We start from the raw sequence: 144,179 nt of genomic DNA, 5'->3' as shown, positions 1-144,179 counted from the left end.
CTGATTAATTATGGGAGTTAACCCCGAAGTTGTGCCTGGCAGATCCTTTACAGTACCCCCCCTTTTATGAGGGGCCACCGGACCCTTTCTAAGTGGACCTGGCTTACTGGGGAAACGCAGGTAGAACCTCCTGACCAATACCCCAGCATGAACATCCCGGGCAGGTACCCAAGTCCTCTCCTCGGGCCCGTATCCTCTCCAATGGACCAGGTACTGGAGGGAGCCTTGGACCATCTTGCTGTCCACAATCTTGGCCACCTCGAATTCCACCCCCTCAGGGGTGAGGACGGGAACAGGAGGTCTCCTCGAGGGAGCCATGGACGGGGAGCAGCGTTTAAGGAGGGAGGCATGAAACACGTCGTGTATACGAAAAGACGGGGGTAACTCCAGCCGGAAGGAGACAGGATTGAGGACCTCAATGACCTTATACGGCCCAATAAACCGGGGAGCAAACTTCTTGGACGGAACCTTGAGACGCAAGTTCCTAGACGACAACCACACCAGATCCCCGACCATAAACAGGGGGTTAGCAGAAAGTTTTCTATCAGCCTGAGTTTTTTGTACGCTCTGGGACGCCTCTAGGTTCTTCTGAACCTGGGCCCAGACTGTGCACAGTTCCCGATGAACGACCTCTACCTCGGGATTGTTGGAACTACCAGGTGAAACGGAGAACCGTGGATTAAACCCAAAATTACAGAAAAAGGGGGAGACCCCTGGCGAGTTACTGACCCGGTTATTAAGGGAAAATTCGGCGAGGGGAATGAATGAGACCCAATCATATTGACAGTCAGAGACAAAACACCTTAAATATTGTTCTAGAGATTGATTAGTCCTCTCAGTTTGGCCATTGGTTTCAGGATGGAAGGCAGAGGAGAAGGACAGATCAATCTCCAACTTCATACAGAAGGCTCTCCAAAACAATGAAACAAATTGTACCCCTCTGTCCGAAACAATATTGACAGGGACCCCATGGAGACGCAGGATGTGTTTGACAAACAAGGTAGCCAACGTCTTGGCGTTGGGTAGTTTCTTGAGGGGCACAAAGTGGCACATCTTACTGAAGCGGTCTACTACCACCCACACCACCGACTTGCCTTGGGATGGAGGCAAATCGGTGATAAAATCCATGGAGATATGTGTCCAAGGTCTCTGGGGAATGGGCAACAAACGCAGTAAGCCCGCTGGTCGGGACCTGGGAGTCTTGGACCTAGCACAAACCTCAAAAGCGGCGATGTAGGCCTTAACGTCTTTAGGCAACCCAGGCCACCAATAGTTTCTAGTAATGAGGTGTTTGGTACCCAGGATGCCTGGATGACCAGATAGTGCGGAGTCATGATTTTCCCTAAGTACCCTTAGCCGGAATTGCAGTGGAACAAACAGCTTGTTCTCAGGAAGTTTCACGGGAGCTGAACCTTGATCAGCAGCAATTTCAGAGACTAAATCAGACTAAATCAGAATCGATCGAGGAAATGATTATACCTAGAGGCAAAATACAAGCAGTATCTTCCTCCGAAGGAGGGCTGGCCATGAAGCTACGCGACAGTGCATCAGCCTTAATATTTTTAGACCCAGCCCTATAGGTAACAAAAAAATTGAATCTGGTAAAAAATAACGCCCATCGAGCTTGTCTCGGGTTTAGCCTCCGGGCAGATTCTAGGAAAACCAGATTCTTGTGGTCGGTAAGGACCGTTACCTGGTGCCTAGCCTCCTCCAGGAAGTGGCGCCACTCTTCAAATGCCCATTTAATGGCTAAGAGTTCGCGGTTGCCAATATCATAGTTACTCTCAGTTGGCGAAAACTTCCTGGAGAAGTAGGCACAGGGACGGAGATGGGTGAGGGACCTGGTACCCTGGGACAAGACAACCCCCACTCCCACCTCAGATGCGTCAACTTCCACGATAAATGGCTCCATTTGCGAGTGAGGTCCGTAAGAGGCTTAGCGATGACCGAGAAGTTAGCAATAAATCTCCTGTAATAATTAGCGAACCCCAAAAAACACTGTAACGCCTTCAGGGAGGCAGGTTGGACCCATTCCGCCACAGCCTGAACCTTGGCGGGGTCCATGCGGAATTCATGAGGAGTGAGGATTTGACCCAAAAATGGTATTTCCTGTACCCCAAACACACATTTTTCGGTTTTGGCAAACAGTTTGTTTTCCCGAAGGACCTGGAGCACCTTCCTGACATGCTCAATGTGGGAGGACCAGTCCTTGGAAAACACCAGTATGTCATCAAGGTACACTACAAGAAATATCCCCAGGTAATTTCTCAAAATCTCATTTATGAAATTCTGGAAGACCGCAGGGGCATTACACAACCCAAAGGGCATGACGAGGTATTCGAAATGGCCTTCGGGCGTGTTAAACGCAGTCTTCCACTCATCCCCCTCTTTGATGCGGATAAGGTTATACGCCCCCCGTAGATCCAACTTAGAGAACCATTGGGCCCCCTGAACCTGATTGAAGAGATCAGGAATCAAAGGAAGGGGATACTGGTTCCTTACCGTGACCTTATTCAGGCTACGGTAGTCAATGCATGGCCTAAGACCACCATCCTTCTTCCCTACGAAGAAGAAGCCAGCACCTACCGGAGAAGTAGAGGGACGAATGTAACCCTTGGCCAGGCATTTTATTTTTATTTTTCATTATGAAAACCTAGTCTTCAGTGGGATTTATATGAAGCAACAGTAATTGATTTGTTCGTTTAGTCCATATGGAATTACGGAACCCATTCTAAATATCCACTTAGACTCCCTTTGGAGGACCACTTTATCTATGTCTCCTCCCCTTGGTGATGGATGGATAAGCTCCATAGCTATAAATTTGAGGCATTTTGCATCTCCCCCATGTTTTAGATGTACATGTCTGGCTACTGGTTTATCCCTATCGTTCGCAATGTCCCCTAGGTGTTCCAAAACCTGCCTGGACACATATAAAAGGAAAATAGGAGGTTTCCCAGTCCCCAGCTACAGGATCAAGATGGACTTGGACACACTATAGAATGGGTAGGGGGGTGGATTACCCCAAAATATACCTTTGAAAAAACCTCCTCCTTTATGCAGTAATATTTGGAGCTTTGCATTTACTCTGCACAAAACGTACAGAATGTCAGTTTTCTCTCACAAAAGAGAGCACATTTTTAGCCTTTAAATTTGTCCTGTGTGTATGTTTTGCACATTATTTTAAACAATATGAAGTAAAAGTTATATTTTATAAAGCTCTATCATTATTCCAGTGATTCTTTACTAATTCTAAATAGAGTATTTATGCTATAAAAAACCTTTGGTGGAAGGAATAAAAATACCACCTGACATCTATTCAATCAGAGGCATAGCAAGAGACATAGCAAATTCCACAGACATGATATTAGTAGAGGACCCTGAATCCACGAAGGCACTGCCGGTAGCAGACCTACCACCAAAAGAGACCTGAAAGTGAAGCAAGATCTTAGTACGTTTCCTATTTACGGGAAATACCTGTGCGCCCAAGTGACCTCCCCGATGATCACTTAGGCGCGGAAGTTCTCTGGCTGCATTCTTACGCTTAGGACAGTTGTTCACTTGATGCTTGTCATCCCCACAGTAGAAGCAGAGACCATTCTTCCTGCGGAATTCTCTACATTGTTGGGGGGACACGGAGGCCCCGAGTTGCATAGGTATCTCTGAGTCTTTTGGGGAGGAACGAAGCAACGGAACTTCGGGAGGCATCATGGGGGAGTCGGAGGAGAAAACACATAAACGTTCACGTTGTCGTTCCCTGAGACGTCGGTCAAGTCGTACCGCTAAAGCCATAACCTGGTCTAGGGAGTCAGAAGAGGGATAGCTAACTAGCAGGTCTTTCAGGGCATTCGACAGACCCAACCTAAACTGGCACCTTAAGGCAGGGTCATTCCACCGAGAAGCTACGCACCACTTCCTAAAGTCAGAACAATACTCCTCAACAGGTCTCTTACCCTGACGTAAGGTCACCAGCTGACTCTCGGCAAAGGCAGTCCTGTCAGTCTCGTCATAAATAAGTCAGAGAGCAGAAAAGAAACAATCAACGGAGGAAAGTTCAGGGGCGTCAGGAGCCAAGGAGAAGGCCCACTCTTGGGGCCCTTCCTGGAGCCGGGACATAATTATACCCACCCGCTGGCTCTCAGAACCTGAGGAATGGGGCTTTAAACGAAAGTAAAGCCTACAACTCTCCCGAAAGGAGAGAAAAGCCCTCAGGTCCCCTGAGAACCGGTCGGGCAACTTGAGGTGGGGTTCAAGAGGTGAGGTGAGGGGAACTTCCAAGGCAGCATCAGGCTGGTTGACCCTCTGAGCCAGGGCCTGGACCTGTAGGGAGAGACCCTGCATTTGCTGAGCCAGGGTCTCACGGGGGTCCATAGTGGTGTCAGGGACCAGGGTAGACTAGGTATGGGCTTGTGATTATGTAATGACGGGGGGTAGGGAAACGGACAAGTGAGCCCTAGTCTACCCGCCACTCTGTCCCTGCCTACTTGCAACGACCCGCCCTAGGCGACGGGGTACAACTGGGCGGCGGTCCCTGCGCTCAGTAAGTTCACGACAAACACGACAAACATACAAGGGAATACAAGCAAGGGAAAGGGGCAGTTGCCCACGGCAAAACCGTGAGCAACCAGAGTGGTGAAGGAGCCGAGTCAAGCCAGGAGTGTACCAAACGAAGAGCAGAAGAGTAGTCAGTAAGCCAGGGTCTGTATGGAGCAGGATCAAAATAGAAGGAGCTGTAGCTGGGCCAGGAAACCACACGAAAAGAATCACAAGCACCGAGGGACAGGAAGGGCAGGCTTAAATAGACCGAGGGCGGGAGCTAGCTGAGTCTGGCCAGGTTGCGATAGGCTCTCCCACTCCTAAGCCTGCCAGCCTGAGTGGTGGAAGCTGGAGTCAGTCTCAGGGATGTAGATTCAGGTGCTGACTGATTAATTATGGGAGTTAACCCCGAAGCTGTGCCTGGCAGATCATTTACAGTTGGTGACATCATTTGTAGCCTCCCATTTTTTTGCGAAATAGTAATTAGGAATGCACTACAGACCATATTTGCGGACAGCGTGCCAGATACGCGTTTGACTACAGATCCGTATCCTCTAACAGCTCATCACGCCCCCACAATGCATTTACGGGGTGGCGAGGTTTGCCATGGCAGCCTAATGAAGGCCCCCAGGTCTGCCATCTTTGTGCTCCTATTAAGCCCTGCCTCTGGCAAGGCTTAATAGAAGCCTGTCAGGAAGACGATATACTGCAATACATCAGTATATAGATCCATTATAGTATATAGTGGATCGCTAGTTCAAGTCCCCTAGGGGGACTAATAAAAAAAAGTAACAATTTGTAAAATAAAGTATTTTTTTATGTAAAAAATATATATATATTATTAAAAAAAACTCCTTTCGCATTTCAATATAGTCTTACTTAACCCGTACGTTGTACACCGTAAAAAACAAAAATGTAAAACTAAAGAATTGCTATTTTTTTGGTCACCTCATCTCCAACAAAAAATGGAATGAAAAGTGTTCAAAACCGTGCATGTACCCCAAAAATTGTAGCATTAAAAACTACAGCTTATCCCGCAAAAAATAAGCCCTCATACCACTTAATCGACAGAAAAATAAAAAAGTTATTGCTCTCAGAATTTGGCGACACAAAATTAATTACATTTTTTTTTACACTTAATTTTTTCCTTGTCAAAAGTAGTAAAACACAGAAAAAACTATATATATTTAGTATCGCCGTAATCGTATTGACTCACAGAAAAAAGTTAACATGGTGTTTTAATTGCATGGTGAATTCCATAAAAACGAAGCGCAAAAAACAATGGAGGAATCGATGTGTTTTTCATTTTCGACCCCACAAATAATTTTTTTCCCGTTTCCTAGTACATTATATGGCACAATAGATGGTGCAACAAAAAACTACAACTCGTCCCACAAAAATCAAGCCCTCATTGGACTATATCGACAGTAAAATTAAAAAGTTATGGCTTTTGGAAGGTGGGGAGGAAAAAATGAAAATGAAAATCTGATAATTGTTTACGACTGGAAGGGGTTAACACTTTATTAACCCCTTAATGACCAGCCTATTTTAGACCTTAACCCCTTCCCTCTTTGGGCACTTTTGACCTTCCTGACAGAGCCTCATTTTTCAAATCTGACATGTTTCACTTTATGTGGTAATAACTCCGCAATGCTTTTACCTATCCAAGTGATTCTGAGATTGTTTTCTCGTGACACATTGGACTTTATGTTACTGGCAAAATTTGCCCGATACATTCAGTATTTAATTGTGAAAAACACCAAAATTTAGCGAAAAATTGCAAAAATGAGCATTTTTCTCAATTTAAATGTATCTGCTTGTAAGACAGGCAGTTATACCACACAAAAATTTTGCTAATTAACATCCCCCATATGTCTACTTTAGTTTAGCAGCATTTTTTGAACATCATTTTATTTTTCTAGGACGTTACAAGGCTTAGAACTTTAGCAGCAATTTCTTACATTTTCAAGAAAATTTCAAAATGCTATTTTTACAGGGGCCAGTTCAGTTGTGAATTGGCTTTGAGGTCCTTAGATATTAGAAACCCCCAATAAGTCACCCCATTTTAAAAACTGCACCCCTCAAAGTATTCAAAACAGCATTTAGAAAGTTTCTTAACCCTTTAAACATTGCGCAGGAATTAAAGCAAAGTAGAGGTGATATTTACAAATTTCATTTTTTTTTGGAGAAATTCATTTTTAATCCCTTTTTTTTTGTAACACAGAAGGTGTTACCAGAGAAACGCAATTCAATATTTGTTGCCCAGGTTCTTCAGATTTAGGAAATATCCCACATGTGGCCCTGGTGTGCTTATGGACTGAAGCACAGGCCTCAGAAGTAAAGGAGCACCTAGTGGATTTTGGGGCCTCCTTTTTATTAGAATATATTTTAGGCACCATGTCACGTTTGAAGGGCTCTTGCGGTGCCAAAACAGTGGAAACCCCCACAAGTGGCACTATTTTGGAAACTACACCCCTTGAGGAAATTATCTAGGGGTATAGTGAGCATTTTGACCCCACAGGTTATTTGTAGAAATTTTTGGAAGTAGGCCGTGAAAATGAAAATCTACATTTTTTTCAAAGAAAATGTAGGTTTAGCTTATTTTTTCTCAATTCCACGATGACTAAAAGAGAAAAAGATCCACCAAATTTGTAAAGCAATTTCTCCCGAGTAAAACAGTACCCCACATGTGGTCATAAACGGCTGTTTGGACACACAGCAGGGCTCAGAAGGGAAAGAGCGCCATTTGGCTTTTGGAGCTCAAATTTAGCAGGAATAGTTAGAAGAGGCCATGTCGCATATGCAAAGCCCCTGAGGGACCAAAACAGTGGAAACACCCCACAAGTGACCCCATTTTGGAAACTACACCCCTTGAGGAAATTATCTAGGGGTATAGTGAGCATTTTGACCCCACAGGTTATTTGTAGAAATTTTTGGAAGTAGGCCGTGAAAATGAAAATCTACATTTTTTCAAAGAAAATGTAGGTTTAGCTTATTTTTTCTCAATTCCACGATGACTAAAAGAGAAAAAGATCCACCAAATTTGTAAAGCAATTTCTCCCGAGTAAAACAATACCCCACATGTGGTCATAAACGGCTGTTTGGACACACAGCAGGGCTCAGAAGGGAAAGAGCGCCATTTGGCTTTTGGAGCTCAAATTTAGCAGGAATAGTTAGAAGAGGCCATGTCGCATATGCAAAGCCCCTGTGGGGCCAAAACAAAGGAAACCCCCCACAAGTGACCCCATTTTGGAAACTTCACCCCTTGAGGAAATTATCTAGGGGTATAGTGAGCATTTTGACCCCACAGATCTTTTGCAGAAACAATTGGAAATAGGTAGTGAACATGAAAATCTACATTTTTTCAAAGAAAATGTAGGTTTAGCTTATTTTTTCTCAATTCCACGATGACTAAAAGAGAAAAAGATCCACCAAATTTGTAAAGCAATTTCTCCCGAGTAAAACAATACCCCACATGTGTTCATAAACGGCTGTTTGGACACACAGCAGGGCTCAGAAGGGAAAGAGCGCCATTTGGCTTTTGGAGCTCAAATTTAGCAGGAATAGTTAGAAGAGGCCATGTCGCATATGCAAAGCCCCTGTGGGGCCAAAACAAAGGAAACCCCCCACAAGTGACCCCATTTTGGAAACTTCACCCCTTGAGGAAATTATCTAGGGGTATAGTGAGCATTTTGACCCCACAGATCTTTTGCAGAAACAATTGGAAATAGGTAGTGAACATGAAAATCTACATTTTTTCAAAGAAAATGTAGGTTTAGCTTATTTTTTCTCAATTCCACGATGACTAAAAGAGAAAAAGATCCACCAAATTTGTAAAGCAATTTCTCCCGAGTAAAACAATACCCCACATGTGTTCATAAACGGCTGTTTGGACACACAGCAGGGCTCAGAAGGGAAAGAGCGCCATTTGGCTTTTGGAGCTCAAATTTAGCAGGAATAGTTAGCAGAGGCCATGTCGCATATGCAAAGCCCCTGAGGGGCCAAAACAGTGGAAACCCCCCACAAGTGACCCCATTTTGGAAACTACACCCCTTGTGGAAATTATCTAGGGGTATAGTGAGCATTTTGACCCCACAGATCTTTTGCAGAAACAATTGGAAGTAGGCAGTGAACATGAAAATCTACATTTTTTCAATGAAAATGTAGGTTTAGCTAATTTTTTCTCATTTCCACGAGGACTAAAGGAGAAAAAGCTCCACAACATTTGTAAAGCAATTTCTCCCGAGTAAAACAGTACCCCACATGTGGTCATAAACGGCTGTTTGGACACACGGCAGGGCTCAGAAGAGAAAGAGCGCCATTTGGAGCTCAAATTTGACAGGGATGGTTTTGGGAGGCCATGTCACATGTGCAAAGAACCTGAGGGGCCAAAACAGTGGAAACCCCCCACAAGTGACCCCATTTTGGAAACTGCACCCCTTGAGGAAATTATCTAGTGGTATAGTGAGCATTTTGAACCCACAGTTTTTTTGCAGAAAATTCTGGAAGTAGGCAGTGAAAATGAAAATCTACATTTTTTCAAAGAAAATGTAGGTTTAGCTAATTTTTTCTCATTTCCACGAGGACTAAAGGAGAAAAAGCTCCACAACATTTGTAAAGCAATTTCTCCCGAGTAAAACAGTACCCCACATGTGGTCATAAACAGCTGTTTGGACACACTGCAGGGCTCAGAAGCGCCATTTGACTTTTGGAACTAGGATTTAGCTGGATATGTGTGTGGACACAATGTTGCTTTTGGCATAATAAAAGGGGTTAATGAATTATGAAATTACTAATTATTGGATGTATGGTACTCTTTGAAGCAATCCTTGATACACAGGCCTGGCTTTTCGGGGCAGGTTTCACAGTGGAAAATAGTGTCTTTTCTTATTCCCCTTTTGGAACACACTCTGCACCTTTTTTGTGTCCTTCTCTTCTTCGAAATTTGGGGCACTTCATTGGGGAAATGTTGCCCTGGTACAGTGCGTGGAGTATCGCTACCAGAAGATGTGCTTGGGCCCTCCCCTGCCTGGTTCCCAAATAGAAGTGCCTTGATCACCACCTCTTGGAAGTTAAGGAATGTCCCTGTCCGGCCTGCACATCGGGATAGTACGTAAGCATTATACATTGCCATCTGTACAATGTGCACGGCCAGCTTTTTGTACCATGTCTTTGTTTTCCGTAGGGCACTATAAGGCTTCAGTACTTGATCAGAGAGATCAACCCCGCCCATGTACTTATTGTAGCCCAGGATGCAATTTGGCTTCTGGGTCACTGTGGTGGTACCTCGTTCAGGGACAGGGGTGCTGCCGCTACCATCAATTGTGGTCAATATAAGGACATCCCTCTTGTCCTTATATTTGACGAACAGCATGTTCTCGCTGCATAGTTCCCTGCTCTCACCCCTTCTGAGGCTTTGGCTAAGCAGTGTTTTAGGGAGGCCTCTCTGATTTTTGCGCACAGTACCACATGCTACAGTACTTCTGGCAGAAAGGCACTTAAATAGTGGGATGCTGGTATAGAAGTTATCGACGTAAAGGTGATAACCCTTGTCCAGCAATGGGTGAATCAAATCCCACACTATTTTCCCACTAACTCCCAGGACGGGGGGGCATTCTGGGGGTTCAATAATAGAGTCCTTCCCTTCGTAAACCCTAAACCTGTGTGTATACCCAGATGTACTCTCACACATTTTGTACAATTTAATTCCATACCTTGCCCTCTTATTGGGCAGGTATTGGCGGAATTTAAGCCTCCCCTTAAAATGAACAAGGGACTCGTCTATGGAAATATATTTATCGGGGGTGTACACTTGTGAAAATTTGGTGGAGAAATGATCAATGAGTGGCCTGATTTTAAAAAGACGGTCAAATGTGGGGTCATTCTGGGGCGGGCACTGTGCATTATCATTATAATGCAAGAATTTTAAAATGGCTTCAAAGCGAGTCCGGATCATGGCCATGCGGTAAATTGGGGTGCTGTACAAAATATCCGCACTCCAGTATTGCCTAAGCTCTGGCTTCCTCACTAGTCCCATATGCAGCACAAGGCCCCAAAATGTCATCATCTCCGCTGCATCTACTGGGGTCCACCTAACAAATGATGAAGTGGGGTTTTGGGTTAAAAATTGTTGGGCGTACAGATTTGTCTGGGCCACCATTAAATTAACAAACTCCTCAGAGAAAAAGACCTTGAAAAAGTCCATTTCTGTGAGGCCTTCAGTCTCAAATTGAATTCCTGAGCTGCCTATAAAATCAGGAATTTGAGGCTCATCATTTTCGGGGAGTGGAGTCCACACGGGATCAATCATTGGGGTTGGCTCAGCTGCTCTCCTGGGTCGCCTTTGGGGGGGTTCCTCATCACTGGAGGAGGAAGAGGAGGAAACTAAAAGGAGTGGGGCATATTCTTCCTCTCCCTCGCTGGCCGACTCAGTGTCAGAGGCAATGATGGCGTATGCCTCCTCGACTGAATACATCCTTCTGGACGATTGAGACATTTTGATTTATTACAAGGGGTTGTGTGGTGTTTTTACACGTGTAATCAACTTTTATTTTTACACAGGGGGGGGTGTGTATGTGTGGTGTTTTTACACGTGTATAGTGAACAGAAATTAGAAGATAAGAAAGAAGAGAAGAAAAGGAAAAAAAAAAAATAGAATTTACTGTACAATCGTCAGTTAGTAAAAAAGCAACTGAACGTCCGTCAGTAACTGACGCTATCTATTACTAAAAAAACCTGTAGTCTAACTAACTTGCTACAGCAAAACTAGGTTCTAAAAATTTACTGGACGAACGTCAGTAAAAAAGCAACTGAACGTCCGTCAGTAACTGACGCTATCTATTACTAAAAAAAACCTGTAGTCTAACTAACTTGCTACAGCAAAACTAGGTTCTAAAAATTTACTGGACGAACGTCAGTAAAAAAGCAACTGAACGTCCGTCAGTAACTGACGCTATCTATTACTAAAAAAAACCTGTAGTCTAACTAACTTGCTACAGCAAAACTAGGTTCTAAAAATTTACTGGACGAACGTCAGTAAAAAAGCAACTGAACGTCCGTCAGTAACTGACGCTATCTATTACTAAAAAAAACCTGTAGTCTAACTAACTTGCTACAGCAAAACTAGGTTCTAAAAATTTACTGGACGAACGTCAGTAAAAAAGCAACTGAACGTCCGTCAGTAACTGACGCTATCTATTACTAAAAAAAAACTGTAGTCTAACTAACTTGCTACAGCAAAACTAGGTTCTAAAAATTTACTGGACGAACGTCAGTAAAAAAGCAACTGAACGTCCGTCAGTAACTGACGCTATCTATTACTAAAAAAAACCTGTAGTCTAACTAACTTGCTACAGCAAAACTAGGTTCTAAAAATTTACTGGACGAACGTCAGTAAAAAAGCAACTGAACGTCCGTCAGTAACTAACGCTATCTATTACTAAAAAAAACCTGTAGTCTAACTAACTTGCTACAGCAAAACTAGGTTCTAAAAATTTACTGGACGAACGTCAGTAAAAAAGCAACTGAACGTCCGTCAGTAACTGACGCTATCTATTACTAAAAAAAAACTGTAGTCTAACTAACTTGCTGCGCACACTATGGAAAGCTGCGGGTGAAAAAAAGACCTAAAAAAACCTGCGTAAAAAAATTACCACAGATGCTGATAACTAATCAGCAATCTGTAGCCGCAGGGTGCACACAGATAGATGGTGCAAATTTATAATTGGAAAAAAAGGCACAAAGAAAGAACCTGCGGGAAAAAAAAACCACGGATGCTGATCAGTGATGGCGGTCACTAATCAGCACTTCGTGGCCGCAGGGCGCACGCAGGGAGATGGTGCAAATTAGAAAAAATAAATCCTGCGCCAAAGATTGAGCACAGATGCTGATCAGTGATGGTGGTCACTGATCAGCGCTCAGTGGGCACAGGACTCGGACAGGGAGGGGGTGGGGTGGGGTAGATTGGGACAGGGAGGGGGTGGATTGGGACAGGGACAGGCCCAAGGGCAGGGACAGGCCCAAGGACAGGGACAGGGCCAAAAAAATCTGTCTGATCACAAAAAAATAAAAATAAAGGTGATCAGACAGAAGCAGCAAAAGGGCTTTCTTATTTTTCACACAGTAGTGCAGGATGCACTACAAATTCCAGAAAATCCGCAGCAGACACTCTCTCAACCGCTCTGCACGCTGCCTCAAACTGGAATGGCGGCGTGCAGAGCAGTGTCGATGTACACAACACTGCCTGGTGCACTGATTGGTCGGTCGTTACAGACCGACCAATCAGATCGCTCCTAGAGGTGGCATCACTGCCACCTCCCTAGGTGACGTTGGTGGCGATGGGTGTTGTCTTAGACAGCACCAATCGCCACTGTCTAACTGTGCCCTGTGACTCCAGGGCGCAGTTTTAACAAAAATCCCTGCTATTGGCCGGTCAGAATTGACTGGCCAATAGCAGCGATCGCCGATGCGGGGGGGCCAAAACGGCACCCTGGGCGAGTAGTAGAGATGGCCTGCTGTCATGGACAGCAGCCATATTTACTTTGTCACGGTGCAATTAGCACCGATGACCGTTTCCCGTTGCGCCGTATATATACGGCGCTTTGCGGGAAGCACCTCCCGACAGCGCCGTATATATACGGCGCATGTCGGGAAGGGGTTAACCCCTTCCCCCTGCTTGAATTCTGGGCCCTAATGACCAAGCCATTTTTTTATTTTTTTCCATCGTCACATTCGAAGAGCTATAACTTTTTTATTTTTGCGTCTACATAGCTGTATAAGGTCTTGTTTTTTTGCGGGACAAGTTGTACTTTTTAATAGCACAATTTTGGGGTACATATAATTTATTCATTAACTTTTATTAACTTTTTTTGGGGGGGGGATAGGAGAAAGCCTGAAATTTCGCCACTCTTTTTTTACGTCCTAAATCTAGGGCGTTTACCGTGTGGTATAGATAACACAATAACTTTATTCAACGGGTTGTTACGATTGCAAAGATACAAAATTTGTATAGATTTTGTATGTTTTACTACTTACACAGTAAAAACTTTTTTTTCAAAATTATTTGTTTTTGTGTCTCCATGTTTGAAGAGCCATAACTTTTTTATTGTTTCGCCGATGCAGTTGTATGAGGGCTTTTTTTTTGCGGGACGACTTGTAGTTTTTATTGATACCATTTTAGAGTAGATGCAACTTTTTGATCATTTTTTATCACATTTTTTTAAAGTCAGGATTAACAGAAAACAGCAATTTTTCCACAGTTTTTTATTTTATTTTTTACGGCGTTCACCGTGCGGGTTAAATAATGTAACAGCTTTATAGTCGGGGTCGTTACGGACGCGGCAATACCAAATATGTGTAACTTTTTTGCTTTATTGTGTTATTTTTAATAGTAAAGCATTTTGTAAGGGGAAAAAGTTGGTTTTTCATTTATTTATTTTTATTAACTTTATTCAACTTTTTTAAACTTTTTTACTAGTCCCACTAGGGGACTTTAATATGCGTTCATCCGATCCCTTTTATAATACACTGCAATACTTTTGTATTGCAGTGTATTACTGCCTGTCCGTTTAAAACGGATAGGCATCTGCTAGGACATGCCTCTGGCATAGCCTAGCAGGCATTCACTACAGGCAGATCTGGGGGCCTTTATTAAGCCCCTGGCTGCCATCAGAGACACAGACACTCGGCGATCTTATCGCCGGGTGTCGGTGGGATGAGAGGGAGCTCCCTCCCTCTCTCCAAAACCACTCAGATGCGGGGCCCGCTATTGAGCACCGCATCTGAGGGGTTAAACGGGTGAGATCGATACTAATATCGATCTCACCCGTTTGTGCAGGGATGCCCCCAGCCCTCAGCTACCTCTGGCAGCTGAGAGCAGGGAGATTTCACGGCTCCCTGCTCGGTTTACTTTATTCTGATGCAGCGCCGTGAAAAGGCTATTGCATCAGAATAAAGCCCACTAATGACCGCCGTGAAAAGGCTTATCGGCGGTCATTAAGGGGTTAATGACCAAGCCATTTTTTAAGTTTTTCCATCGTCTCATTCAAAGAGCTATAACCTTTTTATTTTTCCGTCGACATAGCTGTATAAGGTCTTGTTTTTTGCAGGACAAGTTGTAATTTTTAATAGCACCATTTTGGGGTACATAGAATTTATGGATTAACTTTTAACTTTTTTTGGGGGGGGAATAGAAAAAAAACCAGCAATTTCGCAACACTTTTTATCGTCCTAAAATTACGCCGTTTACAGTGTGGTATAAATGACACAATAACTTTATTCAGTGGGTTGTTGCGATTGCAGCGATACCAAATTTGTATAGTTTTTCTATGTTTTACTATTTTTACACAGTGAAAACACTTTTTTTTCAAAATTATTTGTTTTTGTGTCTCTATATTTGAGGAGCCGTAATATTTTTATTTTTTCGCCGATGCAATTGTAAAAGGGCTTTTTTTTTTGCAGGACGACTTGAAGTTTTTTTTTAAGGCTGGATTCAAAGAAAACAGCAATTTTTGCATGTTTTTTTAGTTTATTTTTTACGACGTTCACCATGCTGGTTAAATGATATAATACATTTATAGTTGGGGTCGTTACGGACGCGGCGATACCAAATATGTGTAACTTTTTTACTTTATTTTGTTTGTTAATAGTAAAGCAGTTTGTAAGGGGGAAAAGTAGTTTTTTCACTTTTTTACTAGTCCCACTAGGGGACTTCACTATGCGATTATTCAATCACATTTATAATACACTGCAATACTTGTATTGCAGAGTATTACTGCCTGTCCGTGTAAAACGGACAGGCATCTGCTAGGTCATGCCAGAGGCATGATCTAGCAGGCATTCACTACAGGCAGACCTGGGGGCCTTTATTAGGCCCCCGGCTGCCATCGGAGACACAGACACTCGGTGATCTTATCGCCGGGTGGCGGTGGGATGAGAGGGAGCTCCCTCTCTCCAATGCCACTGAGATGCGGCGCACGCTATTGAGCGTCGCATTTGAGGGGTTAAACGGGTGAGATCGATACTAATATCGATCTCACCCGGTCGAGCAGGGATGCCCCCAGTCCTCAGCTACCTCTGGCAGCTGAGAGCAGGGAGATTTAACGGCTTCCTGCTCTGTTTATTCCGATGCAGTGACGTAAAAAGGCTATTGCATCGGAATAAAGCCCATTAGTGACCGACGTAAAAACACTATGGGGTGGTCACTAACAGGTTAATTCACTGGGGGCTGACATGTTTTATTTCATATGTGTATGTGTCGCTTAACGACACATACACAGATGAAATATGGCAGCTATAGGGCATAACGAACGGGAGCCGTTCGTTACATACAGTGCTTCTGCCGTCTCGCACTGTAATGAGCATGTGCAGTTCAGAGCGACCCAGCACAGAAGTGGGCTTGTAGGCGGAAAGCCGGCGCCACTTTGGAGAAGACCAGCTGCCAGTAAGGTGTGTACGTGTGTGCGCGGGGGGGATTGTTAGTGTGTTTGTGTGTGTGGGGATCTGTGTGTGGCGCGGTTGCATGTTTTGGGGGGTTTGTATGTGGGGGGCACTCGATGGAGCAGCGGTGCTCGCCACAGTTCCTTCAAAACAGTTGATTGGCGGCTATGCAGGATCAGCGGCACACGAGCGCCGCTGATTCATCATAGCCGCTTATCAACTGATTTGAAGGATCAGCCGCGAGCACCGCTGCTCCGTCGAGCGCCCCCCCATACATTTAGGTAAGGTGTGTGCGTGCGTGGTTTTGCATGTGGGGGTCTGCGTGTGGCTCGGTTGCATGTTTGGGGGGAGGTAGGCCGGGTTTACACGAGCGTGTGCGTTTTGCGCACGCAAAAAACGCAGCGTTTTGCGTGCGCAAACAGCTCCGTGTGTCATCAGCGTATGATGCGCGGCTGCGTGATTTTCGCGCAGCCCCCATCATTATGACACTCCGTTTGGATGTTTGTAAACAGAAAAGCACGTGGTGCTTTTCTGTTTACATTCAGAGTTTGACAGCTGTTGCGCGAATCACGCTGTTCGCACGGAAGTGCTTCCGTGGGGTGCGCGTGATTTTCACGCACCCATTGACTCGAACAGCGCACAAAGTTAGGACATGTCGTGAGTTTTTTTCAGCGGACTCACGCTGAGCAAAACTCACGGACTATCTGCATGCCCCCACAGACTTACATAGGTCCGTACGACACGCGTGAAAAGCACGCGCGTCGCACGGACGTATATCACGCTCGTGTAAACGAGGCCTTAGTGTGTGTGTTTGTGTGGTGCTCGCCACTGTTCCTTCAAAACAGCTGATTGGCGGCTATGCAGGATCAGCGGCACACGAGTGCCAAATTTCACCTGTGAGTCCACTCCCCTTCATAAGACTATATGACATGTCTACACTACTCTTTACACTAGTATTTTAACCCTTAAGAGGAAATGTCTCATCAGAAAATGACCTATTGTCTAAATAAAGCTTTTAATGAAACAATTTTTGATGATGAAAATTATTTTTTTTGCATTTTCCACGTCATTATCTATATTCAAAATTAATCTTAAAATGTTGCAGTTTTCACTCGGGCCACTGAACCTCATGATAGATTGACACCCTGTTCTGTAGAGATCACTTCTCAACAGTCAAATCATTATGATCACAGGCAAGGCCAAACTAGAACTGAAAAGCTGCTCTTGTATACAAACCCCACCAGCCTACATACAATATGGCCCCCGTCAGCCGCATAATAGCAGAATAATAGAAAAATAGCAGTGACTATTGCTTTACTTTGGTCACACCCCTCGCCACGCACTTCAATATGTAAAGGACATCATCAACACAAGAAGGAAAATAAAAGTAAACATAGAAATACCTAGTCACATGGTCAGGGACAGGCGTATGCTGCCACTAAACAAACACCAAAATAACCAATGATACCGCCATACAGCGACCATGTATTGGTCAGATGCCCGTTCTATACTGGCACTCTGCATAGTATTATTACACTGTAGACTATAGAGGAGAATACAGTACTGATCAGATGCAGTAACTGGCAGAATACATAACAATTGAAGAGGACCTATCAGCTCTCCTGACATGTCTGTTTTAGTAAATGCTTGTATTACCCATTAAATAACAATTCTGGAGCATCCTTTCTTAGGACCCTACATTGTGCTATTCCTCTGTGATACTTCAAAGTTCAGAGGTATGATAACAAAGAGGGACAACTGATGCGGTGCTCGTAGTGCATCGCTTCAATTTTTTTTCTGTTTAAGTCCAGCCTCTAATCCCACCTAATCCCCGCCCATACACACCTGGTTCAGCCCACACAGTATGATGCTCCCATAGTGCCACCCACACATTATAATGCCCCCATAGCTGCCACCATACAGTATAATGCCCCCATAGATGCCCCATACAGTATAAAGCCAACAAAGATGCCCCCATACAGTATAATGCCCACACAGGTTCTCCCATGCATTATATTGCCCACACAGATGCCCTCATAGAATATAATGTGCACACAGATAGCCCCATTCAGTATAATGCCCCAAAAATCTCCCACACAGCATAATGCCCCATACAGTGTGATGCCCACACAGATGCCCTCATACAGTAGAATGCCCTAATAGCTGCCCCATACAGCATAATGCCCCATAACTGCCCCCATATAGCATAATGGCCCCAAAGCTGCCCCATACAGCATAATGCCCCCAAAGCTGCCCCCATACAGTTTAATTCCTCCATAGCTGGCACCATACAGTATAATTCCCCCATACAGTATAATGCCCCCACTGCTGCCACCATACAGTATAATGCCCCCACAGCTTCCCCCATTCAGTATAATGCCCCCACAGCTTCCCCATACATTATAATGCCCCCTTAACTGCCCCTAGTGCCAGTGCCCTGATAGTGCCACAGTGCCCATGTAGACAGTGCCACAGTGTCCCCTTTAGATAGTGCCCCCCACTGTAGATGGCGCCATTGGGACTTCAATGAATGGAAAGTGACGTCAGGGTCTACTCCTGGAGCGGAATCCCCTGCCAGAGCGTTGCCAATGCTCTGGCAGGGGATTCCGCTCCAGGAGTAGCCCATGATGTCACTGTCCGTAAATGGAGAGAGACGTCAAGGGCTTCCCCGAGCACAGTGGTTAAAGTAGCGCCGTGCCCAGGGAGTCCTCGCTCTGAACTAATGCTGAAGCAGGGATCTGATGGTTCCCTTCTTCAGCATTGGGTTCATCTGTATCTGCGTCCTGAGGATGCAGACACAGTTGACAGCAAGATATACCCCTGGCCTCCCAGGACAGCAGAACACCGACTGGAATCCAGAACTGTCCCTCTGAATCCGGGGCATTTGGGAGGTATGTGTTATTCCTACTGGATATAAATTGACAATTGGGTGTTGCCTTTCCCCTTGTCAAACGGCTGGGTCTCTACACACTCTTAAGCCTTATTCAGACAAACGTAGGGAAAATCGGATGTGAAAAGTCGCAATTTTTCACGTCTGAGTAGCTCTGTGGAGGTCCCGTTTTCATGTATCCCCATAGACTTAAGTCTATGGACGGATCCGTGAAAACGGAATTAAATAGGACATGTTCTATGTGTCAACTAGAGATGAGCGAACTTATGAAAAGTTTGGTTCGGCTAGTTCGCCGAATTTCACGAAAAAGTTCGATTCGGACCGAACTAGTTCTGACCGAACCTGTAATTTCCGTGCGCCGAGCATGGTACTGTCCAGGGTGCTGAAAGAGTTAATGTTCTGCACTAACTCTTTCAGCAACCTTGACAGTACCATGCTCGGGGCGCGGAAAATACAATTTTAATGTAATAAAAAAATAAAATAAAAAAATGTCATACTTACTTTCCTCCTGTCCGGCCTCCAGCGATGACGTTTCATCCATGTCGCCGCTGCAGCCAATCACAGGCTGTAGTTGCGGTCCGCACGTCATGATGACGTCAGAAGGCCGGCCTCCAGGGATGACGCTTCATCCCACGTGACCGCCTCTGCAGCCAATCACAGGCTGCAGCGGCCTCTGTAGCCAATCACATGCTCCTCTCCTGAAATACTCTGTGCTGCCTTAAACTCTGTGGACAGGTCAGGATCCTGTTTCTTTTAAATGCTGCTGGGGAACCCGCTCGATCCACTATATAAGGCTGCGCTACAGTGCAGCATTTAAAAGAAACAGGATCCTGACCTGTCCACAGAGTTTAAGGCAGCACAGAGTATTTCAGGAGATGAGCGTGCAGATTCAGTGCTGCTGTGAACTCTGCTCTTACCATTACGTAGCTCTCAGTCTGTTACCTCTCCTCCACTCCTGTCCTCAATAACACCTTCACATGATTGGCAAGTCACCACCCCGCACAAGATCCGCACGCTCATCTCCTGAAATACTCTGTGCTACCTTAAACTCTGTGGACAGGTCAGGATCCTGTTTCTTTTAAATTCTGCACTGTAGCGCAGCCTTATATAGTGGATCGAGCGGGTTCCCCAGCAGCATTTAAAAGAAACAGGATCCTGACCTGTCCACAGAGTTTAAGGCAGCACAGAGTATTTCAGGAGATGAGCACAGCCGGCCACGGGCAGCCGGTTGTTTTTCCGAGCCGTGCTCCCATTATAAAGTATAGGAGCACGGCCCGTAAAATAAAAAAATAGAACATGTTCTATCTTTTTAACGGAACGGGCACCTTCCCGTGAGAAAACGGGAAGGTACCCGTGGCTAACAGAAGTCTATGGGCCCGCTATTTCGGGTCATAATTACGACCCGTAATAACGGGTGTATTTACGGTCGTGTGCATGAGGCCCCGTAATGATGGGTGGCTACATGTGTGCACCCGTCATTACGGCAGCGTTGCTAGGCGACGTCAGTAAATAGTCACTGTCCAGGGTGCTGAAAGAGTTAACTGATCGGCAGTAACTGTTTCAGCACCCTGGACAGTGAATTCCGATCAGAATATAGAGTAACCTGTAAAAAAAAAAAAGACGTTCATACTTACCGAGAACTTTCTGCTTCCTCCAGTCCGGTCTCCTGGCCGTTGCCTTGGTGACGCGTCGCTCTCGACATCCGGCCCGACATTCCTGGATGACGTTACAGCCCATGTGACCGCTGCAGCCAATCACAGGCTGCCGCGGCCTCTGCAGCCAATCACAGGCTGCAGAGGCCTCTGCAGCCAATCACAGGCTGCCGCATCAGAAAAGAAGGTCGGACTGGAGGAAGAAGAGGGACTCGTCACCAAGACAACGACCGGGTACGTATGAAATGCTTTTTATTTTATTTTTAATCAGCAGCCTCTTTTCTCTATCAGTGATTGATAGAGACAAGTGGCTGCCGATTTGTATAATATTTTTGACCGGGTTCGGTCAAAACGTGTTCGACCGAACCCGGTGAAGTTCGGATTCGCTGCGAACCGAACTTTTCCCGATGTTCGGACCGAAACCGGGTTCGGTTGTCCCGGTTCGCTCATCTCTAGTGTCAACAGACCCTTCAATACGTTCTGTTGAAACAACGACTATGTGAAAGGCCTCATTGAAATACATGCGTCCGTGTGACGGCCGTTGTTTTAATCGCCGTCACACAGACACGTATTCTCCGTACGTTCATCTGAATACGGCCTAAAATTGTTGAATCATCACCGAAAGTATCATTTTTTTTTACTTTTTGAGATGCAGCTTCCATGTATCCTGTATACATAGAAGCTGTATCCTGCCGTCAAAGCCCATTCCGACAGCTCAGCTGCACTCACAGGTCCGGTGAAAGCTGGTCAAGTCACGCAGGATCCAGCTAATAATGATTACACCTAAATTCACCTTCTGACCTGACAGAATTGGCTTTGACGGCAGGATACAGCTTCCATGTATAAAAAACTACATAGAAGCTGTATCTCATAAAGTCAATTTTTTTTTTATAAAAAAAATTATTTAAAAGTTGTTTAAAATCAAACAAAACATTGATTAATTAAAGGAAAATTAGCTTTAAACGTGTACATAACCTTTACGTTATTTAAAGGCTCTATTTTTAGTGTGCTTTCTATTATATCTTTGTAAAAAAGAGTGAACGTTAAATTACTTGGTGTGGGACAAGTTTATATATTCCTTGATTTGCTTTCTTTTTCTTATGTTTGTGTTTTTTTGGGAGTGTGTTGTTTACTGTGTTAATTTTTTGTGGCATATGTCATCAACAGAAGTGCAAACATTTTTAACAGGACCCCCTCCCCACCTACCATGTTCCATGTATATTATGTTATGCTATGTTTCAAATGGGTCTTTGGGATACAGTGCCTGGGTGCAACGGCTAACTCTGTACCCCTAGCTACTACGCCATAAGTCATCTAGATTACCTCTATCAAGAACAAAGAGTCACAGCTTCCTAATTTTAAAGAGGTCCTCTCATCAAGACAACCCCTGTGCACAGGGGCGTAACTAGGAAAGACTGGGCCTCAAAGGAAACTTTTGACTGGGTCTCCCCCTCCCCTGGGTATCACACAACCCCCCCCCTCCTTGTAGATAGTGCCTCCCTATAGATTCTGCTACACAGCGCCCCCTATAGAAAGCACCATACAGCCCCCCCCTGTAGATAACGCCACACAGCCCTCCCCCTGTAGGTAACGCCATACACCCCCCCTGTAGATAACGCCATACAGCTCCCCCTGTAGATAACGCCATACAGCCCTCTCCCTGTAGATAACGTCATACAGCCCTCCCCTGTAGATAACGCCATACAGCCCTCTCCCTGTAAATAATGCCACACAGCCCCCAACCACCCCCCCCCCCCCAAAAAAAAATGCACTAAAGTTTGTCCTACAAAAGAGATGTATCCCCTATCCACAGGATATGGGATACATGTGTGATCGCTGGTAGCGATAAGGAGAACGGAGGACTGAAAGTCCACTGAAATTCTCCATGAGAAACCTCAGACTTCCGGGGTCTGCGCAGTTTAATAAAAATGAAAGGAGTGCTGGTTACGCATGCACACAAGCGCGACCGGGGCACAATTTATTTCTATGGAGCTGCCGACAGACCCCGGAAGTCCAAGGTTTGTCATGGAGAACTTCAGGGGGACTTTTGGTCCCCCGTTCTCCTTATCGCTGGGCGTCCCAGCGATCCCACATGTATCCCCTATCCTGTGGATAGGGGATGCATGTCTTTTGTAGGAACAACCCCTTCAGTGGCGTCGCGCTGTAGCAGCCATAGCTTCCATTCATTACATGGATAGTTATTCGTTTGAACGGCCGGTATGTAGTGCTACATTTCCCTTGCAGCGGTCGCTTTACATTTTATCTTTTGTCTCTTCAGTAGGATCCAAACATATACGGAACATTCACATGTTGGGGTGACAGCACATCAAAATTAATGCAAAACCGCGATATGACCACGTGTGAATACACCCATACTGTTTAAGGCCCCATGCACACGAATGTGCTTATTCGGCCGCAATTCCCCCGAAAATCCACGGGAGAATTGCGGCACCATTCATTTCTAAGGGGCCATGCACACGACCGTAGTTTTTACGGCCCATGTATGGCCCGGGAGCCCGCACCGCAGAAAGAACAGACATGTCTTATTACGGCCGTCTTCTGCGGTCCGAGCTCATTGAAAATAATGGGCCGTGTGCATGGCCCGCGATTTGCGGGCGGCTTGCGGCTGACAGCCCACTGCCGGCCGACCAGAAAATCACGGCCGTGCACATGGCTACGGTCGTGTGCATGAGGCCTTAATGTATGCAAACGTATACCTATGATTTGTTGTCCATTGACTTCCATTATAAAACATAGTAGCATACACTTTGCAGTATCCTAAGAAAAAAGTTATCCAGATGCAATACTGTCAATCATCAGTCAAAAGGAAATATTTTGCATATGTCTGCACAATAGAAGCCTATGAGTGCTGTACAGTATAAGTGTATGTGTGGATACCTTTTTTTTCCTATCTTTGTATGTTTTTCCCTTCTACCTGCACAGCACGTACAGCATGGTCCCCAGAAGAGCCTACTCTTCCAGGAGGTCTCCCCCTTTTTATAAGAGTCTCCTGGACATTCCCAGCAGAGTTTGCGTTCAACTAATGGGTACAGGGCAATACATTGTTACAAGTCATATCACATTTCACTCTTGTTCACACAGAGTTTTTTTTGCAGGCAGACGAAATCTGCATCAGAATTCCTTTAGGAATTTTGAGGCAGACTTTCACCTGCCTGTGCCTTTTTCCCTGCATTTTTTGCTGCATTTTTCGTGGCGTTTTTTGCCCTGGGCAATTGAAGGTAAAGCAAGGACGGCGGGCAAAAAACAACGTTGAAAATGCTCAGAAACTAGCGCCGTGGGGTTTTTCTGCCTCTTATTGAGTTCAATGGGAGGTCAGAGGCGAGAAAACATGACATGCTATAAGCCGCTTGGGAAAAAAAACACGCCTCTGCCTCGCATAGAAATCAAAGGGGGTGATTTTGGCAGGTTTTTTTTGCGCTGATTCTGATGCGATTTCCACGTCAAAGTCAGCGCCAAAAAACTTTGTGTGAATAGGGCCTAAAAAAGAAACATTATACTTACATGAACAAAACGTATACCGAGGATCATAGGCACAGCGGAGTTCCTGCTAGTTACTTCATCAAGCATGTACACAGTAGGGAATTATAAGCCCTATGATGATGTCACAATGTTAGTTACAATAATCAGAATTCTACGTATAATCACAAAGCAACCTAAATTATTGTTTTTTATGGGTAACAAGGCAACTTTTTTTGTACCAAAACTAATTACTTCTAGTAGCAGTGCAAGTTTTTTTTTTCTTTTTTTAATACATTTTTAGACGGTTTTCCTTGAATGTATTGAGAGTAGGGTTCTGATCACAAATAGGTTAATACATTTTACTTTTATACTTTTCATGCTTTTACTGTATGTTTGACATAAATGTTGATTTCTATTTATATCATGCGTGATTGCGGGCACGGTCGTGTGCATGGGGCCTTAAAGAGTCACTACCCCACACTTTCATCAAACGTTTAAAATTACATAGAGACATATCAAAAGTTTGGATCAGTGGGGGCCCGGGTGCTGAAACCCCCACCTTTGCTGAAAGGAAGGTGTAGAAACGCTCAGCTGAGCGCATTGCACCTTTGGCTGTGATCAGCGCTCCCTGTCAGACTGAAGACGAATAACATACACATTCTGACAGAGGGCTGATCACAGCCAAAGGTGCAATGCACTTCTGCACCATCGTTGCAGCAACGGTGGGGGTCTCAGTGCCCAGACCCCCAACGATCCACACTTTTGATATGTCTCTATTACATATCAAAAGCTTGATGAAGTATAGTTACTCTTTAACCCCTTCGCGCTCAGCGACGTACTATTCCGTCGCGCTAACCAATACATTCGCGCTCAGCGACGGAATAGTACGTCGCGGGAGTAACGGGGTGTTTCTGTATGTATTCGGTCTAAGTACCAAGTCACACTTGGTTTATCTATATGATCTCCCAATGGGATATAATTTCTTGTTATATACATACTATTAGGCGGGATTCACACGACCGGGTCCCGCCCGAGCCCGAGTGTCGGCCGGTAAAATCGGCCATTTTGCCCGGCCGGTTTGCATAAAGTTTTGCATCCATTCAGGGCCGGGCAGATCTGGACAGTGACATCAGCGGCAACACCTGAAGGGGAATCCCCAAGTGTTCGGGGATTCCGCTTCAGGGGTTTCCCCTGATGTCACTGCCCAGATATGGACAGAGACATCAAGCGCTCTGTCCAGGAGCGGAATCCCCGAAAACACGGGGATTCCGCTCCTTCAAGGAGCTAAAGTGCGGCTAGCACATAGCAGAGCGGGGAGATACCTCCCTGCTCTGCTATAGTGGCGTCGCTACAGTAGTAGCAGCCGCAGCAGCAGCAGCTGCTAGCGGCGCCATCGAAGGTGTCGCCGGGCCAGGGCGCTTTTAAAACAAGCAGGGGAAGGGAGCCAGCGCAGCGCTCCCTTCCACCTGCTGTACACCCCGGCCCTGCCACACAGTGTACAGCCATTCGTCCGAATGGCATCAACTCCTCCTCCTCACATGCACTCTGCGCTGTGAGGAGGAGGAGATAGAGCGCAAGCGCCGGAAAACCCGGCCATCACTCGGGACACATTCCGGTGATGGCCGTGTATTACCCGGCCCCATAGAGTTCTATGGGAACCGGGCGGCCGGGTACCCGGCCGAAAATAGAGCATGACCTATTTTTTGACGGCCGGTATTCCCGGCCGTCAAAAAATCGGTCGTGTGAATAGCCCCATTAGGGGTCTATTATTCCTAATGCAGCTGGGTGCCGGCCGATTTATGAACGGCCGGCACCCGGCCGGGAAACCCTGTCATGTGAATAAGGCCTTAGACTACTATATGTAATGAAGATATATATACTTATATCCTCTGGGCTATAGATCATATTGTTGCTGCATGTGTACAAATTGGATATCTTTATTATTAATAAAAATATATAAACAAACTATACATAATTGGTATCACCGCGTCCGTAACGGCCTGAACTACAAAATTATTTAGTTATTTATCCCGCGTGGTGAACGCCGTAAAAGAAAATAATAATAAACCGTACCAGAATCACAATTGTTTGGTCACTTCATCTCCCAAAAAATGGAATAAAAAGAGATCAAAAAGTCGCATGTACCTAAAAATGGTAATGATCGAAACTACAGTTCGTTACGCAAAAAATAAGTCCTCGCACGGCTTTATTGATGGAAAAATAAAAACGTTATGGCTCTTAGAATAAGGTAAAACAAAAAGTAAATGATTTTTTACAAAAAGTATTTTATTGTGCAAACGCCATAAGACATAAAAAAACTATAAACATATGGTATCACCGTAATCGTATCACCCCGCAGAATAAAGTGAATATGTCATTTGTAGCGCACGGTGAACGCTGTCAAAAACATAGAATAAAAAAAGAATAGTATAATTGCTGTTTTTTAGTCAACTAGCCTCTTAAAAATAGAATAAAAATTGATCAAAAAGTCGCATGCACGCCATGAAAAAGGCAATGAATTCCTCAAGGGGTCTAGTTTCCAAAATGAGGTCACTTTTGGGGGGTTTCCCCTGTTTTGGCACCACAAGACCTCTTCAAACCGGACATGGTGCCTAATGAAAAGGAGGCCTCAAAATCCACTAGGTGCTCCTTTGCTTCGGAGGCCGGTGCTTCAGTCCATTACCGCACTAGGGCCACATGTGGGATATTTCTCAAAACTGCAGAATCTGGGCAATAAGTATTAAGTTGCGTTTCTCTGGTAAAACCTTTTGTGTTATAAAAATAAATGGTATAAAAAAGATTTTCTGACAAAAAATAAATAAATGTAAATTTCACCTCTACTTTGCTCTAAATTCCTGTGAAACACCTAAAGGGTTCATAAACTTTCTAAATGCTGTTGTGGATACTTTGAGGGGTCTAGTTTCTAAAATGGGGTGTTTCATAGGGGTTTCTAATATATAGGCCCCTCAAAGCAACTTCAGAACTGAGCTGAAACCTAAAAAAATAAATAAATTAGGCAACACTTCGCTTCTTACATTATACTGATAATGTGCTGTGGCCACCCCGAGATGACCCCAGTTTTGACCGTTTGTATAAATGGAGACCCCTATTAGACGATTTCAGTGCCCGGTTTTCCCAAGCATACACCCCGAGAATTGTATTTCTTTTGATGAGTCCTTGGTACATTTTAAAGGGAGGGTTCAAATCCGCCAGTACCTGCCGGGTAAGAGGGCAAGGTATGGCTAAAAGCTGTATAAGCTGTGCGACAGTGCATCAGGGTATACCTACAAATTTAGGATATATGAAGGGAAGGACACCAGTATTCAGCCCCCAGAATGCCCCCCCTTACTGGGAGTTAATGCAAAAATTGTGTGGGATTTGGTGCACCCACTGTTGGACCAGGGTTACCACCTATACCTGGATAATTTTTATACCAGCGTCCCACTCTTCAAGTGCCTCGCTTCCAGATGTCCTGCGGCATGCAGCACTGCTAGAAAAAATCTGAGAGGCCTCCCTAAGACTCTGCTTGGGCAAACAAGAAGGGGTGAGAGCAGGGCACATTCTAGTAGCAACATATTGTGTGTCAAGTACAAGGACAAGAGAGATGTCACTCCAGTACCCATGTACCAGTACGAGGTACCAGTACAGAGACCCCCAAACCAGACTGCATCCTGGACTACAATAGATACATGGGAGGGGTGGACTTGTCAGATCAAGTCCTGAAGCCCTACAACGCCATGCGGTGTGGTATAAGAAGCTGGCCGGGCACATCATACAGATGGCATTGTACAATGTGTACGTGCTACATCGATGTACAGGCCAGACGGGAACTCTCCTGAAATTTCAAGAGGTGGTTATCAAGAAACTAATTTTTAGGGACCAAGAAGGGGAGGCACCTACTACTTCTGGAAGAGAGGCCACACGCATCGTACCAGGGCAACACTTTCCAGGTGAAGTTCCCCAAACTGGCAAGAAAGGAAAAAGTCTGCAATAAGAGGGGGATAAGGGAGGACACAATATATCAATGTGACACGTGTCCTGAAAAACTAAGGCTCTGTATGAAAGAGTGTTTTAAAATTTATCATACATCCCTTGATTTTTAATCTACCCCAGTATTACTTACCCTGATGCACTCCGCACAGCTTATCCCCCATCGACTTTCACTTCTGAGCCCTGCTGCGTGCCTAGGCAGCTGATAACAGCCACATTGAGGGTATTGCCGTACCCAGGAGAACCCACATTACAGTTTATGGGGTGTATGTCTCCGGTCAAAATGCTCACTACACCTCTAGATGAATGCCTCAAGGGTGTAGTTTTTAAAACGGGGTCACTTCTTGGGGGTTTCAACTGTACTGGTACCTCAGGGGCTTCTGAATACATGACTTCGCACCAAAAAATCCCCAGTAGGCCAAATGGTGGTCCTTTCCTTCTGAGCCCTCCCATGGGCCCAAACGGCAGTTTATCACCACAAATGGGGTATTGCCGCACTCAGGACAAATTGGGCAACAGAATGGGGTATTTTATTTCTTGTGAAAATAAGAAATTTTCAGCCAAAACTACATATTATTGGAAAAAAAAAAATTTTTTTAATTCCCAGCCCAATTCAAATAAGTTCTGTGAAGAAACTATGGGGTCTTTGAAGGGTGTAGTTTCCAAAATGGGGTCACTTCTGGTGGGTTTCCATTGCTTTGGTACCTCTGGTGCTCTGCAAATGCGACATGGCACCCGAAATCCAATCTAGCAAAATCTGGACTCCAAAGAACACACAGCACTCCTTTCCTTCTGAGCCCTCCCAAGTGCCCAAATGGAAGTTTATCGCCACAAATTGGGTATTGCCGCACTCAGGACAAATTGGTCAACAAAATGGGGTATTTTGTTCCCTGTGAAAATAGGAAATTTTGATCACAAATTACATCTTATTGGAAAAAATTTCATTTTTTTAATTTCACAGCCCAATTAAAATAGGTGCTGTGAAAAAACTGTGGTCAAAATGATAACAACAACCATAAATGAATTCCTTGAGGGTGTAGTTTCCAAAATGGGGTCACTATTGGGGGATTCCTACTGTTTTGGCACCTCAACACCTCTTCAAACCTGGCATGCTGCCTAAAATATATTCTAATAAAAAAGAGGCCTCAAAATGCACTAGGTGCTTCTTTGCTTCTGGGGCTTGTGTTTTAGTCCACGAGCGCATTAGAGACACATGTGGGACATTTCTAAAAACGGCAGAATCTGGACAATACATATTTAGTAGTGTTTCTCTGGTAAAACCTTCTGTGTTACACAAATTTTTTTTTATAAAATTGAAATTCAGCAAGAAAAATGAAATGTGCAAATTTCACCTCCACTTTGCTTTAATTCCTGTGAAATGCCTGAAGGGTTAAAAAAAACTTTCTAAATTCTGTTTTGAATACTTTGAGGGGTCTAGTTTTTAAAATGGGGTGTTTTATCGGGGTTTCTAATACATAGGCCCCTCAAAGTCACTCCAGAACTGAACATGTACCTAAAAAAAAAGGCTTTGCTGTTTATGTTCTAAGCCTTGTAACAACCAAGAAAAATAAAATAATGCTCAAAAAATGATGCCAATCTAAAGTAGACATATGGAAAATGTGAACGAGTAACTATTTTGGGTGGTATAACCGTCTGTTTTACAAGCAGATGCATTTAAATTCTGAAAAATGCTATTTTTTCAAAATTTTCTCTACATTTTGCAACTTTTCACCAATAAACACTGAATATATCGACCAAATTTTACCACGAACATGAAGCCCAATGTGTCACAAGAAAACAGTCTCAGAATCGCTTGGATAGGTTTAAGCATTCCGACGATATTACAACATAAATTGAAAAATGTCAGATTTCAAAAATGGGCTCTGAGCCTTAAGGCCAAAACTAGGCTGCGTCCTTAAGGGGTCAAAGTGAAGGTCCACTTTAAAGGGAAGGTGTCACGAAAAAAAATGTTTATATATGTTATTGCTTTTAGTATGTCATTATAATAAATTTTATTTATTTGTGTTTTTGTGTTGTACTTTTTTCTTTTTTCTTTCTTTTACTTCTCTATGGGGGCTGCCATTTTTTTTTTCATCTCTGTATGTGTCGATTAACGACACATACAGAGATGGAATACGGCGCATACATCCCCATAGAGAATGCGAATGGGAGCCGTTCCATTCACTATAGTGTACGACGTCTGTGTGGGAACGGCACATGCGCCGCTCCCACATAGTCCAAAAGGAAGGTCTTCGGCAGAGCGACATCCGGCGCCATTTTCATGTAGACCAGAAGCCGCGACCGGACAGTAAGATGACTACTTCCGGTCGCGGCTTCCGTCCATATGTTCAGAAGCAAGGACTAGGAGCGGAGAGAGCGGAAGAAGCGGCAGCGACGGCATGAGCAGGTAAGTTATGTTTGTGTATGTGATGTGTGTGTATGAATGTGTTATACTGTCTGATTACCACTGTATCTAATCCTCCTACACTGTGCATTCGCTTAAAAAATGGCGGCACACAGTGTAGGAGGTTTGAACATTCAACCCCCTCCTTTCTCCTGGCACTAGCCAGGATAAAGGAGGGGGGATTGTTTGAGTATACTAGAGCGAGTGTGTCTTCTCCAATTTTGCAGCATAAAGCAATGAGGTTGCTTTACCACATGCCAATGCTGCAATTTGGGGAATTGCTCCCTCTAGTGACCAGCACATGGAAATGTTATAAATTAGAATCTAATTTACAATATTTCCTGACTTGTGAAAAAAAAAAAAAAATTACAACAATGTGTAATCATTTATATACTAACAGTTTATCTAAAAAAAAAAAAAATTCTAGCAACACATTCCCCTTAAGCAGCTTTGCAAATAGGCAATTAAAAATATCCTACCGCTTTATGTCTACAGCTCCTACGTGACTACATACTAATGCCTCATGCACACGACCGTATTGGTTTTGCGGTTCTTGTGAACCATGTGTTCGTTGCGGTCAGTTGGAACGCAAAAAACCCTTGTTGTGAATCAGTGTGTCATCTGGACTCAAGGATGAACAAGAATTTACCACTATTGGTGAATCCGCAAATCCGGACTGTAAAATGACTGGTCCTGAGATTTTGCAGTTCGGATTTGCGGCCCTCGTACTAATCCGTGTAAGTCACAGTCATGTGCATGGGGCCATAGAAAATATTGAGTCTGCAACTTATCTGCAAAAATGCGGATACATTGTGGCCGCAAAAATACGGTCATATGCATGATGCCTAACGGTGTGTTAACATGGCTTATTTTCTGCCGTTTTTGGGCCGTAAACGGCCCACAAACGGCCTAAAGATCGGAAGCACGTTTTTTTATGCCTCATTTTCAAAAAATGGCACGTAAAAAGATGCCCGCGAAAAATAAGTGCATGCCACTTCTTTAGCCGTTTTCGGAGCCGTTTTTCATTGACTCAAAAACAGCTCCAAAAGCGGCCATAAAGACGCAGCGAAAAACGTGAGGGGCTTAAAAAAAATGTCTGAAAATCAGGAGCTGTTGTCCCTTGAAAACAGCTCCGTATTTTCAGACGTTTTTGATTTTGTGTGTGCACATACCCTAATACTACAAATAAATCCCATGTAGTCTGATTCTGCAGTTATACTTCACTCCATCTATCCTCTAATTGGTCCTAATATACATTCAGTAGGTTAGCGAGAAAAATGGGACAAATGAAAGGGAGTAGGACTGCGGGATAAGACTACACATAAAAGGGTTTGTTTATTGTCAGTTATCATGGAAACCCTAAGACCTGCATAGGAGCTGTAGACACGGATCGGTAGGGAATTTACAAAATGGCTTAATTTTTCATTTTAAATGCACTGGAGCAATAAAAATGAAAATTGGCTACAAAAAGTGTACATAGTCTAAAAGTACATAAGACTAAGGCCTTATTGAAACAATGGCCGTCATACGGACCTATATAACCCCCGTTCTGCCTCACTGCACCCTCCACAGTGAGGAGCAGCTTGAATGGAGCAGAGGACGAGCATGTGCCTTGACGTTTCATTCAATTTCTAATGCCGCCAGGGCCGGCCTTAGGGTAGATGCCCCATAAAAAAGAATAATTCCTCCCCACAGTATAATGCCCTATATAGTGCCCCCACACAGTGTAATGCCCCTTTAGTGCCCCACACACAGTATAATAATAATATTTAATAATGTAATATATTATAACGCCTTCAAGGACACAGTATTTTGTCCTCTAATTGTGCCCACACAGTGTTATGCCCCCTAAGTGCCACACACATTATATTGCCCCCTGTAGTGCCCCTACACAGTATGATGTCCTCCACAGAGTATAATGCCCCCACAGCCCCCCTAGTAGAAAGTGCCCCCTGTAGATTGTGTCGTACAGCCTCCCTGTAGACCGTGCCATAATCCCCCACCTCCTCCTTGTAGACAGTGCCATACAGCCCCCATCTGCCCCTTGTAGTGCCATACAGCCCCCCATCTGCCCCTTGTAGTGTCATACAGCCCCACCTCCCTCTTGTACACAGTGCCCCCCCACCGCCCCCTTGTAGACAGTGTCATACAGCACCCACCTCCCCATTGTAGAAAGTGACATACAGCCCCCACCTCCCCCTTGTAGACAGTGCCATGCTGCCCCCCACCTCCACCTGACAGGATCCTTGCGTAGGCCGGCTTGATCCAGAGATGTCATCACGCCGACTGCGCAGGGATCCTGTCCCTGCGCCTCGTAGGCTGCAGGCGCCTCTGTAGCCTGTTACAGAGTTTCCCAACCTTTTCGGACTTGAGCCACCCCTGGAAAAAAAAAAAAAAACCTCAGGGACCCCTACCAAAAATTGTTTAGAGAAAGACAGAAAATAGCTAAAAATAAGCACTACAGCGTTTTTTGTAAGGCAGAAAAAATATGCTTTTGAATTGACAGCGTTATTTGATGGTTTTTTTTTAGCGGTTTTTTTTAAGCCGTTGAAGCGAATGCAAAAGACGCAGCAAAAAAAGCTCCAAACGAGCGCCACAGCTATTTTCTTCCTACTATTAATTTCAATTGGAGGTCAGAGGTGGAAACCACTTGAAGACCATCAGCCCCCCCCCCCCACTCACAGTAAAATGACCATCAGCCCCCCACTCACAGTAAGGCTGGGTTCACACACACTATTTACGGACGTAATACGGGCGCTTTAGCCCCGAATTACGTCCAAAAATGCGGCTCAAAAGCGTCGGCAAAGATCTGCCCATTAATTTGAATGGGTCTTACGATATTCTGTGCCGACGGTCATTTTACACGCCGAGGTCAAAAGACGGCGCGTAAAAGAGACGCCCGCGTCAAAGAAAAGCCTGTCACTTCTTGAGACGTAATTGGAGCCGTTTTCCCTTGACTCCATAGAAAAACAGCTCGAATTACGTCCGTAATGGACGCAGCGAAAAACGCCTGCACTTGCCATTACGCCTGAAATTCCCGAGCCGTTTTCTCCTGAAAACAGCTCCGTAATTTAAGCCATAATGGACACTGCCGTGTGAACATACCCTAAAATGACCATCAGCCCGTCCACTCACAGTAAAACTACCATCAGCCCGTCCACTCACAGTAAAACTACCATCAGCCCCCCACTCACAGTAAAACTACCATCAGCCCCCACTCACAGTAAAATGACCATCAGCCCCCCACTCACAGTAAAATGACCATCAGCCCCCCACTCACAGTAAAATGACCATCAGCCCCCCACTCATAGTAAAACTACCATCAGCCCCCACTCACAGTAAAATGACCATCAGCCCCCCACTCACAGTAAAACTACCATCAGCCCCCCACTCACAGTAAAACTACCATCAGCCCCCCACTCACAGTAAAACTACCATCAGCCCCCCACTCACAGTAAAATGACCTTCAGCCCACCACTCACAGATGCCCCCTGTAGATAGTACCACACACCCCCTTGTAGGTCGTGCCACACAGCCCCCTTGTAGGTCGTGCCACACAGCCCCCTTGTAGGTCGTGCCACACAGCCCCTTGTAGGTCGTGCCACACAGCCCCCTTGTAGGTCGTGCCACACAGCCCCCTGTAGGTCATGCCACACAGCCCCCTGTAGGTCATGCCACACAGCCCCCTGTAGGTCGTGCAACACAGCCCCCTGTAGGTCGTGTAACACAGCCCCTTTGTAGGTAGTAGGGATGTCACGACACCTGAATCTGGACTTCAATACCAATACTTCGTGTAGTATTGCAATTTCGATACCAAAACGATACTTTGCCAACAGTAATAAAAAAAAGTTCTTCCATTTTCTGATGTGAGGCGCGAGGTGTGATGATGAATTTAACCTCCATTTGCCTCACATTAATAGTAATTAACCCCATCATGTTTCTCAGTCATAATGGGTTAATGTGTGAGGTACATGATGGGGTTAATTACTATTAATTTGAGGCACATGGAGGTTAAATTCATCACACCTCGTGCCTCACATTAATAAGTGAAAGAAGTTTTTTTTTATTTATTTTTTACAGCGTACACATCATAAATGACGCAAAAAAATAGTTGTGCAGGTTATTACGGCTGCGCCAATACCGAATGTGTGTATTTTATGTATTGAGACTTATTTTAAGGTTTATTGTAAAAAAGGTGAATGTGTATTTTTTTAATTTAACATTACTTTATGTTTTTACTTTATTTTTAAACTTTAATGTACTGCATATATCAGATATATGCCAGTACATTATCCTGTGTACGGATAGTATACAGGCAGTTGTTAGGACATACCTAAGTATGCCCTAACAACAGGAAATATGGTAAGACAGCCCTGGGGTCCTTCAATAGACCCTGGGCTGTCTGCCCATATATGGTGTGGCCCTCAATCGCGTCACAGGAATTCCCTGTGACGCGATCCACGGGGCATCCCACTCCTCACTTTCCCCTGAATGCTGCATTCAGTTTTGATCGCAGCATTCAGGAGAATAGCGGCGGAGATGAGCGGTTTCTCTGATCTCCGCCGTTATAGAGCGGGGCTGCGGCTGTGTAATACAGTCATTGCCCCGCTCCTGACAGAAGTGCGTGCGCGGTCAGCATGAGGTAATGCGGCCGGGGCTGCACTAATGAGCGGCGGCGCAGACACCGAAGACAGAACATGGGGGTGTTTTGCAGTGCGGCCGCCATGCTCTGTTTTCAGTGCCGCCGCTCATTAGTGCAGCGCTGGCCGCATCGCATCATCCTCGCGGCGCGCTCTTGTCAGGACTCATGAGCGGGGCAATGGCTGTATTACACAGCCGCAGCCTCGCTCTCATTCATCATGTATTACTATACTTACCGGTGTGGCTCGAACCATTTGGGGATGCACAGTATCGAAGTTTCGATGCATTGTGCATCCCCAGTAAGTAGTCAATAGTATCTGCGTCTTTAGCACGGCCGTATTTACAACTCACGCTGCCCTAGGCACTAAGCCTGAATATACCCCCATTAAAGGCCTATTTAGTTGAGCCAATTATCATCATGATTCGCCAGTTTCTGACCAATTATAATGATATTTGGTCAGTGTTAACAAAAGGGGAAGATCAATGATAAAAACTTTGTTTATCGTTAATCTCTAATGAGAAAAAAAAAGGTAATACACCCGGCCGTAGTCATAACGATGCGTATTCTGTTCTGAGCGTAGCCCGGCCTCCAGGGATGACGAGGCATCCCATGTGACAGCTGCAGCCAATCAAAGGCTGCAGCGGTCACATGGACTACAGTGTCATCGCAGGAGGCCGGGCTACACTCAGAGAGAGAGAGGGACTACGGCCGGGAGTATTCGCTTTTTTTTTAATTTATTTCTGCAGTCTTTCCGCTAAAAAAACTGCACCAAAATTTGGTGCTGTTTTTCAGGTGAAATTCCCTGCGGTTCTCAGGAAGTATACACTGTGTTGTTTTACGTATCCGCCCTGTGTGTTCCTACCCTTATAATCAAGTTGCTCTCCCCCACAAATATTATCTCTAAGGGCTTATTCAGACGAATGGGATATACGTCCGTGCAACGCGCGTGATTTTCATGCGCGTTGCACGGACCTATATTAGTCTATGGGGTCGTGCAGACGTGTGTGATTTTTATGCTGCGTGAGTCCGCTGCGTAAAAGTCATGACATGTCCGTTCTTTGAGCGTTTTTTGCGCATTAGGCACCCATTGAAGTCAATGGGTGCGTGAAAACCACGCATGCCACACGGAAGCACTTCCGTGCGACCAGCGTGATTCGCGCAACAGCTGTGAAAAGGATGAATGAAAACAGAAAAGCACCACGTGCTTTTCTGTTTACAAACATCCAAATGGAGTGTCATAATGATGGCGGCTGCGCAAAAAGCACACAGCCGCGCATCATATGCTGCTGCCGCACGGAGCTGTCAAATGCATTTTGCGCAGGCAAAACGCCGTGTTTTTTGCGTGCGCAAAAGGCACACGCTCGTGTGAATCCAGCCTAAGGGTAAGGCCACACGGAGCGGCCCTGACACGGTTGCAACGCAGCTAACAACCACGCCGGCACCATGTTCAGTGCGGCTGTCAAACAGCCTGTTAGCGGCCGCACGTATTCCAGTTACATTCGCACGTGCACTGCCGCTCCATTCATTCTCTATGGGAGCGCGGGAGATAGCCGAGTGCAGTGTTCTGCTTTTTCCGGCGCTGCCATAGAGAATGAATAGGGGGTAAGTTGTTGTAATTTGCAAAATCGTGCGGCCATAAAGGGTGTATTAATTCATGGCAGCACGATTTTGCAGATAAAGGGACGGTTTACCCGCGTTAACGTGCGGCCATGAATTAATACACCAATTTTGGACGCACGATTTTGCAAATTACAACAACTTACCCCCTATCCATTCTCTATGGGAGCGCCGGAAAAAGCAGAACACTGCACTCGGCTATCTCCGGCGCTCCCATAGAGAATGAATGGAGCGGCAGTGCGCACGCGAGTGTAACCGGAATACCCCTTAACGAGGTATTTGACAGCCGCTCCTACATAGTGCCAGCGCGGTTGTTGGCCGCGTTGTGACAGTGTGAGGGCCGCTCCGTGTGGCCGTACCCTAAAGAATCCTTTCTCCCCATACATAACGCTAAGTTCCCCTCCCCCATGATTCATAATAAGCTCCTACACCACAAAATAAACTATACAGAAGTCCCCCTCCCCACAAAATACGTTTATAAAGAATCCCCCCACTCCTATAGCATTTAGGGCAATGTCCCCTCACCCTCAAAATCGATCTGTAAAAAATACACACTCACAAAGTACCTATAACCTAGTCTCCCCTCCCCCACAAAATCAATTTAAAAAAACAAAAAATAAAAAAACATCCTGTTACACATCACATAAAGCCCCCTCTCTCCCCCTCCCTCACACAGAACGTAAATAAACATGGATTAAGCTAAAGCTGCTGCTCTTCTTACCTGACTCTGGAGCTCCGTGGAGGAGTCTTCACTGGGGCAGCAGCACAGCAGGAAGGAGCTGCGTGAGGTGCTGAGTTTGTGTGACACTGCAGTACAGGCTGTGCCGATTGGTGGAGCAGACAGAAGCACCTGCTGCTCCTCCAATCAGCGCTCACTTCACGCAGCAGTGCAGAGGGAGGAACATTTCTCCTCTTCTGCTCGTACCCACTGGCGCCCCCCTTACAGCATGGCGGCCGGCGCCCTGTGTGACCGCACGTGTCGCACATAGCTAAGGCCGGCCATGAATGCCGCCATGGTCTTTTGGGTTTTGTTCTTACTATGTTCACTGTCCGCATGTTATCTTTAGTCTGCGGATCAGCATGAATACGGAGATGTCCAATTTATATAGTTTTTTCTATGTTTTACTACTTTTACCAAATAAAAACAATTTGTTAAAAAAAAATTGTTTTGTGTCACCGTATTTTTAGATCTATAACATTTTTATTTTATCATCGATAGAGCTGTGTTAGGGTATGTTCACACGCAAACGCAAAATACGTCTGAAAATACGGAGCTGTTGCGTTTTTTGTGGCGTCTTTTACGGACGTAATTGGAGCTGTTTTTCATTGGAAAAACAGCTCCAAAAACGTCCCAAGAAGTGTCCTGCACTTCTTTGACGCGGGCTTAATTTTACATGCCGTCTTTTGACAGCGACGCGTAAAATTACACCTCGTCTAAACAGAACATCATAAAACCCATTGCAAGCAATGGGCAGATGTTTGCAGACGTAATGGAGCCGTCTTTTCAGGCGTAATTCGAGGCGTAAAATACATGAATTACGTCTAAAAATAGGTCATGTGCACACACCCTCAGGCTACATGCACACGTTGCGTTTTTTGCAATGGAAAATACGCACCAAAACCGCAGCGATACACACGAAATTTGCAGGCAAAAAACGCACCAGTTAGCGCGTTTTTTTAAAGCGTTTTCAGTGTAGTTTTTATGTTTTGATACGTAAATTGCGGCGTCTTCATGCTGCATGTTTTGGCGCGATTAACCTCTGCTCTAGGCAGATAGAATTCGCAATTTTAAAATCCGCACCGCAGGACAATTTATGTGTGGGAAAATACAGCAGCGTGTAGATTTCCCTGGAATCTCATTGTTTATGATGGTACTGTATTACGTTGCAGTTTTTCCGCATGTAATAAGTATCGTGTGCATTTGCCTGGTTCCCACGGGATGGATAGGCTGCGTAAAAATCATCGTGGTGTGTTTTTTTTATTCGGACGGAATTTCTGCTGCTGAAAGCAGCAGTAAAAACCGTTCATACTTACATAGGCCGTTGTTATGGCGATGTGTCCCTCCATTGCAGTCCGGTCTCCCTGGATGATGCTGCAGCCCAGGTGACTGCTGCAGTCTATGATTGGTTGTAGCGGCGGTCACATGGGATGTAACATCACCCCAGAAGGCCGGCCTCTGATGTCATCCAGGCCAGCCTCCTGGGATGACGTATCATCCCATGTTATCACCGCTGCAGTCTGTGATTGGCTGCAGCTGTCACATGGGATGCAACGTCATCCCAGGAGGCCGGACTGCAGGAAGAAGGAGGGCATTCTAAGTAAGTAATATTTTTTAAATTTATCCGTAGTTGCGATTTTTGCGGCTTAATCACCGTGAATACGCTGCAAAAGTCGCATCACTTGGCTTTCTGTTGCGGGTTTTGCATCCCCATTGAATTAAATTAGGAAAACGTGCAACGGAAAATCAACAAAATTGCAGCATAAATGTATATGCTTCGGAATTAAATTCCACGCCGCAGGTCAATTTCTTAATGTTTACGCTGCGTTTTTTTCCCCGCCTTGTGGGCATGAGATTTTCAGAATCTCATCCACTTTGCTTCTACTGTAAATGTTGCAGAATTTACGCACAGAGTTCTGTTGCGGAAATTCCGCAGCGTTTACGCTACTTAGGAACCCGGCCTTAGGGTTTGTTTTCTTGCGGGGTGAGTTGTAGTCTTTATTGGTACCATTTTGGGGTACAAACGACATTTTAATCACTTTTTATTAAATTTTTTTGAGGAGCAAAGTAACCAAAAAACAGCAATTCTGACATTTTTATTTTTTTTCCTACGGTGTTTACAGTGCGGATTAAATTCCGTGATATTTTAATAGTTTGGATTTTTACGGATGCAGCGATACTAATTACATTTTTTTAAATAATTTGACATGAAAAATGGTAAAAGGTTTATTTTTTAAAGTTATACTGTTTTTTGTAATTAAAGGGGTTATCCAGTCCCTAAAAAAAATCCTCAGGATAGGCCATCAATAAATAGCTGCTTACCCTTCATTTCTACTTGCTCACTGTGAATCGTCGACACGGATGTAAAGGCGATTCACAGGTATTGCAGCCGCCTTCTCCCATTCACTTCAATAGAAAGCGCTATATTGTGAGGGCGCACATCCACCGTGCACGTACGGTGGATGTTGCCAAGAGGTTAACAGAAATTGTAACCTACAATAAAACTTTGTTTTACTACAACTATATACAACTTATAATTAATTTTTTCAAGAAAAATTGGAAAAAAAACACGCTTTAGTTTGCATTTAGAAATACATTTTTTTTTGGGTGACCTAACAAAAAAATGTTTTCTAGCCATCACACCAGCATGTAAAGGGTATATATACATGTAGCAGTTGGAGTGCGAAGCGGACAAAAAACGCTAGGGAAAAATTCTACCTTTACCTCCTATTGAAATCAATGGAGGGTGATATGGGGCATTTTTTGGTGCGGATTTCAACAGGGCTTATGCGTCAAAATCAGTGTAAAAAAAAACGCAGTGGGAACAGGGCCTTATCTCCACTGTGTCTGGTCATTAATATGAAAATACCATGGTGATGAAGCAGTTAACCCACTCAGGGCTATAGTTTACAAGCAAACCCAGAAGATTTATTTTCCCTGGGTGTGTAGGGTTAGAGTTCCGCAGTGACATGGGTTCGCCTGTAAATCATAGAATTATCCCAAACTTAATGCGGCAGATTTACGGTCCATTGAGACGTCTTGGTTGAGGTGCTTTAAAAACTGCATCCAAAAACAGTGTCAAGCTCTGAATGGATCCTTAGGGTATGTTCACATGGCCTATTTTCAGCCGTTTTTCGGGCCGTAAAAGCTCGAAAAATCGGAAACAGAACGCCTCCAAAGATCTGCCCATTGATTTTAATGGGAAAAACTGCGTTCTGTTCCGACGGGCCGTTTTTTTGCGCGGCTGTTTTGATAAATGGCCGCGTAAAAAAACAGCAGTGAAAAAGAAGTGCAGGTCACTTCTTGGGACGTTTTTGGAGCCATTTTTCAGAGACTATAGAAAACAGCTCCAAAAACAGCCGTAAAAAACGCAGCGAAAATCGTGAGTGGCTTAACCCCTTCCCGATTTTGGGCGTGACCGTACGTCCAGATACAAAGTGCGTTCCCGCAATAGGGCGTACAGCCACGCCCTGTAGATGAAGCGGGCACAGGAGCTGTGCGCGCTTTATCTCCAGCGGCTGTCAGCTGTCATACACAGGTGACATCCCGCTGCAATGGATGCGATGGCTGTTACCACCGGTCGCAGCCATTTAACCCCTTCAATGCGGCTGTCAATGGCGTCCGCCGCATTGAAGTGGTTGACAGAGGGAGGGAGCTCCCTCTGTACGCCCCGTGCCCTCCCGCGATGGATCGCGGGTGGCGATGGTGGCTATGGCAACCAGGAAGCCGTTGCTAGGCTTCCTGGTTGCCCAGGTACGGAAGCCTATTAGGTCCTGCCCGAGGCAGGACCTAATACGCTAACTGTCAGATGATGAATGACAGTTACAATACACTGCACTACATAAGTAGTGCAGTGTATTGTACCGGGGATCAGAAGACCAGATCTTCAAGTCCCCAGGTCAGTGTAAAAGAAAAAGTAAAAAAAAATGTGAAAGAAAAATAAATAAATAAAAGTTTTAATAAATAATAAATAGGGGGGCGTGGCCTGGCTGTTGAGGAAGATGGACGCATAAGCAGAGAGCTCCTGCACCCTAACGGCAATACAACAGAGTAAGACCTATTACATGGTCAAACTGAGACCTGAAGTGGATCCAAACACTCCTAAGATGCCGAGGAAGAAGAGAGTGGTAACAAGACCGGTGAAATTGACTGACTTCTATCCCCGCCAGTCATTCGAAGAAAAAGAAGGGGAGGATGAGGAAACACCGCGGGATGAAATACCTCCGGATTATAATCAGAGCCGGAAACAGAAAACCCCCATACGTTCCAGACACAACTCGGAACCGACGGGAAGTCCGGGGCTGAGATTCATTGCCGGGAGTCAGCGGCACCACGAGACGGACGGGCGAACGGGGAGACCGCAGCGCTCCACACCACGTGGGACGGCTAGATCGGCGCCATCTTCACCCTTAGACGGAAGTTCAGATCGAATACCAGAACAACTGCACAGTCCAGAAGATCTCTTGGATGGGGTAAGAAATCTTACAAACAACAGTATCATACCCCTGTCGGAGACAGAGACGCCTGACTTTTTAGGTCACTTACCTCCTTCTACAGACCCAATTACAGCAGACATGATGCGAAACATGTTGCAAGCATTACATAAATCTATACACAATAGCCTGACAGGCCTTATCCAGCCATTAGCTACTTCCGTACAAGAAGTGGAACAACGGGTTGTACATCTTGAAAATAAAATGGGAGAAATCACCTCTTCTCACAATGAAGTAATAGATGCTCATTATGGCCTAGTGGAAGATGTCACTCAACTTAAAATCAAAATGGCTGACATGGAAGACAGGACAAGACGCAACAACGTAAAGTTCAGAGGAATCCCGGAAGAAATACTAAAGCAAGATCTAAATAAATTTGCACAGCAATTTATTAAAAGCTTGGTTCCGGAATGTTCACAAAATGATCTGATTATAGATCGGATACACCGTATACCGAAACCGAAACATCTTGCTGCAGAGATTCCGAGAGATGTGTTAGCACGAATACATTTCTTCCACGTTAAGGAAAAGTTAATGGAAGCGACTAGAAAGAAAGAAGGGAGACCGCCACAGTTCCAAAAGATTTTGGTATTTGCTGACCTCTCGGCAACAACACTACAAATGCGCAGACAACTGAACCCAATCACGTTGGCACTCAGAGAACATCAGATCCTGTATAGATGGGGATTTCCAGTTAAATTACTGGTCAAACACCAGAATAATATACATGTAATTCAAACGCTGGAAGAAGGCAAAGAGATTCTAAACAGATGGAATATTGTGATTACGCACTCAAAAACACCAATGGGGAACCCTCCACAACACCTTAGAGAAGATTGGAAGAAAATACCTAAGCATGGATCCACACAACACTGAAGATCAGGATTTTCCAATATTGAGGCGATAGAACACTTATGGGTGCTCGAGACGTCCATCTTGGTTCGACTTCAGGATGACTTTTTCCCCCCCTATCTGTATGTTATACAGGCTTTGTTACACAGTTTTTTGCCTTGCAGAACTAGTCCATGAACACAGACCACGACAAGATCACGTATCGAGACTATCACAGTTCCGGCCTTGTAGAAGACAAGACCATATCCACATCACCGGAAGACCGTATCGATCGATTAAACCTGTAAAGTATATGTTGATGCATAGTACTTATATCCCCATAAGCAAATGTGGGAAATGTGGGATGTATAGATTCATGTATTGGCATGTAGGAGGAATATTATTGACGGACAACACTGATAGTATTTGTGACCATGACTATTAAGATTGCATCCTTAAATGTTAAGGGCCTTAATGTTCCTCAGAAACGGAGTTTTATGTGGGCAGAGGTAAAAATACTAGCATGCGACATATTTTGTGCTCAGGAGACCCATATCCTATCTAAAGATGCTCACCGCATCAAATGTCATAATTTTCCACATATCTACCAATCTCATTATAAAACCAAATCTAGGGGGGTGTTGATGGCGATTAAGAACTCACTAACGTTTCAGCAGTTAAAAGTACACACTGACCCCAATGGTCGTTATATCCTGTTGGTATGTTTGATTAACAATGTTAAATATACCTTGGTAACAGTGTATGCACCTAATACACGTCAAATACACTTCTTACATAAAGTGTTCAGGAAGATAGAGAAAATCAGAGAAGGTAAATTACTAATATGTGGGGATTTCAATATGGTAATGAACACAGCCTTAGATTCCACATCTGGTAATAGAACTAACCAAACCTCCTTGAGGAACCTGATATGGAACAAAGAATTATATGATAGTTGGAGGATACAGCATGGCACGGAAAGGGATTTTTCTTTCTTCTCTAACCCACATAACTGTTACTCCAGAATCGACATGTTTTTTACAGATAAGAATCTTTTACTCCTTATAGACAAAACCACCATAGAAACCATCAAATGGTCAGACCACGCAGCTATAACGCTTTCCTTAAAAGAACATCATATATCTAATCCCACATTTATGTGGAGATGCAACCCGTTTCTGCTAACACACTCTAAATTTCAACTAGACTTAATACGAGATTTGAAGGAATATTTTGAAATGAATGATAAAAGTGGTATACATATTAATTCACTGTGGAATGCCCACAAGGCGTTCATAAGAGGATCACTGATAAGAGTGGGTCATATTGCCAAAAAAATACGTCTAAGTAACATAACGAAGCTAACGGAACAAATTCAATCACTAGAAAAACTTAATAAAACAACCCCTTCCCCTATACAAACAACTAAGTTATATAATTTGCGCCAAGAGCTCAGACTGAACATGATCTCTGAATATGAGAAAAATTTACGCAAAATAAAAACAAAATATTATTCACAAAACAACAAAGCGGGTAAATTATTGGCGGCTCGTTTAAAACAACATCATCAAAAATCTAGAATCCCATACCTTATAGACCCAAACAAACAAGCTCAAATTTTACATCCGGTGGATATTGCTAACAAATTTAAAGATTTTTATGAAGCTCTTTATAACATTAATAGAGACCCTTTCACATCTCAACCAACGGAAAATAAAATCAAAAATTTCCTAAACAACATTTCTCTACCAAAATTATCAACGTCTCAATTAAATAGTTTAAACGCTCCAATAACAGAGAAAGAAATATCTGACATTCTTAAATCCTTACCACCAGATAAAGCACCTGGGAATGATGGTCTAACCAACGCTTACTACAAAACATTCCATAAACTCCTTTCCCCGTACCTATGTAGGTTTTTCCAAGCAGCCCAATCCTCGGGGGTTTTTCCCAAAGAAAATCAGGAAGCAATTATAATTACACTACCCAAACCGGGGAAACAAAACGACCAACCACAAAATTTCAGGCCCATCTCATTGCTGAATATAGATCTGAAAATATATGCCAAAATATTAGCGAACCGCCTGGCTCCCATTTTACCACATCTAATAGCTGAAGACCAGACTGGTTTCATAAAGGGACGACAAGGTTCCGACAACACTAGAAGGGTGATAGGTTTACTACACCACATTGAAAAAAATCATATCCCAGCCGTACTATTAGCGTTAGACGCGGAGAAGGCGTTTGACCGCATATCGTGGAAATACGTCTTTTCTACATTAGAATATATGGGCTTCTCAGGGAATATAATGTCGGCCATTCAAGCTTTATATTCAAAACCCTCTGCCAAGATATACACAAATGGTGTGTTCTCTGGAGGATTTGACATTTCGAACGGTACCAGGCAAGGATGTCCATTATCACCCCTCATATTTGTATTATCCATAGAACCACTAGCTCAATTGCTCAGATCACATAAAGAAGTAAAGGGCATTCAGGTAGGGACGACAACTCATACAGTATCTCTATATGCAGATGATGTGATATTATCGTTAGCTGAACCAGAGAGTTCTTTGGAGACTGCAATGGAATGTATAACAAAATTTGGTCAGGTATCTTTATATAAATTGAACACGCAGAAATCTCAGTGCCTCCCCCTAAACCTCAATACCTCAACCCTACACTTTATCCAATCTAAATACCCTTTTCAATGGAATAACATGGAAATTACATATCTAGGCCTCACTTTGTCAGCAAAACATAAGGAGCTGTTTGGGGTAAATTACATCCCTTTAGCACAAAGCCTTCAAGAAGAAATGAATAGGTTGCTCAAAGTGGAAGTGTCATGGTTGGGCAGAATCGCCGCGTTCAAAATGCTTCTCTTACCAAAGTTATTATATTTATTCCGAACGCTTCCCATTCACATACCTAGTTCATACTTCTCTCGTCTCCAACGTACTATGTTGAATTACATTTGGGATAAAAAGAAACCGAGGATAGCATCACATATTCTTATCAAAGATAAGAGGGTGGGAGGTTTAGGTGTCCCTGACTTATTTGGATACTACGTCACGACAATAACTGCACAAGCAGGGACATGGTGGAAGGAGGGCAATACGAAACCTTGGGTGAACATGGAAACATCTTACTTAAAATCAGGCAACTTAAAATCGCTTCTCTTCCTAACATTAGGGAACATACCAGTTCCAAGTGAAATTTCACCCCTGACCAGAACTACCTTGGCTTGTTGGTCATTTTTACATACCTCTGCAACACAGAAATTGCCTATATCTAGGTCATATATACCATTAGAATTTATAGAACTAGCTATGCCATATATGATGCTCAAGGGCTGGAAAACACAAGGAATAACTTCCTGTGATCAATTGTTTCAAAATAACCAAATAATAAGTTTTGCACAGCTAAAATCTACACACGGAATTCCTCAGAAGGACCTATTCACATACCTTAGAGTAAAACATTTCCTTCACAGTCATGCTAATCTGATATTCCAGGGGAATCTGGTAGTAATAAGTGGATTCAACAAAGAAAAAAAAGGGTTAAAATATCTTTACGATTCTATGTCTCTCCACACTGAATTCCAAAAAACTGGACCTATTAGGAGATGGGAACAAGACATGGGGAAAACATTTACAGACCACCACTGGATTACAGCATTCAAATGGATGCATATCTCATTAAGATGTGTTTCTCATGTAGAAGCAGCAACCAAGACTGTTCTGAGGTGGTATTACACACCAGACCGTATACACTATATGTTTAAAAATGTATCTCCACTATGCTGGAGGCACTGTGGTAAGAAAGGTTCGCTCATCCATATATTATGGGAATGCACGAACATCAGAAGTTACTGGATAGAGGTGATTAAATTAATATCTGATATATTTTCTATGGAGTTGAGGCCTAACCCACAACTTGTTCTACTGTTTCTAGAACTAGATATGATTCCAGTGGAACACAGAAGGCTAATGTGTAAAATATTAGTTATGGCAAAACTGGTTATAACACGCTATTGGAAACAAGTGATAATTCCTTCAATGGATGAACTGATCTCAGCCATTAACATCTCTTATTCTTACGAGAGGGCGATAGCATATGGAAACTGTACGATCGATACTTTTGGAAAACATTGGAAGGCATGGATAGAATATCCTCTCTGTCTCAAATAATAGAAGAATACAATTCACATAAGGTCAGAACAAAATACTGATAAGGCTAGTAATTTATAACAAAAGAAGAATAAACACAGAAATAATATAAATGTTCGGGAAGTTGGTTCTGCTGGCATATGTTGTTTATATGATGTTTATATATGTTGTTTATGTCATCACACAATATCTGGAGACCCCAGAAAAGATAGAAAGACTATCTGCATGCTCATGAAGGTTGAATAAAGATAATCAAATCAAATAATCGCTGTAGGTTAGATTCATGACATATGAGACAGATATGTTTTTGTTTATACAATAAGAGATGACAAGTATGTACGTATATTGTTTTTGTATTTACCTGAAAACCTTTAATAAAAACCATTGAAACAAAAAAAATAAATAATAAATAAATAATAAAAACAACACTTGCCCTGTTTCCCTGATCAACTTCTTTATTATTATAAAAAAAAGAAAACATGAAAAAAACTATACATAATAGGTATCGCCGAGTTCCGAACGGCCTGATCTATAAAAATATCACATTCTTTTTACCACTCGGTAAACACCGTAAAAAATGTTAATAAAAAACAATGACAGCATTTTATTTTTTGGTCATCTTGTCTAAAAAAAAATGTAATAAAAAGTGATCAAAAAGTTGCAAGTAACGCAAAATGGTACCAATAGAAACTACAGATTGTCACGCATAAAACAAGCCCTCCCGCAGCGATATCAACGAAAAAATAAAAAAGTTATGGCTGTCAGAAAATGGCGACACTAAAACATGATTTTTTTAGAAAAGAGTATTTTTATTGTGGGAACATAGTGAAACGTAAAAAAACGATATAAATTTGGTGTCGCTGTAATCGTATCGACCCGCAGAATAAGGTGAACATGTTGTTTATACTGCACGGTGAACACTGTAAAAAAAACAAAAAAAAACGTGCTAGAATTGCTGTTTTTTGGTTTCCTCATCACCCAAAAAATTGAATAAATCGTGATAAAAAAAAAAAATCGCATGTACCCCAAAATGGAACCAATAAAAATGACAGCTCGTTCCACAAAAAACGCGCCCTCACACAGCTCCGTCACCGGAAAAATAACACGTTATGACTCAAATCGCAATGATGCAAAATGATGCTAAATGACGACCCAGACTAATTTTTTAGGTCCAGTAGAATTTCACAAAATACCGCACATCATCATTTGCTGGACCCCACAGGTGGACCCTGTAGATGCAGCAGAGATGAGGAAACTTTCGGGCCTTGTGCGGCTTATAGGGCTAGTGAAGAAGTCAAAGATTAGGCAATACTGGAGCGCAGATATTTTGTACAATACCCAATAAACCCGGCCTGTGAATAAAGGATTGGTTCAAAGCGTACCACACCAATCCATGGATTATTCATTCACCCCATTATTACATCATCCTATTATGTATGACCTGTTGCACTCAGCCCAGTTTACATATGCCCTGATGTACCCCACCCAGCTTACATATACCCTGATGTACTCTGCCCAGCTTACATATGCCCCCACATTATAAGATGATATACCAGTAAAACACCAAGCAAAATCTGTGTTTCAAAAGCCAAATGGTGGTCCAACTGATCCTGGCAGTGTGCCCAAACCGAAATTTATGACCACATATGGGGTGTTACTGTATTCTGGAGAACCCGCTTAGCAATTTATGGGATGTGTGTCTACGGTGGTACAAACTGGGCACAACACATTGGGCACTGAAATGGCATATCTGTGGAAAACAGCAATTTTCAATCTGCAACATCTATAGTTTACTCATTTTTGCAAAACACTTGTGCGGTCAAAATGCTCACTACACCCCTAGATAAATTCTTTGAGGGATCTAGTTTCCAAAATGGGGTAATATTTCGGGGGGTACCACTGTACTGGTACTATAGCTCAATGCAACATGGTGTCAAAAAACGAATCTTGTAAAATCTCCACTCCAAATACTTAATGGCGCTCCTTCACTTTAGAGCCTTGCTGTGTGTCCAAATAGCAGTTTATGACCACGTGTGGGGTATTTCCGTACTCCGAAGAAGTTGCTTTACAAATGTTATGGTGCTTTTTCTCTTTTATTTATTGAGAAAATGAAAAATTTTGAACTAATGCTACGTGTTATTGGAAAATAATGTAATTTTTCATTTTCACTGCCCATTTGTAATAAAATCTATGAGACACCTGTGGGGTCAAAATGCTCACTACCCCCCTAGATGAATTCTTCAATGGGTGTAGTTTGCCAAATGGAGTCACTTTTGGGGATCTTCCACTGTACTGGTACTTAAGGGGCTTTGCAAAAGCGACATGGTGCAGAGAAACCAATCCAGCAAAATCTGCTGTCCAAAAGCCAAATGGCGCTCCTTCCCTTCTGAGCCCTGATGTGTATTTATACAGTGGTTTATGACCACATATGGGGTATTTCCGTACTCTGGAGAAGTTGCTTTGCAAATTTTACGGTGCTTTTTCTCCTTTATTTGATAAGAAAATGAAACATTTTGACCTAAAGCTACATCTTAGTGGAAAAAAATTTAATTTTTAATTTTTACTGCACAATTCTAATGAAATCTATGAAACACCTGGGGGTCAAAATGCTCACTACACCCCTAGTTGAATTCCTCTAGGGGTGTAGTTTCCCAAATGGAGTCACTTTTGGGGGGTTACCACTGCACTCTTACCTTAGGAGCTTTACAAATGCGACATGGTGCAGAGAAATTAACCCAGCAAAATCTGTACTCCAAAAGCTAAATGGCGTGCCTTCCCTTCTGAACCCTGATGTGTATTCAGACAGTGGTTTATTAACACATATGGGGTATTTCCGTACTCTGGAGAAGTTGCTTTACAAATGTTGGGGTGCTTTTCCTCATTTATTTGTTGAAAAAAAAAAAATTCTGTGGTAAAGCTACATCTTATTGAAAAATAATGTAATTTTTCATTTTCACTGCCCAATTCTAATGAAATCTATGAAATACCTGTGTGGTCAAAATGATCACTACACCCCTAGATGAATTCCTCTAGGGGTGTAGTTTCCCAAATGGAGTCACTTTTTGGGGGTTTCCTTTGTTTTTGAACCACAAGACCTCTTCTAACCTGACATGGTGCCTGAAATATAATTTAAGAAAAGGAAGGCCGAAAAATCCACTAGGTGCTCCTTTGCTTCTGGGGCCTTTGTTTCAGGCCCGTAGCACACTAGGGCCACATATGGGATATTTCTAAAAACTGCAGAATCAGGGCAATACATATTCAGTTGTGGTTTTCTTGTAAAAACCTTCGGTATTACAGGAAAAATTGATTAAAATTGAATTTCTGCAAAAAAAATGAAATTTGCTAATTTCCCATCCACTTTGCTTTAATTCCTGTGAAACGCATAAAGGGTTAAGAAACTTTCTAAATGCTGTTTTGAATACTTTAAGGGGTGCCGTTTTGAAAATGGGGTGATTTCTGGGGGTTCCTAATATATAAGGCCCTCAAAGCTAATTCAGATCTGAACTGTTCCCTAAAAAAATAGCTTTTTGAAATTTTCTTGAAAATATGAGAAATTGATGTTAAACTTATAAGCCTTGTAACGTCCTAGAAAAAGAAAAGGATGTTCAAAAAATGATGCAAACATAAAGTAGACATATGGGAAATATAAACTAGTCACTATTTTGTGTGGTATAACGATCTGTCTTAAGGCGGATTCACACGAACGAGAATTGCGTCCGTGCAGGCCGCGTGGTTTTCACACGGCTCGCATGGACCAATAGAAGTATATGGGGCAGTACAGACAGTCCGTGCTTTTTGCGCAGCGTTTGTCCGCTGCGTAAAAAGCGCGACATGTTCAATATCTCAGCGTTTTTCGCGCATCACGCACCCATTGAAGTCAATGGGTGCGTGAAAACCACGCAGGCCGCACGGAAGCACTTCCGTGCGAACTGGCTGTTTCGCACAACAGCTGTCAAAAGGATGAATGTAAACAGAAAAGCACCACGTGCTTTTCTGTTTACAAACATCCAAATGGCGTGTCATAATGATCGCGGCTGCGCGAAAACCACGCAGCCGCGCATCATATGCTGCTGCCACACGCAGCTGTCAAGTGGCTTTTGCGCAGGCAAAACGCTGCGTGTTTTGCATGCGCGCAAACGCCACGTTCGTCTGAATCAGCCCTTACAAACAGATACATGCGAATTTAGAAAAATGCTAATTTTTGCAAATTTTCTCTACATTTTGGTGTTTTTCACAAAAAATATTAAATTTATCGACCAAATTTTTTCACTAACATAAAGTACAATATGTCACCAGAAAACAATCTCAGAATCGCTTGGATAGGTAAAAGCATTCCAGAGTTATTACCACATAAAGTGACATGTCAGATTTAAAAAATTAGACTGTGTCATTTGGTCCAAAAGTGGCTGCGTTAAAAAACGCCTGAAAATCAGGAGCTGTTTTCCCTTGAAAACAGCTCCATATTTTCAGGCGTTTTTAAGTTTGCGTGTGAACATACCCCTTGCTGTTGTAATGTTAAGGGGGTTTCACACTGGGCGATTATAGTGCAGACGAGCACTCATATAACGCTCATAATTGCCCTGTGTAAACAGGACAGCGATCAGCAGAGAAATGAGCTGGTCGTATCGTTTTAAAAAAGTAAAAGATTATCGTTGTCGGCAGCACATCTCCCTGTGTAAACGGAGTAACGACCGCTCGTCCCTATCCATAGCTCCGTGAGACAAGGGCAAGCGAGCGCCAATCAACGATGTCTCGTTGATCGGCGCTCGCTACACCAGCCAAGTGTCGGATGGTGTAAAAGGGCCTTTAGACAGGATACAACTAGACAATTAGAAACTGCGCCAAATTTGGCGGAACGGCGCATGGAGAATGATAAATTTGGCACAACTGGCAAGACACTTTTGTCTTTCTTTTGTTGCCTCCTGGCAGCTCTGTATTTTAAACCAATATTTTGCGCCAGAAAATGGAGCTAGATGTTTAGAAATTTGCCCCCTTTTACAACTCCTCTTAGCCACACCGCTTTCTCTAGATACTTTTTAAATTGTCAAAGATGGTGCAAAAAGTGTCTAAAACATAATTAATTTGGTGTAAGGCTATTTACTCCACTTTCTTGGCGCATTTTGCTTAGCAATTCTCCCTTCATGTTTCCCAATGGAAGAAAAAGTCGCAAGTGACTTTGCAACCATAAATAAAATGTCAACCAATGTCGGACTTTATGCCATAGTTGCAAGGAACCTCGTGACTTTGTTTCTATAGCGAAGCACTGAGGTCGCTTTGTGGGCGATTGCATTTTGCCATGTAGCCCTAGCCAAAGAGGGATCTGTTCTGTAGGTGTTATGGCTTACATAAGTCATGTTACAAATAACCTGTCCTGATAGTAAAGAGACATCCACCAGAAGACAAAATACCCCTAATGTACACTGATAATGTGAAAAAGATCATTTAATAACTTACTTCTGTGCTGAGATGTGATCGCTTCAAGACACAGGCCCAAAGCCCATGTAGTAAAACTGCCAACTTCCTGCTGTGATTTCTGTCAGTTGCAGGGTTGTCATGGAGACCATGTGTGGATCCAAATCACCAAATACAGGATGGCTCCATTCAAACCAATATTCAAGCTAGGACTTTAGTATTGAACTTGCTGAGCTGTGTCTTGAAGCTGGGGTTTACCTTATATTTTGTTTTATTTTTTAACCCCTTAGTGACCAGCCCATTTTAGGCCCTTAAGGACCAAGCTATTTTATTCGTTTTTCTATAGTCGCATTCAAAGAGCTATAACTTTTTTATTTTTTCGTCTACATAGCTGTATGAGGACTTGTTTTTTGCGGGATTAGTTGTACTTTTTAATAGCACCATTTTTGGGTACATATAATTTTTTTATTAACTTTTATTAACTTTTTTGGGGAGATTATAAAAAAAAACTGAAATTCCACCATTGTTCTATGTGCTTTTAAATTGACGCCGTTCACTGTGCGACGTAAATAACATGTTACCTTTATTCTATGGGTCGGTACAATTAGGGCGATACCACAAATGTAGAGGTTTTTTATGTTTTACGACTTTTGCACAATAAAAACACTTTTGAACTAAAATTATTTGTTTTTGCATCGTTGCCTTCCAAGAGCCGTAAATTTTTTATTTTTCTATCAATGTAGTGATTTTTTGGGCTTATTTTTTTCGGGACGAGACGTAGTTTTGATTGGTACTATTTTGGGGTGCATGGGACTTATTGATTCATTTTTATTATGACTTTTTTGGGGGGCAATGGAAAAAAATTTCAATTTCGCCATTGTGTTTTACGTTTCTTTTTTATGGTATTCACCTTGCGGTTTAAATTACATATTAACTTTATTAATTGAGTCATTACGGTCGCGGCGATACCATATATGTGTACTTTTATTAATTTTTTACACTTTTACTAAATAAAACCACTTTTTATGGAAAAAAATGGTTTTATTTCTTTTTTTACTGTAACTTTTATTATTAATCTTTATTTCACATTTATTACTTATTTTATTAGTCCCACTAGGGGACTTTACTGTGTGATCTTCAGATCGCTGCTTTAATGCTTTTGTATATTTCGTATACCAGAGCATTATTGCCTGTCAGTTTAAATCTGACAGGCAATCTGTTAGGACGTGCCTCCGGCGCGTCCTAATAGGCATATGTCCAGGGCAGACCTGGGGGCTTTTATCAAGCCTCCGGCTGCCATGACACCCCATCGGAGACCCGCGATCGCATTTGCGGGCCGCCGATGGGTGACAGAGGGAGCTCACTCCCTCTGTAAACAAGTTAAATGCCGCAGTCGCTATTGACGGCGGAATTTAACAGGTTAAACGGCCGCGATCTAAGTAAACTTCGATCGCGGGTGTTGGAGCAAGAGCCCAGCTGTCATCAGACAGAAGAGCCCCAGCTCCAGCCTGCACGGGACACCCGTGCAGGTCTTACACTAGGCCAACGTTAAAAGACGTCGGCCTAGCCTAAGGCCCCTTAGTGACCAACGTGAAAAGGCATATTGGTGGTCACTAAGGGGTTAAGACTGTGTTCACACAGCGTATTTTGCACGCTGAATCAGCATCTGAATCAGCACTGAAAACGCTTCGCTTTTGCATTCATTCTATAGGTCGGTATGATTATGGCGAATATTTTTTTTTTTTTTGTGTTTTACTACTTTTGCACAATAATAGCACATTCCATGGAAATAAATAGTTTTTATGCCGCCACATTCAAACAGGAATAACTTTTTTGTCAATGTGGCTATATGAGAACTTAAGTTACTTACTAGTTTTTTGCAGGACGAGTCTTTTTTTTTTTTTTTTAATAGAACCATTTTGGGGTACATATTAATTTTATTGGGAGTATTGGGGAAAAAAAGCGCAATTTTGCCGTTGTCTTTTTACAAGTTTTTTTTACACCATTCATCGTGTGGTTTAAGAATGTGTTGACTTTATTATTGTGTCGTTACGATCGCTGCGATACCCTATATGTGTATTATTTTTACTGTGAACATTTTTTTTTCTGTACTATAGTTTATTTAAATTTAATTAACTATTTTTTTAGTCTCACAGGGGGACTTCACAATGCGATCTACTGATCGCTTATATGTTTTTATGGCAGCCCCATAATCATGGTCCGTGATTATGAGCACGGCCAGCCGCAGACAGTCATCCGCATTTGCGGACAGTGCTCTCATTATAAAGTATGAGAGCACGGTCCGTAAAATAAAAAATAGGACATGTCCTATTTTTTACGGAAGCTTCGACGGCACAGACACCTTCCCGTAAATAGACGGGAAGGTGTCCATTGGCCATAGAAATGAATGGGTCCGTAATTACGGACGGACTCTATTGTGGGCCCCATACAGCCAAGATGTCTGTCACCCCCCTAAATTACATGGGGTGGGCAACGGAAAGTGTGGCACTGATTTTGGTGCTGATGTCATTTACAGTGAAGGAAACTATGGAGCGGGCAGTGACCGGTTAATGCCCTGGATTTTGATCTATTTAGCCAAAACGTATCCGACTGTATGGCATATAGTGGGATACGTCGCCCAGGGAATGGCCCAGGGGAAACTACTGAAGTCACTTTCCATGAACAGGGCTGGAGCCTTCTACTAGTGCTCTGCCCAGGGACAATGGCGCTGTTCCTGATGTCCATATACGTAAAGTGGACTCCAGAATAGCAATGTCTACTACGCTATTCCATCCTTCAAAAATAAGGTATGCCGACATCCACCAGCCCAACGTAGGCTAAAAGGACATAATGGAGCCCTGTGAATTATCGACTCTGTTTATAGTGTACGTTAGGAGATTTCCTGACATACACAATAAACTTAGGGCAACAGCATGATGTGAAGGGAAGGGGAAGCGCTTGTGATGATGTAAGGAGAGCTAATTCTCCGTTCTTACGTTGCCAATAAAGTTCAATGTGTTTTTCCACAGCAAAAATCTGAGGCTTTCCCTTTGATTTCTGACGCAGATGTGCCACAAGCGTGTAGCTGATCCGCACGAGAATAAGGCCCTGTTCACACAGAGTTTTTTTTGCCGCATCTTTTGCAGGGGAAACCGCGTTGGAAACTTTGGCAAAAAAACAGCCGAAATCGCCTTCAACGGGAGACGAAGGCAGTTTTTTTCTGCGAGCGGAAAAAAACGCTTGCGAGAAAAAGAAGCGACATGACCTTTCTTCGGGCATTTCCTTCTCTAACCTACCATTGACATCAATGGGAGGCAGAGAAAGCCGGAAGGAATTTCGAGGCAGATTTTTCTGCATGCAAAAAACTGCGTGAACAAGGCCTAAGTCCCATTGTCATTCAAAGTTGCTTATCCTCGGCTTTTCCATGCAAAATAAGTAGCATGCTATACTTATTGCTGTGGTGGATTTCTTTTCATGGTGCGGGCAAAAATACACGTGGAAAAATTTTCGCAGCATGTGAACTGGGTTGCGGAAACCTCATATGCATCCATGCAGAATCATCGGCATGTCACCGGAATCCGTATCAAATCCCACATGTGTGAGCGGATCCTTCGTGTAAGTTAAAAAAATACTCTGTTAGGCCAAATGCACAAGATTTTTATTACGTGCAAATTTGTCGCAGCTATAAACTTATCAAAAAACGCACTATTTTTTTACTTTTCCGTCTATATAGCCATATGAGGGCTTGTTTTCTGCGGGACAAGTTGTAGTTTTTCATGGCACCATTTATTGTACTGCATAATGTACTGGGAAGCTGAAAAAAAAATATTTGTGGGGTGAAATGGGCAAAAAAACAGTAATTCCGCAATTTTTTGGGGGGGGTTTTATTTTTACGGCATCCATTAGGCGGTTAAAACTACATAATTACCTTATTCTACAGGTTGATACGATTACGGCGATACCAAATTTATTTGTTTTTTGTTTTATGTTTTACCATAAACTATTTGCTAAATTAAAAAAATGTTTTGTGTCACCATATTCTGAATCCAGAACTTTTTCATTTTTCCATCAATTTAGCAATCTGAGGGCTTACATTTTTCAGGGCGAGCTGTAGTTTTCACCGATTCAATATTGGAGTATATGCAACTTTTTGTTTTTTTGTTTGAACTTTTAATACTTTACTATCTTTTTTTTTTTGGAACATAAAAAAACAAACTGTTTTTTACATTTTTTATTAGACCCCCCTAGGAGACTGGAAGCAGCGATCCACAGCAATGATCATCCACTGCATGATATACTACAATACTAATGTATTGCAGTATATTGTGATACTGACAGTCTCCTTTAAGGGCGGATTCACACAAACGCGATTTGCGTCCGTGCAGCCCGCGTGGTTTTCACGCGAGTCGCACGTACCTATACAAGTCTATGGGGCAGTGCAGACAGTCCGTGAGTTTTGCGCAGCATGAGTTCGCTGCGTAAAACTCACGACATGTTCTATATCTAGGCTATTTCGCGCATCACACACCCATTGATCTCAATGGGTGCGTGAAATTCACGCGCACCCCACGGAAGCCCTTCCGTGGGAGGCGCGTTATTCGCGCAACAACAGTAAAAGAATGAATGTAAACAGAAAAGCACCACGTGCTTTTCTGTTTACAAACATCCAAACGGAGTGTCATAATGATGGCGGCTGCGCAAAAAGCACGCAGCCGCGCATCCATATGAACAGGACACACGGAGCTGTCACGCTGCTGCTCACGTTCGTGTGAATCCGGCCTTAAAGCTCCGGAGGCAGAGATTCAAAGGAGTACAAAGATGGCAGACCTTGGGGCTTTCATTAGGCCCCCAGGCTGCTATAACAACCGTTGTTAACAACCGATCATGCCGCGGGGGGGGGGGGGGGGGATGCGCGATGGCTTGTTTCAGGGGGCGCCCCCCTTATTATAACACTTTAAATGCCGCGGTCGCGATTGACCGTGGCATTTAAGGTGTCAAATGGGCAGAATCAAAGTGATCTTTGATTCCAGCCGTTGCAGTGAGGTGTCGGCTGCGTAACACCGTTGTCACCCCCTGTGTATGGAGCGAGCTCAGCCTGTGAGCCCGCTCTATGCTTCCCATACATACCTAACCCTTATCACGTACAGTTACATGATATTGCATTAAGGGGTTATAAATAAGCAGCACGTCCTAAATTCCATGCAGATTTTTTTCTGCTGCATGTGTGTGGGGTTTTAACAAACCCATGCACATGAGTTAGGGCTTATTCAGACTAACGTGTTAAAATTGTGAAAAGAAATACATAGAAATACAAATTTTTTACAATGAATAAACTTTTTAAAATATAAGTCCCAAAACAATAAATAATGTAGACATATTTGACATCGTCACGACCGTAACAAGCTGTACAACAAATGTATAACATTATTTATGATGATTATTTATGATGATCGTTGTATGGTGTAAACAAAACAAAAATTAAAACTTTATTTTTGGCAAAATAAACATTTATATAAATTAAACGATAATGTATTTGTACCAAAAAATGTTACCTACATAAAGTACAAGTCGTCCCGCAAATAACAAAGTCACATACAACCACGTTGTACAAAAAATAAAAAGTTATGAGCGCAGGGATGCAAAGTGGGAAATATAAAAACAATTGTTCTGTCCTCAAGGCCAAACTTGGCTGTGTCCTTAAGGGGTTAATCAAGCAATGAATTATGTGTAATTTATTGAGAAATGTTGGACTTGATAGACCTGTGTCTTTTTTCAACCTATGTAACGATGTATCTATGGTGCTTGCTTCATTCAGTACAACCACGGTCCAGGTGTTACATTCAAAATACAGACCGTTAAAAATGGGTGCAATTTGCCAGTCTGAATAAGGCTTTAGCCTTGGTCTACATGGAGCCTTTTTTCTAGAGTAACATTCCAATTTTATCTATGTTGCTGCACTCCAGAGGAATACTTTGAGTTGCATGCAAGCAGCTGTCACTAGATAGTTAAAATTAGTCATTATGTAGCCCCAGGTTTTTTTTTTATATGTATCTGTATTGCTTCCAATAAAAGGGAAAAAAAAAAGGATATAAGCAATAAAATGAGCCCACTAGTCATAAACAAATAGAATAATAATAATATATGTTTAACTCCTTAAGGGGGGATTCACACGAACGTGTATTCGGTCCGTGCGGGCCGCGTGGTTTTCACGCGCCACGCACAGACCAATACAAGTCTATGGGGCAGTACAGACAGTCCGTGCTTTTTGCGCAGCGTTTGTCAGCTGCGCAAAAAACGCGACATCTTCAATATCTCTGCGTATTTCGCGCATCACGCACCCATTGAAGTCAATGGGTGCGTGAAAACCACGCAGGTCGCACGGAAGCACTTCCGTGCGAACCGACTGAAACAGCGCACCAGCTGTCAAAAGGATGAATGTAAACAGAAAAGCACCACGTGCTTTTCTGTTTCCAAACATCCAAACGGAGTGTCTTTTTAGATGAGCGAACCCGGACAACCGAACCGAACTTCACCGGGTTCGGCCGAACTCGTTTTGGCCGAACCCGGCAAAAAAATTTCCGGTACGCGACGTCAGGAGATAGTCACTGTCCAGGGTGCTGAAAGAGTTAAACTGTTTCAGCACCATGGACAGTGACCTCCGATCCCAATATACATGAACCTGTAAAAAAAACGAAGTTCTGACTTACCGATAACTCCCGGCTTCTTCCTCCAGTCTGACCTCCCGGGATGACAATTCAGTCCAAGTGACAGCTCCAGCCAATCACAGGCCAAGCACAGGCTGCAGTGGTCACATGGACTGCCGCGTCATCCAGGGAGGTGGGGCCCGATGTCAAGAGAGGCGCGTCACCAAGGACGCGTCACCAAGGCAACGGCCGGGAGGGAAGTTCTCGGTAAGTACAAACTTTTTCTTTTTTTTTAACAGGTTGCTGTATATTGTGTTCGGCATTTACTGTCGAGGGTGCTGAAAGAGTTACTGCCGATCAGTTAGCTCTTTCAGCACCTTGGACAGTGATGGGCGTCGACTAGCCTCATCTCTATGATGGCGGCTGCGCGAAAATCACGCAGCCGCGCATCATACACAGATGACACACGCAGCTGTCAAATGGTTTTTGCGCGCGCAAAACGCTGCGTTGTTTGCGTGCGCAAAAACGCAACGTTCGTCTGAATCTGCCCTTAGGCTGGGTTCACACGACCTATTTTCAGACGTAAACGAGGCGTATTATGCCTCGTTTTACGTCTGAAAATAGGGCTACAATACGTCGGCAAACATCTGCCCATTCATTTGAATGGGTTTGCCGACGTATTGTGCAGACGACCTGTAATTTACGCGTCGTCGTTTGACAGCTGTCAAACTACGACGCGTAAATTGACTGCCTCGGCAAAGAAGTGCAGGACACTTCTTTGCAACGTAATTTGAGCCGTTCTTCATTGAACTCAATGAAGAGCAGCTCAAGATATACGAGCGTCACAGACGCCTCGTATATTACAAGGAGGAGAATTTACGGCTGAAACGACGCAGCTGTTTTCTTCTGAAAACAGGCTGTCATTTCAGCCGTAAAAGCCAGCTAGCGTGTGAACATACCCTAACGCCGAAGGACGGATATATCCGTCCTCAGCAGCTGCTAGTTCGCGCAGGAGGACGGATATATCCGTCCTGTGATGGCGCGGGTACTGCCACTGTACCCACGCAATCAGCGGCAGGAGCACGGCTATACTCAGCCTGGCTCCTGCTGCAACTGCAGGAATCGAAGCGCGCTCCGATTCCGGCAGTTTAACCCATTAAATGCCGCTGTCAATAGTGACAGCGGCATCTAATGTGTTTGACAGAGGGAGGGAGCTCCCTCTGTCACCCGATCGGCGCCCCCGCAAACAAATCGCGGGTCGCCGTCGGGTTTCCATGACAGCCGGCGGTCTAACAAAGACCCCCAGGTCTGTCTTCCGCAACTGCCTGTTAGGCGATACCAGAGGCATCGCCTAACAGATTGCCTGTCAGATTTACACTGACAGGCAATAATGCTTTCGTATACGAAGTATACCAAAGCATTATATATGCGATCGGGAGATCGCATAGTGAAGTCCCCTGGTGGGACTTAAAAAAAAAATGGCAATCAGTTAAATAAAGTTTGTGGAAAAAAAATAAAAATAATTACAGTCAAAATCAAATAAAACTACTTTTTTTGCCCAAAAAGTGGTTTTATTCAGTAAAAGTGTCAAAACAAATAACACATACACATATATGGTATCCCCGCGATCGTAACAACTTGACCAATAAAATTAACACATTATTTAAACCGCCGGATGAACGGCGTCCAAAAAAAACGCAAAAAACAACGGCAAAATTCTCTCTTTTCTCCCATTCCCCCCATAAAAAATAAAATAAAAGTTAATCTATAAGTCCTATGTACCCCAAAATAGTACTAATGAAAACTACACATTGGCCCACAAAAATCAAGCCCACATACGGCCACATCGACGGAAAAATAAAAAAATGACGGCTCTTGGAACGCGGCGATGCAAAAACAAGTAATTTTTTTCTAAAAGGGTTTTTATTGTGCAAACGTAGGAAAACATATAAAACCTTTACATATTTGGTATCCCCGTAATCGTGCCGACCCAGAGAATAAAGTTAACATGTTATTTACGCTGCATAGTAAACGGCGTAAATTTATAACGTGAAAATTAATGCTGGAATAGCTGCTTATTTTCAATTCTCTCCTAAAATAAAGTTAATAAAAGTTAATCAATATATTGTAAGCATCTAAAAATGGTACAATTACAAAATACAACTCGTCTCGCAAAAAACAAGCCCTTATACGGCTATGTCGACGGAATAAAAAAAAAGTTACGACTCTTGGAATGCGACCATGAAAAAAACAAAAATAATCCTTGGTCATTAACGTGCAAAATGGCCCGGTCATTAAGGGGTTAAATATAAGGTCAGACGGATTGCAGGATAATAATTATTTTTATCTCTACAGTATATTGCCTACATATTACACAGTGCTGTATAGTGGGGGATGTAATTCACAAACTTAAAGGGGTTGTCCCTGCTAGGGACCTCTCTCTATTAGCCAGTGCCAGGGAGCCGCTGCAGAGGGGTTGATGTTCTGGAGAGCCTGTTCATAAAGTGTAAATGCTGCCAGCTTCCTGCTGGTGAGAGCGCTTGATTGTTGGGGGTTCCAGCTGCCACCCTCACCAGAAATCAACCCGGGGGAGTTGGTTTAGGTAAGGGGTTCATAATGGGATAACCTTATGGAGGCCTCACTCTTGGTAAAAAATATCAATGTGAATACGGTAAAAAAAATTGGGAGGCTTTGCATTGCACAAGTTTTTTTTTACACTTTGCAATTTTTCATAGTGTTGGAAAGGGGGACTGGCTTGCAAATCACATGGTGTAGTCTTCATCCACACAAAAAAATGGCAGTGCCAATCCATATTTCATATTCAAAAGGCATATGCCATGTTGATAAATACGGCATACCTTACACTAAAATGCCATACTGGCGAATAGATTACTAGTAGGTCGGCATTAAATATGGTGCAAAGTTCATAATATATCTTGTTTCTGTATATTGAATTTACTGCACCTAACTTGAAAAAATAAATGTGTTCGTTCCAACAACACAGGACCTAGGTGCTGTCGGTCTAAATAACCCCGCCCCCCGCTCAGTAAGATCCGTTACAGGTCTCTACCAGCATGCTGGAGGCTACTGATTGTTGGGTCTATGGCCAGGTGCACTGACATCTCTCAAGTTACGATTATTACAAATGGATGTATTACGATTATAACCAAGTTCAATATCCAATAATTAATAGTCTTATACAATAACATGCTCGGCAGCCTAGAAATAAGCGAGTCACTGTACCCAAATGCAAACACATACCAAGAATAAACTATAGGGGCGCATCCTCATATCGAGCCAATAACGTGCCTGCTCTACTAAACGTAAACAAACAGCGGCTCTAGCAGGGCACTGCCAGACAAGTGACGCCCCCGGGGGCGTGTCCGTGCGTTCCCCAGACATAGACTAATCACCTATAGGAGGAGAGAGGCGCAAATACGCATGCGTAAACACCCCCAACACCGGGCTGCCCTTAGAACTCTGTGCTGGTCACGGTTGTCCGGGTAACGATGTGCTGAAGTTGGGTCTGGCGTCTCCTGGAGGACATTACTTACCGTCGGGATGCTAAAGGTAAAGTATGACTTGACTGTACAGTGGATAGCCATGTGAGACCCGCTGTGTTTGGAGGGGTGAGGGGGCATTTGTACTAAATCGTGCACTGGTGAAAACCTACATCGTGGTTTCCGGGCATTTATACGTCCAGCCACATGACGACGTGTGCATTGGGGAATCGTGTTACCTGTTTGCATTGGAGACTGCTGAGTACAGGCCTGTTCGGCAGTGAGATGGTTAAGGGGTGGGTATGATTTCTGTTCTGTGATGTTGGCTTCAGGTAACGCACGGTATAGTTGTGTTTACATGCGGGCACTAGAACCGTGTTTATGAGTGCGCTTCCATGAGCGTGTAGGATCCGTATCCCATTGATCCCAAATACAGTGTGTTTTAATTGGGCCATGGATAACACCTTATAAAAAAATTTGCAGCCTACTCAATCAGATGTCCGATGCTCCTAGAAACGCTGATCTGGAACTGTGCGGGCCACAAAACCGTTCCGGCTTACCCACTGTACTATGGGCCAAAATGCCCACTTTAAGTACAGAAGCTAACGTGGCTTTGTCCCGTTCCGCACTTTTGGTCCCAGATATATGAAATGAGCTACACATATTGAATTCCTGCACTTTCACCACTATGACCTATTGATCGACCATCTTGGCATGATGACTTAGAAGCATTTCCATTTATAAAGTATTTATACGTGGATACGATGAAAGTCTATATGGAAATTGTAGCATGAGTCGATAGTTAGAAAACCACTTACAATGTCTCTGGTCACGTGAGGAAGGCGAGTGCCAACCATTTTAATGCCTGTTACACACTTTTTTTTTTCTTAATTTTAAAACGCATGTGAAAAAAACCACCGTGCTTTTCAATGGTGTTTTTTTTTTTATTGTTTGACGTTTTGTGCAGGCGTTTTTCCTGGCATTTTAAAAGTTCTATTGAGAAGCCTGTAAAGAAACAGAAAAAAATGCCATGCCTGGAACATGCCACGTTTTGATATAAACTGCAAAAAACAAAACGCTATGTATGTAGGTATTCTCATATTTCACTAAAGACGTTAAATTAACAGCTTACATCTGTTTTAAACCGACCTAAGTACGTTTTCTGTTTCTAGTATCCAGGCCCAATGTCCGCGCCATGCAAACCTGTGCCGATGCCAAGGCAAACTGGTCTTGGAGAGGTCCATTACTGTCTACATTTATCAAACTGACGGGGGTCCACTGTAATTCTGTCAATCAAACGTTTACATACACCTGAAAGTGGCCCTGGTAGCACCCATATTCACTTATCAGCCTACCAGTACCCCCCTCTGCCAATATGCAAGAACGTCAGTTGAGCAACATAAGTCTACATGTGAACCTACTTGAAAAGGGGGTATTTTACTGGTTGTGTCACCAGGTGGACACTTTCATCTCAATGCATTTCCCTAGTATAGAGCATTCAGACTGTGCATCTGGACCCAGTAAACATTCCTCTGATCCTCCAATATGGGGACTCTGAAATCAGAAGTGCTAAGAGTTTTAATAGCATTTATTTCTATTTAACTTTTTTTGCTTTTATGTAAAATTAAATCGGGCCCATTTGCCCACTGCAGCTCTCCTGCTGCATGTAAACATTATGGTTGCTCGTCAACCCCTATGTTGAATTTATCCTCCGGTAGCTTTGGTATTGTACTTGTACAGTGTCCGGTCTATTAAGGCCAATGATCGGGCAAACGAGCGTTTATACAAACAGGGCGACGATCAACGAACAAGCAAACGCTTGTTCCTCAGTTGATCTGAGCTTTTATGTGTCCAAAAATAATGTTGGCAGCACGTCTCCCTGTGAACAGAGATAACAACCCCTTCCTGCTGCAGCCACTTTTGACTTTCGTGACAGAGCCTTATTTTTTCCAAATCTGACATGTCAATTTATGTGGTAGTAACTTTGGAATGCCGTTACCTATCCAAGTGATTCTGAGATCGTTTTCTTGTGACATGTTGTACTTTAAGTTAGTGGTAAAACTTGGTTGATACATTCAGTTTTTACCTTCATTCTGTTATTTTTGCTAAATACTGAACACAAAAAATTGGGGTCGACTAAGGCCTTATTCACTTGAACGTGTACTTTTTGCACACGTTAAAAACGCACTGTATTGTGCGCGTTGCAGTCCCGTGTGACATCCGTGTACGGTGCGTGTCTGCGTTCTTTTACGTCAGCAAAATAAACTGAAGGAGGTGTTTTTCTTTTTCTCATCATTTCTGTAGCAACTGTTGCGTGAATCACGGACAGCACACGGATGACGTCTGTGTGCTGTCTGTGATTTTCACGCATCGATTGACTTGAATTGGTGCGTGATGCGCAAAAAACACACAAGAATAGGACATGCAGTGAGTTTCACGCAGCGGACACGCTGCGTGAAAAACAAAATGTCTGAATGGCCCCATTGAATTGCTTAGGTCCGTGTGACGTCCGTTATTTTAACGCGCGTAACACGGACGTGAAATACGCTTGTGTGAATAAGGCCTTAGAAATAGTAAAAAAATAAATAAAAATTCACTTTAAAGGCACATTCAATGTGTGCTGTCCGTTGTAATAACTGACCGCACACGGACCCATGCATTTTAATGGGGCTATTGAGACATGCGTTATTTTTCACGCACCGAGTGCCCGTTGTCACTGATGCCATACGCAACGCACACTGATGGCATACGGACCTGAAATTCTGGAAATACGCTCCTGTTTTGCGCAAGCAAGACGTAAACGTTCGTGTAATTGTAGCCTTAGGCTGAGATCACACAGGGCGGATATGCTGCGTAAAAGCACGCAGCGTATGTGCCACAGGGAATTCTGGTTGAAAAACCGCACCAAACTGTGGTGGTTTTTCGCCCGGAATGTCCGCTGCGTAAAACTACAGCCCAGGACGGCCGCCTGGAATGACGTTTCATCCCAAGAGACTGCTGCACCCTAAGTTGCGTTTTTGCAGTGGAATCGCTGCTATTTGTTGAGGGTTTTACCTCCCATTGAATTCAATGGAGAAAACCCGCAACAAATAAGCAGCGTTTACGGAACTACAATTGACATGCTGCAAAATAAAATTCTGCACCGTGTTTCAATTTCTGAGCGCTATTTCGGCTCAGTATTTACGCAGCGTGTGGATGAGATTTGTTCTGTCTACACAGGCTCTCTACTATTCACATATTCACTAAACGTGTCCATAGGGCTCTATTGTCAGACGGAGGCCAATCTAGCACCTTTTTGGTCCCTGTCTGGCCAGTATATGTCAGTATACCAGAAAAAATGTATAGAATAGCGTAATAAACTACTCTGTTCTAACCATCGGAGTTCAGTAAAAAACTTAAGTTGAATGTATACGCTTATTTTAACATGGTAGCCTATGGGGGATGGATGCAACTGCATGGAATCTGTCACAGGCATCCGTTAAAGGGATATGTCTCATGACATATCCGTTAAACAGATTCCATATCGGCCTATTGGTGGCGGGGGCGTTAAACCGATGCCTAACAGTGGCATCCGTCTCCTATAAGCTATAATGGTATCTGATTATTGGATACGTCATGAGCTTTTTCCAGCGTGTATCTCACAGCCTAACTAAAAACGCTATCCAAGTGAGGATAGATGACTGGAAGTATGATGTAAAGAAGATTTTCACACAAAACGTAAAAATGGCCATAGTAATTCAGAGGTCAGAACTACAGCTGAAGTTTGGTCAAAAGTTTTTATTTGTTTTAAGTCGGGTTGATTTATGTTTGCAAAAGTGAACTGAAACGCAACGTGGGAACCTGGCCTAAACGCTGCGGAACTTCCACAACGGAATTCTGTGTGTGGAAATTCCGCAGCATTTACAGTAGCAGCAATGTGGAGGAGATTTAGAAAATCTTATGTCCACGCTGCAGAAAAAACCCCCGCAGCGTAAACGTTAATAAATTCACCTGCAGTTCGGAATTTAAATCCGCATCATGTCCATTTATGCTTAGTTTTCCCCACTGAATTCAATGGGGATGCAAAACCCGCAACAGAAAGCCAAGTGTTCCGACTTCTCTATTCCGCCGCAAAAATCGCAACTCCGGAAAAAAAAAAATTCACACTTGAACAGAACTTCTTCCTGCAGTCCGGCCTCCTGGGATGACGTTTCATCCCATGTGACTGCTGCAGCCAATCTCAGACTGCGGCGGTCACATGGCCTACACCGTCATCTTAGCAGATGCACTTAGAACTATGCACAGAAGAGAGGGGGTAAGCGTAAACCGTTTTTGGGTTTTATCAGCACTGTTTTCCGCAGTGGAAATTCCAGCCGAAAAACCGAACTACAATGTGATGCGGGTTCCAGGTTGGATGCGCTGCAGGGTTTTTACGCAGCGTATCCGACCTGTGGGAACCCCGTGGAAGCATAGCCATATTTGTTAGAGAAACTGAGTAAAGAAAAAAATTATAAAAATCACTTGCCGTTGCTGATGTCATTTTCAAATTAAATAGTTTTACAATACACATAGCTCAATTACATATGAATCACACTTTGGGATAATAAATTACAAAAATGAGAAATGGAAAGTTGCATTACAGATTATGGAAAGAAAGGGTGAATGTTGGGCTTCATTAACCCCTTCCTGCACCACATATCTGCAGCATGCGAGTTCAGCCGTAGATGTCAACCACGATTGCGGAACCTAGGTGGTTTGTAAGTCCATCGTCACCCCTGCGACGCAATTGTGTGGTGCCGATGGGTTGCCATGGCAGCCTACCGTCTAAGAAAGGCCGCCAGGTCTGCTATGTGTGAGATCCTATTAGGCTGCCTGTCAGTATGAGGCCTAATTCACATGAACCTGTTATACGTCCGCGTGACGGCCATTAAAACAACAGCCTTCACACGGACCTATGTAATTCAAAGGGGTCGTTCACACGGCCGTTGTTTCAACGGACCGTGTGAAGGGTCCGTGAGAAAATTGGACTTCTTATTTTTTTCACACATTCCTCCATAGACTAGTCTGTGATGACGCATCCCGCAGCGCAGGGCACAGATGCACCTCGAACGTGTTTTCACGTCTGAGATGCGCAACGCTCGTGTGAATCCGGCCTAAGGGGGGATTCACACGAGCGTGTATTCGGTCCGTGCGGGCTGCGTGGTTTTCACGCGGCACGCATGGACCAATACAAGTCTATGGGGCAGTACAGACAGTCCGTGCTTTTTGCGCAGCGTTTGTCTGCTGCGCAAAAAGCGCGACAGGTTCAATAACTCTGCGTATTTCGCGCATCACGCACCCATTGAAGTCAATGGGTGCGTGAAAATCACGCGCACCACACGGAAGCACTTCCGTGGGACGAGCGTGATTCGCGCAACAGCAGTGAAAAGGATGAATGAAAACAGAAAAGCACCACGTGCTTTTCTGTTTCCAAGCATCCAAACGGAGTGTCTTTGCGAGGAGCGAACCCCGACAACCGAGGCAAACTTCACCGGGTTCGGCCAAATTCGTTTTGGCCGAACCCGGCAAAAAAATTTCCGGTCCGCGACGTCGGGAGAGATTCACTGTGCATGGTGCTGAAAGAGTTAAACTGTTTCAGCACCATGGACAGTGACTTGCGATCCCAAAATACATGAACCTGTAAAAAAACGAAGTTCTAACTTACCGATTACTCCTGTCTCCTTCCTGCAGTCCGACCTCCCGGGATGACACTTCAGTTCAAGTGACAGCTCCAGCCAATCACAGGCCAAGCACAGGCTGCAGCCAATCACAGGCTGCAGCGGTCACTTGGACTGCCGCGTCATCCAGGGAGGTGGGGCCCGATGTCAAGAGAGGCGCGTCACCAAGGACGCGTCACCAAGGCAACGGCCGGGAAGTTCTCGGTAAGTAGGAACTTTATCTTTTTTTTTTACAGGTTTTTCGCTGTTGTGTTCGGCATTCACTGTCGAGGGTGCTGAAAGAGTTAGCTCTTTCAGCACCTTGGACAGTGACGGGCGTCGACAAGCCTCATCTCTATGATGCCGGCTGCGCGAAAATCACGCAGCCGCGCATCAGACACGCATGACACACGCAGCTGTCAAATGGTTTTTGCGCTCGCAAAACGCCGCGTTGTTTGCGCGCGCAAAAACGCAACGCTCGTGTGAATCTCCCCTAACACTGTGGGGCATAATATACTGCAGTGCAAAAGTATTACAATGCATTATAGAAGTGATCAAATGATCGTTTATTCATGTCTCATAGTGGGAAAATATAAAATAAAAGTTTGTGTACAGATATAAATCCAATGCAAAAAATAAATCTGAACATTTTTTCCCCTTTGAAAATGTTTTAATAAATAATTTAAAGAGGCTCTGTCACCAGATTTTGCAACCCCTATCTGCTATTGCAGCAGATAGGCGCTGCAATGTAGATTACAGTAACGTTTTTATTTTAAAAAAACGAGCATTTTTGGCCAAGTTATGACCATTTTTGTAGTTATGCAAATGAGGCTTGCAAAAGTCCAAGTGGGCGTGTATTATGTGCGTACATCGGGGCGTTTTTAATACTTTCACTAGCTGGGCGCTCTGAAGAGAAGTAACATCCTCTTCTCTTCAGAACGCCCAGCTTCTGACAGTGCAGACCTGTGACGTCACTCACAGGTCCTGCATCGTGACGGCCACATCGGCACCAGAGGCTACAGTTGATTCTGCAGCAGCATCAGCGTTTGCAGGTAAGATCGACTTACCTGCAAACGCTGATGCTGCTGCAGAATCAACTGTAGCCTCTGGTGCCGATGTGGCCGACACGATGCAGGACCTGTGAGTGACGTCACAGATCTGCACTGCCAGAAGCTGGGCGTTCTGAAGAGAAGTGGATGATACTTCTCATCAGAGCGCCCAGCTAGTAAAAGTATTAAAAACGCCCCGATGTACGCACATAATACACGCCCACTTGGACTTTTACTTTTAAACACACCCACTTGGACTTTTGCAAGCCTCATTTGCATAACTACAAAAATGGTCATAACTTGGCCAAAAATGCTCGTTTTTTAAAAATAAAAACGTTACTGTAATCTACATTGCAGCGCCTATCTGCTGCAATAGCAGATAGGGGTTGCAAAATCTGGTGACAGAGCCTCTTTAACATCGCAGCTGTAATAGCTTGTACTATGAAATTACCACATTATTTATCCCGCTCGGTATAGTCTGTACAAAAAAATAAAAATGCAAGAATTGCTTGTATTTGTCTATTTGCCCTCCCAAAAAAAAGCAATGAGTTGTATGTACCCCAAAATGTTCAGCTTGCCCCCCCCAATAAAGGCCCTCATAAAGCTTTGTCAACGATAAAATAAACATACGGCTATTGTGCAAAAGTAGTAAAACATAAAAAAAATAGAAAAAAATCTAGTATCGCCATAATTGTAATGACTTGTACAATAAAGTTAACATGTAATTTATACCACAAGGTGAACAGCGTAAAAATAAATCTCAAAAAAACAAGTCAACTCGTCCCGCAAAAAACAAGCCCTCATACGTGTACACTGATGGAAAAATAAAAATGTTAGGGCTCTTAAAATGCAGTGATGTGCATTGCTTACCTGGGGAAGAGATGGCACCAGGATGCCAATGTGGGATGAAGGCAAACAGACTGAGGTAGTGTGATGCTCTGGACAACGTTCTGCTAGGAAACCTTGGGTCCTGGCAACTATGTGGATGTTACATAGACACATACCAGCTACCTTAACGTTGCAAACCTAGTACACCCCTTCATGGTAACGATATTGGCTAATGACAGCGGCCTCTTTGAGCAAAATAATGCATCCTGCCACACTGCAAAAATTGTTCAGGAATGGTTTGAGGAACATGACAGAGTTCAAGGTGTCGACCTGGCCTCCAAATTCCCCAGATCTCCGCTCGATTGAGCGTCTGTGGATTGGGATGTGTTGGTAAAAAACCTTTTTACCTGCCCATACATGGGCTGCACAAACCCTGGGGCACTTTACATTTTTCCCCTACCCTCCTCCGTTATTTAGAGATCGGTGTCGTTATATTTGGCGCCCGATATTTAAATAACCCCTGAACTGTTAATGGGGCGTGTTACTATGGCTGTGATCCTGTCCAATCAGCTACCGACAGTGTCACAGCAAGAGCTGGAGAGAGGAGAGGGTGTGCACGTGCACACGCATCTCTGAGCTGTGCGCGCATGGGCGTGCACGCTCTCACTCACTCTTCAGCTCTCGGCAGACAAGGACAAGACTGGGTGCGATCGCTCACGAGAGATCATACAGTCTTGTCCTTTTCTGCCGAGAGCTGTAGAGTTAGTGAGAGCGTACACGCACATGCGCGCACAGCTCCGATATCTACATTTTTTTTCCCTACCCTCCTCCGTTATTTAAAGTGCCCCAAGGTTTGTGCAGCCCTGCTCATTAACTGCTGCACATGTATGGGCAGGTGACAGGTTCTGTTTAAAGGATCTTCTGCTAACGTCTTGGTGCTAGATACCACAGGATACCTTCAGAGGTCATGTGAAGTCCATGCCGCTACAGTCAGCTGTTTTGGCGGCATCAGGGGGACCTACGCAATATTAGGCAGATGGTTTTATTGTTATGGCTGAACAGTGTACGTGGCCCATGAGATCAGCCATTTCATGAACCTATTTATCACAATCCTGTGTCTGGTTGTATCGCTGCCCATACACTATGAACACCTTGCCATGCCCCATTAAGTATTTACCACCCCCTCAGCCATCTGCCAGCCGAAAATTAAAGCCATCAGGAGGAAGTTTTTCTTTCAGGAACTGCAGATTGACAAACATGGCATACAATGTTATCCTGTTTTACTTTCATTTGTCAGTTCTAGGCCCTTTTACACCAGGCGACAAGCGGCCGGTGCAGTGAGCGCCGATCAACGAGACCTCGTTGATCAGCGCTCGTTTGCTCCGATCACATGGAGCTATGGATGGGGACGAACGGTCATTACTGCCGATTGCATTATTATGTCGGCAGCGCATCACCCTGTTTACAGGGAGATGTGCTGCCGACAACGATTATATTTCACTTTTTTAAAAACTAGACGATCAGCAGCTGATCGTTCTCCTGTTTACACAGGGCATTTATCGGCAACGAGTGTTCTATTAACGCTTGTCTGCCCTACAATCGTCCAGTGTAAAAACCCCTTAACTGTTAGGGTATGTTCACACGGCTTAGCAAAATACGTTTGATAATACGGAGCTGTTTTCAGGCGAAAACAGCTCCTGAATGTCTTTTCGTGGCGTATTTTACAGACGTTATTGAACCTGTTTTTCAATGGAGTCAATGAAAAACTGCTCCAAAAACGTCCCAAGAAGTGACATGCACTTCTTTGACGTTGGCGTCTTTACGCGCCGTTTTTTGACAGCGACGTGTAAAATTACACCTCGTGGGAACAGAACAACGTAAAACCCATTGAAAGCAATGGGCAGATGTTTGTAGGCGTATTGGAGCCGTTTTTTCAGGCGTAATTCGAGACTTAAAACGCCTGAATTACGTCTGAAAATAGTGCGTGTGAACATACCCTAACTGTAAGATAAGTGGACATGGGGAAAAAGACACACAGAGGACAGGACAGTTAAGGATTGGGGTAGGACAGAATTGAGGAGAGAATTAGAATCTGGGGAAGGTTTGAGTCAAAGCAAAGAATGGTGTCATATGACTGTTTAGGGCTCTAGCCCAACAGGACTTTTTTTTTCTAAAGTTCAACACTCAAGTACTTTGACCACATGCAAAATTCTATAAATGTTTTTTGTCTGAACATTCAGAATTATCAAGCTGCATTATCAAGGTGGTGTCACCAGCTTTTCTGGAGTCCTGAAAAGCAAATCTGTCCAGTCATGCAGCAATTTCAGAGCTCTATGCTGCACTTTTTTAGAGACACCTGCCCTTTCACGATTGGAGCTACCCTGTTTGGAAATTAGATGTGTGACCCCGGAGTGCAGCATAAATGCAAGTGAGCAACTTTTCCGTGAATTAGTTTGTGTGAATCCATGTTACAATGGGAAGATCAGGTGATTTGAGCGACTTCGAACGAGGCATGGTCATCGGTGCTAGACGATCTGTGGCAAGTATTTCAAAAACTGCCAACCTTGTGGGGTTTTTCTTGTGCAAGGTTGTCGAGAATGGTTTGAGGAAAAACATTCAGCACAAGGGGATCCTGTGGACGTCAAGAATCATTCTGATGAACAGGCAGTCCACAGTCAAGCAAATTGCAGCCAAATACATTGCTGGTGATGCAACTAACGTGTCCAAACACACAACTCGTCACTCTTTCGCACGGATGGGCTATAACAGCAGACAACCCATTTGAGTGCCATTGCGGTCTTATGGCTTGTCCACGCGTAACACGCGTATTTTCCATCCGGAATTTGCTGATAGAAAATACGCAGAATACAGTTGCAGCAAAGTAGGTGAAATTTAGCAAATCTCATCCACACGCTGCGTAAAATTTCCGAGCAGAAATTCACCGCGGTGCATATTTTTAGTAATGCAGCATGTCGATTCCTGCCGCGGAATATGCACTGAACTGCAACATCATTTTCGTTAGTAAAAAACGGAATTGCTGCAGAAATCTTCTGTTCTGTATGGACAAGCCCGAAGGAAAACAGAAAGGCAGGACTCCAGTGGGCAAAAGAGAGCAAAAATTGGATCACTTAGGCCTCATGCATACGACCGTAGCCATGTGCACGGCCGTGATTTTCGGGTCGGCTGGCTGCGGGCTGTCAGCCGCAAGCCGCCCGCAAATCGCCGGCCATGATTTTCAATGAGCCCGGACCGCAGAACACGGCTGTAATAAGACCTGTCCGTTCTTTCTGCCGTGCGGGCTCCCAGGCCATGCACGGACTGTAAAAACTATGGTCGTGTGCATGGCCCCATAGAAATGAATGGGGCCGCAATTCTCCCGTGGATTTTCTGGGGAATCGCGGCCGCAAAAGCACTTTCGTGTGCATGGGGCCTAAGCAGTAGAAAAACATCGCCTGGTCAGATAAATCTAGATTTCTGTTGTACCATGCTGATGGGAGGGTCAGAATTTGGCACAAGCAGCATGAATAGATGAACCCTTTCTGTCAGATATCAACAGTCCAGGCTGGTGGAGGTGGAGTAACAACGTGGAGAATGTTTGTTTTTCTTGGCACAACCTGGTTCTCTAATACATGTGAATGGGTTTTAGAACAGTGTGGCTTACCTAAACATTGTGGCTGACCAATTTCATTCTTTCATGGCAGCTGTTTACCCTATGGCAGAAGGACGCTTTATCGGCAACTGCGATAAGCTATCCTGTCCAAATGAGGCAATATTCCTGCAGAACAATTTTTAACACCTAGTGGGATCAATGTCATGACAAATTGCTGTGGTTCTGAAGGCCAAAGGAGGTCCAACAAACTTTTTGATGAGTGTCTGTAGTAATGTGACCATTCAGTGTAGGTCACTTCAGAACTAGACAGGCTGTCCATTCAGAATTCTCTGAATACGGTGTGGCAACCTGTAATGGCAGCAATATTCATTGTCGCCCCATCTGTCTCCGAGAATGATATATAATTTTTTGAAGGCTGAATAGAATTTCTATTTACCTATAATACACATCAAGGGTTTGTTTACTGGTGATTTATTGTATAGAGCGATGCTGTCTACGCGTTTATGGATCAATATAGTAACATAAAGCTCTGTGACATATACAGGATATTATGGATCTTTTCACTCTATATTGTATTCCACAATATTCTGCTTGAGAATAAAGGTGCCCATACACGTTAAATGAACGACTGACCATCTAACGTGTTTGAGGGGTCCAGACTCACACCTGACGACCGATGTGGGGGAATAAGGATCAGTCATGTTGGATTTGAACCATGTTGGCCCTTTGTTCTTATGGGAGATAAGCCGCTGCAGAAACTCCCCTCTCCCCATTGTGTACACATGCATGCTTGGCCAAGCCGAGTGTGAATGGGGTGTCGGGAGGGATAGCTTGTTCGGCCGACCGCTATCTTAAGGTGTATGGTCGCCTTAAATCCACAAAATTGTGTAAGTTCCTTTGAGTTATATTGTCAGTATGATAGAAGAGCGAGCACTCATTATCTGAAAACGCTTTTGCTTGTGCATTCTCACCTTTCATTCCTCACATTGCTAAATAACTCTTCACTTCACGCTTGACTTTAGAATGTTTCTTTCTGTTTTTTTCAGAGCAATCGCCATGAAGTGAACATTCCTTTCATTATTCTTCTACAAGTAGTGAAACTTCAGTGCCTCCTGTGGGCGCACTTTATGAACAAGCCTCTTTCTTTACCATGTTCTGAAGGTGCCAGGTGTATGCTTTAATACACAGAAACACTAAGTTAATGACTGAAGAACATTCTCCGTTTATAATGGAGGACTATACCACCAGGACCTATGGAACCGGTGGCCTGGATAACAGACCTTTGTTTGGGGAAACCTCAGCAAGGGTAGGTACTAATCGCCATTGAAGTGTTTTATTGAGAGCACTGTGAGTATTTAGAAGACGTTATAGATGTTGTGTCTAGGCATATTAACCTCATTGTAAGGCCATATTGATCTGTGGTGTCCATACTTTTATATAGGTGATCTGCTCTGACAAAATATACGGTCCCACATGGAGTAATATTACGGCCGCCTCAAAGAGACATAAGTCTTGATTGATTGAGGCATGCAGTTTTTGGGGCACTTTTTTTTTTTTTTTTTTGCCAAAGCCAGTAATGGATTTAAAAAAAAATAGATATAAGTATTTATTTTATACATATCCTTCCTTTTATGATCCACTCCTGGTTTGAAAAAAAAAAACAACTGCATGTGTGAATTCAGCCTAGAGAGGGAGTTATTTTTTTTTTTTAATCCTATTTTTATTAACTATAGCAAGCAGAAAAATAAAGCAAATATATCTTTCAGGTCTAGGAGTGGTTTAACTGAAGTAGTCTTAGTTTCAAGGTTAGGCAAGGTCTTGTTATAAGAGCCCTTATGTTATCATGAAATCATGAGTAAAATAAACATGAACTTTTTGTGCTGCTTGCCTTGTCGCTTTAAATTCCGCTTTTAATATCCTTAATAGCTAATTTCCCAAGTAGGAAATATTAGGAGGGGATTGAGACCTCTTGTGAACTTGGGCAATAATCATGAAATTAATTTCATGATGGTTCTTGTGAATATTGCATCATGTCATCGCATGCAATGTCTTGTGATGCGATATCATGTGTGATAAGTACATCACAATTTTATGCAGTCATAAAGAAAATGAATACACTAGAAGCAGTTACTGTGACTATAACATGATGATAATCACAATCGCCTCCACGAGGTCCTTCAGCTTCAAAGTATCAACACATCTATTTATTCTTGTGGTCGCCATAACGCCTTTACAAGCATTTTTTACGTTTAAATGCAACCTTAGCGCATTTCTACACATGAGGCTGAATGCTAAGCTGAAGAAATTGATGGCTAACCATTCCACTCAATGAAGTAGATGATTAGTTTTTTGGAAAGGGCTGCTTGAGTGACCCTACAGCGCCCCCTCTGAATCTTTTCTCCTGTGCAGCATTAATAGGAAACCACAGTAAGAGTATGTTCACACGCAGTGTTATCAGACGTAATTCGGGCGTTTTACACCTCGAATTACGCCTGAAAACACAGCTCCATTACGCCTACAAACTTCTGCCCATTCCCTTCAATGGGAATTACGATGTTCTGCTCCCACGAGCCTTTATTTTACTTTTACTATTTTCAAAATACGCCACGTAAAATGACGGCTCGTCAAACAAAGTGCAGGACACTACTTGGGACGTCTTTGGAGGCGTTTTTTCATGGACTCCATTGAAAAACTGCTCCAAAAACAGCCGTACAAAATGCAGCGAAAAACGCGAATTGTTAAAAAAACGTCTGAAAATCAGGAGCTGTTTTCGCCTGAAAACAGCTCCGTATTTTTAGACGTTTCTGGTCACTGCGTGTGAACATACCATTATGCTCAGCCTGAGTTGGGATCCCCGGGAAGAGAAAGCTGGGGAAGGGGCCACTTCCTGCTATGCCCAGATAGCTGAGGAGTCAGGAGAAGGAGGGAGCACCATCAGTATTTGATGATAGTCCTGATCATGTCCTGTGCTGTCTGCTGCATGACACTACATGTATTTATATGTGTGTATATACTGTACCCTTGTTTATTATATATGGGTATAATACTAATCGGTTGCTATAGGCAACTGGGTAACTTTTGCTTTGCACTAGTTTTGAAAATCTTCCCCATAATGTTTAAGACTCTACATATGCATGGGGGCATTGTTATCAGTCATAGCAATGTTTCCCTGCATAAAAAGGGAATTTCAAACATCACATATACGTATGAACTATTAAACTCAATTACTGAAAATGACTTACTTTTTTTTTAGTAACAATTTTGTGCAACCTTTGCCTTCATACGTTTTCTTCAACTACTTGTTAACAGGTTATTTAAGTGAATTACTTTTTACTTCAAACTTTTTTTCCTTACGTTTCATGATCTGGGACATTAAGAGTGTATACATTTTACCATTTTTATTTCCTGCTCTATGTTGGTAGTACTTAGCACCTGACGACAGGTTGTTTTACAATAGTTTACGTTTTATTGTCAGCATGAAGGCGACAACCGGCAGTCTCTAGCTTGCTGTGAAATGTGTATTTGTCATTCTACTGTAAATCTTCTGGTTACATGTATCCCATAGATTTAATAGTCCTCTTCTTTCAGGATAGAATCATCAACCTCATTGTTGGTGGGTTAACGTCCCTGCTAGTCCTGGTAAGTTCCTCAGCATATTGTAGTTCTGTGTATGGTTAAATTGTATGAATAAGGTTACATGTGAACCTCTAGTAAACAGTAACATGATTAACCCCTTAAGGACACAGACAATTTTTTTTTATATTTCCCTCTTTGCATCCCGACGCTCTTAACTTTTTTTTTTTTTTTTTTTTTTGTACGACGTAGTTGTATGAGACTTTTTTTTATTTTTATTTTTTGCAGGACGAGTGGTACTTCATGTAGGTACCGTTTTTTGGTACAAATGCATTATCATTTAATTTATATAAATTTTTATTTTGGCGAAAATGCTGAAAAAAAGCAGTTCTGCTGCAGTTTTATTATTTCTTTTTCTTACACCATACACCGATCATCATAAATAACATTATACATTTGTTGTACAGGTTGCTACGGTCGTTGTGATACCAAATATGTCTTTTATGTTTTGGGACTTCTATTTTAAAAAGTATATTATAAAAAAAATTTGTATTTCTGTGTATGTTTTACTATTATTATTTTTTGTTAATTTAATTTAACATTCGCCTTTGTACTGATTCTACACAGGCAGCAGTTAGGGCATACCTCAGTATGCCCTAACAGGAAATATGGTCAGACAGCCCTGGGGTCCTTCAATGGACCCTAGGCTGTCTGGCCATACAAGTTATGGGCTCTGATCGCATCACAGGGATTTTCTGTGACTCGATCAAAGGGCAGTCCCCCCTCTTTTGAATGCCGCGATCAGCTTCGATCGCGGCATTCAAGGGGTTAACGGCGGAGAGAAGGTGTTTCTCTTCTCTCCGCCGTTAGAGCGGGGCTACAGCTGTGTATTGCAGCCTTTGCCCCGCTCCTGATCGTGCGCAGACACAGCTGTTACACAGGACGAAAATAGTCATCCTAACGGGCGAAGTACCCACCGATCAGGACGAGTATTCTCGTTCTGTGTCAGCAACTAGTTAAAGGGCTATTCCCATCTTACAGATTTGTCATATGTAGTCAGGGCCATCTCCAGGTTTTGTGGTAGAACTCACCGCGACAGTAAAATGGCAGAAAACTTCACTTTGTGCCTCCATATAGAAGGCTCACAGTTGGCACCCTGTAAATTTAGTGCCCTCTGTAGATAGTGCCATATAGCAACCACTCCCTCCTGTAGATAGTGCCATATAGCGCCCCCCAAATAAAACGTCATACTCACCTAGGCCCAGTTCCCGCAATGAACGGATCGAATCACCGACGCGATCCTTGTACAGGCCGGCGTGATCTAGTGACTTCATCACGACTGCCTGCGCAGAGATTCCGTCCCTGTATGTGTTAGGCTGCAGGCCGAATATGGCCAGTAGCCTAGTAAATGGCAAAGTAGGGAGCTACCTCCCTTCTCCGCCACGGTGTTCAATAGTATCTGCGTCCTAAGCAGCCGTAGCGGTGCCACCGGGCATGGTGACGATGGGCGGCACGGGCTCCCTTATGTCACGGGCCCTGTAGCAGCTGCTACAGCCTTCGTTACACTGCCTCCTATACAGGGTGCTCCCTCTAGAAGCAGAATCCCCCGCAAGAGTGTCGACAACGCCCTGGCCGCGGATTCTACTCCTGGAGGAGCCCTGTGTACAGGAAACGCCATAAATGTGTGATGGGTGCGGTTACTACCTCTGGGCCAAGGTAGCTCAGCTGTTTCCTTAACTCCCAACAAACTTAGTTGAGGGAGCTTTGCACATTCACTCTGTGCCTGGATGTGGTGTCTGTCCCACCACGCGAGCCGGGGGTTGGAGGACTTGTTTTTCACACAGGTGCGGACCCCAGAGGTGGAACGTGCACCTAACACACATTTATATCCTTTCCTGTGAATATGCCATAAATATTTGCAAACCGCTAGCACACCGATCACATTATACAACAAATGAACAAGTGGAAAATGTCAGATTGTCACATATGGCAGGATAGTCCATATAGTGGTAGTGTGCAGACATCGGGATAATCTCTAAAGACAAGATAATTGTAGACTGAATCCATATCAAGTCAACACCAGTGAAGGGGATATTGCAAAATCTTTCCTATATAATTGACATCACTTATATGGCCACGCTCTAAGAACAGCCCAAAAGTCGCAAAAAATGTGACTTTTTAGGCCCTTTCTAACGTTCTAGACAATTTAAAAAAAAAAAAAAAAAAAAGTGGGTGGAGTTTGGAGCAGAATGGGCCGGGTGCCCTGATGCATTGTCTAATATTTATCCCAGAAACTGGTGTAAAGTATAACTAAGATCAATGCCAGCTCCTGGCTGGGGTAGATTTCACTCAGTGGCGCATGGACAGCTGAAAATGTGACATTTTATATAGATGTGCGCGCCTCTTAATAAATTTTACACATCTTCCCCCAGCTCGTTTCCTATCAAGACTGGCGTATGAAGTGCCAGCCTAAATAAATCCCCCCCCCCCCCACATTTTTTTTGTCTTGCTCATCAACGGCTAGGACTTAAATGTCATGATCATTTAACCTCAGGGCACCTTCACACGAACGTGAATCTCATCAGTGTGTTGTGCATGGAAATCACGCACCGCACACAGACCCATTGATTTCAATGGGGCTCTTCACACATGCAGGAGTTTTCATGCAGCGAGAGTCCGCTTCGTGAAACTCACCATGTCCTATACTAGTGCATGAAAACCACGCACCGCACACTGATGCACGTCAATAACGTAACGCACACAGACCAGATTTACATACGTTTTTTACGCACGTAAATCTGTCACGCTCGTGTGAATGTAGCCATAGACCTCATGCACATTACCATATTATGGATCTGTTGTACAGCTCTGTAGTACGGCACTCATACAAAGCTCTGAGCCAATACCTCCAATTTTAAACAGTCCGTGAGAGAAATAATTGTGGCGTGTTCCATTGCATGTTGTATTAGAGGTATTCTTCCCTGAAGCTTTGCTTCTAGAGGAGAATATGGTGCCACATGGCTTTGTCATGTGCATGAGGCCAAGGGCCGCTTTCATTCGGCCGTATTTTCGGTCTGTGAACAATTTGTGTGTGTATATACAGTGAAGGAAATAAGTATTTGATCCCTTGCTGATTTTGTAAGTTTGCCCACTGTCAAAGACATGAACAGTCTAGAATTTTTAGGCTAGGTTAATTTTACCAGTGAGAGATAGATTATATATAAAAAAAAAACAGAAAATCAGTCAAAATTATATATATTTATTTGCATTGTGCACAGAGAAATAAGTATTTGATCCCCTACCAACCATTAAGAGTTCAGCCTCCTCCAGACCAGTTACACGCTCCAAATCAACTTGGTGCCTGCATTAAAGACAGCTGTCTTACATGGTCACCTGTATAAAAGACTCCTGTCCACAGACTCAATTAATCAGTCTGACTCTAACCTCTACAACATGGGCAAGACCAAAGAGCTTTCTAAGGATGTCAGGGACAAGATCATAGACCTGCACAAGGCTGGAATGGGCTACAAAACCATAAGTAAGACGCTGGGTGAGAAGGAGACAACTGTTGGTGCAATAGTAAGAAAATGGAAGACATACAAAATGACTGTCAATCGACATCGATCTGGGGCTCCATGCAAAATCTCACATCGTGGGGTATCCTTGATCCTGAGGAAGGTGAGAGTTCAGCCGAAAACTACACATGGGGGAACTTGTTAATGATCTCAAGGCAGCTGGGACTACAGTCACCAAGAAAACCATTGGTAACACATTACGCCGTAATGGATTAAAATCCTGCAGTGCCCGCAAGGTCCCCCTGTTCAAAAAGGCACATGTACAGGCCCGTCTGAAGTTTGCAAATGAACATCTGGATGATTCTGAGAGTGATTGGGAGAAGGTGCTGTGGTCAGATGAGACTAAAATTGAGCTCTTTGGCATTAACTCAACTCGCCGTGTTTGGAGGAAGAGAAATGCTGCCTATGACCCAAAGAACACCGTCCCCACTGTCAAGCATGGAGGTGGAAACATTATGTTTTGGGGGTGTTTCTCTGCTAAGGGCACAGGACTACTTCACCGCATCAATGGGAGAATGGATGGAGCCATGTACCGTCAAATACTGAGTGACAACCTCCTTCCCTCCACCAGGACATTAAAAATGGCTCGTGGCTGGGTCTTCCAGCACGACAATGACCCGAAACATACAGCCAAGGCAACAAAGGAGTGGCTCAAAAAGAAGCACATTAAGGTCATGGAGTGGCCTAGCCAGTCTCTAGACCTTAATCCCATCGAAAACTTATGGAGGGAGCTGAAGATCCGAGTTGCCAAGCGACAGCCTCGAAATCTTAATGATTTACAGATGATCTGCTAAGAGGAGTGGGCCAAAATTCCATCTAACATGTGTGCAAACCTCATCATCCACTACAAAAAACATCTGACTGCTGTGCTTGCCAACAAGGGTTTTGCCACCAAGTATTAAGTCTTGTTTGCCAAAGGGATCAAATACTTATTTCTCTGTGCACAATGCAAATAAATATATATAATTGTGACAATGTGATTTTATTTTTTATATAATCTATCTCTCACTGGTAAAATTAACCTAGCCTAAAAATTCTAGACTGTTCATGTCTTTGACAGTGGGCAAACTTACAAAATCAGCAAGGGATCAAATACTTATTTCCTTCACTGTATGTGTTGCTTTTTTATTTATTTATTGCTAAAACCTTAAGTCCATTTTCCCTACTTTTCTCTGATGGAATCCTCGATTTGTGGCAATAAATATAGTTTTGTCTGTTTCCAATGACATTAGTATTGGCACAAGCGCACTATACAGTCACAAATGTACATGTATCTCTAAATGGTACTTTCTCTCTTACTGACACACAGGTAACATTTATCAGTGCTTTTGTTTTTCCTCAACCACCTCCAAAACCAGTGAATGTTTTCTTTGCTGTCTGCATATTCTTGTGTTCAATTACTGGTCTCATACTGGTGAGTACGATATCTTCTACATTAAAATTATTACGTGTTGGCGATTTCAAACTCTCCCATTGCACCTCAGGTTTCAACTTCTGACATGTTTGGAGCCCCCACTGATCTCCAAAATGATGTAGCCCCCAGTGCTCTTCTGAGTGTGGCATTCTTTCAGGTTTTAGCGCATTTGAAGTGCATAAACATAAAATGGGACTTTAATGTGCTTTCCACCAACTTTAGCTCAGACATCTCCAAGCTAACAGCCAATGCAGCACGGTCATTCGTTTTGAAGAGCAGTGGAGGTTCCCATTCATGTGCTCCCCATGGATGTGTAGGCAGTTTGTGCCTCTTAGGGCATGACCACACGTGGCGGATTTCCTCCGCAACTGTCCGCATCAATGCCGCACAGAATCTGCGTTGCAGATTCTGCTGCGGATCTGCATAAAATGTGCAGTAAATTGATGCGGACTAGCTGCTGCGGACTGCGGTAAAAGTACTTCCCTTCTCCCTATCAGTGCAGGATAGAGAGAAGGGACAGCACTTTCCCTTGTGAAAGTCAAAGAAATTCATACTTACCGCCCGTTGTCTTGGTGACGCGTCCCTCCTTCGGCATCCAGCCCGATCTCCCTGGATGACGCGGCAGTCCATGTGACCGCTGCAGCCTGTTATTAGCCTGTGATTGGCTGCAGCCGTCACTTAGACAAACTTCATCCTGGGAGGCCGGACTGGAGACAGAAGCAGGGAGTTCTCGGTAAGTATGAACTTCATTTTTTTTTTACAGATACATGTATATTGGGATCGGTAGTCACTGTCCCGGGTGCAGAAACAGTTACTGCCGATCGCTTAACTCTTTCAGCACCCTGGACAGTGACTATTTACAGACGTCTCCTAGCAACGCTCCCGTCATTACGGGAGCCCCATTGACTTCCTCAGTCTGGCTGTAGACCTAGAAATACATAGGTCCAGCCAGAATGAAGAAATGTCAAGTTAAAAAAGCAAGACGGATCCGCAGCACACATAACATGTGCATGACAGCTGCAGACTTCATTGCGGAAATTTGACTCTCCATTGAAGTCAATGGAGAAATTCCGCCATGAGTCCGCCACTGCTCCGCAACAGACAGAGCATGCTGCGGACACCAAATTCCGCTCCGCAGCCTATGCTCCGCAGCGGAATTTTACGCCTCGTCTAAACGAACACTGCTAAATTAAAGTGTAAGTCAATGGACAAACGGCTCCGCTGCGGATTAACGCTGCGGAGTGTCCGCAGCGGAATTTAAGTGAAATTCCGCCACGTGTGAACCCAGCCTTACTACTTTTAGTCCTACAAATCTGACTCTTGCATTCACTAATACCTGCAGCAACAAGGAAAACAACAATTAGTGACTTTTACCTTTAGGGATATTGGGTGTAAAGTACTCTGTTTTGTATTTATGGCAGTATAACTTGTTCAACTGCTTCTCTAACTATGGGGCAAAAGCATTTGCATCTGCCTGCCAACTAAACATAGGGAGCACCCAGCACAACCAGTGAAATTCTAGTCCCAATGCTTGCTCTAATCATTTGCATACAGATTTTGTTTGTTTTATTACAAAAGTATATCATTTTTCTTATTAATTCGCTATCCTTTTATTTGCAAAATGATTCTGTTCAGTAGATCATGAGTTAATGAAAGTTTTGACATGGTTTTTTTTTAAATATTAAATGTCCTTTCCTCTTACAGATTTTTTGGTACCGACAAGGAGACCTGGAACCCAAGTTCAGGAATCTGATTTATTATATATTATTTTCTGTAGTCATGTTATGTATATGTGCCAACCTATACTTTCATGATGTGGGGAAATGAAGCATGGAGAAGAGGCGGCCAACTAATAGAATGCATGTTTTTACTGCAATGCCACGGAGAATCCACAAGGAGGAAGAAAATTGTATTTTCTTATCCCCTTAAGGAAAGGAAAAGCTACTGCCATAAGACTTTTTTTTTTTTTCTCAACCATTGTTGCACTTAAAGATACGGGAGAGCCACTGACACACTTTTTTTTTGTTTTAATATAATTTTTTCTTCGTCTAAAGTTCAGATAAGCACAAACCAAGAGAGAACAAAGAATGCAGAATGTTAAATATTCTTTATTTTCCTTAAATATAATAGTTTCTTTTTACTATGCAACAGATGTCAATAAGCACTGTCATATGACCAAACTTGTAATGTTAGAAAGTGAAAGACATTTTGAAAATGAGGATTTAAATAAATAATTTACACGCTGGTCTGTGCACATTTTTTAAAGCATCAACTAAAAAGTATACAATTAAAACAAGGCATCTAGTAGGATATGAATTGTGCTCAAGTCTGAAGCTAGACAGTAACTTTGGCCACACGATATTCAAGGCAGTCAAATGTCTGAGCCAATACAGGCTTCTAAACTGACCACAACTTTTGTGCTACAGTAGAAGACAATGTAAATATGTATGTACATTGTTATCTAGTGGAAGGGTTGTGAGTGATGCCGAACATTGTAAAACAAAACCAACTCCATAGTCCAGGTCCATCTAGCAAAGGGGAAGAATTTCAGCTGTTCAGTAACCTGTATACTATCAATGTTAAAAGCAAAATCCCTAACTAGGTGCAACACATTCAAATACAAAAAGGCCTCCCTCCACCGCTGGCCTGTGCAACTATCATGTAGCTTATTTGATTAAAAAAATAAGTCATGACTCAAAAATAATCAGGGGTCTGATGTAATTTGCTAAAGAATATTGTCTATTACAGTTCTTGAAGAAAAACAAGGCACCGAATGTATCAAAGCTGTCTCAATGAAAGTGCCCCTTTAAGGCCATGTTCACACGGCTTACTTTCGGCGCTGTAAAATGGTCGCTTTAAGCTCTGCATTGCACCTCAAACACCTGCAAAGAGCTTCCCTCTGATTTCAACGGTAATATGCTGTGTTTCATACAAGGCGAAATTTAATGCCGCTGTTTAAAAAAGTTACACTATTGAAGGCATTTTTTAAGCAGATTTTTAACATTTGCAATAAACAATGACAAAAACGCTTGGAAAATCTGCTTTAAGAAATCCTGGTTTTAAGACGCTGATACCTCAAACTCCGTCTCGTATTTTTCTGCTTCACATATAAGATGTGTGAACATAGCATTAGCAACAACTACACTGGAAAAAAATAAATGCACTCTGCTTTCTTTGGATAACAAGGGACACCTTTTCCAAAACAGCTTTGATATAATTGTCACCTCTAAGGGTATGTTCACACGGCTTATTTTCAGGCCGTAAACGCCTCGAAAAACGAAGTGCATGTCACTTTTTGAGTCGTTTTTGGAGCAGTTTTTCATTGGGTCAATAGAAAAACTACTCCAAAAAAAGACGTGAAAACGCAAATTGCTTAAAAAAACGGCTGAAAATCAGTGGCTGTTTTCCCTTGAAACCAGCTCTGTTTTGTTAAGTGTGTGAACGTAGCCTAAGGCCCTATTCAGACGACCGGGATAGTCGGCCGTGTGATTAAAATTAATGCATGTCTATTGGGCTATCTCCACAGACGTTTTTAACGGAACGTGGGAATGGCCTAGGAAAAAAAAAATAGGACATGTCCTGTTTTTGCATGTTTTCCCAGATCCCTCAATAGACTCAAATCTATGAGGGATCCGTGAAAACGGCTGTGATTTGACAGCCGGTCTTCTGAATAAGCCCTAATTCTGCAGCATTTATAGGTGGTTTTCCACCACTAAGATTAAAGGCATAAAGATTAGAAGTTTAATGGGGCAACTGCAGCGACTCCTATGGATCCTGAGAACATAAGTCTTATGTTCCGTATTTGCAGAGGAGAGCTGGGAGTTTCGAGAATAGTGGAGTGACCATGCACGTTGTCTCTGCAAATGGAGGACATGGGACTACTGTCAAAAGGTGGATTTACTCGGATCAGGGAATCTAAAAATCTTACATACTTTTGTTCAACATTTGCAGTGCAAGTGAACGTAGCCGCAAAGAGTGATCAGAAAAAAAAATATATATACATATCTGTATATAGTGTCTGGGTGTACTTTAATACCACCCATGTAAAGCTTATAACATAGGGCGATAAACAGCAAATATGTTTGTAAATGTGGCTGGGGATTTAGACCGGAAAATAAATTGATCATGGAGGCACACATTATTTCTAATCGGTAATACTATTGGGCTAGGTTCACATGCTGCTGCTTTTCTCTGCAGTGTATTTTTGGGATAATTAACATGTGGCTTTTAACCTTCACAAAACAATAGGTGAAGTCCACAACTTGTTCTGAATTTTTTTTCCCCCTTTTTATCAAGCTTTAGAAAACCTCTTTCACGTGCATTTTACTTTGTGTGATCCGGCCTTAAAAAGGTATTCCTAGGACTTTAGCATAACTAAGTTTTAGTCTATATTGTATTTGGGCCAGCTACAGTGGAATGATTTCTATGTATTCTAATATTGCCTTTCAATGTTCAGTGACTATGGAAAACCACACATGCTCTTCATGAAATAATGTGGGGTAAGAGGGCTTTATTTTTTTTATACAGTCTACAAGAAGTGGTTTTTTTAAATACTGTAATAACCTTCATAAATAAATATGTACATAAGCACCATTTGTAACACCCTAGTTATGCTTTATAGCCCCAAGGAAAGGGCTCTATAGGTCTTTAGCTGGGCTTGCCATTTCCATTAACACGTCTTTTATCCAGTCAGCCTGCTGACTACTGTATTATATGGAACACAATGACAAACTCATGGACGGGATTTGGTGTTAGTCATTTTCCTGTTTACTTAAAATCACATCCTTTAACTTGGGAAACCACTAGCTCCTTCTTTTGATGTATTGTACTTCAATTACCACTTCACTAAACGTTATTGTAGAAAACCAGCCCCTGTAACCCATGTCCAATTTCACCTAAAAGTAAAATATAAGGTTAATATAAATATTGCTTCCAGCCCTAGGTTCCACTCCTCATTTCACGTCTTGCATGACTGCTCTGGAAAAGTCCAGTTTGAGAGTTTCTGTAGTTTTGCGTTCTTGTACAGAATGTCTAGAGAAATTATTTTTACATCAATAGTGTCATACCTTGAGATGCATTTTACAAAGAACTGGAATGTCATGTTTACTAGAAACGGTTTCCTTCTTCCCCCTCATGCTCTAGTTAACCAAAATATGTGTAGGAAAAGAAGTCACTTAAAATCTGAAATTCAAGACTGTGACCATAGAAGCTGGTGATAATATAGTGCAAATTTTGCCTTTGTAAAATAACTGATTTGGTGCCATAGCAAACTGTAGCAACTAGAACACATAGGTGTGAGGGTGGAATGGGTGCGGAAAGTCTAAGCGGGCAGCCAGGAATGCATATTGAGAGAATGTGTTATAAATCCTCAATGTCTTTTGAGTCGTCAGAATCTGGTCCATCTATGGATGAGTCAATACGGTGAACTCTGTCCCTGTGGAGCTGCAAAATTGGATCTAGTAGGGGGAAAAAAGGAATAGAGCTGTTAACATGACTAATACTGGCAAAATGGAAACTTATAACCTGATGGTGGGCGAGTGCAGTTCTATACACCATCTATGACATGTACAGAAACCTAACAGTGGGAGAGGAAGAAATGGGTGTTATAGCATTTAAAATCTGATCTGAAAAGGTATCCCTTAAAAATAATCTGTCCCAACATACCTATTTAACTTTAGTATCAGTTGTTGTTGTATGCTTTTACATTGGGCAATTATTTGCAACAATCGCTCTCAAGTGTGCAAATCTTAACTGTAAGGCCTCATACAGACAGCCTTCAAGTGTATTTAAACTTTTAAAAAAGTGACGTGTCAGATGTTTTAATCAGTGGGGATCCGAGCACTGAGACCTCCACCAACCACCGAGACAAAGTGGCAGAAGTGCTCGGGTGAGTGCTGAGCCGCTTTGTTTCTGATGGGCTTGCCTCAGAAAGCTGAGCGAGTGGTGTACAAGCTCATAGATTTTCTATTGAGCCTGTACACCGCTCGCTTGGCTTTCCAAGGAAAGCCCATCAGAAACAGCCACACAGCGCTTACCCGAGCACTTCTGCCACTTTATTTTAGTGGCCAGTGTGGGTCTAAGTGCTCGGATCCCCACCGATCAAAACGTCTGACATGTTACAAGTTTTTTTAAAAGTTGTTACAATTTAATGCAGCTGCGTTTTAGTGTCTAATGACCCAAACTAACCACATTATAGGGACAGAAATCCGTACGTGTAGAGGCATTCTTAAGCTGGCTGTGCGTTAGTGATTTCTATTGATGGGATGCAATTTGTCGGACAACAACCACCAACTCCAACGCGGCACATCGACTTTTTAGATCGGCATCTCTTTACGCTCATTTGCGTCACGAAAAGGTGTCGGCAATTAGACAAACAGTGTAAATTAGTCTTTTTGGCCATTGACTATCTGGAGTGTATGTCCAGCTTAAATGCGTGTAAATGAGTCTTAGAGAATCTGTCAGCAGTTTTGAAGCCTTAGCAGCATTGCTCGGCCGCTGCCGTAGTACCTGCTAACATGTTTTATTTATCCCACGGATGCTCCAAGTTAAAAGGGTCTGTCATTCCCTTTACATCTCAATTCACACTAGTGTCAAAAGCTCATTCTCCAGTTGATGTCTATTTATTTGGTTTTAACCATACAATAAAAAAATTGAGCAAATAACAGGAGACCGTTTCGATCACAAGGAATAATGAACCTCTGTCCCCATTGAGAATTGGTGTAAAAATAAAAAGGTTTGAAAATAAAAAACAATTATGATAAACTACTTTACTCGTAAGCTAACAAATGTAACTACAACTCCTATGGTAACCCTGAAATAGTTAACTATTTCAGTATCGAAATTATTTGTAATTGATGGTTTAACAGCTATTTCTCAGAATAGACATGGAGCCATGGTAGCAGTGAATAATGCATAGTCATAATTGGAGCTGATCTTGGTCTAGTTGACCTATAGATTGTACCCACCAAACAATTTTGAGCATTAGTCAGCCTTTTCTTTTTATTCTTATTAAAGGATTCAATCAAATGGCATCTTGATTCTTTAGTGTACCTTTAGGGATTTTCCAGGAAATTTTCATTTGGAAAAAAGCTAAAGGCTGATATTTCAGTGAGGGCATTGACCAATTCCATTCACTGTGGCTCAGCAGTAAATATGAGATCACATGATGAGCCAGTCAGCAGGTAGAAGCTGTATGCTAAGAGGGCTGGACAGAACCCTAAGTTATATGAACGAAATATTGGGAGCATAGTGCAACATACATAATTTATGATACAGTGTATCATATTAAATTGATAGGTTCAAACACATGAAAAAAGTTGTGTGACTGAAAGTCACCGTTTACACTCAGCCTTAAAGTAAAACGGTCATCAGACTATGCTGCCCTATGTAAGCGCAGCATAGTGCGGAGAACGGTCCGTTCTCTAATTAGTTCAGATGACACTTAAAAAAAATTGTGCTGTTTGACCAATATGTGCGATCAAAGAATCCAGCGGACTCAGTTGTATTCAAGAAAAAGTGCTCCTCCACCACTCTCAGCAGTAATTGATGGTCTGTTTCTCTTTATGCAGATAATTACTATTGAGAGGAGCAGGGGGAGCCCTTCCCTCATGAACACAGCAGACTCATAACTATAAGTCCGCTATATTCTTTGATAGCTCCTATTAGCCAAGCGTCACAATATTTCTAGCAGAGTGGACCTGTCCTGACACTAGGCTGCCCTACATAGTTTTATGACAGATCCGCTTTAAAGTCATTGGGGAGTCCACAAGCAGTTAGAACATTTTTTTTTTTTTTTAGATCCGTATGTTTATAGTAAAGTGTTTCCGGGATAGTTTCACTGCCAGGAACACAGATGATATCAAGCGTATCAACAATTTCCAACTTTACTTCCAGTTACCTAGGAATATAAGGCAGCTCCTTCCAATCTATGCACGTGACCGATCTAATAGGTTTGATTATCTAAATTGGAGGTAAACCAGTGAAGTTCTGCCAAGCATTACTGAGTACTACCTGCAAGTGTGGTTAGTGGAAGCACGGATTCTCCATCAATATCATCCGATTGTATGTAACTGTGGCACGATGGGACTATCAACACTGTTCCTTCAATAGCGGGTTGACCAATGTGTTCTTCGAGGGCAGAAGACCTGAGATCCTGCGTCAAGTTAAAAATACAGGTTATTTGCAATAGTTCCATTAAAAAGACGTCAACATAATGCCTTTCTCTGCAGGGATTATTAAAAGTATGCATTAAAAATTGTGTACACTATGGTAGCTTGTTTATTGCCCCAATGCATGTAAAATAAAACATGAAGCTACGGGTCAATCAGTCCCTGATCTGATCACTTTTGGGACATGTATTGCGAGAACTATGAAAAGATGAAATTTATCTTTAGAGGGAGATCTTTTCTATTGTTGTACACTGCATTTTCTATTTTGATAATGGATTTAAAAGATTGCAGCATTTAAAGAAAAATTGTAAATATCCAGTTTGGCATGGATCATTTTACACATAACAATTAAGGGATTGTTTGCATTAGACAATCCCTTTCTGTTAGAAGGGTTCCCAAACAATAGGCTGATCACAGGGTATATAAATGGCGGGAACCCAACAAATCAGCTGTAACCTATGGGGTAATCGAGCTGCAACTGTTCAATTTTTCTGCAACTCAACAACAGTGGAAAAGACACTGTGCCCATTGAAATCAGTGGGCTGCCCATGTATTGTATGGACATGCTGTATCCTCCAGGAGAGAGACAATCTTTGTAGCTGCTCTTGCTAATAGATGAGGGTTCTGAATGGGGGACTCCCCTCTACCCACTCAAAATTTCCTAATAGGATAAAACAAACTCTTTCACGATTGTTTTTTTCGGTTGTATCGCTAAAAATGATCTTTATGCGTAACTTTACCATTCAGATTGTCTGCAATAGTTTAAAGTATATCAACCGTACGAGCTAAAAATAAAAATCCAGCTCTGTTTTATATGAATAAAAATAACACTTTCCTTCAAGTTAATCAATTTTTCTGACACCAAGAGAATTTTCCTTTTTCAGACCAAATAAAAACCAAAAGGACTGGAAATAATATTTTTCCTGTAGAACATCCTTACTTCTTTGACATAGTTATCCACCAAGTCAATGTGACTAGTTGTCTTTATGTCCGCACGTAACATATCCTCCACATTTGTACCAGGATGAGGTACACGTTTCACCCTTGCCCTGATGCCCATATTTATGGACTGCTCAATGCAATATAAAGAGTCCCGGCTGACATTTATGTCCGTACAGTGCATCTCCTGGGGAAGACAGTCTGTTTTCCGAGGCCTATGAGCACTGTGTAAGTCATTCTGCTGTAAGTGACAATCTTCAGAAAGCTCACTCTGAGCAAGGGGTGAAGAGATGTCATCAGAGGCCAGTGTGCGAATTATAATCCCTGGTGTATGACAGTGGACTGTGACATTGTCACTTGCATTTAGGAGGTTTTCAGGCTGTGAACAAGGAGAAAGATCATCTGTACAGTTTGCATTTCAGGCTCCTAGCATAGATAACACAAGAAAAAAAAATGCTTGGTTTCTTCTTTTACAATTAGGCTGGATTCACACGAGCATGTTCGGTACATGATATACGGTCAGTATGCCGGCCGCATGTCCCAGAACGAACACACTGCAGAGAGCCGGGCTCCTAGCATCATAGTTATCTATAACAGTAGGTGTTACTGCCTCGCTGTGGGACAACTGTCCCATACTGTAATCATGTTTTCAGTACGGGACAGTTGTCCTGCAGCGAGGCACTAACACCTAGCGTCATAGATAACTATGATGCTAGGAGCCCGACTCTGCAGCGTGTTCGGTCTGGGACTTGCGGCCGACATATGGACCGTATGTCACGGACTGAACACGCTTGTGTGTGGGGCTCCTTAAGCAGTTTACGTAGTACACAGATTAAACAGTTTGTTGCTTGCTTTTATTTATGCCTTTTTCTATTCCTCGACAGATGGTGCCACTTTTATTTAACTGATAATATTCAGCTGGTGCGAATAGAAGAGGCCGTATAGGCTACATGAAAAACATTTTACTTCTCTTCCAGGTTCTGAGTGCTTAAAGGAAATGGATCACTTATATTTTTTTTCAGAATTTAAACCAGATAGTGAAACAATCTTCTTTTCTAATAGGTTTTATTTTTTGATTGTAGAATTATTTCATTCTATTTTCTGTATGTGATTATGGGAGCAGACATCTTGCCTGAGCTTCTATTAACAGCATTAAGAAATATGCTTTACAACAGCCACCATAGGAAACGGAACAGGCGGGGACCCATTCACTTCTATAGGAAAGTTTTCTAGACATGCTCTGTGACCTGTGCAGAGGTTATTGTGGAGGAACAGATGGGAGGGGATCCGTGTCCATCACCTATTATGAATGGTGGATCCTGTGTTATCTATATAGAGGTGTTACCGGTCATTGTAATCCTGCCCGTGATAATAAAGAGATGACTGCTGAGAAGTGATCTCTACAGAACAGGAAGTGTCAGTCTATTGTATGCCTCAGTGGCCAGAGGGAAAATTGCAAGATTTTAGGATTTTTTTTTTAATATAGATGATGACAAAGAGAATTTGAAAAAAAATCACCCACAATTCTTAAAAAATATGTTCAACAAAAAAAACTTGATTTAAACAATAGGTCATTTTCTGATGACACATTCCTTTTAAAGTTACAGTCAAAGTCTGAGGCCCTCTCTGATGATCTCATGGCATTTCTAGTTCTGATATATCTCAAGTGTGTCCCAGATACATTAGGAAGATTTATAAATACTATTGCAATGTAAAAGTGTTCCGGGGTTCCGTCTGAGGTTTCCGTCAGGTGAACCCCGCAACGGAAAGTCAAACTGAAACCACAGCTTCCGGTTCCGTCACCATTGACATCAATGGTGACGGAAACATTGCTAATGGATTCTGTTCGTCACCATTCCGGCAGGTTTCCGTTGGAATCAATAGCGCAATCGTCTGCGCTACTGATTCCGTCATTAAAATATCAATGGTGACGGAACCGGAAGATGTGGTTTCACTTTGACTTTCCGTTGCGGGGTTCACCTGACAGAAACCTCAGACGGAACCCCGGAACGGAAAGCCAACGCTGATGTGAACAGGCCCTAACTCTTATTTGTAACAGGCCATTTGGAAAATCAAAGCAGTGACTGACTGATAGCTGTGGCAACTACTACACTTTCTCCTTGTACCTAGTTTATGGAAATCTCCACCATGTGTGATTTTCACCATTCAAATCAATATTTACGTTTGTGTATATATTTGTGCACTTTAGATAGATAGATAGATAGATAGATGTACCTTTAGTCCACTCAGACAATAAAAAAAAATAGAACATCACTATATTTTCTACTGTGTTTCCAGCATCACTTGGATTTTCATTAGAAAGGGCTACTCAGAAGCACGAACTGTAGTTTCTCCATATGGCTTGAGATACAATAATGCCATAGGTATTAATGGCTTTCATACTCCTCTGCTCAATCTCACAATTGTTTTCTACAATAATATACAAACTGAAGATTTCATGCAAAATGCTAAAACATAAAAAGCAACACCATGTTTTATCTCATACCAGTTTAAACTCTACCATGTAGTCTCTAAATAATATACATGCAGGCCATATATAATTTCTCTTACTCACAGATAAGGCATGTACAATAATCTGCTCTGGTGATGCGGGGGAGGTGTTTGAGGTGAGGGTCACACCTTGATTTGATGTCAGTGTTAATGGAAGACTTTGGCTAGAACTTGTCTGCAGGATGAAGGTGCCTGAGGTACCACTTGGCTGTAAATAAAAGGACTTTCGAAAAGATAAAAAAGGTTATCAATTAAAAATAGATTATTGATATTATGCTTTCGTTCTTAATTATTATAGAGCACTGGATACCAAATAAAATATTGTGCTATAAAAATAGTCACTTGTTAACTTACTGGTAGGATCTCAAATGTCTGCAGTGTTTCTGTCGACAGAGAGTCTGGGTCAGCATTAGGAGAGGAGGATTCAGGTGAGGCTGCAATGGAGGGAAAACATTACTACTAGAATAATAAAAATGTACCATTAATATCTGGACATGGTGAATGATTGTAAATATCCAATTGTTTTACTATTAAAGAGGATCTGTCACGAGTTTATTAATTCCCTATCTCCTAACTAAATCGAATAGGCACTATGATGCGGATAACTGCAGTGTGATTTGTTTTCAAAAACGTTTATTATTTGCAAAGTTCTAAGCATTTTTCTAAATATGCTAATTTGGCTATAATAACCAAATAGGTGGTGACTTTCTTTTCACTCTGGGCGGTGTAATGTTTTCTGTATGACACTGTGCAATCAGCATCATAGACTCCCATCTTTCATATGCCACCAGGACCACTGTTCTAGGTGGTCCACAGCCCGAGATATGGCAGTTTGAAGTGATCCCCTTCCCTACAGCCTCAGTCTCTCTCATCAGCTTCATGCTGATAGGACAGCGTCAGAGGCTGTGAGGTAGCTCCACCTCAGGAGAATCGCTGCTGTAACCTCCCACTTGTCAAGTATTGGCTCATTTGCATATTTAGAAAAAAGCTCATCACTTCTAAAATAATAAACGTTTTGGGACACAATTTTCACTAACATTATCAGTGTGACCGCGCCTATTAGATCAACTAGGAGACAGGGCATTACTAAACTAGTGACAGATCCTCTTTAACCCCTTCCCAACATTTGTCGTAAGTATACGTCATAGAAAGCCAGTGCTTCCCGCAAAATGTCGTATACTTACGACAAATGTTTGGCACCGGCTCAGAAGCTGAGCCGGTGCCATCATCGCCGGATCTCAGCTGTATCTGACAGCTGACATCCGGCTGTAATGGCGGGGACCGAAATTAGCTTAGATCCCCGCCATTAACCCCTTAAGTGCAGCGCTCAAACGCGATCGCTGCACTTAAGGTGTTTGCAGCTCATCAGAACCCCGGTGGCTGCAATGGAAACCGGAGGCCTAATACTGGCCTCCCGGTCTGCCTAGCACCGAAGCCGGTCAAGATCCGCCCGGCGGCGGAGCCTGATCGGCTTCCGTAGCCGCCGACAAGATGGCGCCGGCTCAGGAGCTGATCCGGCGTCATCAGCGGTGGAAGTCAGCTGTATGTTACAGCTGACATCCACCAGTAACGGCAGAAACCGGAGCTAGCTCCGATCCCTGCCATTAACCCCTTCGATGCAGCAATCGAAAGCGATTGCTGCATCGTAGCGGTTACTAGCAGATCGCCAGCCCTGACAGGCAATCAGGACTGGCGACTGCTGCTATGGCAACAGGAGACACAATGGTCTCCTGCTCTGCCATTACGGAAGACAATTTAGGCCCCGCCGGGAGGCGAAGCCTAATCGGCTTGCTGTCAGTAAATGACTGACAGATCTAATACATTGCACTACGTAGGTAGTGCAATGTATTAGAAAAAAAATAATCTGACCGTTGGAACTTCAAGTCCCCTAGTGGGACTTGAGAAAAAGTGTAAAAAAAAGTATAAAAAAAAAGTGTAAAAAAAAAGTGCAAAAAATAAAAGTTTGAAAACAATAAAAGTTTCAAGTAATAAAATAAAACACAATCCCCCTTTTACTCTTATCAAGTCCTTTATTATTGAAAAATAATAATAAACCATATGTATTTGGTATCGCCACGACCGTAACGACCTGAGTTATCAAAATATTATATTATTTATTGCACGCGGTGAACAGCGTAAAAAAAAACGTAAAAAACTTTACCAGAGTTTCTGTTTTTTGGTCACTTTGCCCTACAAATATTAGAATAAAAAGCGATCAAAACGTCGCACGTATCAAAAAGTGGTACCTATAAAAACTATAGCTCGTCCCGCAAAAAAGAAACCCTCATACAGCTCCGTCGACTAAAAAATTAAAAAAAGTTATGATTCTCACAACTTGGCGACAGAAAAAATACATTATTTTTACAAAAGTAATTTTATTGTGCAAAAAGTTGTAAAACATAAAAAAGTGCTAGAAATTGGGTATCGCCGGAATCGTACTGACCCGCAGAATAAAGTTAACGTAATTTATAACGCATGGTGAACGCTGTATAAAAAAAACTAAAGAAGCTGTGCCAGAATTGCGTTTTTTTGTTTACCTGGCCTCCCAAAAAATAGGATAAAAGGTGATCATAAAGTCGCATGTACCCCAAAATTGTACCAATAATAACTACAGCTCGTCCCACAAAAAACAGCCCTCCTACCACTACGTCTATGAAAAATAAAATTAGTTACGGCTCCAATAAGTCAGGAAATAAAAAAATATGGAGTTGTGCAGGCCCGAGGAGAACATTTCTTCTGTTTCAAGAGGCGATTTATCAAGGACCTAAAATTAGGGAACCAGGAAGACGAGAGCCCAAACATATCCGCTGGAAGAGACGGTGCCCGTATTATACCAGGACAACACTTTCCCAGCAAAATTCCCCAAACTGCAAAGTTGCGGATTGTGGACCAAAAGGGGGATAAGAAAGGACGCCATTTATCAGTGCGACACCGGCCTGTGCAGAAAGGATTGAGCACAGCGTAACACACATCTATGGATCATTTTATTGTTTTTTTTACCCCATTATTATACTACCTGACTATGCCCCTTATATACTCCGCCCGGCTTACATGTACCCCCACATTATAAATGGAAACATCAGCAATACTCAAATAAATCTACTACCAAGCAAAATCCGCTCTCCAAAAGGCAAATGGCGCTCCCTCCGCTCTGAACCCTACAGTGTGCCCTAACAGCAGTTTCCTTCCACATATATGGCATCGTCATACCCGGGAGAACCCTTTTAACAATTTTTGGGGTGTGTGTCTCCAGCGTCATAAGCTGGGCATTACATATTTGCCACTGAATGGCATATCTAGGGACAAATATACATTTTTAATTTGCACTATCCGCAGTGCAATCATTTATGGAAAAGACCTGTGGGGTGAAAATGCTCACTACACCCCTTAATAAATGCCTTGAGGGGTGCAGTTTCCATAATGGGGGTCACTTCTCAGGGGTTTCTTTTTATTATTTCACATCTGAGCCTCTGCAGTTGTGAACCAATACTTTGTAAATCGCCAAATTAGGCCTCAATTTGACATGGTACGCTTTCACTCCTGATCCTGGTCGAATGTCCAGGCAAAAGATTAGGGCCCCATGTAGGGTGTTTCTAAAACCGGGAAACCCAGCATAATAATTAGAGAGATGTCTTGTTATGGTGGCACAAGCTGGGCACCACATATTGGCATATCTACGGAAAAAAATCCCATTTTCATTCTGCAACATCGAGTGCACACCAATTTCTGCCAATCACCTGCAGGGTTAAAATTCTTACTACACCCCTAGGTAAATGCATTGAGGGGTGTAGTTTCCAAAATTGGGTCACTTCTGGGGGGTTTCCACTGTTTTGGGCCCAGAGGCGCCCAGAAACCAATCCAGCAACATCTGCACTCCAAATGGCGGTCCTTCCCTTCTGAGCCCTGCCGTTTGCCCAAACAAGCAGTTTATGACCACATATGTGGTATTGCCGTACTCGGGAAAAATTGCTTTACAAATGTTGGGTTCTTTTTTTCCTTTATTTGTTGAGAAAATAAAAAAAAGATTGCACAAAAGCTACGTCTTATTGAAGAATAAGGATTGTTTTTATTTTCACTGCCCAATTCTAATAAATTCTATGAAACATCTGTGGGGTCAAAACGCTCACTACACCCCTAGATGAAGTCCACAAGAGGTGTAGTTTCCTAAATGGAGTCACTTTTTTGGCGTTTTCATTGTTTTGTCCCCTCAGGGGCTTTGCAAATCTGACATTGCCTCCGCAAACCATTCCTGCTAAATGTGATCTCCAAAAGCCAAATAGTGCTCTTTCCCTTCTAAGCCCCGCCGTGTTTTCAAACAGCCGGTTATTACCACATGTGGGATATTGTTTTACTCGGGAGAAATTGCTTTGCAAATTTTACGGTGCTTTTTCTCCTTCAGTCCTTGTGGAAATGAGAAAAAATTAGCTAAACCTACATTTTCTTTGAAAAAATTGAGATTGTCATTTTCAGGGCCTACTTCCAATAATTTATGCAAAAAACCTGTGGGGTCAAAACGCTCACTATACCCCTAGATAATTTCCTCAATGGGTGTAGTTTCCAAAATGGGGTCACTTGTGGGGGGTTTCCACTGTTTTGTCCCCTCAGGGGCTTTGTAAATTCGACATGGCCTCCGCAAACCATTCCTGCTAAATTTGAGCTCCAAAAGAGAAATAGTGCTCTTTCCCTTCTCAGCCACGCCGTGTCTCCAAACAGCCGTTTATTACCACATGTGGGGTAATCTTTTACTCGGGAGAAATTGTTTTACAAATTTTGCGGTGCTTTTTCCCCTTTAGTCCTTGTGGAAATGAGAAAAAAAAATCACTAAACCTACATTTTCTTTGAAAAAAATTAGATATTAATTTTCATGGCCTACTTCCAATAATTTCTGTAAAAAACCTGTGCGGTCAAAATGCTCACTATACCCCTAGATAATGTCCTTGAGGTATGTAGTTTCCCAGATGGGGTCACTTTTGGGGGATTTTCACTGTTTTGGCACCGCAAGAGCCCTTCAAACCTGACATGGTGCCTAAAATATATTCTAACAAAAATCAGGCCCCAAAATCCACTAGGTACTCCTTTGCTTCTGTAGCCTGTGCTTCAGTCCATTAGCACACTAGGGCCACATGTGGGATATTTCCTAAAACTGCAGAAACTGGGCAACAAATATTGGGTTGCATTTCTCTGGTAAAACCTTCTGTGTTATAAAAAAATTGTATTAAAAATTTATTTCTGCAAAAAAATATGAAATTTTTAAATTTCACCTCTACTGTGCTTTAATTCCTGTGAAATGTGTAAAGGGTTAAGACATTTTCTAAATGCTGTTTTGAATACTTTGAGGGGTGAAGTTTTTAAAATGGGGTGACTTTTTGGGGGTTTCTAATATATAAGGCCCTCAAAGCCACTTCACAACTGAACTGGCCCCTGTAAAAATGGCCTTTTGAAATTTTCTTGAAATTGTGAGAAATTGCTGCTAAAGTTCTAAGCCTTGTGATGTCATAGAAAAATAAAAGGATGTTCAAAAAACTATGCCAATCTAAAGTAGACATATGGGGGATGTTAATTAGCAAGAATTTTGTGTATTATAACTGCCTGTCTTACAAGCAGATACATTTAAATTGAGAAAAATGCTAAGTTTTGCAATTTTTCGCTAAATTTTGGTGTTTTTCACAATTAAATACTGAACATATCGAGCAAATTTTGCCAGTAACTTAAAGTGCAATGTGTCACGAGAAAACAATCTCAGAATCGCTTGGATAGGTGAAAGCATTCTGGAGTTATTACCACATAAAGTGACACATGTCAGATTTGAAAAATGAGGCTCTGTCAGGAAGGTCAAAAGTGGCTAAAGAGGAAAGGGGTTAAACAAGCTATCCAGTTTATAGATGAAAGGAAAGTGTAGGCAGAAGCAAACATGAAAATAGATATATTGACTAGAGATTTAAAATCAATCTGGCCAAAACATCCCTAGTTATTACATAAAATGGTAAAAGCTGCATCTTTGGAGAGCAGACAAATCAAATAGTATATTTTTGGATGTCCCTGGCTGAGATTGTTTTTTTGGAAAATGCAAGTGAAGCCTTGATCAGAATTATTTTTACCTGGACTCGGTTTGGCTTTACATGGGACAATATCCCCACCCCCGCCCTCAAACAGATGGACGTCAATGTATTTAATTATCTTAACCCCTTAAGGACGCAGCCTAGTTTTGGCCTTAAGGCTCAGAGCCCATTTTTCAAATCTGACATATTTCACTTTATGTGGTAATAACGTTGGAATGCTTAAACCTACCCAAGCGATTCTGAGATTGTTTTCTCGTGACACATTGGGCTTCATGTTCGTGGTAAAATTTGGTCGATATATTCAGTGTTTATTGGTGAAAAATTGCAAAATGTAGAGAAAATTTTTAAAAAATTGCATTTTTCAGAATTTAAATGCATCTGCTTGTAAAACAGACGGTTATACCACCCAAAATAGTTACTAGTTCACATTTCCCATATGTCTACTTTAGATTGGCATCGTTTTTTGAACATTTTTTTATTTTTCTTGGACGTTACAAGGCTTAGAACATAAACAGCAATTTCTCATATTTTTAAGAAAATTTCAAAAGCCTTTTTTTTAAGGTACCTCTTGAGTTCTGAAGTGGCTTTGTGGGGCCTATGTATTAGAAACCCTGATAAAACACCCCATTTTAAAAACTAGACCCCTCAAAGTATTCAAAACAGCAGTTAGAAAGTTTTTTAACCCTTCAGGCATTTCACAGGAATTAAAGCAAAGTGGAGGTGAAATTTGCAAATTTCATTTTTCTTGCTGAATTTCAATTTTATTCATTTTTTTTTCTGTAACACAGAAGGTTTTACCAGAGAAACACTACTAAATATGTATTGTCCAGATTCAGCAGTTTTTAGAAATGTCCCACATGTGGCCCTACTGCGCTCGTGGACTAAAACACAAGCCCTAGAAGCAAAGAAGCACCTAGTGGATTTTGAGTCCTCTTTTTTATTAGAATATATTTTAGGCAGCATGCCAGGTTTGAAGAGGTGTTGAGGTGTCAAAACAGTAGGAATCCCCCAATAGTGACCCCATTTTGGAAACTACACCCCTCAAGGAATTCCTTTAGGGTTGTTGTTACCATTTCGACCGCACAGTTTTTTCACAGCACATATTTGAATTGGGCTCTGAAATGAAAAAAATGTCATTTTTTCCAATAAAATGTCATTTGTGATCAAAATTTCTTATTTTCACAAGGAACAAAATACCCCATTTTGTTGCCCAATTTGTCCTTAGTGTGGCAATACCCCATTTGTGGTGATAAACTGCCATTTGGGCCCATGGGAGGGCTCAGAAGGAAAGGAGCGCTATATGTTTGTTGGAGTCCAGATTTTGTTGGATTGGTTTTCGGGTGCCATGTCGCATTTGCAGAGCCTCAGAGGTATCAAAGCAATGGAAACCCACCAAAAGTGACCCCATTTTGGAAACTACACCCCTCAAGGAATTCATTTATGGGTAATGTGACCATTTAGACTCCATAGTTTCTTCACAGAACTAATTTGAATTGGGCTGGGAATTAAAAAAAATATATATTTTTTCCAATAATATGTCATTTTAGCTAAAAAATTCTTATTTTCACAAGAAATAAAATACTCCATTCTGTTGCCCAATTTGTCCTGAGTGCGGCAATACCCCATTTGTGGTGATAAACTGCCGTTTGGGCCCATGGGAGGGCTCAGAAGGAAAGGAGCGCTGTGTGTTCTTTGGAGTCCAGATTTTGCTGGATTGGTTTTCGGGTGCCATGTCGCATTTGCAGAGCCCCAGAGGTATCAAAGCAATAGAAACCAACCACAAATGACCCCATTTTGGAAACTACACCCCTCAAGGACTTCATTTATGGGTGTTGTGACCATTTTGACCCCATAGTTTTTTCACAGAACTTATTTGAATTGGGCTGGGAATGAAAACCAAAAGAATATTTTTTTAAATAATATGTAGTTTTGGCTGAAAATTTCTTATTTTCACAAGAAACAAAATACCCCATTCTGTTGCGCAATTTGTTCTGAGGGCCGCAATACCCCATTTGTTGTGATAAACTGCCATTTGGGCCCATGGGAGGGCTCAGAAGGAAAGGACCACCATTTCGCCTACTGGGGATTTTCTAGTGCGAAGTCATGTATGCAGAAGCCCCTGAGGTACCAGAACAGTTGAAACCCCCAAGAAGTGACCCCGTTTTAAAAACTACACCCTTAAGGCATTCATCTACATGTGTAGTGAGCATTTTGACCGGAGACCTACACCCCATAAACTGTAATGTGGGTTCTCCCGGATATGGCAATACCCTACATGTGGCTGTTATCAGCTGCCTGGACACACAGCAGGGCCCAGAGGGGAAAGACGAGGGGGGATAAGCTGTGTGGAGTGCATCAGGGTAAGTAAAATTGGGGTAAATTATAAACCAAGGGATGTATGATAAATTTTAAAACACTTTCATACAGAGCTCTGGTTATTCGGGACACGTGTCACATTGATATATTGTGTCCTCCCTTACCCCCTCTTATAGCAGACTTTGCACCTCTTTTGACTTTTTCCCTTCTTGCCAGTTTGGGGAAAGTGTTGCCCTGGTACGATGCGTGTGGGCTCGCTTCCAGAAGTACTGGGTGCCCCCCCTTCTTGGTCCCTAAAGATTAGGTTCTTGATAATCACCTCTTGAAATTCCAGGAAAGTTCCCGTCTGGCCTGCACATCGACGTAGCATGTACGCATTGTACAATGCCATCTGTATGATGTGCCCGGCCAGCTTCTTATACCACACCGCATGGCGCTGTAGGGCTTCAGGGCTTGATCTTACAAGTCCATCCCTCCCATGTACCTATTGTAGTCCAGGATGCAGTCTGGTTTGGGGGTGGCCTTTCTTTCATATATCCTAAACCTGTAGGTATACCCTGATGCACTCTCACAGCTTATACATCTTCACGCCATACCTTGCCCTCTTACCCGGCAGGTACTGGCGGAATTGAACCCTCCCTTTAAAATGTACCAGGGACTCATCAATAGAAATACACTTCTCAGGGGTGTATGCTGGGGAAAACCGGGCACTGGAACGGTCTAATAGGGGTCTCCGTTTATACAAACGGTCAAAACTGGGGTCATCTCGGGGTGGGCACGGCTCATTATCAGTATAATGTAAGAAGCGAAGTATTGCCTCATTTATTTATTTTTTTAGGTTCCAGTTCAGTTCTGAAGTTGCTTTGAGGGGCCCATATATTAGAAACCCCTATCAAACACCCCATTTTAGAAACTAGACCCCTCAAAGTATCCACAACAGCATTTAGAAAGTTTATGAACCCTTTAGGTGTTTCACGGGAATTTAGAGCAAAGTAGAGGTGAAATTTACATTTTTTTTTTTGTCAGAAAATCCTCTTTATACCATTTTTTTTATAACACAAAAGGATTTATCAGAGAAACGCAACTTAATACGTATTTCCCAGATTCTGCAGTTTAGAGAAATATCCCACATGTGGCCCTAGTGCGGTAATGGACTGAAGCACCGGCCTCCGAAGCAAAGGAGCACCTAGTGGATTTTGAAGCATCTTTTTTATTAGGCACCATGTCCGGTTTGAAGAGGTCTTGTGGTGCCAAAACATTGGGAACCCCCCAAAAGTGACCCCAATTTGGAAACTAGACCCCTTGAGGAATCCATTGTAGTTTTCTTGGGGTGCATGCGGCTTTTTGATCAGTTTTTATTCTATTTTTAGGTGGCGTGGTGACTAAAAAACAGCAATTGTACGATTGTTTTTTTTTTCGTTTTTTTTTACAGCGTTCACCGTGCGCTATAAATGACATATTCACTTTATTCTGCGTGGCGATACGATTACGGCGATACCAGATGTTTATAGTTTTTTTTGATGTCTTATGGCGTTTGCACAATAAAATACGTTTTGTAAACAATCATTCACTTTTTGTGTTACCTTATTCTAAGAGCCATAACGTTTTTATTTTTCAATCAATAAAGCCGTGCGAGGACTTATTTTTTGCGTAACGAACTGTAGTTTCGATCAGTACCATTTTTCGGTACATGCGACTTTTTGATCTCTTTTTATTCCATTTTTTGGGAGGTGAAGTGACCAAAGAATTGTGATTGTGGTTCGGTTTATTATTTATTTTTTTTACGGCGTTCACCGTGCGGGATAAATAATGAAATAATTTTGTAGTTCAGGCCGTTACGGACGCGGCGATACCAATTATGTATAGTTTATTTGTTTGTTTATATATTTTTATTAATAATAAAGGACTGATAAGGGAAAAAGGGGGATTTTTACTTTTAATACTTTTAAATCTTTTATTTTCTTATTTTTACACAACTTTTTTTAACTTTTTTTTTACTTTATTACTTTGTCCCACTAGGGGACATGAGGGCAGGAGGCCCTGATCGCTATTCTAATACACTGCACTACATGCGTAGTGCAGTGTATTAGAACTGTCAGCTACTCACTGACAGCAAGCATAGTGGGTCCTGACGTTGTCAGGACCCACTAGGCTTCCGTCTATGGCATCGCCGGACGCCATTGTTTGGTGTCCGGTTGCCATAGTCACCATCGCCGGCCGCTATCGCGTAGCAGGCCGGCGATGGCAGCTTAACCCCTAAAAAGCCGCGATCTCTATAGAACGCGGCTTTTAAGGGGTTAATCAGCGGGGACACAGCGATCGGTCCCCGCTGTAGGAGCTGTGACAGCTGCTGAACAAGACAGCAGCGTCACAGCTCCTGTATGTGTCGGGAGGACGGCCGAAACGGCCGTTACTCCCGAGACGTACTATTACGGCATGGAGCGCGAACGATACAGCTGCCATGACGTAATAGTACGTCAAGGAGCGGGAAGGGGTTAAGGCCAGACTGAGCTCTGTATTCACAAGCTGAGATATCTTGCTAGTGTGGGAATGGAAAAAAAGAACAGTTGCTATTACAGCAAAATAAAAGCCTGCTATTTCCTCACGATGGCGCTTCCCTTTCAATAAACATTTGCACCATTCTAGTAACGAATGGTTTTAGCACGTCAGATAATTATCATATCTTATCATTATTTATTTCAAATTGCTTATATAGTGCCAACATACTCCACAGCATTTTTACTTTTGTTATCTTTTAAATTGCATCATTCTTGGTCAATTTGTAAACCCAACCTAATTCAAACAAGACCTGCATGTTATTGTAAGAAGTATTCGGCACACAGACGTCAAAATCTAATTTCTTGAAATTTTTATTATGATAGATGCCAAGGGTTTGGTGCACGCACCAAACCCTTGGCATCTATCATAATAAAAATTTCAAGAAATTTGATTTTGACGTTTGTGTGCCGAATACTTCTTCCAATATACGATTGGGTTGGGACCCTATTCGAGCACCTACCCTGATCTTGTGCATTCCGAACCTACCTCTACAAGACCTGCATGTTAGTTACTCTTCAGTAAAAAAATTAAATGAACAGGTAAACGGTTGTTGCATGAAATAATTACTTGCATGTTGGTAACGTATACATCAGAGTTTTTTTTCTTTTTAATAATAAAAATTTGGGAGGTCAATTTCTGTTGCGTAAAGCGCACGGAATTGGTGCGAATTTTCCAAAGGCAAATCCTTGTGTTGCTGCTTTTGCTGCAGATTACCCGTGGATGCACAGCAAAATCTGCAAGTCCAGATAGTTCACAAGAAGTTTAAAATATGTGTAAAATAAAAACAAACACTATGCACACCCCCTCTTGGCAGTCCCATGGCAATGCTCCCATGGTCCCTGTACACCCACCATAACAGAGATGACGTGCGTGTCGCCACGCGACAAAGTGCAACAAATCATAGACTGCTTCAGTCACATGTGACTACGTCTTCGAAGCGTTGCCATGAAAGGGCCAGGGGAGGCGAATATAGTTGTTTTTTTTCAGCAGTTGTCCATATGGAAATCCGCACAAATTGGGCACAAATTGGTGTGGATTTGGTCTGCAAATTTCACTGCAGCGGTCCGTGGATTTGCTGCAGAAATCTTTCCCAGCAATTCCGCAATGTGTGAACTTAGCCTTATATTACTGTATATGAGTTTCATAAAATAAAAATGTAACAGGCTTGTACAAGAGACATCCCTCCTTTATCTGGTCCCAGACTGTCTCCGCAGTGATGCCAGTTAGTGACCGGACTTGTGTCCCCCCTTGTACAGCACTGAACAGTTTAATTACCAGGATCAGGGATTTCTCCCATCTTGGCAGTTATGGCAGGAGTGTGGCTGTGTATTACAGCCATACTCTCATCAGTGGTCAAATGGGCACAGTGGCTAATAGTATGTTAAGGTGCCCCAACTGCCTGAGATCCTTGATGTACTATTACATTATGGTGCGTTAAGGAGTTAACAGGTGCGTTGCTGATAAATAAAATATCTGAAAAGCGAGTATATATCTATAGAGATAAAGCTAGAGAAAGGTAAGAGGTCGATAAATAGATATGATAGAATTACTGGACTGTAAGTACTGCAGAAAGATACTTGCAGATGTTGATATGCTTGTGAAATTAGCTTTATAAATTCATACCCTTTTACAGCCAGAATCAGAACACTGGATATACGTGTATACGGTTTACATTCACTGGTGCCATGCTTACAAAGGTGTGTGATCTGTACAGGGATCTGTAATGGGATCTGTGGTAGACTCGGGCTCTCCTCCAAGTGAGCCACCCTTATCTGTACATGCTGCACACTGGAGGTCCCGCTCTGGGACTGGATGTCCACTTTGTTCTCTAGCTCCTGAGCACCCAAGAGAGTAGTTTGGTTTTCATGCAATTGTCGCAGTCCTTTTATTAATACTGAAAACACAAATCCATCATTGTTACTCAAGTCTTTCAAGAAATACCAGGTTAAGATTAATGAATCTCAACATGCTTTGAGTAGTTTGTTGAACCAACCATCTGAACTATTGAGGACTAAGAGCTCATTCTTGCTAATGTTTAAACAGCTATTTTCTGAAAGTTTTTTGTAAGGCAACTGCGTTTTCATAAAACTTCTGCCATATCATAGACACGCCAGATGTTTTGGGTGTGGGTGCTAATACCCCCAGTGAACACTAGGGCAAAGGACTACAAGCCCTTGGTTCCTGTTGGCATTTTCCTCTCTCTCAGAGAGTCATGTTACTCTATAGAAAAGTACTTGGGCATAAAGAAATCATAACTAGCTGTATACATACTTTCTTGTAAAATTCCTAAAAAGAAAGCCTAAACTAAAACGTGTACAGCTCGTACACAGCTCTCAGAAGAGAGACGAAACATGTTTTATAGCACAGTGCTGCATGCGCAATTCTGCTGGTTGTATTAGTTCCTGTAATGCAATGGGATCGTTTTTTCTATATTAAATAACTGTACAATGCTTGGTGCAATAACTTCCAGAATGCAAATCACCAGAGCATTGGTTTTAAATAAAAGTACTATACCGGGAAAGCACACATCTTTGTGGTTTGCAATCTGCCTTTTGACAGTCCACCATTTACTTCTGAGCCACTGCGGAGATCGAACACTGCTCCAACCTTCTGCCAATAAATCCCAGTTAATGTCATTTTCATCCAACACTCCAAGCTCTGCTATTCTAGTTTTGAGAGGAGAATAATATGTTACTATAAAAGGAAAGGTATTACTTTAACCTGCTTCATTGCAATGTGCTCATTTAGCCATCTCTCTATATAAATATATCTATAAAAGAATATTATAGGGGTTGTCTTGGCATGGGGTGGTTTATCATACTGATAACCTATTCACAGGATAGGTCATCAGTATACGATCGGTGGGGGTCCGACACAGATCAGCTAGTTGTTTCAGCTGCCTCCCGCACCAGAAGTTATGCAGTGTTCTATGCCAGAAGCAGATGGCTTCATACACTGTATAGCGTCTGTCTTGCAGTACTGCAGCTCTGTTCCCATTCACTTGAATAGGAACAGAGCTGCAGAGTTGCAGCATGGCCGCTATACAATGGTCGGAGCCATCTGCTTCCGGCATGGGACACTGGATAACTTCCGGTGCAAAGAGGCAGCTGGAACAGCTTGATCGATGGCCGTTTAGGGTGTCGGACCCCACCGATCATATACTGATAACCTATCCGGTTGATAGGTTATCAGTATGAAAAACCTCCCTATGCCCGGACAACACATTTAATATTCAACGAAATTATAAGCCAGCAGAGAACTGCAATAAAATGTGGAATTTCGCAAGACCAGAATAAAGTTATTGTAGCACATTTTGTGTTTAAATTATATACTGATACATAGGTGAATTGTGGAACACCTCTTTCCTAATAATATTGAAAATATTCTAGCTATTAGGAACCGGCTTCCATTTACCGCAGTAGGTCTAATAGAGGTAGCTTCTTAATAGGAAGTATATTCCAAACTATTTTTTTTTTTCCTGATTATTACAATTCAAACAAGTCTCGGAATAGTCCCTTTAATAAATTTTTCTATAACGGTCTGATAATCCAGAATATTTTACAATCCTGCATCTACCAAGCCCTATCGATGAACAGTAAATAAAAACTATACACAAACACTAAAAACTCTCCCACCAGAATACGTGATATTTAAGAAGTCAGATAATGGAGCAGTCAAGGAGCGAAATGTTTTTAGTCTAATTAATAAGGTGTCCAAAATAAAAAAACTTTCGCCATACCTTAAAATCAGATTGATTTCATCTTCTTTGGTCCACAGTGTTCCACCACTTTGTTTCCAATTCAAATAGTTCAGCCACTTAGAGCGGCATTGCTTTTCAGAACGTGTTCCCACTCGTTCCGCCACTGAAGCCCAGGAGACTCCTTGTGTAACTATATCACCAGTCTCTGTGCCAGTAAGTTCATGTACAACATCTGTCAAACGCCTTTCTTCTTCATCGGTCCATTTCCCTGAGAATCATCCAAAAACCAACAAAGTTATGAAGACTTTCTAGTTTATATTAGGCTAAACTGAAGCAACTTCATTGTCTGTAGCATTGGTGTAGAGGAGAAGGATTTGGGTTCCTAGAGCACTGGGCTGACTTTTCATTGGGGTACAAACTGTATTCTGCAGATGATTTGCACCTAAATGGAAGGGGGTCCGCTGTGCTGGGGGAGAGAATTCTAGCTGGGGTGGCGGAGTATTTAAACTAGGGCTGAGGAGGGAGGTCAATGTAGAAAAAAAAGGGGTAGCCAGGTTAGAGAGGGGTCAGACTATATTGGTGGGGGGAGAAACAGAATGTGGGGAGAGGACTAGACAACAAGATAAGGAGATCCTTTCGTTACAAAACATCAGTGTAAATAAAAAGGACCGATTAATGTCAAATCACATTTCTGATAATAAAAGTGAAAAACTGACAGGCAAGTTAAAGTGTATGTTCACAAATGCCAGAAGTCTAGCAAGCAAAATGGGGGAGCTGGAGGCCTTGATACTGGAAGAAAATATAGATATAGTTGGTGTTGCTGAAACATGGCTGGACTCTTCACATGACTGGGCTGTAAATCTACAGGGTTTTACACTTTTTCGTAAAGACAGGACAAATAGGAAAGGTGGTGGTGTATGTCTGTATGTGAGAAGTGATATGAAGGCGAGTGTGAAAGAGACAATAGTGGGTGAAGACTGTGAGGAGGTTGAAACCTTGTGGGTGGAACTAGAAAGGGAGGTAAACACTGAAAAAATTACTTTTGGTGTAATCTATAGACCCCCCAATATAACTGAGGAGATGGAAGGTCAGATATATAAACAGATGGAGCGGGCTGCACAGGCGGGTACTGTAGTGATAATGGGAGATTTTAATTTTCGGGATATTAATTGGTGTCATGGTTCGGCTTCAACTGCAAAGGGGAGACATTTCCTCAACCTGTTGCAGGAAAATTTTATGGGCCAGTTTGTGGAAGACCCGACTAGAGGTGAAGCTCTGTTGGATCTGGTCATTTCTAATAATGCAGATCTTGTTGGGAATGTCAATGTTCGTGAAAACCTCGGTAACAGTGATCATAATATAGTTACATTTTACCTATACTGTAAAAAACAAACGCAGGCTGGGAGGGCAAAAACATTTAATTTTAAGAAAGCCAATTTCCCCAGGATGAGGGCTGCAATTCAGGATATAGACTGGGAAGAACTAATGTCAAATAATGGAACAAATGATAAATGGGAGATTTTCAAATCTACTTTGAGTTATTATAGTGCAAAATTTATTCCTACAGGTAATAAGTATAAACGACTCAAATTAAACCCCACATGGCTTACACCTTCTGTGAAAGGGGCAATACATGACAAAAAAAGGGCATTTAAAAAATACAAATCTGAGGGTACAGCTGTAGCCTTTGTAAAATATAAAGAGCTTAATAAAATCTGTAAAAATGTAATAAAATTAGCAAAAATACAAAATGAAAGGCAGGTGGCCAAGGATAGTAAAACAAATCCTAAAAAATTCTTCAAGCATATAAATGCAAAAAAGCCAAGGTCTGAACATGTAGGACCCCTAGATAATGGTAATGGGGAGTTGATCACAGGGGATCAAGAGAAGGCAGAGTTACTAAATGGGTTCTTCCGCTCTGTATATACAACAGAAGAAAGAGCAGCTGATGTAGCCGGTGCCAGTGCTGTTAATATATCAGTTGATATACTGAATTGGATGAATGTAGAGATGGTCCAAGCTAAATTAAATAAAATAAATGTGCACAAGGCTCCGGGACCAGATGGGTTACACCCTAGAATTCTTAAAGAGCTTAGTTCAGTTATTTCTGTCCCCCTTTTCATAATATTCAGAGAATCTCTAGTGACTGGTATAGTGCCAAGGGACTGGCGCAGGGCAAATGTGGTGCCTATTTTCAAAAAGGGCTCTAGGTCTTCCCCGGGTAATTATAGACCAGTAAGCTTAACATCCATCGTGGGGAAAATGTTTGAGGGGCTATTGAGGGACTATATACAGGATTATGTGACAATAAATAGCATTATAAGTGACAGCCAGCACGGTTTTACTAAGGACAGAAGTTGTCAAACTAACCTAATCTGTTTTTATGAAGAGGTGAGCAGAAGTCTAGACAGAGGGGCCGCTGTGGATTTAGTGTTTTTGGACTTTGCAAAGGCATTTGACACTGTCCCCCATAGACGCCTAATGGGTAAATTAAGGACTATAGGTTTAGAAAATATAGTTTGTAATTGGATTGAGAATTGGCTCAAGGACCGTATCCAGAGGGTTGTGGTCAATGATTCCTTCTCTGAATGGTCCCCGGTTATAAGTGGTGTACCCCAGGGTTCAGTGCTGGGACCACCATTATTCAACTTATTTATTAATGATATAGAGGAAGGGATTAATAGCACTATTTCTATTTTTGCAGATGACACCAAGCTATGTAATATAGTTCAGACTATGGAAGATGTTCATGAATTACAGGCAGATTTAAACAAACTAAGTGTTTGGGCGTCCACTTGGCAAATGAAGTTTAATGTAGATAAATGTAAAGTTATGCATCTTGGTACCAACAACCTGCATGCATCATATGTCCTAGGGGGCGCTACACTGGCGGATTCACTTGTTGAGAAGGATCTGGGTGTACTTGTAAATCATAAACTCAATAACAGCATGCAGTGTCAATCAGCTGCTTCAAAGGCCAGCAGGATATTGTCGTGTATTAAAAGAGGCATGGACTCGCGGGACAGGGATGTAATAATGCCACTTTACGAAGCATTAGTGAGGCCTCATCTAGAATATGCAGTTCAGTTCTGGGCTCCAGTTCATAGAAAGGATGCCCTGGAGTTGGAAAAAATACAAAGAAGAGCAACGAAGCTAATAAGGGGCATGGAGAATTTAAGTTATGAGGAAAGATTGAAAGAATTAAACCTATTTAGCCTTGAAAAAAGAAGACTAAGGGGGGACATGATTAACTTATATAAATATATTAATGGCACATACAAAAAATATGGTGAAATCCTGTTCCTTGTAAAACCCCCTCAAAAAACAAGGGGGCACTCCCTCCGTCTGGAGAAAAAAAGGTTCAAGCTGCAGAGGCGACAAGGCTTCTTTACAGTGAGAACTGTGAATTTATGGAATAGCCTACCGCAGGAGCTGGTCACAGCAGGGACAGTAGATGGCTTTAAAAAAGGGTTAGATAATTTCCTAGAACAAAAAAATATTAGCTCCTATGTGTAGAAATTTTTCCTTCCTTTTCCCTTCCCTTGGTTGAACTTGATGGACATGTGTCTTTTTTCAGCCGTACTAACTATGTAACTATGTAACTATGTAACAAAACTGTTAGATCCTTTGGAGGAGATAAGTTGCTACCAGACTCTTCTGACAACGCTTATCTCCAGTTAAAAAAAGCATACTTTGTCATTTAAGCATGCATGTCTATGGTAGAATGGGAGGAGGTGGCGGACCATTCTTTCAGATGGCAGCTGACAGCTATCTTATGCGTCTGGGCACATGAATATTCAAAACTATGAGGGTAGATAGCACAAAAAGAGCACAGAGGACAGGATTTTCTGGGTAAGGCTGATGATGTCACTGTCCATCTCAAATTCTAGACACGATTACTTGACTGCAAAAGATCCCTCGTTGAGGAAAAGGTGGGAATAGGAGGAGCAGTTACATTCAGGATGCAATACAAAGTAAATTAAGATAAAATCATTGATGGTGCCCGTACACCTAACGGTAAAGTGCTGCACGGTCAAAAATTGACATGTTTATAAAAAAAAAATTGGAAATTCACGGTAAAACAGGGTGTGATACACGACCGCTAGGTGTACAGGTACCATTAATAAAAAATAAATAAATAAATGAAAATCATATGGAGAAATTCGTTTTTATTATTAGTGACCATTTAAAGTGCAGCTCCATGTTGCGCTGCGATGTCATTGTCTGACAAGCAGAATTTATTATTTACAGGACAGTTTGTAGTAGAAAAAAGGCTGGCGCTTACCCATTACTCTATACAGTACCTGTTGTACAACACCTTTAAACTTTTAGAAGTATTTCTGACATCATCATAATAAAGTTTACTAGTATAGCGCCAACATATTCACCACAGGGAGCCCAGCCCAGAAAATGCTGCAGACTGTATCGTGCATGGGATGCCCAAAGTAAAATGTGGGGCAGAACTGAACTGAGGGTAGCTTGAAAGTGGAATCCTACTCTTGAAATGATCAGCAGATAGCTGGGAGCTGTGGGAGATTATAGGCTGCAGACGAGCCTGTGAGGAGAAAAGCGCTTCAAAGAAAGTGGAGGTTCCGCTGGTAGAGAAGATGGCATTTTCAAAGGAAAAGCCAGATCAGAGCCCACTGTAAGGGCACTTGAGGTGGAAAAGAAAAATACTCACCTACTCTGGTCTCTGTGTGAAGTCAGCACTGTGGCCTCACTGCAACATGCCACGCTCTGACAGATGGACGGGGGTGACTCTTGTGCGGCATCTAGAAGGAGCTAACTTTTCTACACCCAGGCTTTCTGTGTCCCCCAGTGATACGTATGAGAATTCACAAGTAATCAAAACCAATAAACAAACGATGAGACAAAAAAAAGAGGTCACTGTCCATTTGAGCTTACATTCTAACTGGAATGGGAGAAGCGACACATGAGATACAAGGTATAAATTGTGTCCAGGGGACAAGACCCTTGTAGAGGTAAGGGGAATATAAATACAATTACATGAACCAGTCACGTAACGTGGACTATAATTGTTATTCCCTGCCCATTTTTCTTAACATGCACAGAGCATGGAGAGAATGATAATAATCCCTACCATCCATAAGCAGTTTCTGTGTTCACCAATCACCTGGAACTTCTATACTACCCCGGAATATTCTAGATATCAGGATTGTTTTTTTTTTATTTCAGCCTCTTATCCAACAGAACTAATAACAAAAAACAAAATAGATACTAGAACAAAGTGCCTTTATGCTTCTCATATTGAACAAAAATGTTTCCTAAAAATGCTTAATAAGCAAATATACTGATATTGCTGGATTTACCATTATCATTTACTAACCAGCAAAAGTTTGCTATGATAAAAAATACATACTGAATTAGTTATGCAAATCAAAAAGCAGATCTATTGAAAATCCATCTGAAATGACAACGCTATAGTGGGAAAGACATGCACCTGTTTTACATGTTTCTTTCATTAGTCGACAACGATCCTTTACAGATGAGGCACTCCGACCCAAAGCAGCTCCTATTGTAGCCCAGTCATTCCCATGCTTCACACGAAGCCTGAAAAGTTGAAAAATAATACATAAAAAACACAGAATCACATTAAATGTATTCTCTCCTGTGGTGGCGCTGCAGGGATTTTTAAAACTTGCTGCTGAGCTTCCCCAGAGATAACAGCTGATCGGTGGGGGTCGATTTTATACAATAGGCTATCTTTGATCTCTGACCAAAAACATGACTGGTCTACCTGATTAAAATGGGTAAGCACCAGCCTTTTTTTCACTACAAACTATCCTGTAAAGTCACTAACAATAAAAATTTATTTATGGTTTGTCCATATAATGATTGATAGTTTTTTTCTTCAATTCAAGGTACCTGTATACCGAGTGAATGACAGCAATCAGTAAAAATCGGGGAAAATGTTATAATTTTTCATTATACAATGAACAAGCTTTATTTACTGTAACTGGAATACCTAATCTCTAGCATATGCCAGCACCTACTGATCAGTGGTGTCCAACTATTGCACAGCATAAGGATACAGGTGCTGCTGTGCAAGGAAAAAATATTGAATTGGACCACTGTGTTTCAATAGCGCTGTGGTCTCTACATTCTAGTAATTGTGGGGGTCTTCGCGGTCGTATCCCCAACAACCAGTAAGTTTAGCATGTCCAAGCGATACTTGCTATGGTGGAAAAAAACACCTGAATACCATACATCTGTGCCCCCTGAATATAAAAATATACAGCTTAGGTTCTGTGCACTACTTACTCTCTCAGCCTTTCAATTTCAGCATGTGTGTACCTGAAAAACAAAAAACACTCCAAATAACCACATATGCTATTAACAGAATTGGAACTAAAATATCACAATCCAAGTTTCCCAATTTACCAAATAAAAGTAGTCTAACAATACACCTCAGACTATTCATTGCTGCTAAAACATGAATACTCCAATACATAAAGTAAAACTATATATAGTAGGAAATGCCCATATAGGAAGAACAAGATGGCCATTCAAGACTTGATATATATATGTGCCAGTATCAGTCACTCAATAGAGCTGCAAGGACATAGTTTTCAAATATGGAGTTGTGGGCCTAATGTGGAACGGTAGTGCCCGAAAGAGCACTGCAGGACACCTCATTCTAGTATACTTTTTTGTCTTAGGAATTACAGGGGACAACTTTTCCGAACGCTAATGTAATAACAACAGACATCTGCCCAGTAAAAAACAAAATTAACAGTATTTGTATTTTTCCGATTTACAAAAACAGGCTTTAGGCTATATTAAGACAACAGCTTTCTCTTGTGGAAAAGTCAGACGTAAAATTTGCTGAGAATACGCGGCAGAAGGCTGGCCCTCGGATTTCTGCCAAGGTTTTGCGGAAATGCGCTGCGGAAACCACGTCAAGAAACATATTGACAGTGCGCAAATCCATACATGAATGTCCTTATAACTATTACATGGACAAACTCCTATTTCATTGTAATAATGTCTATGTGTACTTCGCAGGTGGTGACATGGGTGGGGGATATGGATAGGGATAGGTAGGATAGTTGCGGTTACCTGGGGGTTTAGATTTTACTACTATTTGTATAATAATAGTATTACATGAGATTTTGTGTATATCTTCATTTTCTTTTTATGTTGGACTTTTCCACTCCTGACCTGTATCATTATCTGTGTTTTATAAGCTCTAATCAATGTGAAAATTCTACCGTGTGAACAAGGCCTTAACTGTATAGTAGAATAATGTTATAATAAATTGGTAACAATGCTCGTTATCATACCATGTACATTACTAAGTATATACTTACAATATAAAAAAATGTCTTACTTTCCCACATGGTTCCTGTCATCATACATGCGAAGGACTCTCCTGTACACGGCAAAGAGAGGACGGTTTAAGCCCCATGCTATTGTCCGGTAGAAATCTTTCCTCTCATCCTTGGACATCTCAAAAATAATTTCAGTTGCATCTTTAATACCGTGAGCCTAAATCAACAAGGAAACTGATCAGTAACACAAATATAAAATATACCGAGTAACCAGTTTTCGTGTGTACACGAGGAATAACACAATTTCTGGCCATTATATGACTTGTTCTCTGCATTTTTTAGCAGTTTTCCCCTCTGCAGGCTCTATCTCTAATTCTCAGTTGTCTCTGAGCTAGTGGGTGGAGCCTAACTGCTATCATGTCTTCTATACACTTCAAACATAGAAGAGGAGAATCCTGCTTTCCTATCTCTAATCTAAGCAGCAGCATGGAGGAGATTTATATAGCAGTACTGACTAGTATTCCTGAGAATTCAGCACTGGGGTGACATAGAAATCTTGCCAGCACGTCCCTTTCTTTCTCTCTCTAATCCTGCTTCCTCCTCCTGCTCTCCTCCCCTCTCCTTAGACTTCTATGGGCAGTGAGTTTCTCTCTTTGTTTACTGCTTCTGCTCCCCTCTCCATAGACTTGTGCAGTCAGTCTACTCCCCTTTGTAATCAGGGACAGACTTTGCTTGACAACAAGGGGTGGACAGCAGATTACAGGAAGGGAGACACCTAGTGGCAGTAACTTCACACAGAATTTGGATGGATAAGAAAGAAGAATAACAGTAAGTAAATTACAAAGTTGATCTACATTAGGTATAGTATTAAATTGGTGTCATTTGTTTGAAAAGTTAGTGTCCATTCAACATATTTTAGGATTAGCATTTATAATTAGGTTCCTTTTGATTTGTATTCATACATCAGTACATACATAGTAATGACTATTAATACCTTCAGGTATCGCTCAATGTTGCTCATTAAAATTGAAATTTCCTCCTTAGACCACATGCCTTGCTTCCATCTGTGACCTTAAAAAATAGATCAATAACTATAATAAAAATGTAGGAAGCAACACAGACATCTAAACACATATTATTAGCAAACATTCTATTTAAATTAGCTATACATTGGATAATAAAACAGTGACAAATTAGGGGACATATAAAATGCATAAGTCCCATTATGGAAGCATAAACCTGTAAAACTTGGTACTGTGAATGAAAAGTGAGGATGTAGCTTTTCTATCCCTCTATAGCAGAAGCATGGTAACTTGGACTGTCCAGGTTAAGTGAGCACCAAAAAGGTGGCTGCTTTTCCTTTCATAGAGATAACTAGTTAACAGATATAACTATTGGGAGCCACGAAGCCTACACTCAATACTTCCAGGATGAGGAAATACAAAGAAATCAGAGAAGTAGGAGGAAATGGTATAGGGTCCAGCACCACCAGGGTAGCAGACAATCTACTTGAAGCCACAAGACCCATGCACAGTCCTTCTAAGGTGAAGGAATCAAGGAAAAAAATTAGAATTAGTTTACAGGTAATTCGGTTTTTCTGTTCCTTATATAGCGCCAACACATTCCGCAGCGCTGTACAGAGGTCCTCTTTTACTGTCCCCATTGGGGCTCACAATCTAAATTCCCTAATCGGTATGTTTTTTGTTGTGTGGGAGGAAACCGGAATACCCAGAGGAAATCCCCGCAAACACGGGGAGAACATACATACTCCATGCAGATGTTGTTCTTGGTTGGATTTGAACCCAGGATGCCAGCGCTGCAAGGAAATAGTGCTAACCACTGAGCCACCATGCGGGTTTTGGTCTGGGGGTTGGTCTCCACACCAAGAGGAAAACGTCTTCTAAATCTTTAGGTAAAATTGCTGACGTAACGGGTTTACGACTGGCTTTTAACGTTATTACTCTCGGAGATAGGCCCTTCGCCTTGAGTAGCGTCCTCTCAAGATCCATGCTGATAATTGAATGTTTTGGAGAGTCTGGTGTCATAGCGGCCCCCGTTATAGAAGATGTAAGATTGTTTTAATGGAAATTTTATAGGTTCTTCCAGTGCCATTTCTTTCAGAATTGGGAACCAGGCCTTTTTTTGGCCAGAATAGGACGATCAGAATTAGTTTCAGATTCTCCCTGTAGACTTTCTGAAGGACTTTTGATATTAATGAGAAAGGTGGAAAAGCGCAAACTAGATCCATATCCCAAGGATGGGATAGAGCATCTATGCCTAGGGGACAATCCTGAGGGTTAAAGGAGAAGAACAAATTCCCAACATGATAAACAAGAGAGAGAGAGAGGGCGAGACCCAACCTGATAAACAAGAGAGAGAAGGCGAGACCCAGCTAGTATAGACTTTATAGCATTTAAGTCCAAAACGTACTATCCCCCAAGGGGAAAACTCACAGGAGTAGACAGGCAGGAGACCTCAGATTCATCTGGGACTCCACCGGAGCAGCGCCAGGAAAGGACACCTTAGGTAACACAGACTCCAGAGCAGGAAGCAAGCATACTGAACACGCCGGTCTATTTACCTGCTCCACGATCCTGATCCGGTCCCCGCTTGTGACATCACTTCTGTCTGCAACGATCACCTTTGCCGGAACTCACTCCAAACCGCGTATAGACGTGGTTAACATTGGAAGGCCCCATGTGGGCCATGACGCTAGGCGAAAGTACTACACGCCATCTGGCTTTAGTCTCCTGGGACCACAGGCAGATGGGTGAAATTTGCTGGGTGGAGGGATAACCTGGGTGCCGCTCCCACACAGTCCAAATTGAAGGTCTTCGGCCGAGCGACGTCCGGCGCCATTTTCTTGTGGACCGGAAGCCACAGCCGGACAGTAAGATTACTACTTCCGGTCGCGGCTTCCGGACGGTGTTCTGAAGCAAGCACGAGGAGCGGAGGGAGCAGACGGACCGGATGGTGCGGCGGCGGCAGGAGCAGGTAAGTTATGTCTGTGTATGTACGTGTTTTAGTGTGTGATTACTACTGTATGTAAACCTACTACACTGTGCATTCACTCAAAAAATGGCGACACACAGTGTAGGAGGTTTGAACGTTCAATCCCCTCCTTTCTCCTGGCACTAGCCAGGATAAGGGAGGGGGGATTCTGTGAGCTCACTAGAACGAGTGTGTATTCTCAAATTTTGCAGCATAAAGCAATGTGGTTGCTTTACCACATGCCAATGCTGCAATTTTGGGAATTGCTCCATCTAGTGACCAGCACTGGGAAATGTTATAAATTAGAATCTAATTTATAATATTTCCTGACTCGTGAAAAAATTAGAACAATGTTTAATCATTTATACACTAACTGTTTAAGTCACATGTGCCACACCCCGTAGTACTGCGTTACTGTGAAATGTGGACACTTTTATTTGCCTAGCAGCTTTCACTTTCCTATGCCTGGATTCAACATGCAATTTTTAGGCATACACAGATTTGGATGAAGTCCTTCCTTTATACTTTTTCTTCCTTTGACATCCATTACTGGCTTTGGTTTAAATAAAAAATAAAAAAAAACAAACAACAACACTACACTGGAAACTACATGTATGTACATGTGTGGACCTAGAATAATGCACAGCTGAATAATCTGTACAGGCAACACATAACAGTTTTACCTCCAGATTACTTTCTTGGGGTGCAAGATACAAAACCTGAACACAAATCATAGTGATTCTACATCAAATATCCTAGGGCTACCTTTGTTGGTGAGAGAATCTTTGTCTTCTTTGCTGGTGAACCAGGCACGACTGACTGCTGACACCTCATCATTGCCTGCAGGAGAGATGTCAGCAAGTTGCTCGTTCTGAAGAATCTAGAAAAAGGGTGTTGAAAATTCTATTCCATCATAGATATTTACATAATCTCACAGATATTTACTCAAATTGTCGACCATAAGTTTTTTACAAACATTAGTAACATTTACATTGGATTTACCCCTTATGACTTGGAGTATTTTGGGCTGTCACAGCCAGAGCAAAATTTCACCTTTTGGAATGCTGCAGGTTATTTTTTTTTTGTATCTTAAGCTGACCATACACATTAGATGTACGTCGGTCGAACATCTAATGTATGTAGCGGTTTCCTGACTTTCCTCCGACGGCAGATGTCGGGCATGCCCAATCCTTTTGTTTGAAAGTCGATAAGCCGCTGCCAGAGGAGTCTCTGCACAGGAAATTCCTGTAATGTCATTACTGATGTGACAGGGTTTTTTAGCAATCGCCCAAATGCACAAGCAGCGCTTTTGCATTCAGGTAGCAGCGGTCACTATGAATGCTGTCTTCATCAGTTATTTGTGACTGAGAAAAAAATTATTTCTCCCTTTGACAGTACGGGAGCGGGCAGTCAGTGTGGCAGGAAGGGGTTAATGAGAAATATACATAATAATTACTAATAATTTATGTATTTTAGAATATTATGATTGGGTAGGGGAACATTTCAAAATTTACTAAGTAATTAAAACAGTTGTTATTGTTATTTCTCAAAAAAAGAAAAACCTGCCCTTTATAAGGTGTGAAACAAGTGATAATCTAATCCTGGACTCAGCGTACCTAACTTTATTTTACCTGGATTTGAGTTATGGAGTCCTCACTAATGTCATCTTCTGTTACTTCTGTGGTAGCAGTCATAGTCACCTCAAAGCTCTGGTCCTGTTCTGATACTAAATGAAAAAAGAACAGATGCATAGGGCTAAGGAAATATGCATAGAACCAATGGCTGGAAATCACACATGTTCAATGACACTACAACAACATTATATACCATTTTACAGATACAAAACAGCATGCAGACAAATTGAGATGTTAGTTCTTGTACATGAGAGAGTCCAATTGATTCTTGGCATAGTCATAACATGTATGGCCAGCTTAAGGCCCTGTTCACACGGTGGAATTTTTGCTACGGAATCTGTCACGTATTCTGCCTCCCAATTGTTTGTTCTTGCCAACGGCAAGAGTAATTCTGTGGCAGATTTTGCGGGTGAACCCGCAAAATCCGCCGTGTGACCATAGCCTAAGTGTACACAATTTTAGCAGCTAGACTGAGATTGTATTAGTCTAGCAACACTGATTCAAATATAAAATACACACAAGAATGTCATGGCATGCGTGACCTTCAATCTATTCCTTATATAATGTAATGTATCATGTGTTCTGCTAGTGTGTGTGTGTGTGTGCATGCGTGCGCGCGGTATTACATTACTTAAAATGGCAGTGCTTTTATAATCTGGCTCATGTTTTCTTTGTCAGGACTGCCTGATAATCTAGCAAACCGGAAGTGTATGATAGAATAGAACTACGGTAGACTTCTCTGATTAAAACATTTTTGATGCACTTGATGAGAATTATGGAAAGAGCCAAACACGGCTGTTTCCGTAACTCACATAGACTTGAATGAACGCACGTGGGACTACCTCACACAGTTAGGCCCAGTTCACTCAGAGTTTTTTGGCGCTGATTTTGCGGAAACCGCGTCGGAATCAGCAGCAAAAAAAGTCTGAGACCATCTCACATTGATTTCAATGGGAGGTGGAGGCATTTTTTTTTTGTCCACTTTCAGCAGCTTGTGGGAAAAAAAGGCGGCATGTCCTTTCTTGCCGCGCTTCTGCCTCTGACCTATTAAAATCAATGGAAGGCAGAAAAAGCGTTTTTTGCTACGTTTTATGGCCACTGGCGAAAACGCCACAAGAAAGTGCAGACAGGTCAAAATCTAAAGGAATTTTGAGGCATATTTTTTCTGCCTGCAAAATACTTTGTGTGAACAGGGCCTTAATTCTCCGCCAGACTACAGGTACTGTGGTTATGCCATAAATGTCGAACATGGGGAAATCCATTTAAATATACCTGCACTTGTAATCTCCTGCTTAACCTGGCATTGGGAGTGGAGACGCTCCTGCACGCTGGCCTGAGAAATGACTGAGGTGCTGTTTAACCCTAGCAACCAAACGGTCAGACCAGAGATGATGAGAAGAGGAAGTGGCTCTCAGGGCAAGTAAAAATTTTATCAACTTTGACTTGTTCAGAATTCAGCTTAACCCCTTAATGACCGGGCCATTTTGCACGTTAATGACCAAGGATTATTTCTTGTTTTTTCACGGTCGCATTCCAAGAGTCGTAACTTTTTTTTTATTCCGTCGACATAGCCGTATAAGGGCTTGTTTTTTGCGGAACGAGTTGTATTTTGTAATTGTACCATTTTTAGATGCTTACAATATATTGATTAACTTTTAGTAACTTTATTTTAGGAGAGAATTGAAAATAAGCAGCTATTCCAGCATTAATTTTCACGTTATAAATTTACGCCGTTTACTATGCAGCGTAAATAACATGTTAACTTTATTCTCTGGGTCGGCACGATTACGGGGATACCAAATATGTAAAGGTTTTACATGTTGTCCTACGTTTGCATAATAAAAACCCTTTTAGAAAAAAATTACTTGTTTTGCATCGCCACATTCCAAAAGTCGTAATTTTTTTATTTTTCCGTCTATGTGGCCGTATGTGGGCTTGATTTTTGCGGGCCAATGTGTAGATTTCATTAGTACTATTTTGGGGTACATAGGACTTATAGATTAACTTTTATTTTTTATGGGGGGAATGGGAGAAAAGACGCTGTTCATCCGGCGGTTTAATTAATGTGTTCATTTTATTGGTCAAGTTGTTACGATCGCGGGGATACCATATATGTGTATGTGTGATTTGTTTTGACACTTTTACTGTCATTTTTTTTTTTTTTTCCACAAACTTTATTTAACAGATTTACATTTTTTTTTTAGTCCCACCAGGGGACTTCACTATGCGATCTGTTGATCGCATATATAATGCTTTGGTATACTTAGTACACCAAAGCATTATTGCCTGTCAGTGTAAAACTGACAGGCAACCTATTAGGTCATGCCTCCGGCATCGCCTAACAGGCATTTGCTGAAGGCAGACCTGGGGGTCTTTGTTAGACCCCCGGCTGTCATGGAAACCCGACGGCGACCCGCGATTTGTTTGGAGCTCCCTCCCTCTGTCAAACACATTAGATGCCGCTGTCACTATTGACAGCGGCATTTAATGGGTTAAACTGCTGGAACTGCGTGCTTCGATTCCGGCAGTTGCAGCAGGAGCCAGGCTGTGTATAACAGCCGTGCTCCTGCCGCTGATCGCGTGGGTACAGTGGCAGTGGCAGTGCCTTCTCCTTAACGCCGAAGGACGGATATATCCGTCCTCCTGCGGGAACTAGCAGCTGCAGAGGACGGATATATCCGTCCTTCGGCGTTAAGGAGAAGGCAGGAGCCGCTGTAAAAACAGATCAGCTCTCTGATGGATATGTTGAGAACAGGATTCTGCAGCTTTTATTTACTGTGATTTATAGAAACTGCAAGTCCCCTGCCAGTCTGTGTTTATATGCCTGCAGCAATGATATGCCATTTACTGCTGTGGCCAGTGATTAGCAGCAGCAGTCATGTGTTGGTACAGCACGTCATTCGCTGAAGCTATGTAAACAGAGACTGGTGGGATACCACGGGATCGGCGGCGCTGGAGCAGCAGGGATATTAACCAGTCCTTTTTTTTTTCTTAACCAGAAAAAAAATAATGAAGACAAGGCAACAGGTGCTACTGTGTGGGCTATATATAAATGCTGTGGCCCTGTTAGCTGATTGGCTGAGAGGGACCACGTGGTCATAGCCAATCTACTGAGTAGGCTGCAGTAATAGCTTGAGCCCAATTGTAGCAACCTAAACAGGAATTAGGGGGTTTTCACCAGGTGTTACTTTTCTCACCTTAAAAGGAACAGTGTCACCCAAATTTTTTTTTAATATGTTAAAGATGTTAGTGCTTTATTAAAAAACGTTTGGATTAATTTGTGTGTTACTTTTTTTTATTTTTACACTTTTTCTTCCCTATGGGGGCTGCCATTTTTTTTTCCATTTCTGTATGTGTCGATTAACGACACATACAGACATGGAATACGGCAGCTCCAGTCCCATAGGGACTGCAAACGGGGCCCGTTCCATCCACTTTCGTGTACACCGCTGTGTGGGAACGGCGCATGCGCCGCTCCCACACAGTTCAATTTGAAATGCGCGCCGTCCGGCGCCATTTTCCTGTGGACCGGAAGTCGCGGCCGGGCAGTAAGATTACTACTTCCGGTCGCGGCTTCCGGACTTGTGCACATGGAGCAGCGGCAGCAGACGGAGCGGATGGACCGGCGGCGACTGGAGCAGGTAAGGGATTTCTATGTATGTTCGTGTTTCAGTGTGTTTACTACTGTTATGTAAACCTTCTACACTGTGTGTTAGCTCAAAAAATGGCGACACACAGTGTAGGAGGTTAGACCGTTCAAACCCCTCGTTTATCCCGGCACTAGCCAGGATAAAGGAGGGGAGGATTCTGAGAGCTCACTGGAGCGAGGGATTTTTACCCAATTTTGCAGCATAAAGCAATGTGGTTGCTTTACCACATGCAATGCTGCAATTTTGGGAATGGCTCCATCTAGTGACCAGTGCTGGGAAATATTATAAATTGAATCCAATTTATAATATTTCCTGACTCGTGAAAAAAAAAAAAAAATTAGAACAATGTTTAATCACCTATACACTAACTGTTTAATTAAAAAAAGAAAAAAAACATGTTTTGCTGGCAACACATTCCCTTTAAAGAGGATCTGTCACTAGTTTAGTAATGCCCTAATCTGATCAGCGCTGTCACACTGATAATGCTAGTGAAAATTGTGTACCAAAATGTTTATTATTATTATTATAAAAGTTATGAGCTTTTTTTCTAAATATGTAAATGAGCCTTTATTAGACATCTGGGAGGTAACAGCAACTATTCTCCCGAGGTGGAGCTACCTCACAGCCTCTGACGCTGTCCAATCTGCATCAAGCTGCTTCACACCGTGTGAGAGACTGAGGCTGTAGGGAAGGGGATCACTTCAAACAGCCATATCTCGGGCTGTGGACAACCTAGAACAGTGGTCCTGGTGGCATATGAAAGAGGAGATTCTAATCTGTGATGAGAATTTAGCTGTGAAAGAATCGGAGATATTACCAGTTGAAAACACAGTCAGTTATAGAAGCTGTCTACTATATGATCATAAAGTGTTGCTGGGCAGGGAAGGGGGAGAAGCTCTATGCTGATTGGACTGCGTCATACAGAAAACATTACACCGCCCAGAGTGAAAACAAAGAGTCGCCTCCTATTTGGCTATTATAGCCAAATTAACATATTTAGAAAAATGCTCATAACTTTGCAAATAATAAGTTTTTGAAAAAAAATTACACTGTAGTTATCAGCATCATAGCACCTATTAGATTAGTTAGGAGATGGGATTAATAAATTAGTGACAGAGCCTCTTTAAAGGAACAGTGTCACCACAAAAAAATATTTCATGTCAGTTTAATGTTAGTGTTTTATTAAAAACGTTTTTATTTATTTGTGTGTTTGTGTGTTACTTTTCTCTATTTTTTCACTTTTTCTTCCCTATGGGGGCTGCCATTTTTGTTTCCATTTCTGTGTGTGTCGATTAACGACACATACAGACATGGAATACGGCAGCCACAGTCCCATAGGGACTGCGAACGGCTCCCGTCCCATTGACTGCAGTGTACGGCGTCTGTGTGGGAACTGCGCATGCGCCGCTCCCACACAGTCCTATTCGAAATTGGCGCCGTCCGGCGCCATTTTCCTGTGGACCGGAAGTCGCGGCCGGACAGTAATATTACTACTTCCGGTCGCGGCTTCCGGATTTGTGCACTTGCACCAGCGGCAGCAAACGGAGCGGTCGGGCCGGAGGGAGCCGCGGCGGCAGGAGCAGGTAAGAGATTTTAATGTATGTTCGTGTTTGTGTGTGTTTACTACTGTATGTAAACCTACTACACTGTGTGTTAGCTCAAAAAATGGCGACACACAGTGTAGGAGGTTACACCGTTCAAACCCCTCGTTTATCCCGGCACTAGCCAGGATAAAGGAGGGGGGGATGCTGAGAGCTCACTAGAGCGAGGGCTTTTAACCCAATGTTGCAATGCTGCAATTTTGGGAACAGCTCCATCTAGTGACCAAAAATGGGTAGTATTATAAATTAGAAATAATTTATAATATTTCCTGACTCGTGCAAAAAAATAAAAATAAATTTGAACAATGTTTAATCACCCACACACTAAATGTTTAAATTTAAAAAAAACAAACATGTTTTTCTGGCAACACATTCCCTTTAATTAGGACATCAGGTTCTATTTAAACAGGGTCTATAGCTAGGTAGATTCAAACAGTAAACGTCTGAGAAGTTTTGACACATTTGCCATGCATACCAAGCTAATGCCCATAAGCTTTGTTTTAGGGGTGTGACAACTGATTTTGTTATTTGCTGATTAGTTTTTACTGGGAACGTCAATAGAACAGCATGACAGATTATTCTAAATGTGAACCACAACCAAAGAAAATTACAGCCCAACTTTTATCTTGAGTGAAAACTGTAATTAACCCCGTAGTCCTCCCCCATGTCACACTCAGAGGAGTCCTGGAAATTGAGATATGAGGATTTGCTTGGCAGGGCCAGTGACCACCAGCACTTCTGAACTAATCCCATATCTAAACTTCCTGGACCCCATAAATGTGATATAGGAGGAGCGGCGTTGTCTGCAGATGCACCTGAATTTCTTTGAATATACTTCGTTTTCATTAACTAAAAGTGTTTTCCTGTAACCTCTAAGGCCTCATGCCCACTTCAGTGTTTTTCTTCAGGGTGCTAGCCGTTTTTCTGACGGCTAGCACCCTGACCCATTCATTTTAATGTGGCCATGCACACTTCCGTTTTTTTGACGGTCTGATTCAAAGTAGAGCATGTCCTACTTTGGTCCGAGATTCCATGACCGTAAGGCCCAAGCAAGTCAATGGGGCTGTCAAAAAAACTGAAGGCACACGGAAGGCATCCGTCCGTGTGTGACGGAGCCGTTGCCTAGCAACGGCCGGGGGGGGGGGCAGAAATACATTACAGATATATTACACTAATCGACAGCCACTTGTCTCTATCAATCACTGATAGAGAAAAGAGGCTGATTAAAAATAAAATGCAGTTCATACGTACCTGGTCATTGTCTTGGTGACGAGTCCCTCTTCTTCCTCCAGTCCGACCTTCCTGTATGACGCGGCAGCCTGTGATTGGCTGCAGAGGCGGTCACGTGGGATGAAGCGTCATCCCTGGAGGACGGCCTTCTGACGTCATCCTGACGTGCGTGACCGCCACTACAGCCTGTGATTGGCTGCAGCGGTGACATGGATGAAACGTCATCCCTGGAGTCCGGACAGGAGGAAAGTATGAACTTATTTTTTTTCTATTTCATTAAAATTGTATTTTCCGAGCGCCGAGCATGGTACTGTCCAGGGTGCTGAAAGAGTTACCGCCGATCAGTGCAGCCCATTAACTCTTTCAGCACCCTGGACAGTACCATGCTCGGCGCTCGGAAAAACGGAGTGCACACAGCCGCTAAAACGGGCACACGGATCCCTCAAAAACAGCCGTGAAAACGGTGTGGGAAGTGTGCACGAGGCCTAAGCATCAGCATTCATTAATACAATGTATGAAGGAATTCCTGGTACCATTTTGAGGACAATGGAGGATTAAGTTTCCATCAAGGTCCTGTGTGAGTGTTAGAGCGTTCCTGGTGCTTTGTACTTTCACTGTTCCAGACTCATCTTCAGCTGTGCTCATACTCAACCTGCAGGAGAATAGAATTAAAAAATCATGCTGAAACCGAATGCCCTTACAACATGATACACCAACATAATGACCATTTCTAATGGAAGCGGATTCACAAGACTGTAGGCTTGATCCCTATACATTAACACTCTACCTGATTCATACTCCTCTACATGTCTCTACAGTTTTATTATTTTTATCAAAAGTCTAAGAAATTCAATTGGATTTCCCAAACACAGGAAAAATCCAATATATTCTCATCCAGTAAAAAGTGCAAACATTAAGTTCACTTTCACATGGCAGTATTTAGGTCAGTATTTCGTGACAGTATTTATAAGGGTATGTTCACATGCAGAGCTTTAAAGCGTATTTTGGGGCATAAACGCCTCAAAATACCCCTTGAAAAACGCTAGCTAAACGCCGACAAACATCTGCCCATTGAATTCAATGTGAAAAACAGTGTTTAGTTCAGACAAGGCGTTTATTTTACGCCACTATTTTAAAAAAAATGGCACGTAGAAAAACGCTGTGTAAAAAGAAGGAGTAGGTCACTTCTTGAGCAGTTTTTGGAACTGTTTTTCATAGGGTCAATTGAAAAATAGCTCCAAAAAGTTTGAAAAAAACACTTCAAAATACGTTGTCTGCTTCAAAAACGGCTGAAAATCAGAGGCTGTTTTCCCTTGAAAATAGCTCCGTAATTTTCAGCCATTTTCACTTGTGCAAGTGAACATACCCTAAGCCAAAACCAGTTGTGGAACCTACATAGAGAAAAAATATAATGGAAAGATTTGTACCTCTTCCGTGTTTTGGACTCACTCCTGGTTTCAGCTTCCAAATACTGATGCAAAATACTGCAGTGTGAAAGTGGCTTATTTTTTTTTAAATAAACAGGTCAGTCAGTGTGTCTGGTGTAACTTTTTAATTAGTCTTTATTAAAAACTTGTTTTACTTTTTGAGATACAGCTGCTTTGTATCCTGTATACAGAGCAGATGTCATTGGAGCTAAAACCTGCTCCCAGCAGGTCCACGGGACTGACGGGTTCAGTGTCAGCGGGTCCTGTGTGTCCCTGACATGCAGAATCCACTTGTAACCAATCACATCAAAGTTCATAACTTGTAATCTATCACATCTAAGTTATGAACTTTGATGTGATTGGTTACAGGTGGATTCTGCGTGTGACCCGCTGACACTGAACCCGTCAGGTCCGCGGTGCTGATGGATTCAGGTCATGGTGAATGATACAGCTGATCAGTATGTCAAAAAGTAAAAATTATTTTTAATAAAGACTAATTAAAAAGTTACACCAAACACACTGACTGACCTGTTTATTAAGAAAAAAAATGCCGCTCAAAGGTTTACATAGACTTTAAGAGTAGGTACTATACATTCTGTAGGTTTATATAGAATATAATTTTTTTACAGTGGATACAATTTGATAATCTGTATGGAATTCGAACTTTCTGTTGGCCCTGCAGGATTTGTAAGGCGAACTTCAGACTTTGCATTATAGAGCAGAACACAGTGACACCACAACTGAAAAAAATGTGTTAGAAAGAGGCTACAAAAATCATTAAAGAGGTTTTCCCACAAGGGACATTTATGACATATCGACAGAATATGTCATAAATGTCAGATAGATGCGTGTGCCACCTCTGGGACTCGCACCTATCTCTAGAACGGGGCCCCTAAACCCTGGTCTACCTCTTTGTGTGTCGGCTGATTTCCGACCATGAAGGTGAAAACAGCATAGCTCGCTGAGTAACGCTGTTTTCGTAAGCCCCATAGAACTGAATGGTAGTTACTGAAACAGAGTAGCTCGCATGCTATGCTGCTTCCGTAACTGCTATTCACTACAATGGGAGTTATGGAAACAGCGTAGCTCAGAGGGCTATGCTGTTTTCGTAACTCCCGACCATAAAATCAGGAAGTGGCCGGGAGTCAGCAATAGCAGACAAAGCTAGAACGGTGTTTAGGGGGCCCCGTTCTAGAGAAAGGTGGGACCCGCATCTATCTGACATTTATGATATATCCTGTGGATATGTCATAAACATCCCTCGTGGCAAAACCCCTACATGTCGTTTTGTGATTCTCTATTTCTTTCTTAAAGAGGCTCTGTCACCAGATTATAAGTGTCTCCTACATAATGTGATCGGCGCTGTAATGTAGATTACAACAGTGGTTTTTATTTTGAAAAACAATAATTTTTGAGCAAGTTATGAGCAATTTTCGATTTATGCTAATTAGTTTCTTAATGCCCAACTGGGCGTGTTTTTACTTTTGACCAACTGGGCGTTGTGAAGAGAAGTGTATGACGCTGACGAATCAGTGACCAATCAGTGTCATACACTTCTTATTGTTCCAGCCCAGCTTCTTTCACTGCACAATCACACTCTGCTGGAACAATGAGAAGTGTATGAGACTGATTGGTCAGCGTCATACACTTCTCTTCACAACGCCCACTTGTCTATTAACCCCTTCCCGACATTTGACGTACATGTACGTCATGGAAAGCATTGACTTCCCGCAAAATGGCGTACATGTACGTCAAACGTTTGGCACCGGCTCAGAAGCTGAGTCGGTGCCATCATCGTCGGATCTCAGCTGTATCTTACAGCTGACATCCGACTGTAACGGCGGGGACCGAAATTAGCTTCGATCCCCGCCATTAACCCCTTAAGTGCAGCGCTCAAACGCGATCGCTGCACTTAAGGTGTTTGCAGCTCATCGGAGCCCCAGCAATGAAATTGCCGGGGTTCCGGTGGCTGCAATGGCAACCGGAGGCCTAATACTGGCCTCCCGGTCTGCCTAGCACCGAAGCCGGTCAAGATCCGCCCGGCGGCGGAGCCTGATCGGCTTCCGTAGCTGCCGGCAAGATGGCGCCGGGTCAGGAGCTGATCCGGCGTCATCAGCGGTGGAGGTCAGCTGTACTGTACAGCTGACATCCACCTGTAACGGCAGGAACCGGAGCTAGCTCCGATCCCTGCCATTAACCCCTTCGATGCAGCAATCGAAAGCGATTGCTGCATCGTAGCGGTTACAAGCAGATCGCCAGCCCTGACAGGCAATCGGGACTGGCGACTGCTGTTATGGCAACAGGAGACACAATGGTCTCCTGCTCTGCCATTACGGAAGCCGATTTAGGCCCCGCCGGGAGGCGAAGCCTAAACGGCTTGCTGTCAGTGAATGACTGACAGATCTAATACATTGCACTACATAGGTAGTGCAATGTATTAGAAAAAAAAAAATCTGACCGTTGGACCTTCAAGTCCCCTAGTGGGACTTGAGAAAAAGTGTAAAAAAAGTATAAAAAAGTGTAAAAAAAAGTGCAAAAAATAAAAGTTTGAAAACAATAAAAGTTTCAAGTAATCAAATAACACACAATCCCCCTTTTACTCTTATCAAGTCCTTTATTATTGAAAAATAATAATAAACCATATGTATTTGGTATCGCCACGACCGTAACGACCGGAGGTATCAAAATATTATATTATTTATTGCACGCGGTGAACAGCGTAAAAAAAACCCGTAAAAAACGTTACCAGAGTTTCTGTTTTTTGGTCACTTTGCCCTACAAATATTACAATAAAAAGTGATCAAAAAGTCGCACGTATCCAAAAATGGTACCTATAAAAACTATAGCTCGTCCCGCAAAAAACAAGCCCTCATACAACTCCGTCGACAAAAAAATTAAAACGTTATGGTTCTCACAACTTGGCGACAGAAAAAATACATTCTTTTTACAAAAGTAATTTTATTGTGCAAAAAGTTGTAAAACATAAAAAAGTGCTATAAATTAGGTATCGCCGGAATCGTACTGACCCGCAGAATAAAGTTAAAATGTAATTTATAACGCATGGTGAACGCTGTATAAAAAAAAAAAAAAAGCTGTGCCAGAATTGCGTTTTTTTGTTTACCTAGCATCCCAAAAAATAGGATAAAAGGTGATCAAAAAGTTGCATGTACCCCAAAATGGTACCAATAATAACTACAGCTCGTCCCGCAACAAACCAGCCTTCATATCGATACGTCTATGAAAAATAAAATTAGTTATGGCTCCAATAAGTCAGGAAATAAAAAAATATGCAGTTGTGCCCGAGGGGAACATTTCTTCTGTTTCAAGAGGCGATTTATCAAGGACCTAAAATTAGGGAACCAGGAAGGGGAGGGCCCAAACATATCCGCTGGAAGCGACGGTGCCCGTATTATACCAGGCTAATACTTTCCCAGCAAAATTCCCCAAACTACAAAGGCGCGGAGTGTGGACCAAAAGGGGGATGAGAAATGACACCATTTATCAGTGCGACACCGGCCTGTGCATAAAGGATTGCTTCACAGCGTAACACACATCTATGGATTATTTTTATTTTTTTATACCACCTGACTATGCCCCTTATATACTCCGCCCCGCTTACATGTACCCCCACATTATAAAACACCAGCAATACTCAAACAAATATAGTACCAAGCAAAATCCGCTCTCCAAAAGCCAAATGGTGCTCCCTCGGCCCTGAACCCTACAGCGTCCCCAAACAGCAGTTTCCTTCAACATATATGGCATCGTCATACCCGGGAGAACCCTTTTAACAATTTTTGGGCTGTATGTCTCCAGCGTCATAAGCTGGGCATGACATATTTGCCACTGAATGGCATATCTAGGGAAAAATATTTTTTTTTAATTTGCACCATCCGCAGTGCATTCATTTATGGAAAAGACCTGTGGGGTGAAAATGCTCACTACACACCTTAATTAATGCCTTGAGGGGTGCAGTTCCATAGTGGGGTCACTTATCAGGGGTTTCTTTTTATTATTTCACATCTGAGCCTTTGCAGTTGTGAACCAATACTTTGTAAATCGCCAAATTAGGCCTCCACTCCGCATGGTACTCTTCACTTCTGAGCCCTGTCATATGTCCAGACAAAAGATTAGAGCCACATGTAGGGTGTTTCTAAAACCGGGAAACACCGCATAATAATTAGAGAGCTGTCTTGTTATGGTGGCACAAGCCGGGCACCACATATTGGCATATCTATGGAAAAAAATCCCATTTTCACTCTGCAACATTGAGCGCACACTAATTTCTACAAAACACCTGCAGGGTTAAAATGCTTACTACACCCCTTGGTAAATGCATTGAGGGGTGTAGTTTCCACTTCTGGGGGGTTTCCACTGTTTTGGGCCCACAGGTGTCCAGAAACCAATCCAGCAACATCTGCACTCCAAATGGCGGTCCTTCCCATCTGAGCCCTGCGGTTTGCCCAAACAGCAGTTTATGACCACATATGGGGTATTGCCGTACTCGGGAGAAATAGCTTTACAAATGTTGGGTTCTTTTTTTCCTTTATTTGTTGAGAAAATGAAAAAATTTGCGCTAAAGCTACGTCTTATTGAAGAAAAAGGACTGTTTTTATTTTCACTGCCTAATTCTAATAAATTCTATGAAACATCTGTGGGGTCAAAATGCTCACTACACCCCTAGATGAATTCCTCAAGAGGTGTAGTTTCCTAAATGGAGTCCCTTTTTGGGCGTTTTCATTGTTTTGTCCCCTCAGGGGCTTTGCAAATGTGACCTGGCCTCCGCAAATCATTCCTGCTAAATGTGATCTCAAAAAGTCAAATAGTGCTCTTTCCCTTCTAAGCCCTGCCGTGTGTCCAAACAGCCGTTTATTACCACATGTGGGGTATTGTTTTACTCGGGAAAAATTGCTTTACAAATTTTGTGGTGCTTTTTCTCCTTTAGTCCTTCTGGAAATGAGAAAAAATTAGCTAAACCTACATTTTCTTTGAAAAAATGTAGATTATTATTTTCAGGGCCTACTTCCAATAATTTCTGCAAAAAAACTGTGGTGTCAAATCGCTCACTATACCCCTAGATAATTTCCTCAATGGGTGTTGTTTCCAAAATGGGGTCACTTGTGGGGGGTTTCCACTGTTTTATCCCCTCAGGGGCTTTGTAAATGTGACATGGCCTCCGCAAACCATTCCTGCTAAATTTGAGTTCCAAAAGCCAAATGGCGCTCTTTCCCTTCTCAGCCTCGCCGTGTGTCCAAACAGCCGTTTATTACCACATGTGGGGTACTGTTTTACTCGGGAGAAATTTCTGTACAAATTTTATGGTGATTTTTCTCCTTTAGTCCTTGTGGAAATGAGAAAAAAAAATCGCTAAACCTACATTTTCTTTGAAGAAATGTTGATTTTAATTTTCACGGCCTACTTCCAATAATTTCTGTAAAAAACCTGTGCGGTCAAAATGCTCACTGTACCCCTAGATAATTTCCTTGAGGTGTCTAGTTTCCCAGATGGGGTCACTTTTGGGGGATTTTGACTGTTTTGGCACCGCAAGAGCCCTTCAAACCTGACATGGTGCCTAAAATATATTCTAACAAAAATAAGGCCCCAAAATCCACTAGGTGCTCCCTTGCTTCGGAGGCCGGTGCTTCAGTCCAGTAGCACGCTAGGGCCACATGTGGGATATTTCCTAAAACTGCAGAAAGTGGGCAACAAATATTGAGTTGCATTTCTCTGGTAAAACCTTCTGTGTTATAAAAAAAAATGTATTAAAAATGTATTTCTGCAGAAAAATATGAAATTTGTAAATTTCACCTCTACTTTGCTTTAATTCCTGTGAAATGTTTAAAGGGTTAAGACATTTTCTAAATGCTGTTTTGAATACTTTGAGGGGTGAAGTTTTTAAAATGGGGTGACTTTTTGGGGGTTTCTAATATATAAGGCCCTCAAAACCACTTCACAACTGAACTGGCCCCTGTAAAAATAGCCTTTTGAAATTTTCTTGAAAATGTGAGAAATTGCTGCTAAAGTTCTAAGCCTTGTGAGGTCATAGAAAAATAAAAGGATGTTCAAAAAACGATGCCAATCTAAAGTAGACATATGGGTGATGTTAATTATCAACAATTTTGTGTGGTATAACTGCCTGTCTTACAAGCAGATACATTTAAATTGAGAAAAATGCAAATTTTTGCAATTTTTCGCTAATTTTTGGTGTTTTTCACAATTAAATACTGAACATATCGAGCAAATTTTGCCAGTAACATAAAGTCCAATGTGTCACGAGAAAACAATCTCAGAATCGCTTGGATAGGTGAAAGCATTCCGGAGTTATTACCACATAAAGTGACACATGTCAGATTTGAAAAATGAGGCTCTGTCAGGAAGGTCAAAAGTGGCTAAAGAGGGAAGGGGTTAAGAAACTAATTAGCATAAATCTAAAATTGCTCATAACTTGCTCAAAAATGATAGTTTTTCAAAATAAAAACCACTGCTGTTATCTACATTACAGCGCCGGTCACATTATGTAGGAGATAGAGCACTTATAACCTGGTGACAGAGCCTCTTTAAGTACAAAAAGTTCCTTGAACTGTTTCTAAGGCTAACCACACTGTGGTGCTGCATGTAAAGCCAAGATTGGGAAAAAACAGCATAGCAATGCAATGGCTAGGACATGTTGCAGGTAAAAAAATATATAAATGATGCAAACACCAAGAGTACGTTCCCATAGGTCAGATACGCAGCGTATCCGATCGAGAACCCGCAGAAAATTTGGGCCGAAAAAGTCGCCAAATTTTAGTGAAGATTTTCGGCCGGATTTCTGCTGCGGAAAACTAAGCAGAAATAAAAGCCAATACCTACCTCACTGGCATTGCCTTAGCGACGTATCCCCCTGTTGTTCGTGCAGTCCGGCCTCCTGTGATGACGCTAAAACCTGTGATTGGCCGCAGCAGTCACATGGGATGAAACCTCATCCTAGGAGGCCAGGCTGCATAGAGAACAGCCGGGAACAAAAGAGCTGTCGCTACGAGAATGCCAGGGGGCGAGTATAGAATTTTTTTTGTATTAAATTGAAACAAAATATTTTAGGCTTAATCAGATTTGAGATTTTTGCAGCTAAATCGCAGCATTTCTGCCGCGAAAATCACATTTGCTATTTGTTGCGGGTTTTACCTCCACAATGAATTCAATTGCTAAAACCTGCAACAATTCTGCAGCTTAAAGAGGCTCTGTCACCAGATTTTGCAACCCCTATCTGCTATTGCAGCAGATAGGCGCTGCAATGTAGATTACAGTAACGTTTTTATTTTTAAAAAACTAGCATTTTTGGCCAAGTTATGACCATTTTTGTATTTATGCAAATGAGGCTTGCTAAAGTCCAAGTGGGTGTGTTTAAAAGTAAAAGTCCAAGTGGGCCGTGTATTATGTGCGTACATCGGGGCGTTTTTACTACTTTTACTAGCTGGGCTTTCTGACGAGAAGTATCATCCACTTCTCTTCAGAACGCCCAGCTTCTGGCAGTGCAGACACAGCCGTGTTCTCGAGAGATCACGCTGTGACGTCACTTCCCCAGGTCCTGCATCGTGTCGGACGAGCGAGGACACATCGGCACCAGAGGCTACAGATGATTCTGCAGCAGCATCGGCGTTTGCAGGTAAATCGATGTAGCTACTTACCTGCAAACGCTGATGCTGCTGCAGAATCAACTGTAGCCTCTGGTGCCGATGTGGCCGTCACGATGCAGGACCTGTGAGTGACGTCACAGATCTGCACTGCCAGAAGCTGGGCGTTCTGAAGAGAAGTGGATGATACTTCTCATCAGAACGCCCAGCTAGTAAAAGTAGTAAACACGCCCCGATGCACGCACATAATACACGCCCAGTCGTACTTTTACTTTTAAACACGCCCAGTTGTACTTTTGCAAGCCTCATTTGCATAAATACAAAAATGGCCATAACTTGGCCAAAAATGCTCGTTTTTTAAAAATAAAAACGTTACTGTAATCTACATTGCAGCGCCGATCTGCTGCAATAGCAGATAGGGGTTGCAAAATCTGGTGACAGAGCCTCTTTAAGTTGGACCTGCTGCAGATTTAAAAAAAAAAAAACACACCGCAGGTCAATTTATTAACGTTTTCTGAAGTTTGTGGATGAGATTGGTTCAAATCTCATCCACTTTGCTGCTACTGTAAATGCTGTGGATTTTCCGCACAGAATTTCAGTGTTTATGCAATGTGGGAACCCAGCCTAACAATTCAAGAAAGAAGATGCAGTGTGAGAATGGCAAGTTATTTAGAGGGTCTTTACACTGGTGAACTGCTTGTGCCCTCGCCTCATGGGAACACCAGTGATGCTTTCCTCCTGATGGACAATAGGGGTCTGCAGGGATAAAAGGGCATTCTGACGGGTAATATTTTGGGCGTAATGGAGTCACCAGTCCTCTTCTCCCCCTTTACCCCAGGTTTAGAGTACTTATATGGCACATGGGGCAGCTCCGCAAACATTGTGGTGGGACACCGTTGATGAGCTATTCATAGCAAATCCTAACTTGTCAGAATACCCATTAAAGGGGCAAAATAATTATTTCTTGATCACAAACAAATTATTGGTAACCCACTTCTCATGAGCTACCGGGGAATGCTGTGTAAACAACGTGTGACATGACAATTGTACATTGCAGCAGATGTGACAGATGTGCTCTCCGCCCAGCTGCACCTATACGCAGCAATGAAAGGGTCTGGAGGTGCACAACATATGGCGGCAGAGAGTGGTCCTGCCTGATAAATATGCACAGCCAAGACTAGGGGTTTAGGACGTACTCGGTCCGCTCCCCTCAGCGATATCTGTGCTCACTGCCTGTCATCGGGTCTGGCTGCCTGTCATAGGGCCGGGCCTCATACTCACTTCCTGTTTTCAGTCCGGGCACTTGCTGAGCAGGATGGGGACTCTGAGATACCAGGATGCAGGAACGCAGCAACACATACAAGCGGTCCAACTACACACCGGAAGTACAAAGAACACCGAGCATAACTTCCGCCCTTACCTGACATGGAGGTGAATGGAGCGAGAATCCAGCTTTCATTTTACAGTTCAAGTTTTTTTTTTTTAAGCACACTAGGCTTTGTACATATGTAACATGTGGGCAGGGACAAATTAGCAATATTCCTATTATTATTGCATTGCTGTACCGTTCTTTTATTAAATGCCCCTAAAATTAGGAAAATTGAAAACTTTGGAAAAATATAAAATATAACTTGTTTTTATCCTTTGTCATATCTGGATGCCAATAACATTATTCATTTGTTATTTCTTATATAGTCACAAAGTATTCTGCAGAGTCGTACATTGTGATCACTCGCATTAGTCCGGGGCCCTCGCGTTCTAGTTTTCCTATCTCAGACACATAGAAGCACAACAAGGACAATTTTAGTGCACACAGAGTGCCATAGTCTGCCCACAGTGTGAAACAGGATTTATGTAGCTATGCTATGACCACATAGTGCCATACAGTGTCCGCACATACCAAACAGTGCTCAGAGTGCCATACTTTGCCTGTATAGTCATACATTCCCACATAATGTCAGTGGGCCATACTTTACCCAAATTCATAAAGTAACCATGAAGTGCCCTACCAAACAGGGCCCAGTGCTATAATCTGCCTAGATAAATAGTATCTATAGTCCCCAGTGACATAAAACAGCCACCACCTACCTTCACTATATGATTGAGTTGAGAAATAACTCTTCTCAGTGCAGAAGAGAAATGCAGTTCTCCAGAAGCAGTCAGTGCAACTAGTATTGTCTCGCTGACATTACTTGTTTAACTGTAGAGAAGATTTCCAAGTCCCAAAGATTGGGAAGATGACTGCCCTGCTGGATTCAGGACACTTGAGAGATATATGTGGGGGAGGGAAGTGGCAGCTGCTCTGTGATGTGTGAGTGTGTATATGGAAACTGTAGAGGGCTGAAGGCAATAATAGGCACTAAATACACTATATGGACAAGTATGGTATTCTCTGGCCATTGTTTGGCTAGGCACTATTCAGGCATTACATGGACAATATGTGACCCCCCCCCCCCTATTCACTGTTGATACTATGGCTATATGGGAGTAAATGATGGTTCTTTGGGCAATGGCTCTGTAGGCACTTTATGGCTCTATGTGGACAAAGTATAGCAGTCTGGCAAATGTATGGCTCAGACAGGGTACTATATGTAGTAAATGGGTGCTGCATGGCGCTCATTAGACAGTGGGGAAGATTTACTAATATGAAGTTTTTAATAATGAATGATGATGAAAAGTAAAGTCCACCATCCAGACTTATTTTAAAGAGTTCTCCGTAATATATATAGAAAGAAAAGTAGATCCGGAGTTTTGTATATAAAATACAACTTTTACTTGTTTTTCATAAAAAATTGCTCTAGAAAAAACATAGATGTACAGACAATATATGTATAAAAGCTAGCAGTTATATTGAATTTTTGGTACTCATTCATAGCCTGTATCCAGTATCATGAGGTAATTCGATATTAACAGCAGTTCATGCGTGTTTGTAATGAAAAGAGAGTGTTCATCAATTTTTATATGTCTAGAGATCCTTTCTTGTAAGTGACCAATAGGTGCAAGAGTACGGGGCTCAATGCCCCCTACCCGTATAGATGTCATCCGTTTTCTTGACAACCTTTTGAGCTTGGTGTCCAATAGATCAGGAAACCTCACTTGGTATATATAAAGGATCTCCTCTATACTAAGTTTTAGACAGCGTAAACACAAGGCAGTCAGAAATTGGGCCAAATTGATCAAAGTAGCGCATTCTGTATGATAAATTTCTAGAGATTCCTGACAATTTATATTTCTCATACCTCCTATTGGTTGGCTTAGTTTACGCCAGTTTTTTGCGCCAAACTTTTGGTGCCTGGTGTTACATTTTAAGACACTCCCTTTCAGCTAAACCACGTCCTTTTTTCAAAAAAGCCACACGCCCTTGTCAAACGTGCGTGTCAAATAAAGTTTCTAAAACAATAAGAAATGTGGAGCACAGCATGTATGCCAGAAGAACCTGCTCTCTAGACACGTAGGATTGAGGCACATACCGTTTCTTTGTTCTTTGTAGGGTGTCTGGCTGTCTCTGAAGAGACTGGGATAGCAGGACATTTAAACCAGCACCGTACATTTACAATATTGTGGTTTTAAAGCTCAGGACCCTTCTCTGAACGTGAACTCACAGAGGATTACGTAGAACACCTTACTACAATTCCAGCATTTCTATACAGTGATAGTAAACACTCCAGACCCAGCATGGCTTTTTACAGGAGAGCCATCACACACTGTAAGGGCGGATTTACACGAGCGTGTGCGTTTTGCGCACGCAAAAAACGTGGCGTTTTGCATGCGCAAAAGGCACTTGACAGCTCCGTGTGTCATGTTCATATGGTGCGCGGCTGCGTGCTTTTCACGCAGCCGCCATAATTATGACACTCCGTTTGGATGTTTGTAAACAGAAAAGCACGTGGTACTTTTATGTTTATATTCATTCTTTTACTGCTGTTGCGCGAATCACGCGCGTCCCACGGAAGTGCTTCCGTGTGACATGCGTGGTTTTCACACACCCATTGACTTCAATGGGTGCGTGATGCGCGAACAGCGCACAAATATAGAACAGGTCGTGAGATTTTTGCAGCGGACTCACGCTGCGTAAAAATCACGCACCTGTCTGCACGGCCCCATAGACTAATATAGATTCGTACAACGCGCGTGTAAACGAGCCCTAACAATGTTGGCACTTGTGCCAGTTGGAAATGATCACGATTAGTTTTTAGCCTCTGGATGTACACAAAGAATGTTTCCATTCACTGATAGCGATCATGGTTCTTACCTAAACTAGAATATTGTAACAAACCTTGAGCTGTGTGGGCAGGACTAAGTCAAGACAGGTTTTTAGCCTCTGAAAAGTAAAACTGTAAGATTACCTCTGCCTCTCCCCTCTGCCATTCCTTTCACTGGCTACCCATTGCCCAGCAAATTCAATTTAAAAAAGGGACAAGGACAATCAAAACTGTCTACAACCTGTCCCCTCCATACATCTCTGCCCTAATCCCCCGATATCTACCCACACGTAATATCCATTTCTCACAAGACCTTTTTCTCCGCTCTCCACTTGTCTGCTCCTCACATCATCGTCTCCAAGGTTTCTCCCCTGCATGTACCGTACTCCGGAACTCGCTGCCCCAATATGTCCTGTTCTCTCCCACCATCGAAAACCTTCAAAAGCAACTTGAAAACCCATCTCTTCAGAGAAGCTTACAACCTACAAAATAACCCTGCTGTTACTACACTACCATCTGAACAGCATACCATCGCATATTGTCTCCTTCCCTTGTACAGTGTAATCCTTCGCGGGCAGGATCCTCTCTTTATCATATTTGTTGTTTTTATTGTTTTAGTTTTATGTTATGTGCTTAACCCCTTCAGGACTGAGCCTGTTTTGGCCTTGTGGACACAGATGATTTTTTCAAATCTGACTTGTGTTTCTTTATGTGGTAATATCTTAGGAATGCTCTTACCTATCAAAGCGATTCTGAGATTGTTTTCTCGTGACATATTGTACTTTAAGTTAGTGAAACAATTTGGTCGATAAATTCAATATTTATTTGTGAAAAACACCAAAATGTAGAGAAGATTTGTAAAAATTAGCATTTTTCTAAATTTAAATGTATCTACTTGTAAAACAGATAGTAATACCACACAAAATACTTACTACTTAACATTTCCCATATGTCTACTCTATGTTTGCATCATTTTTTTGAACGTCCTTTTATTTTTACGGGACGTTACAAGGCTTAGAACTTTAGCAGCAATTTCTCACAATTTCAAGAAAATTTCAAAAGCCTAGTTTTCAGTGACCAGTTTAGTTAAGAAGTGGCTTTGAGGGCCTTATATATTAGAAAGTGGCAATAAAATACCCCATTTTGAAAACGGCACCCCTCAAAGTATTCAAAACAGCATTCAGAAAATTTCTTAACCCTTTAGGCGTTTCACAGGAATTAAAGCAAAGTAGAGGTGAAATGTACAAATTGTAATTTTTTTTTGCCGAAATTCATTTGTAATACATTTTTTCCTGTAACACAGAATGTTTTACCAGAGAAACGCAACTCAATATTGTCCAGATTCTGCAGTTTTTAGAAATATCCTACATGTGACCCTAGTTTGCTAATGGACTGAAGCACAGGCCTCAGAAGCAAAGGACCACCTAGTGGATTTCAGGGCCTCCTTTTTTTTTTTGAATATATTTTAGGCACCATGTCAGGTTTGAAGAGGTCTTGTGGTACCTAAACAGGGGAAACCCCCCAAAAGTGACCCCATTTTGGAAACTACACCCCTCCAGGAATTTTGCATTTTGTCCCAACAGTTTTTGTTTTTTTGGTGGAATTAGTCTGTGAAGATGAAAATCTACTTTGTTGTGGAAAAACATCGAATTTTTTCACTTTTACAAGGAATAAAGGAGAAAAAGCACCCCAACATTTATAAAGCAATTTCTCCTGACTACGGCAATACCCCATATGTGGTAATAAACTGCTGTTTGGACCCACGGCAGGGCTCAGAATGGAAGGAGGACCATTTGAAGCACAGATTTTGCTGGGAAGGTTTTCAGGTGCCATGTCGTGGTTTCAGAGCTGCTGAGGCACCAGTACAGCGGAAACACAGTGAAAAATGCACCCTTCAAAGAATTTATCTAGGTGTGTGATCACTTTTATGACCCCGTATTTGTTGGGGCTGAATTTAGTAGAAATCTGGCATTAAAATAAAATGTTAAATTTTTCACAAAGCTTGTAAGTGCAGGAAGACACCTCAATATTTATTGGGATTTTTCTTATGAGTGTAGAAATAGCCCCAAAGTGGTCTAAATATGTTGTCTGGACACTTAGCAGTGCCTGGAAGTGAAGAAGCACCACAAGGATTTTGAGGCCTTATCTTTACTTGGATGATTTTTAGCCATAAGCATAGGCCTACATTTTTTTTGCAGATCATACACATTTGTTAGAGTATTAGGTATTCATCTAGGGGTATAATGAGGGTTTTGAGTTTTTTTACCCCTTTTTGTGAAGACACGGCACCTTTTTTGTGCCCTGACTTTTTTTTTCCTGTGCCAGGCACTTCACTAGGAAAGTGCTGCGAGACAATTCGGCAAACATTACTTGGAGCAACAGATGTTTCCCCGAACTCGTCTCCAAGTAAAATAAATGTTATAATTTTCTCTTGGTACTCCAAGTATGTACCCGGATGGCCAGCTTTCTTAAAAATTAAAAAGGAGTTATATAGTTCCATCTGGACAAGGTACACTGCCAACTTCTTGTACCAGATTTTACTCTTTCTCATGGAACTATATGGTTTCAACACCTGATCATTCAGGTCAACCCCCCCCCCCCCCATGAATTTATTATATGTCTGAATGCACACAGGCTTCATAGTGAATGATGTGAATCCACATGAGGGGACAGTGGTGCAGCTGGCATCATGTTTAGATGTCAGCATACAGACCTCTTTTTTGTCTCTAAATTTAAGACACAGGATGCCATCCTGCAACAATGCCCTGCTTTCGCCAATTGATAGGGATTGGCCGATGAGGGTCTTGGGAAGGTGCCTCTGATTTTTTTTGCACCGTCCCACATGCCACTGTTTTTTTGTCTTTTAGACATTTGAACAGGGGTACACTTGTGTACCAGTTGTCCAAGTACAAGTTGTACCCCTGATCAAGCAGTGGGTGCAGGAGGTCCCACACTATCTTCCGTGTTGTGGACGGGGGGACAATTTGGGGGCTGTATTGTCCTGTCCTTCCCCTCATAAATCCGCAAAGCGTGTGTGTATCCGGTGTCCGATTCACACAGCTTGTACATTTTAATCCCATTCCTGTCGCGCTTATTTGGTAAATATTGGCGAAACTTCAGCACCAGGGATTCATCTATGGATATTTATTTTTGAGGGGTGTAGACTGATGAAAAATGTTGGGATAAAATGTTAATTAGGGGCCTAATTTTAAAATGTCTATCGAAATTGAGGTCATCCTCGGGGGGGGGGGGGGGCCATTGTGAATTGTCACTAAAGTGCAGAAATTTATGGAGGGCCTCAAAGCGGGACCTGGTCATAGTATTGCAGTACAACGGACAATGATAGAAAATGTCCGTGGACCAGTAGGATCTCACTTTGGGCTTTTTAGTGAGACACATGTTGAGGACTAATCCCCAATACTTGTGCATTTCTTCACAATTAGTTGGTTGCCAACATCTGGCCTGGGCATGAAAGGTGTTGGGGTGTTCCGAAATAAACTGCTGGGCGTAAATGTTGGTTTGATCAACCATGAGCTGGATCAAATTGTTTGTCAAGAATAATTTGAAAAATCCAATAATAGGCAGCCCTTCTGTCTGTACGTGAATGCCTGCTGCAGCTGTAAATTCTGGGATTTGAGGGTGTAATTGGTTGGGGTTGACCAATCACTGCTGGCTGTGCCAGGGTCAGGCAGATCGGCAGTTTCAGGGTCAGGCAGAAACTGGGCACTAACCCTCCTGCGACTACGAGGAGGTTCCTCACTGTCACTGCAGTAGGAGGATTACAGAAAGAACTGTGGTTCGTCACCGCTCGCTGAGTCCGTATCGGACGCGATCATGGCATACGCCTCTTCAGCGGTGTAAAGTCTCTCTGCCATTTTGTGTGTGTGTATGTATGTGTGTGTATATATATATATATATATATATGTAGTGTTTACACACACGTAGCTCAGAGAACTGTAACAAAGTATAACAGATTTTTTAGGTTTTTTTCACATAAAACTCTAACGCTAGCACTGAAACACTAAGTTTTTTTGTGTTTTGTTTTAAAATTTTCTCACGTAAAACATTGAGCACTACCACTGACAAACGATTTTTATTTATTTTTTTGTTTTATAACACTTAGTAAAACTTACTACACGTACTAACTGACAC

The 144,179-nt window shown here is 42.4% G+C and overlaps 2 protein-coding genes across 7 annotated transcripts; one reads left to right on the top strand and one right to left on the bottom strand.

Moving 5' to 3' along the window:
- Positions 1-61,415: 61,415 nt before the first annotated feature.
- On the top strand, positions 61,416-84,381 carry TMEM243 (transmembrane protein 243). Of its 2 annotated transcripts, none has more exons than XM_075857378.1 (5): positions 61,416-61,513; positions 74,620-74,879; positions 77,162-77,212; positions 82,031-82,135; positions 83,840-84,381. In XM_075857378.1, the coding sequence occupies exons 2-5, from the start codon at positions 74,775-74,777 to the stop codon at positions 83,960-83,962; spliced, it is 384 nt and encodes a 127-aa protein (XP_075713493.1). In that variant the 5' UTR covers positions 61,416-61,513; positions 74,620-74,774; the 3' UTR covers positions 83,963-84,381. The 2 variants fall into 2 exon arrangements, with proteins under 2 accessions (XP_075713493.1, XP_075713492.1); XM_075857377.1 differs by lacking the exon at positions 61,416-61,513 and adding an exon at positions 62,309-62,481.
- Positions 84,238-137,974, bottom strand: DMTF1 (cyclin D binding myb like transcription factor 1). Of its 5 annotated transcripts, none has more exons than XM_075857374.1 (16): positions 137,914-137,974; positions 127,319-127,437; positions 120,302-120,396; positions 119,436-119,550; positions 116,674-116,750; positions 115,739-115,896; positions 114,670-114,702; positions 113,849-113,958; positions 108,427-108,655; positions 107,202-107,353; positions 106,381-106,581; positions 94,108-94,187; positions 93,818-93,976; positions 91,244-91,621; positions 90,146-90,287; positions 84,238-87,591 (listed from the first exon to the last, which is right to left on the bottom strand). In XM_075857374.1, the coding sequence occupies exons 2-16, from the start codon at positions 127,428-127,430 to the stop codon at positions 87,494-87,496; spliced, it is 2,139 nt and encodes a 712-aa protein (XP_075713489.1). In that variant the 5' UTR covers positions 127,431-127,437; positions 137,914-137,974; the 3' UTR covers positions 84,238-87,493. The 5 variants fall into 5 exon arrangements, with proteins under 5 accessions (XP_075713489.1, XP_075713486.1, XP_075713488.1 ...); XM_075857371.1 differs by lacking the exon at positions 137,914-137,974 and adding an exon at positions 137,107-137,197; XM_075857373.1 differs by lacking the exon at positions 137,914-137,974 and adding an exon at positions 137,022-137,089.
- Between the last annotated feature and the right edge of the window lie 6,205 nt (positions 137,975-144,179).

This window comes from Rhinoderma darwinii, chromosome 3 (genome assembly GCF_050947455.1).
Source record: "Rhinoderma darwinii isolate aRhiDar2 chromosome 3, aRhiDar2.hap1, whole genome shotgun sequence".
Lineage (NCBI taxonomy): Eukaryota > Metazoa > Chordata > Amphibia > Anura > Rhinodermatidae > Rhinoderma > Rhinoderma darwinii.
Note: the sequence above shows the minus strand (reverse complement) of the source record. Positions and strands in the feature narration are given on the sequence as shown.

What these genes read in the sequence shown, in the direction of transcription:
- TMEM243 (XM_075857378.1), top strand. Translation starts at nt 74,775, where the DNA reads ATGACTGAAGAACATTCTCCGTTTATAATGGAGGACTATACCACCAGG. An exon ending in TTGGGGAAACCTCAGCAAGG is followed by an intron (nt 74,880 to 77,161) that starts GTAGGTACTAAT and finishes CTCTTCTTTCAG; the next exon opens with GATAGAATCATCAACCTCAT. An exon ending in CAATTACTGGTCTCATACTG is followed by an intron (nt 82,136 to 83,839) that starts GTGAGTACGATA and finishes TTCCTCTTACAG; the next exon opens with ATTTTTTGGTACCGACAAGG.
- DMTF1 (XM_075857374.1), bottom strand. Translation starts at nt 127,430, where the DNA reads ATGAGCACAGCTGAAGATGAGTCTGGAACAGTGAAAGTACAAAGCACC. An exon ending in ACTCCATAACTCAAATCCAG is followed by an intron (nt 119,551 to 120,301) that starts GTAAAATAAAGT and finishes CCCTTTTTCTAG; the next exon opens with ATTCTTCAGAACGAGCAACT. An exon ending in TCCACTAACCACACTTGCAG is followed by an intron (nt 87,592 to 90,145) that starts GTAGTACTCAGT and finishes TCCCCCTACTAG; the next exon opens with ATCCAATTTTGCAGCTCCAC.